At 43.0% G+C, this 144,179-nt stretch overlaps 1 protein-coding gene across 2 annotated transcripts; it reads left to right on the forward strand.

Annotated features, from left to right (window-relative positions):
• Window positions 1-16,708: 16,708 nt before the first annotated feature.
• LOC128701090 (uncharacterized) lies at window positions 16,709-116,545 on the forward strand. 2 transcript variants are annotated; one of them, XM_070100628.1, is made up of 5 exons: window positions 16,709-16,911; window positions 34,220-34,576; window positions 62,969-63,280; window positions 87,106-87,513; window positions 114,461-116,545. In XM_070100628.1, exons 2-5 carry the CDS (start codon window positions 34,220-34,222, stop codon window positions 116,375-116,377), a joined length of 2,994 nt encoding a protein of 997 aa, XP_069956729.1. In that variant the 5' UTR covers window positions 16,709-16,911; the 3' UTR covers window positions 116,378-116,545. The 2 variants fall into 2 exon arrangements, with proteins under 2 accessions (XP_069956729.1, XP_069956731.1); XM_070100630.1 differs by having other exon boundaries at window positions 16,709-16,888.
• The last annotated feature ends 27,634 nt before the right edge of the window (window positions 116,546-144,179 follow it).

The following is a 144,179-nucleotide window of genomic DNA, read 5'->3' on the forward strand; positions in this document are numbered from 1 at the left end:
GTCTTCACTGACTGAGGGAGAGTCTTCACTGACTGAGTGAGAGTCTTCACTGACTGAGGGAGAGTCTTCACTGACTGAGGGAGAGTCTTCACTGACTGAGGGAGTCTTCACTGACTGAGGGAGAGTCTTCACTGACTGAGTCTTCACTGACTGAGGGAGAGTCTTCACTGACTGAGTGAGAGTCTTCACTGACTGAGGGAGAGTCTTCACTGACTGAGGGAGAGTCTTCACTGACTGAGGGAGTCTTCACTGACTGAGGGAGAGTCTTCACTGACTGAGTCTTCACTGACTGAGGGAGAGTCTTCACTGACTGAGTGAGAGTCTTCACTGACTGAGGGAGAGTCTTCACTGACTGAGGGAGAGTCTTCACTGACTGAGGGAGTCTTCACTGACTGAGGGAGAGTCTTCACTGACTGAGGGAGTCTTCACTGACTGAGGGAGTCTTCACTGACTGAGGGAGGGTCTTCACTGACTGAGGGAGTCTTCGCTGACTAAGGGAGAGTCTTCACTGACTGAGGGAAAGTCTTCACTGACTGAGGGAGAGTCTTCACTGACTGAAGGAGAGTCTTCACTGACTGAGGGAGAGTCTTCACTGACTGAGGGAGAGTCTTCACTGACTGAGGGAGAGTCTTCACTGACTGAGGGAGAGTCTTCACTGACTGAGTGAGAGTCTTCACTGACTGAGGGAGAGTCTTCACTGACTGAGGGAGAGTCTTCACTGACTGAGGGAGAGTCTTCACTGACTGAGGGAGAGTCTTCGCTGACTGAGGGAGAGTCTTCACTGACTGAGGGAGAGTCTTCACTGACTGAGGGAGAGTCTTCACTGACTGAGGGAGAGTCTTCACTGACTGAGGGAGAGTCTTCACTGACTGAGGGAGAGTCTTCACTGACTGAGGGGGAGTCTTCACTGACTGAGGGAGAGTCTTCACTGACTGAAGGAGAGTCTTCACTGACTGAGGGAGAGTCTTCACTGACTTAGGGAGAGTCTTCACTGACTGAGGGAGAGTCTTCACTGACTGAGTGAGAGTCTTCACTGAGTGAGGGAGAGTCTTCACTGACTGAGGGAGAGTTTTTACTGACTGAGGGAGAGTCTTCACTGACTGAGGGAGAGTCTTCACTGACTGAGTCTTCACTGACTGAGGGAGAGTCTTCACTGACTGAGGGAGAGTCTTCACTGACTGAGTGAGAGTCTTCACTGACTGAGGGAGAGTCTTCACTGACTGAGGGAGAATCTTCACTGACTGAGGGAGAGTCTTCACTGACTGAGGGAGAGTCTTCGCTGACTGAGGGAGAGTCTTCACTGACTGAGGGAGAGTCTTCACTGACTGAGGGAGAGTCTTCACTGACTGAGGGAGAGTCTTCACTGACTGAGGGAGAGTCTTCACTGACTGAGGGAGAGTCTTCACTGACTGAGGGGGAGTCTTCACTGACTGAGGGAGAGTCTTCACTGACTGAAGGAGAGTCTTCACTGACTGAGGGAGAGTCTTCACTGACTTAGGGAGAGTCTTCACTGACTGAGGGAGAGTCTTCACTGACTGAGTGAGAGTCTTCACTGACTGAGGGAGAGTCTTCACTGACTGAGGGAGAGTTTTTACTGACTGAGGGAGAGTCTTCACTGACTGAGGGAGAGTCTTCACTGACTGAGTCTTCACTGACTGAGGGAGAGTCTTCACTGACTGAGGGAGAGTCTTCACTGACTGAGTGAGAGTCTTCACTGACTGAGGGAGAGTCTTCACTGACTGAGGGAGAGTTTTCACTGACTGAGGGAGAGTCTTCACTGACTGAGGGAGAGTCTTCACTGACTGAGTCTTCACTGACTGAGGGAGAGTCTTCACTGACTGAGGGAGAGTCTTCACTGACTGAGGGAGAGTCTTCACTGACTGAGGGAGAGTCTTCACTGACTGAGGGAGAGTCTTCACTGACTGAGGGAGAGTCTTCACTGACTGAGGGAGAGTCTTCACTGACTGAGTTTTCACTGACTGAGGGAGAGTCTTCACTGACTGAGGGAGAGTCTTCACTGACTGAGTGAGAGTCTTCACTGACTGAGGGAGAGTCTTCACTGACTGAGGGAGAGTCTTCACTGACTGAGTGAGAGTCTTCACTGACTGAGGGAGAGTCTTCACTGACTGAGGGAGAGTCTTCACTGACTGAGGGAGAGTCTTCCCTGACTGAGGGAGAGTCTTCACTGACTGAGTCTTCACTGACTGAGGGAGAGTCTTCGCTGACTGAGGGAGAGTCTTCACTGACTGTGGGAGAGTCTTCACTGACTGAGGGAGAGTCTTCACTGACTGAGGGAGAGTCTTCACTGACTGAGGGAGAGTCTTCACTGACTGAGGGGGAGTCTTCACTGACTGAGGGAGAGTCTTCACTGACTGAAGGAGAGTCTTCACTGACTGAGGGAGAGTCTTCACTGACTTAGGGAGAGTCTTCACTGACTGAGGGAGAGTCTTCACTGACTGAGTGAGAGTCTTCACTGACTGAGGGAGAGTCTTCACTGACTGAGGGAGAGTTTTTACTGACTGAGGGAGAGTCTTCACTGACTGAGGGAGAGTCTTCACTGACTGAGTCTTCACTGACTGAGGGAGAGTCTTCACTGACTGAGGGAGAGTCTTCACTGACTGAGTGAGAGTCTTCACTGACTGAGGGAGAGTCTTCACTGACTGAGGGAGAGTTTTCACTGACTGAGGGAGAGTCTTCACTGACTGAGGGAGAGTCTTCACTGACTGAGTCTTCACTGACTGAGGGAGAGTCTTCACTGACTGAGGGAGAGTCTTCACTGACTGAGGGAGAGTCTTCACTGACTGAGGGAGAGTCTTCACTGACTGAGGGAGAGTCTTCACTGACTGAGTTTTCACTGACTGAGGGAGAGTCTTTACTGACTGAGGGAGAGTCTTCACTGACTGAGGGAGAGTCTTCACTGACTGAGTGAGAGTCTTCACTGACTGAGGGAGAGTCTTCACTGACTGAGGGAGAGTCTTCACTGACTGAGGGAGAGTCTTCCCTGACTGAGGGAGAGTCTTCACTGACTGAGTCTTCATTGACTGAGGGAGAGTCTTCGCTGACTGAGGGAGAGTCTTCACTGACTGTGGGAGAGTCTTCACTGACTGAGGGAGAGTCTTCACTGACTGAGGGAGAGTCTTCACTGACTGAGGGAGAGTCTTCACTGACTGAGGGAGAGTCTTCACTGACTGAGGGAGAGTCTTCACTGACTGAGGGAGAGTCTTCACTGACTGAGGGAGAGTCTTCACTGACTGAGGGAGTCTTCACTGACTGAGGGAGAGTCTTCACTGACTGAGTCTTCACTGACTGAGGGAGAGTCTTCACTGACTGAGTGAGAGTCTTCACTGACTGAGGGAGAGTCTTCACTGACTGAGGGAGAGTCTTCACTGACTGAGGGAGTCTTCACTGACTGAGGGAGAGTCTTCACTGACTCAGTCTTCACTGACTGAGGGAGAGTCTTCACTGACTGAGTGACAGTCTTCACTGACTGAGGGAGAGTCTTCACTGACTGAGGGAGAGTCTTCACTGACTGAGGGAGTCTTCACTGACTGAGGGAGAGTCTTCACTGACTGAGGGAGTCTTCACTGACTGAGGGAGTCTTCACTGACTGAGGGAGGGTCTTCACTGACTGAGGGAGTCTTCGCTGACTAAGGGAGAGTCTTCACTGACTGAGGGAGAGTCTTCACTGACTGAGGGAGAGTCTTCACTGACTGAGGGAGAGTCTTCACTGACTGAGGGAGAGTCTTCACTGACTGAGGGAGAGTCTTCACTGACTGAGGGAGAGTCTTCACTGACTGAGTAAGAGTCTTCACTGACTGAGGGAGAGTCTTCACTGACTGAGGGAGAGTCTTCACTGACTGAGGGAGAGTCTTCACTGACTGAGGGAGAGTCTTCGCTGACTGAGGGAGAGTCTTCACTGACTGAGGGAGAGTCTTCACTGACTGAGGGAGAGTCTTCACTGACTGAGGGAGAGTCTTCACTGACTGAGGGAGAGTCTTCACTGACTGAGGGAGAGTCTTCACTGACTGAGGGGGAGTCTTCACTGACTGAGGGAGAGTCTTCACTGACTGAAGGAGAGTCTTCACTGACTGAGGGAGAGTCTTCACTGACTTAGGGAGAGTCTTCACTGACTGAGGGAGAGTCTTCACTGACTGAGTGAGAGTCTTCACTGACTGAGGGAGAGTCTTCACTGACTGAGGGAGAGTTTTTACTGACTGAGGGAGAGTCTTCACTGACTGAGGGAGAGTCTTCACTGACTGAGTCTTCACTGACTGAGGGAGAGTCTTCACTGACTGAGGGAGAGTCTTCACTGACTGAGGGAGAGTTTTCACTGACTGAGGGAGAGTCTTCACTGACTGAGGGAGAGTCTTCACTGACTGAGTCTTCACTGACTGAGGGAGAGTCTTCACTGACTGAGGGAGAGTCTTCACTGACTGAGGGAGAGTCTTCACTGACTGAGTGAGAGTCTTCACTGACTGAGGGAGAGTCTTCACTGACTGAGGGAGAGTTTTCACTGACTGAGGGAGAGTCTTCACTGACTGAGGGAGAGTCTTCACTGACTGAGTCTTCACTGACTGAGGGAGAGTCTTCACTGACTGAGGGAGAGTCTTCACTGACTGAGGGAGAGTCTTCACTGACTGAGGGAGAGTCTTCACTGACTGAGGGAGAGTCTTCACTGACTGAGGGAGAGTCTTCACTGACTGAGGGAGAGTCTTCACTGACTGAGTTTTCACTGACTGAGGGAGAGTCTTCACTGACTGAGGGAGAGTCTTCACTGACTGAGTGAGAGTCTTCACTGACTGAGGGAGAGTCTTCACTGACTGAGGGAGAGTCTTCACTGACTGAGTGAGAGTCTTCACTGACTGAGGGAGAGTCTTCACTGACTGAGGGAGAGTCTTCACTGACTGAGGGAGAGTCTTCCCTGACTGAGGGAGAGTCTTCACTGACTGAGTCTTCACTGACTGAGGGAGAGTCTTCGCTGACTGAGGGAGAGTCTTCACTGACTGTGGGAGAGTCTTCACTGACTGAGGGAGAGTCTTCACTGACTGAGGGAGAGTCTTCACTGACTGAGGGAGAGTCTTCACTGACTGAGGGAGAGTCTTCACTGACTGAGGGAGAGTCTTCACTGACTGAGGGAGAGTCTTCACTGACTGAGGGAGAGTCTTCACTGACTGAGGGAGTCTTCACTGACTGAGGGAGAGTCTTCACTGACTGAGGGAGTCTTCTCTGACTAAGGGAGAGTCTTCACTGTCTGAGGGAGAGTCTTCACTGACTGAGGGAGAGTCTTCACTGACTGAGGGAGAGTCTTCACTGACTGAGGGAGAGTCTTCACTGACTGAGGGAGAGTCTTCACTGACTGAGGGAGAGTCTTCACTGACTGAGGGAGAGTCTTCACTGACTGAGGGAGAGTCTTCACTGACTGAGTCTTCACTGACTGAGGGAGAGTCTTTGCTGACTGAGGGAGAGTCTTCACTGACTGAGGGAGAGTCTTCACTGACTGAGGGAGAGTCTTCACTGACTGAGGGAGAGTCTTCACTGACTGAGGGAGTCTTCACTGACTGAGGGAGAGTCTTCACTGACTGAGGGAGAGTCTTCACTGACTGAGGGAGAGTCTTCACTGACTGAGGGAGAGTCTTCACTGACTGAGGGAGAGTCTTCACTGACTGAGGGAGTCTTCACTGACTGAGGGAGAGTCTTCACTGACTGAGTCTTCACTGACTGAGGGAGAGTCTTCACTGACTGAGTGAGAGTCTTCACTGACTGAGGGAGAGTCTTCATTGACTGAGGGAGAGTCTTCACTGACTGAGGGAGTCTTCACTGACTGAGGGAGAGTCTTCACTGACTGAAAGAGTCTTCACTGACTGAGGGAGTCTTCACTGACTGAGGGAGGGTCTTCACTGACTGAGGGAGTCTTCGCTGACTAAGGGAGAGTCTTCACTGACTGAGGGAGAGTCTTCACTGACTGAGGGAGAGTCTTCACTGACTGAGGGAGAGTCTTCACTGACTGAGGGAGAGTCTTCACTGACTGAGGGAGAGTCTTCACTGACTGAGGGAGAGTCTTCACTGACTGAGGGAGAGTCTTCACTGACTGAGGGAGAGTCTTCACTGCACCGACTGAGTGAGAGTCTTCACTGACTGAGGGAGAGTCTTCACTGACTGAGGGAGAGTCTTCACTGACTGAGGGAGAGTCTTCACTGACTGAGGGAGAGTCTTCGCTGACTGAGGGAGAGTCTTCACTGACTGAGGGAGAGTCTTCCCTGACTGAGGGAGAGTCTTCACTGACTGAGGGAGAGTCTTCACTGACTGAGGGAGAGTCTTCACTGACTGAGGGAGAGTCTTCACTGACTGAGGGGGAGTCTTCACTGACTGAGGGAGAGTCTTCACTGACTGAAGGAGAGTCTTCACTGACTGAGGGAGAGTCTTCACTGACTTAGGGAGAGTCTTCACTGACTGAGGGAGAGTCTTCACTGACTGAGTGAGAGTCTTCACTGACTGAGGGAGAGTCTTCACTGACTGAGGGAGAGTTTTAACTGACTGAGGGAGAGTCTTCACTGACTGAGGGAGAGTCTTCACTGACTGAGTCTTCACTGACTGAGGGAGAGTCTTCACTGACTGAGGGAGAGTCTTCACTGACTGAGTGAGAGTCTTCACTGACTGAGGGAGAGTCTTCACTGACTGAGGGAGAGTTTTCACTGACTGAGGGAGAGTCTTCACTGACTGAGGGAGAGTCTTCACTGACTGAGTCTTCACTGACTGAGGGAGAGTCTTCACTGACTGAGGGAGAGTCTTCACTGACTGAGGGAGAGTCTTCACTGACTGAGGGAGAGTCTTCACTGACTGAGGGAGAGTCTTCACTGACTGAGGGAGAGTCTTCACTGACTGAGGGGGAGTCTTCACTGACTGAGGGAGAGTCTTCACTGACTGAAGGAGAGTCTTCACTGACTGAGGGAGAGTCTTCACTGACTGAGGGAGAGTCTTCACTGACTGAGGGAGAGTCTTCACTGACTGAGTGAGAGTCTTCACTGACTGAGGGAGAGTCTTCACTGACTGAGGGAGAGTCTTCACTGACTGAGTCTTCACTGACTGAGGGAGAGTCTTCACTGACTGAGGGAGAGTCTTCACTGACTGAGGGAGAGTCTTCACTGACTGAGGGAGAGTCTTCACTGACTGAGGGAGTCTTCACTGACTGAGGGAGAGTCTTCACTGAGAGTCTTCACTGACTGAGGGGGAGTCTTCACTGACTGAGGGAGAGTCTTCACTGACTTAGGGAGAGTCTTCACTGACTGAGGGAGAGTCTGAGTGAGGGGGAGTCTTCACTGACTGAGGGAGAGTCTTCACTGACTGAGGGAGAGTCTTCACTGACTGAGGGAGAGTCTTCACTGACTGAGGGAGAGTCTTCACTGACTGAGGGAGAGTCTTCACTGACTGAGGGAGAGTCTTCACTGACTGAGGGAGAGTCTTCACTGACTGAGGGAGAGTCTTCACTGACTGAGGGAGAGTCTTCACTGACTGAGGGAGAGTCTTCACTGACTGAGGGAGAGTCTTCACTGACTGAGGGAGAGTCTTCACTGACTGAGGGAGAGTCTTCACTGACTGAGGGAGAGTCTTCACTGACTGAGGGAGAGTCTTCACTGACTGAGGGAGAGTCTTCACTGACTGAGGGAGAGTCTTCACTGACTGAGGGAGAGTCTTCACTGACTGAGGGAGAGTCTTCACTGACTGAGGGAGAGTCTTCACTGACTGAGGGAGAGTCTTCACTGACTGAGGGAGAGTCTTCACTGACTGAGGGAGAGTCTTCACTGACTGAGGGAGAGTCTTCACTGACTGAGGGAGAGTCTTCACTGACTGAGGGAGAGTCTTCACTGACTGAGGGAGAGTCTTCACTGACTGAGGGAGAGTCTTCACTGACTGAGGGAGAGTCTTCACTGACTGAGGGAGAGTCTTCACTGACTGAGGGAGAGTCTTCACTGACTGAGGGAGAGTCTTCACTGACTGAGGGAGAGTCTTCACTGACTGAGGGAGAGTCTTCACTGACTGAGGGAGAGTCTTCACTGACTGAGGGAGAGTCTTCACTGACTGAGGGAGAGTCTTCACTGACTGAGGGAGAGTCTTCACTGACTGAGGGAGAGTCTTCACTGACTGAGGGAGAGTCTTCACTGACTGAGGGGGAGTCTTCACTGACTGAGGGAGAGTCTTCACTGACTGAAGGAGAGTCTTCACTGACTGAGGGAGAGTCTTCACTGACTTAGGGAGAGTCTTCACTGACTGAGGGAGAGTCTTCACTGACTGAGGGAGAGTCTTCACTGACTGAGTGAGAGTCTTCACTGACTGAGGGAGAGTCTTCACTGACTTAGGGAGAGTCTTCACTGACTGAAGGAGAGTCTTCACTGACTGAGGGAGAGTCTTCACTGACTGAGGGAGAGTCTTCACTGACTGAGGGGGAGTCTTCACTGAGAGTCTTCACTGACGCCATTTGGCCGCAACCTCACAACTTCATCACAGTCGCGTTTTGTTTAAATCAGAATGAGAAGCACAAAACTTTTGTCTGTCGTTAATTTCCTGGAAAAAATCCTCATTTCCTGCTTGTCTTCTGTTAGGTATCAGCTCAAGAAACAGTTAATATTACATGACCTCCGACCCGCTAGTTTTTCGCGCGACACCAACTGTGTTATATTTAATGGTATTAAACGAGTTATTTTCCTGTTATTGTGAGGAAAAGATAAACATAACCTGCTTTTGGTGTTGGGAGTGTCGAAATGATAAACGAAGGTTGTGTTTTCAGTGTGTTATAAAGTTTCGACATACGTACAGCTGTAGGTGGTGAAGATCGTTATCAACTGTTACTTAAATCCTCATTCCTTGAGATAAGATGATTGATTTAAGGATATCCATTATGTCTGTATTTTAATAGGGGATCACACTCTTGTGTGTAACCCAAAAAAAAAATGGTCAAGTGGCTAACGCGACGGTCTGGAGTTTTGAGACTCTCTGGTCGCGGGTTCTATCCCCACCCCTGGTATGGTTTGTTTGCAATCTTGTCATTACGATTTCGTGAGTCGTGTTAACGACTTTGAGGGGACTTGAGCTAGAGTTCGCCACGGCCACGCTAGCTGGAGATTCGTCTGTAAAAACTTGCATTTGTGGTCACAGTGGTGCCTATGCTAACCTTCCTATGGTGTAGAAATATACCTAGTTGGGCGAATCTTATTGTGGCGGCTAGCTGGTCCAGTGGCTAACGCGACGGTCTGGAGTTTTGAGGCTCTCTGATCGCGGGTTCAAACCCCGCCCGTGATATGGTTTGTTTGCAATCGTGTCATTACGAGTTCGTGAGTCTTGTGTGTAACCCCTTGTGTGTGGCCCACTGCTGTGCCTAGGCTGGTAAGAAACATGGCTTGTAAACATTGCTGCCCAGCTTTTGAGGCATCTGTGAATGAGTGATCTAGAGCGCCACTTGGGAAACCTTGCCAGCCTCCCTGACGTAGTTTTGAATCCAGCTGTAGGTGATCTTTCTTTCTCTCTCTCTCTCTCTCTCTCTCTCTCTCTCTTGCAAGTTTTACCTATTCGGCACGACATATATATATATATATATATATATATATATATATATATATATATATATATATATATATATATTTTTATATATATATATATATATATATAGTATAAACCTTGGTAATAAATACCGACAAGTTGGTTTAGAAAAATACGTAAGCACACATTAGGATATATTTATTAGAAAACGTCCTGGGACCCTGATGACTTCTAACATACACATGTTAAAAGACAGTAAATATAGGCGGAGAGTGAGGTGTGAGTGACGCATGGTTAGACTTGCCGACACTAACAATGCTCTTTTCTGTCACGTCAGAGATCACAACCATCCTGTTGACTGGTCTTCTGCTAAAACTGTCTTCCCTACTTCCAACTTGAACAGTCGCCGTCTAGTTGAATCCTCCCTAATACACAACTTTCCTTGTATGAATTTTAGTCCTGGCTTCGTCTCTGTAGATGCCTTCCTCTGCATTGTAAAATGCTCCAAACTTCACAACACCTGTGACTTAACCTGATTCCTCCTTTTTCGTCTTCTCCCTCTTCCCCTTTCCTCTTTCTTTTTTTCTCTTCTGGGTTGCCTTTCTTCTGTCTTGTGTTTCGGTTCCTTCATTATTTAATTATTTCCCCTCCCCCCCACCTCTGTGTTTTTGCTCTCCCTCAGTGGGCACCTAGCTCCCTTGTGGGCACCTAGCTCCCTTGTGGGCACCTAGCTCCCTTGTGGGCACCTAGCTCCCTTGTGGGCACCTAGCTCCCTTGTGAGCACCTAGCTCCCTTGTGGGCACCCAGCTCCCTTGTGTGCACCTAGCTCCCTTGTGGGCACCTAGCTCCCTTGCAGTACTCCTCTTTCTTAGTATCTGACTGGCCCCTCCTACTCTTACTACCTCCCCACTACTACTTCCTTCCACCTACACTATTACCACTACTACTACTACTACTACTACTACTACTACTACTACCTTCTGCCCATATATACCCATCCTGCTCTCCTCGTTAGTGTGACTTTGTAAATGGTCCAAGTCGGACCGAAACGTCGTCGTAAGCTCCTCTCTTCTATGTGCGGGTTATTTGTGTATCGTTCCAGTCACGGTATTGTGCCTTTTTTTGTTATAACCGGTTTCCCTGAATCCCTTCACTAAATATTACCCTGCTCACATTCCAGCAGCTCGTCAGGCCCCCAAAACCATTCATCTCCATTCACTCCTATCCAACACTCTCACGCACGCTTGCTGGAAGTCCAAGCCCCTCGCCCACAAGGCCTCCTTTACCCCTTCCCTCCAACCTTTCTCTGCATAATATTTACACCACACATTGCCCTTAGACAGGACATCTCCACTGCCTCCAACCGCCTCCTCGCTGCAGCATTTACAACCCATATAAGGGTGTTGGTACCACAATACTTTCGTACATTCCCTTCTTTTCCTCCATGGATATCTCCACATATACCTCAATGCACCACTCATCTTTTTTCCTTCGTCAATTCTATGATTAACCTCATCCTTTATAAATCCATCCACTGACAGGTCAACTCCCAAATATCTGAAAACATTCACTTCTTCCATACTCCTCTCCAATGTGATATCCAAGTTTTCTTTATCTAAATCATTTGATTCCCTCACCACCTTACTCTTATCTATGTTCACTTTCAACTTTCTACCTGTACACACACACACACACACACACACACACACACACTCCATCCACTAAACCAAACTCGTCCACTAACCTTTGCAACGATTCTTTAGAATCTCCCATAAGCACAGTATCATCAGCAAAAAGCAACTGTATGAACTCCCATTTTGTATTTGATTCCCCATAATTTAATCCCACCCCTCTCCCCAACACCCTAGCATTTACTTCTTTTACAACCCCATCTATAAATATATTAAACAACCATGGTGACATTACACATCCCTGTCCAAGACCTACTTTTACCGGGAATTATTCTCACTCCTACACACCCTAATCTGAGCCTAACTATCCTCATAAAAACTCTTTGCATATATATATACATAAATATATATATATATATATATATATATATATATATATATATATATATATATATATATATATATATATATATATATATATATATATATATATATATATATATATATATATATATATATATATATATATATGTGAGCAAAGTAACATTTATGAAGGGATTCAGGGAAACCGGCAGGCCGGACTTGAGTCCTGGAGATGGGAAGTACAGTGCCTGCACTCTGAAGGAGGGGTGTTAATGTTGCAGTTTAAAAACTGTAGTGTAAAGCACCCTTCTGGCAAGACAGTGATGGAGTGAATGATGGTGAAAGTTTTTCTTTTTCGGGCCACCCTGCCTTGGTGGGAATCGGCCAGTGTGATAATAAAAAAAAAATAAAATATATATATATATATATATATATAAATATATATATATATATATATATATATATATATATATATATATATATATATATATATATATATATATATATATATATATATATATATATATATATATATATATATATGCAAATATCGCAAACCAAGCGATACAGGATTTTTGCCGAATAGTCAGAACTCCCCTAAAATTGTACTTCCCCCTCCACCATACCCCCAACACCAAAAAAGATAACGGATTGGAGTATACATTTTTTCAGTGACACTGATGTAAAAAACCTATTTTACACAATTGTATATATATGTTTCTAACGCATATCACTCAATATCTTAAAAATAAAAGCACTCTAGGCAAAAATTCCTTGTCACAAGTTGTGGAAAGTTTTGAGGAGTTTCCTCAGCTGGCGTCAAGAGGAGAGAGCCGCTCCTGCCCTCATCCTATCCTGGTGCAGACAACGTGAAATGTTATTCATTGAAAAGTGTGTTGCGTCCCCCAAGCGGAGAGGAAGAAGAAGAGGAGGAGCCCAGATATTGAAGGTGTGGCCTGGAAGAAAATACTCGCGGTGAGTTTATGGATTCATCACCCGGAGCTTTTATGTTTCATACTCTTTGGGTAACTTCTTTACACACTTCTTGAATAAAATGTTTTAAGAGTAGTTGATGTTTGGTTACTAATCACAATTATGCAAATACATAATAGCTACGAATATTATAACACATAATACAGAAGGTCGGAATATCAACCAGCTCTCAGATTACTAAGTTCAATACAATCATCGTATATATCAACACCTTAATCCTTCATATATACATATCCTTTCTTCTACTTTTTACTCAGAACTGTATTTAGGTTAGATTAGGTTAGGTTAGGTTAGGTTAGGTTAGGTTAGGTTAGATTAGGTTAGGTTAGGTTAGGTTAGGTTAGGTTAGGTTAGGTTAGGTTAGGTTAGATTAGATTAGGTTAAGTTAGGTTAGGTTAGGTTAGATTAGGTTAGATTAGGTTAGGTTAGATTAGGTTAGGTTAGGTTAGGTTAAGTTAGGTTAGGTTAGGTTAGGTTAGGTTAGGTTAGGTTAGATCACTTTAGATTAGGTTAGGTTAGATTAGGTTAGGTTAGGTTAGGTTAAGTTAGGTTAGGTTAGGTTAGGTTAGGTTAGGTTAGATTAGGTTAGGTAAGATTAGGTTAGGTTACGTCAGATTAGGTTAGGTTAGATTAGGTTAGGTTAGATTAGGTTAGGTTAGGTTAGGTTAGATTAGATTAGGTTAGATTAGGTTAGGTTAGGGTAAGTTAGGTTAGGTTAGGTTAGGTTAGGTTAGATCAGGTTAGATTAGGTTAGATTAGGTTAGGTTAGGTTAGGTTAAGTTAGGTTAAGTTAGGTTAGGTTAGGTTAGATTAGGTTAGATTAGGTTAGGTTAGATTAGGTTAGGTTAGGTTAGGTTAAGTTAGGTTAGGTTAGGTTAGGTTAGGTTAGGTTAGATCACTTTAGATTAGGTTAGGTTAGATTAGGTTAGGTTAGGTTAGGTTAAGTTAGGTTAGGTTAGGTTAGGTTAGGTTAGGTTAGATCAGGTTAGATCAGGTTAGATTAGGTTAGGTTAGATTAGGTTAGGTTAGGTTTGATCAGGTTAGATTAGGTTAGGTTAGATTAGGTAAGGTTAGGTTAGGTTAGGTTAGGTTAGGTTAGGTTAAGTTAGGTTAGGTTAGGTTAGGTTAAGTTAGGTTAGGTTAGGTTAGGTTAAGTTAGGTTAAGTTAGATTAGGTTAGGTTAGGTTAGGTTAGGTTAGGTTAGGTTAGGTTAAGTTAGGTTAGGTTAGGTTAGGTTAGGTTAGGTTAGGTTAGGTTAGGTTAGGTTAGGTTAGGTTAAGTTACGTTAGGTTAGGTTAGGTTAAGTTACGTTAGGTTAGGTTAGGTTAAGTTACGTTAGGTTAGGTTAGGTTAAGTTACGTTAGGTTAGGTTAGGTTAAGTTACGTTAGGTTAGATTAGGTTAGGTTAGGTTTGACTGATTCGATTATCGTAAATTCATGATAACCAGTTCGGGTAATAAGACAGACAAATGGAACAGTATGATATATGTTCGTTATATCTGAAAAAAGCATCAAATACCTTATATTTATCTTTTCAGTTCGTAAATGTATGCTGAAAATATACTAATTTGAGAGCATAATAAACAAACTTACTAATCTGAATTACTGAGAATATAATATATTGTAAAGTTGGACATTTTAAGGGAGCTAGTCTCTCGCTGCCCTCTGTTGTCTCCCTTTGTTCGCTGACCACTTCCATTATTTTTATTAGTAACTTTGTGATGAGTAATGTCTTTTTAACATTTACTGTTTTCAACCTTAGTGCTTCAACCTGACTGTTTTCCACACGCACTCTGTCTTTAACATTCAGCATATCCAGTTGTTGTAATTCATCCTGGCAGAAGTGCTCTTTTGGACCAAGTTCCAACATGAATCTCACTATTTAGTTCAGGATGATTTGTAGTCTACCTTTCATTTGTTTTTTAAAGCAGAGAACCGTGAAGAACAAAAATAATCAACATGGCACTGTATATGAGCTAGACATAGTGTCCTAGCTTCCAGCCTATGTAGATAGACACTGTGACTATCTATTAAGGAACTTAAGCCTGGTAAATGCTATATTTACTTCTTTTTACACTCTCAGTTCTCCTAACATACTTTGTCAAAGACAATTCCCAGATATTTCAGTGAAGAAACTGGACTGATGTATTTCCTATTATACTTGACATTTAAGCATTTTTACCTATTTCATTTTCTTTCTCGTGCCGAAGATTATGTAGTGACAGTTTGTCTACTAATCATTTACTGCAGAACTCTAGTTCTAGTGATAGTTTATTACTTATATTTAGTGAATCTTTACCTGAAATTAGCAGAATACGCTGTTTGCAAACAACTGATGGGCATGTCATTCACATAACATAAAAAATAGTAAAGGATTCAGAATACTATCTTGGGGAATCCCATATGCTATTATGGGGAACTTCATATGCTATCGGCAGGGGCTGTGGTTCTGTATTATTGATCTAGGCTGTTTATTTCCGTTTGATCAAGTAGGACATAAACCAGTCTACTTCTCCTATCCCAATAGTCTGTAGCTTCTTACATAATATATTGTGATTAATTGTATCGAATGCCTTGTACCATACCTATGAGATTACCAAACAACATTTGAGTTCTCAGGGAGGCACTGGTACAGTAAGATGTCCTGAAACCTGATTGGTAGCTATGGACAAAATTTTTGTCATTAAGATACCTAACTACTTGACAATACATTTCGTTCTCTATGATTTTGGGCATCACACTAACAGGCCTATAGTTGCTAACGTGAGAACTATTGTTCTCTTGTAAGAGTAAATCTGGCTTTCTTGAACCTCTCTGGCACTGTATTGGTGGTGATGAATAAATTTATTATCTCCGCAATAATAGGCACCAATAGGCACCATCTCTTAGGGATTTTGTTGTAATGTTATTTGGTCCGGTGCTTTTACTAAAGTGCAACTTACTATTTGGAATCTCTTTGGGATGACGCCTTTATTATTGTAGTAAGTTTTAAGCTTAATAGAATCTGTGCTGAAGGCATTTGATGCTACTAGTCGTTTGGTTTAAATTGATATGTAAGCAAACACTAAGACACATTTATTAGTTGTGTAGAATTAAAACAACGTACCACCTTAGCTGTTTCGTGGCATACTTTTTTTATCGATATTTAGCGCTATGTTACATCTACATATTCCTTTATGGCTATACCCCAGCGAATTTTGTTGTAGCCAGAGCTTTCGTGGATTGTTCTTACATTCTTGAGAAATAGTGCCTGAATTTGACATTATCTAACATCTCAGCAGTTATCCAGGGCTCAGTTCTTTGTTAAATCCTAACCTCTATAACTGGTGCAGAATCATCAGTAATGGCAGTAAACACGTTTCACTGCCACCAGGTAATTTACCTCCATGCAACTTGTAACACAGTCCAGTCACAGTTGTTTACCCTATATACAAGTGTTTTTTTTTATTGTAGCTTCTTGTTCATCTCATATTCATTGTCCTATAATTAATTTATTGTAACTTTAGTCCTAGAATCTGCTTATACCTTTTTTTTTTTTTTTTTTTTATTCGCCGGTATTCTCCCGGCCCGGGTCTTTTCCAAGTAGTGGTGACCCGGCCTTGGCTCCCTATCTGGGGAGTATCTAGAGACCTAAGTCTCCCATGGGAGGAGGTACAAGTACCCCCTCATCTTTGGGACCTGCTTATACCTGTTAAATAATAATAATAATAATAAAAATATTATTATTATTATTATTAATCTTAATAATAATTTATATAATAATATAAATACAAGAATAATAATAAAATCTAAATAATTATAGCATAATAAATAAATAATAAAAATAAGATTTGTAATAATAATAATAATAATAATAATAATAATAATAATAATAATAATAATAATAATAATAATAATAACTATGTCAGTCCTCCATAGCAATTCTAGAGCCGGTTCAGTTTGATGGGCGGGTCAGTGATGCACGAGAAATGTTGAAAAATGAAACGAAAAATATTGCATTGCATCAAGAGGGTATCAAGGAATAAATACATTTCTAACAATTTTCTTCAGAAATTTAATATATTCGTTACATTCTGTTATTTTTTCCCTTAGCTTTTCAATATTTTATAAGATCTAAGAACTTCATTTGGCACCAGTATGGGCAGGAAGGGTAGTATGTTACTCTTTCCTCAGTAGAGTGTTGACTGCAGGCGTGAGTGTACGTCGCTCCACTTTCTGATCCAAATTTCAGTTTCTTCTATAACTTGTACCTACATTGTGAACAAGAAAGTGTGATGATAGGAAAGAGAAAGTGTTTTGGATAAATTTCTGAAGAATGGAGAGAAAATAAGGCTGAACGTTCATCCCTTGGCGTCCGTGAGGGAGGAAGTGTACGTAGCCTTGAACGTAGAGGGTAAGAGAGGATGTGATGATAGGTGCTGTAACTCGCTCTACATGCACTGCTACCATGACTGCTCTACCATTACTATTGCTGCTTCTTCCACTACCATGACTGCTTCTACCATTGCCATTACTGCTTCTACCACTACCATGATTGCTTCTACCATTGCCATTGCTGCTTCTACTACTACCATGACTGCTTCTACTATTACCATTGCTGCTACCAAAACTAACATGGCTGCTTCCACCACTACCATGACTGCATCCAACATTACCAATGCTGCTTCTACCACTACCATTGCTGCTTCCACCATTACAATTGCTGCTTCCACCATTACCATTACTGCTTCCAACTCTACCATTGCTGCTTCCACTAACAACATGGTTGCTTCCACTACTACCATTGCTGCTGCCGCTAATACCATGGATGCTTCCACCACCACCACAACCACCATTGCTGCAATGGCTGTGAAGCAGATACCCACACAGCACGAGTATACATCAACAACATGTACGATTAAAATGCCTTGATCAATTGGACTTTGCCAAAGCTTTCAACTTAGTCAGAAGGTATGCTGCTCTCCAAGCAGTTTCTAGAATCTTCCCTCTATCCCTTCATAGAATCGTGTTATAGTGTGACTTCAAAACTATTGTTTGGGGACCATGAAATTGGCTCGTGTGAGGGTGTGCAACAGGGGGACCCTCTCGCCCCCTTTCTATTTTGTTTGGTTATCAAGGAGGTAACAGAAGCACTCTCCAGTGAGCTCAATATCTGGTTCTTGAATGATGGTACCCTGGCTGGCACAACAGAATCTCTCCTAGAGGACATCAGTAAAATTAAAGACATGGGAGAAAGCCTGGGCCTATCTTTAAACCCCACCAAATGTGAAATAGTTTCTACCAATCGACAGATGATCCAAAATATTAGTGCCGTTTTACCAGGAGCACGAGCCATTGATCCAGCCAACAGCACTCTTCTTGGTGCTCCTCTTGAGTCCAATGCCATAGATCTTATCTTAGAAAAAAAAGTCTGTCTTCAGAACGATGGAAGGCAGGATGAAAGACATCGATACACATGATGCCTTCTACCTACTCACCAGGTGCCTGTAAATCCCAAAACTTACCTACTTTCTGAGATGCTCCTCGGGAATATGACTCCTTAAGACCATGCTGTAGTTGGACAGAAGTTCCAAGCCTCACTTCCAGTCAGGCTTAGGGGGTTGGGGGCCGTCTTCTTATCACCAGTGTCGAGGTTGGGAGACTACTCTCTCCCATCTTCGCATTGGCCATACTCGTCTTACTCATGGATATCTCATGGAGAGGCGCCCTGCTCCTCTCAGTGAGAATTGCCAAGCTCCATTATCAGTCAGCCACATTCTGTTGGACTGCCCACTTTATCAACGAGCACGCAGAATTTACCTCCGTCGTCGTCTTCGCTCCGCTGCTCTCTCTTTACCTTCTCTTCTCGCTGATGGACCCACCTTTCATCCGGACTCTCTCAATGACTTTTTGACAACAACTGACTTACTTCACAAATTCTGATACCTTCAGCCCTTTCTACTTCAATCTCTTGCTACCCTCTACTCCTGCACTATCCCCTGCCCCGCTGTTTTCTGTAACCTACTGATCATCCCTCCTCCCTTCTGCCACCCAATACCCTCGCTTCCTTCCCTACCCTGCAGCGCTGTATAGCCCTTGTGGCTTAGCGCTTCTTTTTGATTATAATAATATAATTAGGGGGTTGGGAGTATGCAGATTCTCCCAGTTTGCCCTACCAGCTTTCCTATCCTCTTCCATAGTATCAAACGAGTTAATAAGACAAATTCTTCTGGACAACCTCAGTGACTCAGCAGGAATACAGGATTCTAACTATACCAAAGCCATCACTGAATGGGAGACTCTTGCTGCTCCATCACCAAACTCTAGTGCAGCACTGGGCTACAAACAGTCAAGCTGGGATGGTCCCATCTCTGAAAAGGTGCTTGCCAACATGCTGTAACAACAGACAGGGAGACTGCACGTCTCCAAGTTGTGAGTGTACATCGCTCCGGGGGCTTCCTCCAAACAGTTCCAATTTCGGCAATGGGAACACACCTCGACCCTAAGACCCTTTGTATGGCAGTGGTTCTGTGACTTGCTGTCCCAATTCACACGGAATATGCCAGTATTTGCGGCGTTGCGCAAGCCGACCAATGCGGTCTGGCTTGCAAGAGTCAATGAGGTCAACGACATCATAAAGAGAACCCTTGCTACAGCTGGATGCCCAGCCGAGAGGGAACCCCGATCACTAGTAGCCAACAATACCCACAACCCAGCAAACCGCCCCGACGGGATCACCATCTATCCTTGGAAGAATGGCAAGCTCTTAGCATGGGACTATACCTGTGTGTCCACACTGGCTGACACCTATATCCATCACAATGTGGGGCGACAGGGAGGAGCTGCTGACCACAAGGAGGAGTACAAGATCAGCAAGTACAGGGACATAAGCCAATAGTATCAATTTCTCCAAGTGGGATCAGAGACCTTGGGATCATGGGAAAAAATGCAACACGTTTCCTTAAAGAATTGGGTTCCAGATTCATCGACACCACCAGGGACCCAAGGGCAGCCACTTTCATGTTCCAGTGCCTCAGTGTGGCCATCCTGAGGGGAAATGCTTGTTGCATACTGGGCTCACGTCCAGCCTCGGAGGAACTGGAGGAGATTCATAATCTTTGAAATATTGTACCAATGTATTCATGTTTGCATTTTCTATCAATGTATTCTGTTTATTAATAAAGTTAGCATGTAGCATAAAAATGTAGCGGGTGGTAGGAGAAGAAAATATTCAAACAGCTCCGGGGAGAACCTTGAGTTTTCCCTGAGGTACGTTTATTGTCTTCTCTGAGGATGAGGGTCCCCAGTTCTAGAGGTGGTACCTCCCTATATTTTTGAATGATAATATATATATATATATATATATATATATATATATATATATATATATATATATATATATATATATATATATATATATGTATATATATATATATATATATATATATATATATATATATATATATATATATATATATATATATACATATATATATATATATATATATATATATATATATATATATATATATATATATATATATATATATATATATATATATATATATATATATATATATATATGCAATAAGATCACAGTAAACAGGTGATTTCAGAATATGCAAAACAACCACTCTGAAAGAATAGAGAAATTCCAAGCGCTTTCGTGACTACTCACATTATCAAGGAACTATGAAAGTAAAGCATCCAAGGAAGCTATATAAGGGGTCTGGCCAGCACCTCACTATCAGGTCCCACAACGGTTAAACACCTGACGCGCGCCGACCCAACTTGGATAGGTCCTTTGCACAACTCACCCCACAAACTATTCTACCCAAGAAAATTTAAAAATTATTTGTCCAGTGTATTATTAAATTCTTCCCAAATTCTATTAATTATAAATGGATCTAATTTATATAAACCAAAGGAAATATTCATATTATTGTCAAAACTGCTTTTTATGAAACAAGATTCAATTATATTCCTGTCGACCATGGACTTGCTTGATACTACTTTCTCAACTTTTTGAAAATCAATTGGATGGTTAAAATCTCTTACATGAATAAATAGAGCATTGGAATCTTGTCCAGTTCTAATGCTATATTTATGTTGTTTTAATCTTAGTTCGAGATTTTTACCAGTTTGACCGTAATAAACTTTATCGCAAATTTTACAAGGAATCTTATAGACACATCCATCAGCATTTTGGGGGGAATTCTTTATCAAAAGTTTTTTTACTGTATCAAGATTTTTGAATACAACTTTAATATTAAAAGTCTTAAGAAGAGAAGGCATATCAACCAAATTTTCATGGTAAGGGAGAACCAACATATTTTTAGTTGAATAAGGCTGGTTGTCCCTTTTTGGATTGTAAAAAGTATTTCTAGCAACTTTAAAAGATTTATCAATTACATTTCTTGGGTATTTTAAATCATTACCTATTTCATAAATTTTGGATATTTCCTCATCTATGAACTCAGGACTACAAATTCGTAAAGCTCTCAGAAACATTGATGAGAAAACAGACAGTTTGACTCTATCTTGATGCGAGGAATAATAGTGGACATAGGAACAGTTATTTGTAGGTTTTCTGTAAATTTTAAATTTGAATTCATTATTACCCTTAATAATTAAAACATCTAGAAAAGGCAATGAGTTATTTTCTTCAAACTCAACAGTAAAGTTTATAGAATGGGCTAAGCTATTTAATTTTCCTAGGAAATGGTGTATATCTACATTTTTGGGCATAAGACACAAAATATCATCAACATATCTGAACCATTTAGCTCTATTAGGGAGGATTGTGTTAAGTAACCTTGTTTCAAAAAATTCCATGTATAGGTTACTAAGAACAGGTGAAAGAGGGTTTCCCATTGCCATACCAAACTTCTGAGAGTAAAACTTATCATTAAATACAAATTTTGCATCAACAATGCAAAGTTTAATAAGTTTAATGATAGTAGGAACTGGCAATGGTAAATCATAGTTAACGAGTTCTTCAGATAAGAAACTTAATAAATCATCAACAGGAACTTTCGTAAACAAGGAAGTAACATCAAAACTAACCATGTTAAAATCATTTAAGTCAGTCAAGGAGCTTAATTTATCAACCAAGTCTATGTTGTTTTTAACATTAAAGTTAGAAATTTTGCCAACAATAGGGCTCAAAATATCAACAAGCCATTTGGATAATTTATATGAAACTGACCCTATGGAGCTAATAATTGGTCTGACTGGATTCCCTGGTTTGTGTGTTTTTATTAGTCCATACATGTAAGGCAAAGATGGATTAGTGGAAGTAAATTGTTTTACTAATTCATCTTTGCCTTTCAGTAGAAGTTTTATTGTTTTATTGAAATTGCTGTTAACGGTTTCTAGGGGATTTTTCCTAAGTTTAGAATAGGTTTCAGTATCATCTAAGAGATTATTCATTTTTTCTTGGTAATCATTTTCTTTCATAATTACTATTGCATTTATTTTGTCTGCTTTAGTAAGGCGCAAATTTTTATTGTTATTAAGTGTATCATAAGACTTAAAGAATCTTTGAGGGCAATTGGGAATGTTTGGTTTTAACATAGAGCTATATACCATTCCTTTACTAATATTAATTTCATCAGAGGATAAGTCAGAAATTTTTTCAAAGTTACAAAAGGCTTTTGCAATTTCAACATTATTAAGCTTTTTTGAAGTTGCAAAACTTAGGCCAAAACCTAGAGCAGCAGTTGTATGTTTGTCTAAAATTTCATCTGATAAGTTAATTACAAAATTGTTATTAGCATGCTTTGTCCAATCACTATTTTCAATTAAAATGTCTAATTTTCTTTGTAGTTTGCTCTTGAGTTCATTACAAATTCTTCTGAGTTTATTATAGCAATGATCCAACATACTGTGTTTCCATTCTGATGGAATGGCCTGATTAAAAGAGTATTTTTTGTTTCTCAATATTTTGAATGCTTCCTTCTCCTGTATTTTAGTTATTTCAATATGTTTCTGAAGAATAGTTCCTTGATAATGTGAGTAGTCACGAAAGCGCTTGGAATTTCTCTATTCTTTCAGAGTGGATGTTTTGCATATTCTGAAATCACCTGTTTACTGTGATCTTATTGCATTAATGGATACCACACGACTCTTCAGAATGTTCTCGATAAGCTTTCCTAATCATATATCTTTTGTTTCACAGTTTTCTTCTGCACTGATCAAGTCCCACAAGTTAAAAATTCGACTTAATTTCTTAAAAAATTGTTTAAATGAACAATTTCTGCCCAAGTCTCTTTTACCCAATAGACTCCTTGACATGAGAGATCGTCCTTTTGATGATTTTATGAGAATTATTCTTCAGAAACATATTGAAATAACTAAAATACAGGAGAAGGAAGCATTCAAAATATTGAGAAACAAAAAATACTCTTTTAATCAGGCCATTCCATCAGAATGGAAACACAGTATGTTGGATCATTGCTATAATAAACTCAGAAGAATTTGTAATGAACTCAAGAGCAAACTACAAAGAAAATTAGACATTTTAATTGAAAATAGTGATTGGACAAAGCATGCTAATAACAATTTTGTAATTAACTTATCAGATGAAATTTTAGACAAACATACAACTGCTGCTCTAGGTTTTGGCCTAAGTTTTGCAACTTCAAAAATGCTTAATAATGTTGAAATTGCAAAAGCCTTTTGTAACTTTGAAAAAATTTCTGACTTATCCTCTGATGAAATTAATATTAGTAAAGGAATGGTATATAGCTCTATGTTAAAACCAAACATTCCCAATTGCCCTCAAAGATTCTTTAAGTCTCATGATACACTTAATAACAATAAAAATTTGCGCCTTACTAAAGCAGACAAAATAAATGCAATAGTAATTATGAAAGAAAATGATTACCAAGAAAAAATGAATAATCTCTTAGATGATACTGAAACCTATTCTAAACTTAGGAAAAATCCCCTAGAAACCGTTAACAGCAATTTCAATAAAACAATAAAACTTCTACTGAAAGGCAAAGATGAATTAGTAAAACAATTTACTTCCACTAATCCATCTTTGCCTTACATGTATGGACTAATAAAAACACACAAACCAGGGAATCCAGTCAGACCAATTATTAGCTCCATAGGGTCAGTTTCATATAAATTATCCAAATGGCTTGTTGATATTTTGAGCCCTATTGTTGGCAAAATTTCTAACTTTAATGTTAAAAACAACATAGACTTGGTTGATAAATTAAGCTCCTTGACTGACTTAAATGATTTTAACATGGTTAGTTTTGATGTTACTTCCTTGTTTACGAAAGTTCCTGTTGATGATTTATTAAGTTTCTTATCTGAAGAACTCGTTAACTATGATTTACCATTGCCAGTTCCTACTATCATTAAACTTATTAAACTTTGCATTGTTGATGCAAAATTTGTATTTAATAATAAGTTTTACACTCAGAAGTTTGGTATGGCAATGGGAAATCCTCTTTCACCTGTTCTTAGTAACCTATATATGGAATTTTTTGAAACAAGGTTGCTTAACACAATCCTCCCTAATAGAGCTAAATGGTTCAGATATGTTGATGATATTTTGTGTCTTATGCCCAAAAATGTAGATATACACCATTTCCTAGGAAAATTAAATAGCTTAGCCCATTCTATAAACTTTACTGTTGAGTTTGAAGAAAATAACTCATTGCCTTTTCTAGATGTTTTAATTATTAAGGGTAATAATGAATTCAAATTTAAAATTTACAGAAAACCTACAAATAACTGTTCCTATATCCACTATTATTCCTCGCATCAAGATAGAGTCAAACTGTCTGTTTTCTCATCAATGTTTCTGAGAGCTTTACGAATTTGTAGTCCTGAGTTCATAGATGAGGAAATATCCAAAATTTATGAAATAGGTAATGATTTAAAATACCCAAGAAATGTAATTGATAAATCTTTTAAAGTTGCTAGAAATACTTTTTACAATCCAAAAAGGGACAACCAGCCTTATTCAACTAAAAATATGTTGGTTCTCCCTTACCATGAAAATTTGGTTGATATGCCTTCTCTTCTTAAGACTTTTAATATTAAAGTTGTATTCAAAAATCTTGATACAGTAAAAAAACTTTTGATAAAGAATTCCCCCCAAAATGCTGATGGATGTGTCTATAAGATTCCTTGTAAAATTTGCGATAAAGTTTATTACGGTCAAACTGGTAAAATTCTCGAACTAAGATTAAAACAACATAAATATGGCATTAGAACTGGACAAGATTCTAATGCTCTATTTATTCATGTAAGAGATTTTAATCATCCAATTGATTTTCAAAAAGTTGAGAAAGTAGTATCAAGCAAGTCCATGGTCGACAGGAATATAATTGAATCTTGTTTCATAAAAAGCAGTTTTGAAAATAATATGAATATTTCCTTTGGTTTATATAAATTAGATCCATTTATAATTAATAGAATTTGGGAAGAATTTAATAATACACTGGACAAATAATTTTTAAATTTTCTTGGGTAGAATAGTTTGTGGGGTGAGTTGTGCAAAGGACCTATCCAAGTTGGGTCGGCGCGCGTCAGGTGTTTAACCGTTGTGGGACCTGATAGTGAGGTGCTGGCCAGAACCCTTATATAGCTTCCTTGGATGCTTTACTTTCATAGTTCCTTGATAATGTGAGTACTCACGAAAGCGCTTTGAATTTATATATTCTTTCAGAGTGGTTGTTTTGCATATATATATATATATATATATATATATATATATATATATATATATATATATATATATATATATATATATATATATATAAGACAATAAACGTACCTCAGGGAAAACTCAAGGTTCTCCCCGGAGCTGTTTGAATATTTTCTTCTCCTACCACCCGCTACATTTTTATGCTACATGCTAACTTTATTAATAAACAGAATACATTGATAGAATATATATATATATATATATATATATATATATATATATATATATATATATATATATATATATATATATATATATATATATATATATTTATATATATATATATATATATATATATATATATATATATATATATATATATATATATATATATATATATATTTATATATATGTATATATATATATATATATGCAAGGAATTCGCAAGAGCAGGCGAAATATACACAAACACTGATCTCTGGCTGAAGGAGACTCATACCTACGAACCTTGGAGAAAGGTACGCAGTGCTATACCAAACTCACCACACTGGACCAATACCTTGGAGTCCAGCTTGCGCTAGACTTTCATCCAAGGCAGCCAGCTTTCAGGGAGAAGGCTTACAGCTTTTCATCTCATCCCCTGCATGCATCAGCCTTACTAGAGATTTTAACAATGTAAGGAATTCGCAAGAGCAGTCGAAATATACACAAACACTGAGCTATGTATATATATTTATATATATATATATATATATATATATATATATATATATATATATATATATATATATGTATGTATATATATATATATATATATATATATATATATATATATATATATATATATATATATATATATATATATATATATATATATATATATATATATATATATATATACATATATATATATATATATATATATATATATGTATATATATATATATATATATATATATATATATATATATATATATATATGTATATATATATAATATATATATATAATATATATATATAATATATATATATGGCCAGACAGTGATGGAGTGAATGATGGTGAAAGTTTTTCTTTTTCGGGCCACCCTGCCTTGGTGGGAATCGGCCGGTGTGATAATAAAAATAAAAAATATATATATATATATATATATATATATATATATATATATATATATACATATATATATATATATATATATATATATATATATATATATATATATATATATATATATATATATATATATATATATATATATATATATATATATATATATATAACACTCGCCGATTCCCACCAAGGCAGGGTTTCCCGAAAAAGGAAAACTTTCACCATCATTCACTCCATCACTGTCTTGCCAGAAGGGTGCTTTACACTACAGTTTTTAAACTGCAACATTAACACCCCTCCTTCAGAGTGCAGGCACTGTACTTCCTATCTCCAGGACTCAAGTCCGGCCTGCCGGTTTCCCTGAACCCCTTCATGAAGGTTACTTTGCTCACACTCCAACAGCACGTCAAGTATTAAAAACCATTTGTCTCCATTCACTCCTATCAAACACGCTCACGCATGCCCGCTGGAAGTTCAAGCCCCTCTCACACAAAACCTCCTTTATCCCCTCCCTCCAACCTTTCTAGGCCGACCCCTACCCCACCTTCCTTCCACTACAGACTGATACACTCATGAAGTCATTCTGTTTCGCTCCATTGTCTCTACATGTCCGAACCACCTCAACAACCCTTCCTCAGCCCTCTGGACAATAGTTTTGGTAATCCCGCACCTCCTCCTAACTTCCAAACTACGAATTCTCTGCATTATATTCACACAACACATTGCCCTCTGACTTGACATCTCTACTGCCTCCAGCCTTCTCCTCGCTGCAACATTCATCACCCATGCTTCACACCCATACAGGAACATTGGTAAAACTATACTCTCATACATTCCCCTCTTTGCTTCCAAGAACAAAGTTTTTTGTCTCCACAGACTCCTAAGTGCACCGCTCACCCTTTTCCCCTCATCAATTCTATGATTCACCTCATCTTTCAGAGACCCATCCGCTGACACGTCCACTACCAAATATCTGAATACATTCACCTCCTCCATCCTCTCTCCCTCCAATCTGATATTCAATCTTTCATCACCTAATGTTTTTGTTATCCTCATAACCTTACTCTTTCCCGTATTCACTTTCAATTTTCTTCTTTTACATGCCTTACCAAGTTCATCCACCAACCTGTGCAGCTTCTCTTCAGAATCACCCAAGAGCACAGTGTCATCAGCAAAGAGCAAGTGTGACAACTCCCACTTTATGTGTGATTCTTTATCTTTTAACTCCACGCCTCTTGCCAATACCCTCGCATTTACTTCTCTGACAACCCCATCAATAAATATATTGAACAACCACGGTGACATCACACACCCTTGTCTAAGGCCTACTTTTAATGGGAAATAATCTCCCTCTTTCCTACATACTCTAACTTGAGCCTCACTATCCTCGTAAAAACTCTTCACTGCTTTCAGTAACCTACCTCCTATACCATACATCTGCAACATCTGCCACATTGCCCCCCTATCCACCCTGTCATACGCCTTTTCCAAATCCATAAATGCCACAAAAACCTCTTTAGCCTTATCTAAATACTGTTCACTTATATGTTTCACTGTAAACACCTGGTCCACACACCCCCTGCCTTTCCTAAAGCCTCCTTGTTCATCTGCTATCCTATTCTCCGTCTTACTCTTAATTCTTTCAATAATAACTCTTCTATTCACTTTACCAGGTATACTCAACAGACTTATCCCCCTATAATTTTTGCACTCTCTTTTGTCCCTTTTCCTTTTATACAAAGGAACTATGTATCCTCTCTGCCAATCCCTAGGTACCTTACCCTCTTCCATACATTTATTAAATAATTGCACCAACCACTCCAAAACTATATCCCCACCTGCTTTTAACATTTCTACCTTCATCCCATCAATCCCAGCTGCCTTACCCCCTTTCATTTTACCTATTGTGTCGTGCAGTGCCGTGCCGAATATGTAACACTGGTCAATTAGCAATAACTCATTTAAAATTAAGTCCTTTCTAAAATTTTCTCTTAAACGTTTTAAGATATATTTTTTTCATTAATATTGATGTAAAAATTTATAATTTTGCACCATAAGAAACTTAGAAAATTTACCTAACCTTATTATAACAAACGAAATTTATTTTAGCCTAACTCAACTAAATATATTTTAGATTTGTTTATAATAATTTAATACTAAACAAACACAGTGAAATATGTTTTTTTTCGTTAGGTTCAGAATGATTTTGGCGAAATTATTGCATACACAGATTTTCGCTTGTCCTATATGGCAAGATGAACGTTGCTAAGCCAAGATCGCAAGTTCTGCCTATTCGGCACGACATATATATATATATATATATATATATATATATATATATATATATATATATATATATATATATATATATATATATATATATATATATATATATATATATATAATATGTAAATGTAAATATATGACATAGGGAGGTACCACCTCTGGAACTGTGCTTGGGGCCCTCATCCTAAGAGGAAAGAATAAACTTCAGGAAAAACTCAAGGTTCTCCCCAGAGCTATTTGAATATTGTCTTCTACCACCCCGTATATTTTATTTTCTATGTAGTCTTTATTTAAAGTCAAAATACATTGACAAAAATACAATAGGGAGTAGAACAACATCGATAACATGTCAGAGCTATATCTCGAATGTTTCGTCCAGCTCCCAGGCTGTGGGTCGTGCGCCCAGAATGCTGCAGGAATTTTCTCTCTGGATCGCATCACTGAGTCTCTGAAAGAGGAAGCTGGCCGTGCTCTGTGCTCTAAAATTGCTCTATACTTGGGGTTTCCGTTCAGCTGGGCACAAGCTGTGGTGAGGCTTCTCTTTATGTTGTTGACCTCTTCATGTCTAGGATACTTCCGTTCTGTTGGGTGACACACGAGACCATGAGGTCCGAACTGATCAGCTGTCACCCTGCCACAAATACATTTATATGTTCAGTGAGTATGGGGGCAGCTGGACGAAGAGCAACACCAATCCGAATGCACTGTGGGTCAAGTCGAGTGTGCAGAGAAGAATTGGGAACAGCTGAATGAAAATATCCTGAGTGTGGCGCCTTCACCGCTAGGAGACGAGCTTTGTCCTTTCCTGAAACATTGTTGGTCATTGTGTTGGCAATTTTTTCCATGATCAGTTTGTCCCAGTGGGACTGTTTGCGGTCTTTGGGAGGAGCTGGTCTGCTTAAGGAATCTGCAAGGGTGTCCCACCGCACGGCTGATGTAGGCCCTTGCTGTCACCCTAGCGGTGACACCTACGCTACTCTGAGACCTCTCTCCCTGCTTTGGTTGCTCCCTTGCAACATTGCACAGCTCCTGATGCACTGAGATGTGTGAAAGTACTTGAACTAAGGACTTCCATCCCCCCTCATGGCTTGTCCTGCATATATATAAATAATATATATGTATATATATATATATATATATATATATATATATATATATATATATATATATATATATATATATATATATATATATATATATATATATATATATATATATATATACACTTTACCAGGTATACTCAACAGACTTATTCCCCTATAACTTTTGCACTCTCTTTTGTCCCCTTTGCCTTTATACAAAGGAACTATGCATGCTCTCTGCCAATCCCTAGGTACCTTACCCTCTTCCATACATTTATTATATAATTGCACCAACCACTCCAAAACTATATCCCCACCTGCTTTTAACATTTCTATCTTTATCCCATCAATCCCGGCTGCCTTACCCCATTTCATTTTACCTACTGCCTCAAGAACGTCCCCCACTCTCACAACTGGCTCTTCCTCACTCCTACAAGATGTTATTCCTCCTTGCCCTATACACGAAATCACAGCTTCCCTATCTTCATCAACATTTAACAATTCCTCAAAATATTCCCTCCATCTTCCCAATACCTCTAACTCTACATTTAATAACTCTCCTCTCCTATTTTTAACTGACAAATCCATTTGTTCTCTAGGCTTCCTTAACTTGTTAATCTCACTCCAAAACTTTTTCTTATTTTCAACAAAATTTGTTGATAACATCTCACCCACTCTCTCATTTGCTCTCTTTTTACATTGCTTCACCACTCTCTTAACCTCTCTCTTTTTCTCCATATACTCTTCCCTCCTTTCATCACTTCTACTTTGTAAAAACTTCTCATATGCTAACTTTTTCTCCCTTACTACTCTCTTTACATTATCATTCCACCAATCGCTCCTCTTCCCTCCCGCACCCACTTTCCTGTAACCAAAAACTTCTGCTGAACACTCTAACACTACATTTTTAAACCTACCCCATACCTCTTCGACCCCATTGCCTATGCTCTCATTAGCCCATCTATCCTCCAAAAGCTGTTTATATCTTTCCCTAACTGCCTCCTCTTTTAGTTTATAAACCTTCACCTCTCTCTTCCCTGATGCTTCTATTCTCCTTGTATCCCATCTACCTTTTACTCTCAGTGTAGCTACAACTAGAAAGTGATCTGATATATCTGTGGCCCCTCTATAAACATGTACATCCTGAAGTCTACTCAACAGTCTTTTATCTACCAATACATAATCCAACAAACTACTGTCATTTCGCCCTACATCATATCTTGTATACTTATTTATCCTCTTTTTCTTAAAATATGTATTACCTATAACTAAACCCCTTTCTATACAAAGTTCAATCAAAGGGCTCCCATTATCATTTACACCTGGCACCCCAAACTTACCTACCACACCCTCTCTAAAAGTTTCTCCTACTTTAGCATTTAGGTCCCCTACCACAATTACTCTCTCACTTGGTTCAAAGGCTCCTATACATTCACTTAACATCTCCCAAAATCTCTCTCTCGCCTCTACATTCCTCTCTTCTCCAGGTGCATACACGCTTATTATGACCCACTTCTCGCATCCAACCTTTACTTTAATCCACATAATTCTTGCATTTACACATTCATATTCTCTTTTCTCCTTCCATAACTGATCATTCAACATTACTGCTACCCCTTCCTTTGCTCTATGTATATATATATATATATATATATATATATATATATATATATATATATATATATATATATATATATATATATATAAATACGTGTGTGTGTACTCAGCTTTTTGTACTCACCTATTTGTGGTTGCAGTTGTCGATCCATAGCTCCTGGCCCTGCCTCTTCTTTGTTCGCTACTAGGTTCTCTCTCTCCCTGCTCCATGTGTGTGTGTGTATGTTTAAACAGTAAGATGGATGGAAGGCTTGAATCGTGGTCCCCAAATTAACCGGCCTAAACTACCGGTTTGGCTATGGGGTTTCTAACAGAGAGGAATCTGAAAAAAATATTTTTGTTTATGTTGCCCTCATAGACATCAACTGTAACTCAACTGAATACCTGAGAATATAAGGATCTCCTTCGCTTTATGTGATTGAGGACATTTAGCGCACCAGTGTGCAAGATCAGTGTCAACGTATGAGGCTCAAGCAAAGGCAACATAGAGACAGAAGAAACCTTGTCAATAATGGGCTCAGTAAATACAATAACAGAATAAAACTTGTAGAAAAAATAATCTGAATATTCCATAATTAAAATACGAGACATACACTGCAAAAAAACTTAACTTCATAAATAATATGAATATGAGTAAATTGAAATACAGAAACGAAATTGCAAGAAATACACGGAAAGATTTTTTTACAATCACTCGGTAAATCTCTAACGAAAGTATTTAAATATGGAGCGGAGGGGGGGGGGATAAAAGTCAAATAAAACAAAGTTATAAACCGAACACTCACTGTATTAGGCTGGTAAAACGGAGTGTCAAAACATGAAGGTAGGTAAGACAATGAGTATCACTTCCGGTAAGACTGATGTGGTAAGTGATGGCTCAAGGCAGCTGCAGCTACATCAGTGTTTATGTCTGAAGCTGAAACGAGATATTCACTATTTATTACATGAGAAACAATTAGCTTAAAAGAATGGCAAATTTAATTTTACAAGTTTTTAAAATATTTCAGTAGAATTTCAAATTTTGACGTACTCGCAGTATATTTACTGAGAATGAACCTTCTTACAGCACACATCTTCAATGATATTTTGAAGCAAATCAAAAGAAGCTTTTTAAGGTATTGAATGCAAAAAAATCGTTATTTACTCAATATAATTGGAAAATTAAGCCTTATACCACTCACTGGCAACGTGAGCTTTATGGTACGGATTCCATCGATTCCAATATTATTCTTAAGAAGAGGTAAACTGGAAATTATTTAAAAACATTTATGATCGTTGAACTCTCCTTCGCCTACATTCCACCCTCATTTTATCGAAACTTGATTATGGTGACCAGATCTATTCAGCGGCCTCTCCTGCTACTCTCTCTAGCCTCAACCCCATTCATCACCAAGGATTACATTTATGCCTTGGTGCTTTTCGCTCTTCCCCTGTTGAGAGCCTCTATGCAGAAGCGAATGTTCCATCCTTGTCTGATCGCCGCGATGCCCATTGCCTTCACTACTATGTATGCTCTCATGATCTCCGCAATCCTTCCATTTATAGAATGGTCACTGATATTAGTAGATATTGTTTATTTGTTCGCCGCCCCTGTTTGCTCCGTCCCTTCTCTCTTCGCCTACATTCGCTCTTGTCTTCTCTTCAATTACCACCTTTCTATGTTCATGTAGCATCTTACTTTTCCCTACCCCCCTGGGAAGTTCCAGCTGTTCGAGTCTGTTCTTTCTCTCTCCCTTGCTCGAAAGCCCAACTGTCTACGGTCGCTTCCCGCTCTCTTTTTCTTGACCACTTCCACTCTCATTCTCATGCCATTGCAGTGTACACAGATGGCTCTAAGTCTTCTGACGGCGTTGGATTCGCAGCAGTGTTTCCGTACAGCGTCGTACGAGGGCATTTACTATCTTCAGCCAGTATTTTTACTGCTGAATTGTATGCCATTGTTGCAGCACTTATCCATATTGCATCTATGCCTGTGTCATCATTTGTGGCTGTCTCAGACTCCCTTAGTGCTTTACAGGCTATACAGAAATTTGATACACCTCACCCCTTAGTACTCCGTATCCAACTTTGGCTACGCCGCATCTTTACCAAGCATAAAGATATTGTTTTTGTTGGGTCCCTGGTCATGTTGACGTACAGGGCAATGAATAGGCAGACACTGCTGTGCGGTGAGCAGTACATGACCTACCAGTTTCATGTAGAGATATTCCATTTACGGACTATTTTGCTGCAATAGCTACCCACCTTCACACCCGTTGGCAGCCAACGTTGGTCTACTATGCTCGGTAACAAACTTCAATCTATTAAACCGAGTATAGGTTACTGGCCATCTTCTTGTCACCAGTGTCGAGGTTGGGAGACTACTCTCTCCCGTCTTCGCATTGGCCATACTCGAATTACTCATGGATATCTCATGGAGAGGCGCCCTGCTCCTCTCTGTGAGAATTGTCAGGTTCCATTATCAGTCAGTCACATTCTGTTGGACTGCCCACTTTATCAACGAGCACGCAGAATTTACCTCCGTCGTCGTCATCGCTCCGCTGCTCTCTCTTTACCTTCCCTTCTCGCTGATGGACCCACCTTTCATCCGGACTCTCTCACTGACTTTTTGACAACAACTGACGTACTTCACAAACTCTGATGCCTTCAGCCCTTTCTACCTCAATCTCTTGCTACCCTCTACCCCCGCACTATCCCCTGCCCCGCTGTTTTCTGTAACCTACTGATCATCCTCCCCCCTTCTGCCGCCCAATACCCTCGCTTCCTTCCCTACCCTGCAGCGCTGTATAGCCCTTGTGGCTTAGAGCTTCTTTTTGGTTATAATAATAATAATTAAAAACATTTAGCTCGAGTTAAAATATCACAGTATTGTACACAGAAAATTATCAACCCTGCCCTAAAATATGATCCTTTGCAATATCAGTACGTAATGAAGAAGGTTGTTTCTTGACAGATGGTGAATATCGCAGCCTCGAAGAGTGAGGACTTGGTGGCTACCATGGATTTGGTCGCTACCACCGAGTCCAAGAAAATGGATGTTGTCAGTATTGCTGAATCAAAAAGTAAGGAAGCTGTTACTGCTGGATCAGAGAGTATGGAGGTAGTTACTACTGCTGGATCAGAGAGCGAGAACTTGGATACAATAGACCGATCAGTAAGTGATGAATTATTTACCACTTACGGACAAGTGAGGAAGATGAAAGTAATCAGTGATGAACTACAGGCGGGTCAAATGTTACCGTCACTAAATGAAGTGACATCTAGACAATCCAGCCAGTCAGTGGAGAATAACTCAGCTCTGGAAGAAATGGTGAGTAACGCGTCTGTTAATTGTTCCTGTCAATATTTCATAGAATTCTATTTACTTTTACTCATTAACGTGTTCTTAGGAAGATACAGAGTGGGTTGTGAAGGACAAAGATGTAATCGGCGAGAAGAGAAATAGAACTTCTCTTTTCTTTCACAGTGGTTGTTTTGCATATTCTGAAATCACCTGTTTACTGTGATCTTATTGCACATATATATATATATATATATATATATATATATATATATATATATATATATATATATATATATATATATATATATATATATATGTCGTGCCGAATAGGCAGAACTTGCCATCTTGGCTTAAATAGCAACGCTCATCTTGCCATATAGGACAAGCGAAAATTTGTGTATGCAATAATTTCGACAAAATCATTCTGAACCTAACGAAAAAAATATATTTCACTGTGTTTGTTTAGTATTAAATTATTGTAAACAAATCTAAAATATATTTAATTGGGTTAGGGTAAAATAAATTGCTCTTGTTATAATAAGGTTAGGTAAGTTTTCTAAGATTCTTTTGAAGCAAAATTAAAAATTTTTACATTAAAATTAATAAAAAAAAATATATCTTTAAACGTATAAGAGAAAATTTTAGAAAGGACTTAATTTTAAATGAGTTCTTGCTAATTGACCAGTTTTACATATTCGTCACGACATATACATATATATATATATATATATATATATATATATATATATATATATATATATATATATATATATATATATATATATATATATATATATATATATATATATATATATATATATATATATACATATATATATTTTATTATCACACTGGCCGATTCCCACCAAGGCAGGGTGGCCCGAAAAAGAAAAACTTTCACCATCATTCACTCCATCACTGTCTTGCCAGAAGGGTGCTTTACACTACAGTTTTTAAACTGCAACATTAACACCCCTCCTTCAGAGTGCAGGCACTGTACTTCCCATCTCCAGGACTCAAGTCCGGCCTGCCGGTTTCCCTGAACCCCTTCATAAATGTTACTTTGCTCACACTCCAACAGCACGTCAAGTATTAAAAACCATTTGTCTCCATTCACTCCTATCAAACACGCTCATGCATGCCTGCTGGAAGTCCAAGCCCCTCGCACACAAAACCTCCTTTACCCCCTCCCTCCAACCTTTCCTAGGCCGACCCCTACCCCGCCTTCCTTCCACTACAGACTGATACACTCTTGAAGTCATTCTGTTTCGCTCCATTCTCTCTACATGTCCGAACCACCTCAACAACCCTTCCTCAGCCCTCTGGACAACAGTTTTGGTAATCCCGCACCTCCTCCTAACTTCCAAACTACGAATTCTCTGCATTATATTCACACCACACATTGCCCTCAGACATGACATCTCCACTGCCTCCAGCCTTCTCCTCGCTGCAATATTCATCACCCACGCTTCACACCCATATAAGAGCGTTGGTAAAACTATACTCTCATACATTCCCCTCTTTGCCTCCAAGGACAAAGTTCTTTGTCTCCACAGAATCCTAAGTGCACCACTCACTCTTTTTCCCTCATCAATTCTATGATTCACCTCATCTTTCATAGACCCATCCGCTGACACGTCCACTCCCAAATATCTGAATACGTTCACCTCCTCCATACTCTCTCCCTCCAATCTGATATCCAATCTTTCATCACCTAATCTTTTTGTTATCCTCATAACCTTACTCTTTCCTGTATTCACCTTTAATTTTCTTCTTTTGCACACCCTACCAAATTCATCCACCAATCTCTGCAACTTCTCTTCAGAATCTCCCAAGAGCACAGTGTCATCAGCAAAGAGCAGCTGTGACAACTCCCACTTTGTGTGTGGGAGTTGTATATATATATATATATATATATATATATATATATATATATATATATATATATATATATATATATATATATATATATATATATATATATATATATATATATATATATATACAAATACGTGTGTGTGTACTCAGCTTTTTGTACTCACCTATTTGTGGTTGCAGTTGTCGATCCATAGCTCCTGGCCCCGCCTCTTCCCTGTTCGCTACTAGGTTCTCTCTCTCCCTGCTCCAAGTGTGTGTGCGTATATGTAAACAGTAAGATGGATGGAAGGCTTGAATCGTGGTCCCCAAATTAACCGGCTTAAACTACCGCTTTGGCTATGGGGTTTCTAACAGAGAGGAATCTGAAAAAAATATTTGTTTATGTTGCCCTCATAGACACCATACAATCCTACAAGAATCACGCACTCAGCAGAGCTAGGTGTTGTATCGTGATCTGAGGATATACGATGGTGTGGGTGTCTGAGAGCTAATTTCATCTACTCCCCGTTTGGTGTACTAGCCTCCACAAGCAGTAATTCTGATGCTGTGACTACTCAAGGCACAAATAAGGGCAATTTATTCCTCTTTCTCAAAATAATATACACACAACATACAAGCAGATAATAAACTCTTTGAATAAAACAAAGAAAGAACAGACAAAGAAACACTTCTATAATATAATAAAACACAACTCACATAAGTAACTCACACACTGGTGAAACATAACAAGTTACATGACAGGTGAAGATCTTAAGCATATATTGATCAAAATTATTCAGCAAATGGAAGGTGTAAGTGATAGCTTTGAGTCGCCCCGTGAAACTCGAGAATATTAGCACAAGCAAAAATAAACACCGTCCATTATTACAAGAAACAAACATAATATACACCATTAGCTTAGGTAACCATTTGGAGAATTTACCCACGAAATAAAACGCACACTAGAAAGAGCTAAATGGTTATAAAAACACATAAATAGGTCAAAGAAATTATAAAATAAAACTGCCAGGCACATACTGCCAGGCACATACTGGCAGGTACATACTGCCAGGCACATACTGCCAGGTACATACTGCCAGGCACATACTGCCAGGCACATACTGGCAGGTACATACTGCCAGGTACATACTGCCAGGCACATACTGCCAGGCACATACTGCCAGGCACATACTGCCAGGCACATACTGCCAGGCACATACTGCCAGGCACATACTGCCAGGCACATACTGCCAGGCACATACTGCCAGGCACATACTGCCAGGTACATACTGCCAGGTACATACTGCCAGGCACATACTGCCAGGTACATACTGCCAGGCACATACTGCCAGGCACATACTGGCAGGTACATACTGCCAGGTACATACTGCCAGGCACATACTGCCAGGCACATACTGCCAGGCACATACTGCCAGGCACATACTGCCAGGCACATACTGCCAGGCACATACTGCCAGGCATATACTGCCAGGTACATACTGCCAGGTACATACTACCAGGTACATACTGCCAGGTACATACTGGCAGGCACATACTGGCAGGCACATACTGCCAGGCACATACTGCCAGGTACATACTGCCAGGCACATACTGCCAGGTACATACTGCCAGGTACATACTGCCAGGCACATACTGCCAGGCACATACTGGCAGGTACATACTGCCAGGTACATACTGCCAGGCACATACTGCCAGGCACATACTGCCAGGCACATACTGCCAGGCACATACTGCCAGGCACATACTGCCAGGCACATACTGCCAGGCACATACTGCCAGGTACATACTGCCAGGTACATACTGCCAGGCACATACTGCCAGGCACATACTACCAGGTACATACTGCCAGGCACATACTGCCAGGTACATACTGCCAGGCACATACTGCCAGGCACATACTGCCAGGCACATACTGCCAGGCACATACTGCCAGGCATATACTGCCAGGTACATACTGCCAGGCACATACTGCCAGGCACATACTACCAGGTACATACTGCCAGGCACATACTGCCAGGTACATACTGCCAGGCACATACTGCCAGGCACATACTGCCAGGCACATACTGCCAGGTACATACTGCCAGGCACATACTGCCAGGTACATACTGCCAGGTACATACTGCCAGGCACATACTGCCAGGCACATACTGCCAGGCACATACTGCCAGGCACATACTGCCAGGCACATACTGCCAGGCACATACTGCCAGGCACATACTGCCAGGCACATACTGCCAGGTACATACTGCCAGGTACATACTGCCAGGCACATACTGCCAGGCACATACTGCCAGGCACATACTGCCAGGCACATACTGCCAGGCACATACTGCCAGGTACATACTGCCAGGCACATACTGCCAGGTACATACTGCCAGGTACATACTGCCAGGCACATACTGCCAGGCACATACTGCCAGGCACATACTGCCAGGCACATACTGCCAGGCACATACTGCCAGGCACATACTGCCAGGCACATACTGCCAGGCACATACTGCCAGGCACATACTGCCAGGCACATACTGCCAGGCACATACTGCCAGGCACATACTGCCAGGCACATACTGCCAGGTACATACTGCCAGGTACATACTGCCAGGCACATACTGCCAGGCACATACTGCCAGGCACATACTGCCAGGCACATACTGCCAGGCACATACTGCCAGGCACATACTGCCAGGCACATACTGCCAGGCATATACTGCCAGGTACATACTGCCAGGCACATACTGCCAGGCACATACTGCCAGGCACATACTGCCAGGTACATACTGCCAGGTACATACTGCCAGGTACATACTGCCAGGTATATACTGCCAGGCACATACTGCCAGGCACATACTGCCAGGTACATACTGCCAGGTACATACTGCCAGGTACATACTGCCAGGTACATCATCTAGAGGGAACAAGACGACACAGACCAGCCAGACTATGGGAAACAAAAGAGGGGAGCCATAACCTCTGAAGGGACAGAGGTTTCAATTTTTGCGAGTTGTTCCTTGAACTGTTGGGAAGTTGCATCTGGAGGCTTATGTACAAGTACAATGACTAAGTTTTGATTCTCGATTTTTATTGTCAGAATTTCAACTACATCATTTGTGGTGTTCAGTATCTCTGTGCAAAGGAGCAACTCTCTGACATACAGGCCAACCCCCTCCTCCTTGTTGTCTCTTCTGTCGCATCTGAAAACGTTGTATCCAGGTACCCATATTTCACTGTTAAAGTAATCTTTTGCGTGGGTTCTTGTGAAGGCTGCAAACATAGCATTTGACTCCTCTAAGAAGGTATTTTGTTGTTGGTGGATGGCACTGTATATTAGCCAATATACATGAGGTTGTGTTGCATGTTTGTTGAGGGGATTGCGTTGTTGGCATCAGTAGTTGTGAGTCAGGAGGGGCCACTGGCTCTGCCTCCAGTCCAACAAGGTTCCGAGGTGGTGGACTCTATTGGTTATCTCTTTCCATTTTCTTTTTTGATTTCCTACCACTAAAATATCACTTGGAGTGGCGTTATCGTAACTAACATAAGTACTATGTTTTATTTGACGAGGTGTGTGCCTCCTGGTCCCTTTTAGGTGGTATGCGGGGTAGTTGGTACTGTAACACTTTTTTCGAGGAATGAAGAATGACATATCTCAGGCTGGAAGAATTTACAAGAGGTAGAACGACACACCCCTTTAGACAGGAGGTCGCGGCATTTTCTGGAATGCTCAAAGTTGCATGTCCTATTTGTTTTCCCTGATATTCCATGCTTACAGATGCCCCAAACATAGAATTTGCACAATTTTGCTTTTGGTTGGATACAATTCATATCGGATGTATTCCTAATCTGTGCAGATCCTAGAACCACACTACAGTCCTCCATAGCCAAGCCAGAAACATCACCATCCGTTGTCATGACGCCAACATTTTCCCTGGAAGAGGACTCCTCTACTACATCTGTACTAGAGGCTATGGCTGTGATGGCTGTAGAGGAGTCTACCCCGTAAGAGGACTCCTCAACTACATCTGTGGTGGCTGCAGAAGAGTCTTTAACCGAATCCGGATTTTCACTTATGGCTGGGGGCCGGGTCTGGGTCAGCCCCAGGGCTGGGGGCTGGGTCTGGTCAACCCCAGGGCTGGGGCTGGGTCTGGTCAACCCCAGGGCAGGGGGCTGGGTCTGGTCAACCCCAGGGCTGAGGACTGGGTCTGGTCAACCCCAGGGCTGGAGGCTGGGTCAGGTCAGCCCTAGGGCTGGGGACTGGGTCTGGTCAACCCCAGGGCTGGGGCTGGGTCTGGTCAACCCCAGGGCAGGGGGCTGGGTCTGGTCAACCCCAGGGCTGAGGACTGGGTCTGGTCAACCCCAGGGCTGGAGGCTGGGTCTGGTCACCCCTAGGGCTGGAGACTGGGTCTGGTCAACCCCAGGGCTGGGGACTGGGTCTGGTCAACCCCAGGGCTGGGGGCTGGGTCTGGTCAACCCCAGGGCTGGGGGCTGGGTCTGGTCAACCCCAGGGCTGGGGGCTGGGTCTGGTCAACCCCAGGGCTGGGGGCTGGGTCTGGTCAACCCCAGGGCTGGGGGCTGGGTCTGAGTCAGCCCCAGGGCTGGGGGCTGGGTCTGGTCAACAACAGGGCCGAGGACTGGGTCTGGCCAACCCCAGGGCTGGGGGCTGGGTCTGGTCAACCCCAGGGCTGGGGGCTGGGTCTGGTCAACCCCAGGGCTGGGGGCTGGGTCTGGTCAACCCCAGGGCTGGGGGCTGGGTCTGGTCAACCCCAGGGCTGGGGGCTGAGTCTGAGTCAGCCCCAGGGCTGGGGGCTGGGTCTGGTCAACAACAGGGCCGAGGACTGGGTCTGGTCAATTCCAGGGATGGAGGCTGGGTCTGGTCAGCCCTAGGGCTGGGGACTGGGTCTGGTCAACCCCAGGGCTGGGGGCTGGGTCTGGTCAACCCCAGGGCTAGGGGCTGGGTCTGGTCAACCCCAGGGCTGGGGGCTGGGTCTGGTCAACCCCAGGGCTGGGTGCTGGGTCTGGTCAACCCCAGGGCTGGGGGCTGGGTCTGGTCAACCCCAGGGCTGGGGACTGGGTCTGAGTCAGCCCCAGGGCTTGGGGCTGGGTCTGGTCAACCCCAGGGCCGGGGGCTGGGTCTGGTCAACCCCAGGGCTGGGGGCTAGGTCGGGTCAGCCCCAGGGCTGGGGACTGGGTCTGGTCAGCCCCAGGGCTGGGGACTGGGTCTGGTCAGCTCCAGGGCTGGGGGCCGGGTCTGGTCAACCCCAGGGCTGGGGGATGGGTCTGGTCAACCCCAGGGCTGGGGGCTGGGTCTGGGTCAACCCCAGGGCTGGGAGCTGGGTCTGGTCAGCCCCAGGGCTGGGGGCTCGGTCTGAGTCAGCCCCAGGGCTGGGGGCTGGGTCTGGTCAACAACAGGGCCGAGGACTGGGTCTGGTCAACTCCAGGGATGGAGGCTGGGTCTGGTCAGCCCTAGGTCTGGGGACTGAGTCTGGTCAAAACCAGGACTGGGGGCTGGGTCTGGTCAACCCCAGGGCTGGGGGCTGGGTCTGGTCAACCCCAGGGCTGGGGGCTGGGTCTGGTAAACCCCAGGGCTGGGTGCTGGGTCTGGTCAACCCCAGGGCTGGGGGCTGGGTATGGTCAACCCCAGGGCTGGGGGCTGGGTCTGAGTCAGCCCCAGGGCTGGGGGCTGGGTCTGGTCAACCCCAGGGCCGGGGGCTGGGTCTGGTCAACCCCAGGGCTGGGGGCTGGGTCTGGTAAACCCCAGGGCTGGGGACTGGGTCTGCTCAGCCCCAGGGCTGGGGACTGGGTCTGGTCAGCTCCAGGGCTGGGGGCCGGGTCTGGTCAACCCCAGGGCTGGGGGATAAGTCTGGTCAACCCCAGGGCTGGGGGCTGGGTCTGGGTCAACCCCAGGGCTGGGAGCTGGGTCTGGTCAGCCCCAGGGCTGGGGGCTCGGTCTGAGTCAGCCCCAGGGCTGGGGGCTGGGTCTGGTCAACAACAGGGCCGAGGACTGGGTCTGGTCAACTCCAGGGATGGAGGCTGGGTCTGGTCAGCCCTAGGGCTGGGGACTGAGTCTGGTCAACCCCAGGACTGGGGGCTGGGTCTGGTCAACCCCAGGGCTGGGGGCTGGGTCTGGTCAACCCCAGGGCTGGGGGCTGGGTCTGGTAAACCCCAGGGCTGGGTGCTGGGTCTGGTCAACCCCAGGGCTGGGGGCTGGGTCTGGTCAACCCCAGGGCTGGGGGCTCGGTCTGAGTCAGCCCCAGGGCTGGGGGCTGGGTCTGGTCAACAACAGGGCTGAGGACTGGGTCTGGTCAACTCCAGGGATGGAGGCTGGGTCTGGTCAGCCCTGGGGCTGGGGACTGAGTCTGGTCAACCCCAGGACTGGGGGCTGGGTCTGGTCAACCCCAGGGCCGGGGGCTGGGTCTGGTCAACCCCAGGGCTGGGGGCTAGGTCGGGTCAGCCCCAGGGCTGGGGACTGGGTATGGTCAGCTCCAGGGCTGGGTGCCGGGTCTGGTCAACCCCAGGGCTGGGGGCTGGGTCTGGTCAACCCCAGGGCTGGGGGCTGGGTCTGGGACAACCCCAGGGCTGGGAGCTGGGTCTGGTCAGCCCCAGGGCTGGGAGCCGGGTCTGGGTCAGCCCCAGGGCTGGGGACTGGGTCAGGGACAGCCCCAGGGCTGGGGACTGGGTCTGGTCAACCTCAGGGCTGGGGGCTGGGTCTGGATCAACTCCAGGGCTGGGGACTGTGTCTGGTCAACCCTAGTGCTGAGGGCTGGGTCTGGGTCAGCCCCATTGCTGGGGACTGGGTATGGGTCAGTCCCAGGGATGGGAGCTGGGTCTGGCTCAACCCCAGAGCTGGGGACTGGGTCTGGTCAACCCCAGGGCAGGGGGGCTGGGTCTGGGTCAGCCCCAATCCTGGGGACTGTATCTGGATGAGCCCCAGGGCTGGGGACTGGGTCTAGGTCAGCCCCAGGGCTGGGGGAGGGGTCTGGGTCAACCTCAGGGCTGGGAGCTGGGTCTGGTTAGCGCCAGGGCTGGGTGCGGGGTCTGGGTCAGCCCCAGGGCTGGGGACTGGGTCAGCAACAGCCCCAGCGCTGGGGACTGGGTCTGGTGAACACCAGGGCTGGGGCCTGGGTCTGGTTCAGCCCAAGGGCTGGGGAGTGGGTCTGAGTCAATCCGAGGGCTGGGGGCTGGGTCTGGTCAGCCCCAGAGCTGGGTACTGGGTGTTGGTCTGCCCCAGGGCAGGAGACTTGGTCTGGGTCAGCCCCAGAGCTCGGGGCTGGGTCTGGGTCAGCCCTAGGGCTGGGGACTGGGTGTGGGTCAACCACAGGGCTGGGGCTGGGTCTGGGTCAACTCCAGGGCCGGGAGCTAGGTCTGGTCAACCCCAGAGCTGGGGACTGGATCTGGTCAACCCCAGGGCTGGGGGCTGGGTCTGCGTCAGCCGCACGGCAAGGGACTGGGTCTGGGTCAGCCCCAGGGCTTGGGACAGGGTCTGGGTCAGTCCCAGGGCTGGGGGCTGGATATGGGTCCGCCCCGGGGCTTGGGACTGGGTCTGGTCAACCCCAGGGCTGGGGGCTGGGTCTGGTCAGCCCCACAGCTGGGGACTGGGTCTGGGTCAGCCCCAGGGCTGGAGACTGGGTCTGGGTCAACCCCAGGGCTGGAGGCTGGTTCTGGGTCAACCCCAGGGCTGGGGATTGGGTCTAGTCAACCCCAGGGCCGGGGGCTGAGTCAGGGTCAACCCCAGGGCTGGGGGCAGGGTCTGGGTCAGCCCTAGGGCTTGGGACTGGGTCTGGGTCAGCCCCATGGCTTGGGGCTGGGTATGGGTCAGCCCCAGGGCTTGGGACTGGGTCTGGTCAACCCCTATGCTGGGGGCTGGGTCTGGTCAGCCCCACAGCTGGGGACTGGGTCTGGGTCAGCCCCAGGGCTGGGGACTGGGTCTGGGTCAACCCCAGGGATGGAGGCTGGTTCTGGGTCAACCCCAGGGCTGGGGGCCGGGTCTGGGTCAGCCCTAGGGCTGAAGGCTGGGTCTGGTCAACCCCAGGGCTGGGGACTGGGTCGGGTCAGCCCCAGGGCTGGGAACTGTGTCTGGGTCAGCCCAAGGGCTGGGGACTGGGTCTTGTTAACCCCAAAGCTGGGGGCTGGGTCTGGGTCAGCCCTAGGGCTGGGCGCTGGGTCTGGTCAACCCCAGGGCTGGGGGCTGGATCTGGGTCAGTCCTAGGGCTGGGAGCTGGGTCTGGTCAGCCCAAGGGCTTGGGGCAGGGTCTGGGTCAGCCCTAGGGCTGGGCGCTGGGTCTGGTCAACCCCAGGGCTGGGGGCTGGATCTGGGTCAGTCCTAGGGCTGGGAGCTGGGTCTGGTCAACCCCAGGGCTGGGGGTTGGGACTGGGTCAGCCCTAGGGCTGGGGACTGGGTCTGGTCAACCCTAGGGCTGGGGGCTGGGTCTGGGTCAGCCCTAGGGCTGGGGGCTGGGTCTGACCAACCCCAGGGCTGGGGACTGCGTCTGGGTCAGCTCTAGAGCTGGGTCTGGTCAACTCCAGGGCTGGGAGCTGGGTCTGGTCAACCTCAGGGTTGGGGGCTGGGTCTGGTCAACCCCAGGGCTGGAGGCTGGGTCTGGTCAACCAAAGGGCTGGGGGCTGGGTCTGGTCAACCCTAGGGCTGGGGGCTTGGTCTGGTCAACCCTAGGCCTGGGGGCTGTGTTTGGTCAACCCCTGGACTGGAGGTTGGGTCTGGTCAACCCCAAGGCTCTGGGCTGGGTCTGGTCAACCCCAGGGCTGGGGGCTGGGTATGGTCAACCCCAGGGCTGGGGGCTGGGTCTGAGTCAGCCCCAGGGCTGGGGGCTGGGTCTGGTCAACCCCAGGGCCGGGGGCTGGGTCTGGTCAACCCCAGGGCTGGGGGCTAGGTCGGGTCAGCCCCAGGGCTGGGGACTGGGTCTGCTCAGCCCCAGGGCTGGGGACTGGGTCTGGTCAGCTCCAGGGCTGGGGGCCGGGTCTGGTCAACCCCAGGGCTGGGGGATAAGTCTGGTCAACCCCAGGGCTGGGGGCTGGGTCTGGGTCAACCCCAGGGCTGGGAGCTGGGTCTGGTCAGCCCCAGGGCTGGGGGCTCGGTCTGAGTCAGCCCCAGGGCTGGGGGCTGGGTCTGGTCAACAACAGGGCCGAGGACTGGGTCTGGTCAACTCCAGGGATGGAGGCTGGGTCTGGTCAGCCCTAGGGCTGGGGACTGAGTCTGGTCAACCCCAGGACTGGGGGCTGGGTCTGGTCAACCCCAGGGCTGGGGGCTGGGTCTGGTCAACCCCAGGGCTGGGGGCTGGGTCTGGTAAACCCCAGGGCTGGGTGCTGGGTCTGGTCAACCCCAGGGCTGGGGGCTGGGTCTGGTCAACCCCAGGGCTGGGGGCTCGGTCTGAGTCAGCCCCAGGGCTGGGGGCTGGGTCTGGTCAACAACAGGGCTGAGGACTGGGTCTGGTCAACTCCAGGGATGGAGGCTGGGTCTGGTCAGCCCTAGGGCTGGGGACTGAGTCTGGTCAACCCCAGGACTGGGGGCTGGGTCTGGTCAACCCCAGGGCCGGGGGCTGGGTCTGGTCAACCCCAGGGCTGGGGGCTAGGTCGGGTCAGCCCCAGGGCTGGGGACTGGGTATGGTCAGCTCCAGGGCTGGGTGCCGGGTCTGGTCAACCCCAGGGCTGGGGGCTGGGTCTGGTCAACCCCAGGGCTGGGGGCTGGGTCTGGGACAACCCCAGGGCTGGGAGCTGGGTCTGGTCAGCCCCAGGGCTGGGAGCCGGGTCTGGGTCAGCCCCAGGGCTGGGGACTGGGTCAGGGACAGCCCCAGGGCTGGGGACTGGGTCTGGTCAACCTCAGGGCTGGGGGCTGGGTCTGGATCAACTCCAGGGCTGGGGACTGTGTCTGGTCAACCCTAGTGCTGAGGGCTGGGTCTGGGTCAGCCCCATTGCTGGGGACTGGGTATGGGTCAGTCCCAGGGATGGGAGCTGGGTCTGGCTCAACCCCAGAGCTGGGGACTGGGTCTGGTCAACCCCAGGGCAGGGGGGCTGGGTCTGGGTCAGCCCCAATCCTGGGGACTGTATCTGGATGAGCCCCAGGGCTGGGGACTGGGTCTAGGTCAGCCCCAGGGCTGGGGGAGGGGTCTGGGTCAACCTCAGGGCTGGGAGCTGGGTCTGGTTAGCGCCAGGGCTGGGTGCGGGGTCTGGGTCAGCCCCAGGGCTGGGGACTGGGTCAGCAACAGCCCCAGCGCTGGGGACTGGGTCTGGTGAACACCAGGGCTGGGGCCTGGGTCTGGTTCAGCCCAAGGGCTGGGGAGTGGGTCTGAGTCAATCCGAGGGCTGGGGGCTGGGTCTGGTCAGCCCCAGAGCTGGGTACTGGGTGTTGGTCTGCCCCAGGGCAGGAGACTTGGTCTGGGTCAGCCCCAGAGCTCGGGGCTGGGTCTGGGTCAGCCCTAGGGCTGGGGACTGGGTGTGGGTCAACCACAGGGCTGGGGCTGGGTCTGGGTCAACTCCAGGGCCGGGAGCTAGGTCTGGTCAACCCCAGAGCTGGGGACTGGATCTGGTCAACCCCAGGGCTGGGGGCTGGGTCTGCGTCAGCCGCACGGCAAGGGACTGGGTCTGGGTCAGCCCCAGGGCTTGGGACAGGGTCTGGGTCAGTCCCAGGGCTGGGGGCTGGATATGGGTCCGCCCCGGGGCTTGGGACTGGGTCTGGTCAACCCCAGGGCTGGGGGCTGGGTCTGGTCAGCCCCACAGCTGGGGACTGGGTCTGGGTCAGCCCCAGGGCTGGAGACTGGGTCTGGGTCAACCCCAGGGCTGGAGGCTGGTTCTGGGTCAACCCCAGGGCTGGGGATTGGGTCTAGTCAACCCCAGGGCCGGGGGCTGAGTCAGGGTCAACCCCAGGGCTGGGGGCAGGGTCTGGGTCAGCCCTAGGGCTTGGGACTGGGTCTGGGTCAGCCCCATGGCTTGGGGCTGGGTATGGGTCAGCCCCAGGGCTTGGGACTGGGTCTGGTCAACCCCTATGCTGGGGGCTGGGTCTGGTCAGCCCCACAGCTGGGGACTGGGTCTGGGTCAGCCCCAGGGCTGGGGACTGGGTCTGGGTCAACCCCAGGGATGGAGGCTGGTTCTGGGTCAACCCCAGGGCTGGGGGCCGGGTCTGGGTCAGCCCTAGGGCTGAAGGCTGGGTCTGGTCAACCCCAGGGCTGGGGACTGGGTCGGGTCAGCCCCAGGGCTGGGAACTGTGTCTGGGTCAGCCCAAGGGCTGGGGACTGGGTCTTGTTAACCCCAAAGCTGGGGGCTGGGTCTGGGTCAGCCCTAGGGCTGGGCGCTGGGTCTGGTCAACCCCAGGGCTGGGGGCTGGATCTGGGTCAGTCCTAGGGCTGGGAGCTGGGTCTGGTCAGCCCAAGGGCTTGGGGCAGGGTCTGGGTCAGCCCTAGGGCTGGGCGCTGGGTCTGGTCAACCCCAGGGCTGGGGGCTGGATCTGGGTCAGTCCTAGGGCTGGGAGCTGGGTCTGGTCAACCCCAGGGCTGGGGGTTGGGACTGGGTCAGCCCTAGGGCTGGGGACTGGGTCTGGTCAACCCTAGGGCTGGGGGCTGGGTCTGGGTCAGCCCTAGGGCTGGGGGCTGGGTCTGACCAACCCCAGGGCTGGGGACTGCGTCTGGGTCAGCTCTAGAGCTGGGTCTGGTCAACTCCAGGGCTGGGAGCTGGGTCTGGTCAACCTCAGGGTTGGGGGCTGGGTCTGGTCAACCCCAGGGCTGGAGGCTGGGTCTGGTCAACCAAAGGGCTGGGGGCTGGGTCTGGTCAACCCTAGGGCTGGGGGCTTGGTCTGGTCAACCCTAGGCCTGGGGGCTGTGTTTGGTCAACCCCTGGACTGGAGGTTGGGTCTGGTCAACCCCAAGGCTCTGGGCTGGGTCTGGTCAACCCCAGGGCTGGGGGCTGGGTATGGTCAACCCCAGGGCTGGGGGCTGGGTCTGAGTCAGCCCCAGGGCTGGGGGCTGGGTCTGGTCAACCCCAGGGCCGGGGGCTGGGTCTGGTCAACCCCAGGGCTGGGGGCTAGGTCGGGTCAGCCCCAGGGCTGGGGACTGGGTCTGCTCAGCCCCAGGGCTGGGGACTGGGTCTGGTCAGCTCCAGGGCTGGGGGCCGGGTCTGGTCAACCCCAGGGCTGGGGGATAAGTCTGGTCAACCCCAGGGCTGGGGGCTGGGTCTGGGTCAACCCCAGGGCTGGGAGCTGGGTCTGGTCAGCCCCAGGGCTGGGGGCTCGGTCTGAGTCAGCCCCAGGGCTGGGGGCTGGGTCTGGTCAACAACAGGGCCGAGGACTGGGTCTGGTCAACTCCAGGGATGGAGGCTGGGTCTGGTCAGCCCTAGGGCTGGGGACTGAGTCTGGTCAACCCCAGGACTGGGGGCTGGGTCTGGTCAACCCCAGGGCTGGGGGCTGGGTCTGGTCAACCCCAGGGCTGGGGGCTGGGTCTGGTAAACCCCAGGGCTGGGTGCTGGGTCTGGTCAACCCCAGGGCTGGGGGCTGGGTCTGGTCAACCCCAGGGCTGGGGGCTCGGTCTGAGTCAGCCCCAGGGCTGGGGGCTGGGTCTGGTCAACAACAGGGCTGAGGACTGGGTCTGGTCAACTCCAGGGATGGAGGCTGGGTCTGGTCAGCCCTAGGGCTGGGGACTGAGTCTGGTCAACCCCAGGACTGGGGGCTGGGTCTGGTCAACCCCAGGGCCGGGGGCTGGGTCTGGTCAACCCCAGGGCTGGGGGCTAGGTCGGGTCAGCCCCAGGGCTGGGGACTGGGTATGGTCAGCTCCAGGGCTGGGTGCCGGGTCTGGTCAACCCCAGGGCTGGGGGCTGGGTCTGGTCAACCCCAGGGCTGGGGGCTGGGTCTGGGACAACCCCAGGGCTGGGAGCTGGGTCTGGTCAGCCCCAGGGCTGGGAGCCGGGTCTGGGTCAGCCCCAGGGCTGGGGACTGGGTCAGGGACAGCCCCAGGGCTGGGGACTGGGTCTGGTCAACCTCAGGGCTGGGGGCTGGGTCTGGATCAACTCCAGGGCTGGGGACTGTGTCTGGTCAACCCTAGTGCTGAGGGCTGGGTCTGGGTCAGCCCCATTGCTGGGGACTGGGTATGGGTCAGTCCCAGGGATGGGAGCTGGGTCTGGCTCAACCCCAGAGCTGGGGACTGGGTCTGGTCAACCCCAGGGCAGGGGGGCTGGGTCTGGGTCAGCCCCAATCCTGGGGACTGTATCTGGATGAGCCCCAGGGCTGGGGACTGGGTCTAGGTCAGCCCCAGGGCTGGGGGAGGGGTCTGGGTCAACCTCAGGGCTGGGAGCTGGGTCTGGTTAGCGCCAGGGCTGGGTGCGGGGTCTGGGTCAGCCCCAGGGCTGGGGACTGGGTCAGCAACAGCCCCAGCGCTGGGGACTGGGTCTGGTGAACACCAGGGCTGGGGCCTGGGTCTGGTTCAGCCCAAGGGCTGGGGAGTGGGTCTGAGTCAATCCGAGGGCTGGGGGCTGGGTCTGGTCAGCCCCAGAGCTGGGTACTGGGTGTTGGTCTGCCCCAGGGCAGGAGACTTGGTCTGGGTCAGCCCCAGAGCTCGGGGCTGGGTCTGGGTCAGCCCTAGGGCTGGGGACTGGGTGTGGGTCAACCACAGGGCTGGGGCTGGGTCTGGGTCAACTCCAGGGCCGGGAGCTAGGTCTGGTCAACCCCAGAGCTGGGGACTGGATCTGGTCAACCCCAGGGCTGGGGGCTGGGTCTGCGTCAGCCGCACGGCAAGGGACTGGGTCTGGGTCAGCCCCAGGGCTTGGGACAGGGTCTGGGTCAGTCCCAGGGCTGGGGGCTGGATATGGGTCCGCCCCGGGGCTTGGGACTGGGTCTGGTCAACCCCAGGGCTGGGGGCTGGGTCTGGTCAGCCCCACAGCTGGGGACTGGGTCTGGGTCAGCCCCAGGGCTGGAGACTGGGTCTGGGTCAACCCCAGGGCTGGAGGCTGGTTCTGGGTCAACCCCAGGGCTGGGGATTGGGTCTAGTCAACCCCAGGGCCGGGGGCTGAGTCAGGGTCAACCCCAGGGCTGGGGGCAGGGTCTGGGTCAGCCCTAGGGCTTGGGACTGGGTCTGGGTCAGCCCCATGGCTTGGGGCTGGGTATGGGTCAGCCCCAGGGCTTGGGACTGGGTCTGGTCAACCCCTATGCTGGGGGCTGGGTCTGGTCAGCCCCACAGCTGGGGACTGGGTCTGGGTCAGCCCCAGGGCTGGGGACTGGGTCTGGGTCAACCCCAGGGATGGAGGCTGGTTCTGGGTCAACCCCAGGGCTGGGGGCCGGGTCTGGGTCAGCCCTAGGGCTGAAGGCTGGGTCTGGTCAACCCCAGGGCTGGGGACTGGGTCGGGTCAGCCCCAGGGCTGGGAACTGTGTCTGGGTCAGCCCAAGGGCTGGGGACTGGGTCTTGTTAACCCCAAAGCTGGGGGCTGGGTCTGGGTCAGCCCTAGGGCTGGGCGCTGGGTCTGGTCAACCCCAGGGCTGGGGGCTGGATCTGGGTCAGTCCTAGGGCTGGGAGCTGGGTCTGGTCAGCCCAAGGGCTTGGGGCAGGGTCTGGGTCAGCCCTAGGGCTGGGCGCTGGGTCGGGTCAGCCCCAGGGCTGGGCACTGGTTCTGGGTCAGCCCTAGGGCTGGGTCCTGGGTCTGGTCAACCCCAGGGCTGGGGGCTGGGTCTGGGTCAGCCCTAGGGCTGGGGACTGGGTCTGGTCAACCCTAGGGCTGGGGGCTGGGTCTGGGTCAGCCCTAGGGCTGGGGGCTGGGTCTGACCAACCCCAGGGCTGGGGACTGCGTCTGGGTCAGCTCTAGAGCTGGGTCTGGTCAACTCCAGGGCTGGGAGCTGGGTCTGGTCAACCTCAGGGTTGGGGGCTGGGTCTGGTCAACCCCAGGGCTGGAGGCTGGGTCTGGTCAACCAAAGGGCTGGGGGCTGGGTCTGGTCAACCCTAGGGCTGGGGGCTTGGTCTGGTCAACCCTAGGCCTGGGGGCTGTGTTTGGTCAACCCCTGGACTGGAGGTTGGGTCTGGTCAACCCCAGGGCTCTGGGCTGGGTCTGGTCAACCCGAGGGCTGGGGGCTGGGTCTGGTCAATCTCAGGGCTGGGGGCTGGGTCTGGTCAATCCCATGGCTGGGGGCTGGGTCTGGTCAACCCCAGGGCTGGGGGCTGGGTCTGGTCAACCCCAGGGATGGGGCTGGGTGTGGTCAACCCCAGAGCTGGGGCTGGGTCTGGTCAACCCCAGGGCTGGGGGCTGGGTCTGGTCAACCCCAGGGCTGGGGGCTGGGTCTGGTCAACCCCAGGGCTGGAGGCTGGGTCTGGTCAACCAAAGGGCTGGGGGCTGGGTCTGGTCAACCCTAGGGCTGGGGGCTGGGTCTGGTCAACCCTAGGCCTGGGGGCTGTGTTTGGTCAACCCCTGGACTGGAGGTTGGGTCTGGTCAACCCCAGGGCTGTGGGCTGGGTCTGGTCAACCCGAGGGCTGGGGGCTGGGTCTGGTCAACCCCAGGGCTGGGGGCTGGGTCTGGTCAACCCCAGGGCTGGAGGCTGGGTCTGGTCAACCAAAGGGCTGGGGGCTGGGTCTGGTCAACCCTAGGGCTGGGGGCTGGGTCTGGTCAACCCCAGGGCTGGGGGCTGGGTCTGGGTCAGCCTCAGGGCTGGGGACTGGGTCTGGTTAACCCCAGGGCTGGGGACTGGGTCTGGGTCAGCCCTAGGGCTGGGGACTGGGTCTGGTCAACCCCAGGGCTTGGGGCTGGATCTGGGTCAGCCTCAGGGCTGGGGACTGGGTCTGGTCAACCCCAGGGCTGGGGGTTGGGTCTGGGTTAGCCCTTGGGCTGGGGACTGGGTGTGGTCAACCCTAGGGCTGGGGGCTGGGTCTGGGTCAGCCCTAGGGCTGGGGGCTGGGTCTGGTCAACCCCAGGGCTGGGGGCTGGGTCTGGGTCAGCCCTAGGGCTGGGTCTGGTCAACTCCAGGGCTAGAGGCTGGGTCTGGTCAACCTCAGGGTTGGGGGCTGGGACTGGTCAACCCCAGGGCTGGAGGCTGGGTCTGGTCAACCTAAGGGCTGGGGGCTGGGTCTGGTCAACCCTAGGGCTGGGGGCTGGGTCTGGTCAACCCCAGGCCTCGGGGCTGGGTTTGGTCAACCCCTGGACTGGAGGCTGGGTCTGGTCAAACCCAGGGCTGGGGGCTGGGTCTGGTCAACCCCAGGGCTGGGGGCTGGGTTTGGTCAACCTCAGGGCTGGGGGCTGGGTCTGGTCAATCCCATGGCTGGGGGCTGGGTCTGGTCAACCCCAAGACTGGGGGCTGGGTCTGGTCAACCCCAGGGCTGGGGGCTGGGTCTGGTCAACCCCAGGGATGGGGCTGGGTTTGGTCAACCCCAGGGCTGGGGGCTGGGTCTGGTCAACCCCAGGACTTGTTGCTGGGTCTGGTCAACCCCTGGGCTGGGGGCTGGGTCTGGTCAACCCCAGGGCTGGGGGCTGGGTCTGGTCAACCCCAGGGCTGGGGACTGGGTCTGGTCAACCCCAGGGCAGGGGACTGGGTCTGGTCAACCTCAGGGCTTGGAGCTGGGTCTGGGTCAGCCCCAGGGCTGGGGACTGGGTCTGGTCAACCCCAGGGCTGGGGGCTGGGTCTGGTCAACCCCAGGGCTGGGGGCTGGGTCTGGTCAACTCCAGGGCTGGGGGCTGGGTCTGGTCAACCCCTGGGCTAGGTGTGGGTTCCAATCTGGTGCCGCATACTCCAAAATGGGCCTAACGTACACGGTGTACAGGGTCCTGAACGATTCCTTATTAAGATGTCGGAATGCTGTTCTGAGATTTGCCAGACGCCCATTTGCTGCAGCAGTTATTTGGTTGATGTTCGCTTCAGGAGATGTGCCCGGTGTTATACTCACCCCAAGATCTTTTTCCTTGAGCGAGGTTTGTAGTCTCTGGCCCCCGTCTGCAGTCTTCTTTGCTCTTCCCCAATCTTCATGACTTTGCACTTGGTGGGGTTGAACTCCAGGAGCCAATTGCTGGGCCAGGTCTGCAGCCTGTCCAGATCCCTGGACTTTGATCGAATGAATTCTTCTCATCAACTTCACGTCATCTGCAAAGAGGGACACTTTGGAGTCTATTCCTTCTGCAATGTCGTTCACAAATACCAGAAATAGCACTGGTCCTAGGACTGACCCCTGTGGGACCTCGCTTGTCACAGGTGCCCACTCTGACACCTCGCCACGTACTATGACTCGCTGCTGTCTTCCTGACAAGTATTCCCTGATCCATTGTAGTGCCTTCCCTGTTATCCCTGCTTGGTCCTCCAGTTTTTGCACTAATCTCTTTTGTGGAACTGTGTCAAAGGCCTTCTTGCGGTCCAAGAAAATGCATTCCACCCATTCCTCTCTCTCTCTTGTCTTACTGCTGTCACCTTATCATAGAACTCCAGTAGGTATGTGACACAAGATTTCCCGTCCCTGAAACCATGTTGGCTGCTGTAGATGAGATCATTCCTTTCTAGGTGTTCCACCACTCTTCGCTTGATAATCTTCTCCATGACTTTGCATACTATACATGTCAGTGACACTGGTCTGTAGTGTAGTGCTTCATGTCTGTCTCCTTTTTTAAAGACTGGGACTACATTTGCGGTCTTCCATGCTTCAGGCAATCTCCCTGTTTCGATAGATGTATAGAATATTGTTGTTAGGGGTACACAGAGCGCCTCTGCTCCCTCTCTCAGGACCCATGGAGAGATGTTATCTGGCCCCATTGCCTTTGAGATGTCTAACTCACTAAGAAGCCTTTTCACTTCTTCCTCGGTTGTGTACTATGTCCAGCACTTGGTGGTGTGCCCCACCTCTCCGTCTTTCTGGAGCCCCTTCTGTCTCCTCTGTGAACACTTCTTTGAATCTCTTGCTGAGTTCCTCACATACTTCATGGTCATTTCTTGTTGTCTCTCCTCTTTCCTTCCTTATCCTGATTACCTGGTCCTTGACTGTTGTTTTCCTCCTGATGTGGCTGTATAACAGCTTCGGGTCAGATTTGGCTTTCTCTGCTATGTCGTTTTCATATTGTCGTTGGGCCTCCCTTCTTATTTGTGCATATTCATTTCTGGCTCTACGACTGCTCTCCTTATTCTCCTGGGTCCTTTGCCTTCTATATTTCTTCCATTCCCTAGCACACTTGGTTTTTGCCTCCCTGCACCTTTGGGTGAATTATGGGCTTATCCTGGCTTTTTCATTATTCCTGTTACCCTTGGGTACAAACCTCTCCTCAGCCTCCTTGCACATTGTTGCTACATATTCCATCATCTCATTAACTGGCTTCCCTGCCAGTTCTCTGTCCCATTGAACCCCGTTCAGGAAGTTCCTCATTTCCGTCTAGTCCTCTTTCTTGTAGTTTGGCTTCATTCGTCCTGGCCTTCCTGCTTCCCCCTCCACATGATCACTGGCCCCAAGGGGTCTTTCATATGTGATGTCCTCAATATCTGCGCTACTCAAGGTGAATAGTAAGTCCAGTATTGCTGGTTCATCCTCTCCTCTCTCTCTTGTAGTATCCCTTACGTGTTGGTTCATGAAGTTTTTCAGTACTACCTCCATCATCTTAGCCCTCCATGTATCTTGGCTCCCATGTGGCTCCAAGTTCTCCCAATCGATCTCCTTGTGGTTAAAGTCACCTATGATCAGGAGCTTTGCCCTGCATGCATGAGCTCTTCTAGCCACTGCAGCCAGTGTGTCATCCATCGCTCTATTGCTCTCGTCATACTCTTGCCTTGGCCTCCTGCTGTTCTGTGGTGGGTTATACATCACTGCTATTACCACCTTGAGGCTTTCAGAGTGAAGCGTTCCCGCTATGTAATCGCTTGTTTCTCCGCTGTCTCCTCTCTCTGGCTCATCAAAATTCCATCAGTTTTTGATCAGTAGTGTCACTCCTCCACCCCTCCTGCTCCCTCTGTCTTTCCTCAGGATCTGTTATCCCGTTGGAAAGATGGCATCTGTTATCATACATGTGAGCTTGGTTTCTGTGAGAGCTATGATGTCCGGTGATGCTTCTTTGACTGTTTCGTGCCACTCCTTCCACTTATTTGTTATTCCATCAGCGTTTCTGTACCATACCTTCAGTTTCCTTTCCAACACTGTGGTTTGGGGGGCCTGTGAGGGTGGGAGACCTGGTAGCATACTGTGGGATTCTATAGCTGGGTGTTGGCTGGAAGCTGTGAGTATGAATTGTAGTTTGTGTTGGGATAGTGTGTTAGGTTGTAAGGTTCTGAGGATAGTTCTGTGTGTGCTTGCCCTTGCTGCTCTATCCTGCTCTGATTGACCTCTGCTGGTTCCATCCTTGCCTCCTTTTCTAGCTCCTTTCGCTTTTTTGTCCTCTCCCTCAGTTTCTGTCGTTCTGTTTGTGTTCTGTCTCTGTTTAGGAACACCCTCCTGTACTCTTCCGAGTATTTCAACTGTGATTTCTCTTGGAGGATCCTGTTCCACACTGTTTCTGTCCTGAGAATCAGAATGATCGGTCATTTTCTCCCCTTCAAGAACCCCCCCTTTTCTCTGAAAATCTACAATCTCGTCCATGTCTTCTTCACCTATTTCCATGATGATGTTCACAATCTCCTTTCTTTCTGCCTGTCGTCTTTCAGTGTGTGTCCTTTCCTCTCTCTCCTGAAACCCATGGATAAACACTGATTTTGTCCTTTCCTCCTCCCATTGCCTCTCCCTCTGTAACTCTGGTTCCTGTCTGTACGTGGTCATTTTCTCCCTTGTTTTTTCCATTGGCTCTTGGTAGCATGGTTGTGCCTCTGCATTTCACCTATCACCCTCTCCATCTGCACCCAGCTGCTCTCCCCTTTCACTCCTTGGCCCTTCTTGGCAGGTTGATATGACCTTAGCATAATTCATATCTCCTTCCTTCCTGTTCGGCCTCTCAGCTTCTTATGCTGTGTCTTCTCTGGTCAATGCCCCTGTAACTTGCTTCAACCTGTTTACCTCATCTTCTAGGACCCTTATCCTGGCTACTGCAGTTTCAACTTGTGCCTCCCAATTCTTATTCTCCTTCTCCAACCTCTTTTCTAATTTCACAGAAAGCTCTGTCTCCATTTCTTCAGAAAGCTCTCCTAATTTTCTCTCCCACTCTTGTTCCATCCTTTTCCACTGCTCCTCCATCCACTCCTCCCTACCAGAGCCATTCTCATCTGATCCCTGGTTCCTTTCACTACCCAACATTTTTTCCTTTTTTTTTCTTTTCACTTTTCTTCCCTTTCTTTTTTCTTTTTTTCTTTTTTTTTGAAAAAGAAAAGTAAGACAGAAAGAGAGAGAGAGAGAGAAAGAGAGAGAAGTGAAAGGTAGAAGGAAAGAGAGAGGGGGAAAGTGAGAAGGGAAAAGGGGAGAGAGAGAGAGCAAGAGAGAGGGAAAGAGAAGGGAAAGGTAGGAGAGAGGGGGAGAGTGAGAAGGGAAAAGGGGAGAGAGAGAGGAGAGAGGGGAGAGAGAAAGGGGAGGGATAGGGGAGAGACAGGGGAGAAGGGGAGAGAGGGGGGAGATGGAAGAGAGAGACCGGAGAGAGAGGGGAGGAGAGGGCGGGGGATTATATTATCATATGTAATTACCTCATAAGTTCCTTTGTCTTAGCAATTTGGGGAAATACTGAATTTTAAATCATATATTATGTTTCTAGAGATATTTAGAGGAGCTGCTGTGATGAGACACAGGTGTTGAGACACAGGTGTTGAGACGCAGGTGTTGAGGCGCAGGTGTTATCACAAATGATGGGAAATTATTTCCAATATTTGCTGAAATTCAGTAAGATATATAACATAACTGGTAATTGTATTACTATTGATATCAAGAAATCAAAGAGACACTGATGTTACACTACAACATTTTATGTATTGGAACTTTCAGAATGAATATAAATGCTCTGGAAAACGTACAGAGGAGGAAGACAAAGATGATCCCATGTATCAGAAATCTTCCCTATGAGGATAGACTGAGGGCCCTGAATCTGCATTCTCTCGAAAGGCGTAGAATTAGGGGGTATATGATCGAGGTGTATAAATGGAAAACAGGAATAAATAAAGGGGATGTAAATAGCGTGCTGAAAATTTCCAGCCAAGACAGGACTTGCAGCAATGGTTTCAAGTTGGAAAAATTCAGATTCAGGAAGGATATAGGAAAACACTGGTTTGATAATAGAGTTGTGGATGAGTGGAACAAACTCCCGAGTACAGTTATTCAGGCTAAAACGTTGTGTAATTTTAAAAATAGGTTAGATAAATACATGAGTGGGTGTGGGTGGGTGTGAGTTGGACCTGACTAGCATGTGCTGCTGGGTCTGGTGCAGTGCTCCATCCTTGAGTGGAGGTAACCAGACTGGGTGGGTCATTGGGCTAATCCGAGGGGAGGGGGGACATGGACCTGCTCCCCATGGGTCAGTAGTCCTGCTGCAGTGTTCATTCTTTCTTATGTTCTTATGTTCTTATTTAATCTCTTTATTAATGAATTTTTTTTTCAAAAAATTTCTAAAAAAAATCCAAAAAAATGAGAAGTGAAACGCCCACCTAATGGAAGACATTTAAACAATTTCCGAAATACAATATCTCAAAATTTTAAATATAATTCATATATATATATATATATTTAAAATTTCTTATTCAGTATGAAATTATACAAAAAGGAAATATTAAGAATTTGGTGTCAGTTTGACAGAAGAAATTTATCGGTAATTCCTCAAGTTCTTCAAGATTATATTTATCTTCACTTTCTGACTCTCTGGAGAATCTATGTCACTTTCAGAATTATGTTCAGCATCAGTGACATCATAGTTGTGCAAGAAAGGTATAAAATACCGACAATATGAAAGTTAAGACACATGTGCAACATCTGGATATCTTTATTGTAGTAGACGTTTCGCCATCCAGTGGCTTTATCAATACAGATTCTAGGACATAAAAGGAAGACAGTAGAACTATATACAAAAGATGAGGTAATCAGTCCCTCGGCCTTGGAGTTAGTGTTCACAGCTTCATGGTGGAGGAGAATCTGGAGCAAAGACAAGAAGACTGGCGGTTTATATAGGCGTCAGTGGATAGGGACGGGCAGCAGACGAGGGCAAAGTCACTGGTAGGCTGGATTCCCCAGTGGAAGTAGGTCCTTCCCAAAGAGATGGGTTAGTTGCAGCAGCCGTGAAGAAGGTCTTGTAGATGTCCTCTGAACCAAGATTCCATGATGTTGCAGTGTCTGACAAGTTGTGCAAGAAAGGTATAAAATACCGACAATATGAAAGTTAAGACACATGTGCAACATCTGGATATCTTTATTGTAGTAGACGTTTCGCCATCCAGTGGCTTTATCAATACAGATTCTAGGACATAACCCATCTCCTTGGGAAGGACCTACTTCCACTGGGGAATCCCGCCGACCAGTGACTTTGCCCTCGTCTGCTGCCCGTCCCTATCCACTGACGCCTATATAAACCGCCAGTCTTCTTGTCTTTGCTCCAGATTCTCCTCCACCATGAAGCTGTGAACACTAACTCCAAGGCCGAGGGACTGATTACCTCATCTTTTGTATATAGTTCTACTGTCTTCCTTTTATGTCCTAGAATCTGTATTGATAAAGCCACTGGATGGCGAAACGTCTACTACAATAAAGATATCCAGATGTTGCACATGTGTCTTAACTTTCGACATCATAGTTACAGCATCAGTGACATCATAGTTATAGCAGCAGTGACATCATAGTTATAGCATCAGTGACATCATAATTATAGCATCAGTGACATCATAGTTACAGCATCAGTGACAGCATAGTTATAGCAGCAGTGACAGCATAGTTATAGCAGCAGTGACAGCATAGTTATATCAGCAGTGACAGCATAGTTATAGCAGCAGTGACAGCATAGTTATAGCAGCAGTGACAGCATAGTTATAGCAGCAGTGACATCATAGTTATAGCATCAGTGACATCATAGTTACAGCATCAGTGACAGCATAGTTATAGCAGCAGTGACAGCATAGTTATAGCAGCAGTGACAGCATAGTTATAGCAGCAGTGACAGCATAGTTATAGCAGCAGTGACAGCATAGTTATAGCAGCAGTGGCAGCATAGTTATAGCAGCAGTGACAGCATAGTTATAGCAGCAGTGACATCATAGTTATAGCAGCAGTGACAGCATAGTTATAGCAGCAGTGACAGCATAGTTATAGCAGCAGTGACAGCATAGTTATAGCAGCAGTGACAGCATAGTTATAGCAGCAGTGACAGCATAGTTATAGCAGCAGTGACAGCATAGTTACAGCATCAGTGACAGCATAGTTATAGCAGCAGTGACAGCATAGTTATAGCAGCAGTGACAGCATAGTTACAGCATCAGTGACATCATAATTACAGCATCAGTGACATCATAATTACAGCATCAGTGACATCATAATTACAGCATCAGTGACATCATAGTTACAGCATCAGTGACATCATAATTACAGCATCAGTGACATCATAGTTACAGCATCAGTGACATCATAATTACAGCATCAGTGACATCATAGTTACAGCATCAGTGACATCATAGTTACAGCATTAGTCTTGCTGTGGCTCTTGATCCATAAAATAGACTCAATGACATCAGAAAAGACAATAGAACACAATATTACCATTACAAAATAAAAATTGTGTTGCTTAGTTTAAGTTTGTTTATTATCAACATAAAATAAGATTTTCCTCGGATTTTTAACCTCGGAGGGTTAGCCACCCAGGGTAACCCAAGGAAGTCAGCGCGTCATCGAAGGCTGTCTTATTTCCATTGTGGTCCTCAATCTTGTCCCCCAGGATGCGACCCACACCAGTCGACTAACACCCAGGTACCTACTTGCTGCTAGGTGAACAGGACAATAGGTGTAAGGAAATGCGTTGAAATGTTTCCACCCGCCGGGAATCGAACCCGGGCCCTCCGCGTGTGAAGCCAGAGCTTTAGCCACCAGGCCACCGGTCCTGTTGAGAAATCAAGTCGATTAAATTTGTTTCAAAATGAATGGAAAGGAGACTTAGTCAGATGAATTAATATATTCATATTAAACAAGGGATAAGAAAGGCTAAACAAGACTAAGAAACTAAGTTGATAAGAGAATAAAAATTATACCGAAAAGAACCCAAATCATACCACGGGTGGAGTTAGAACCCGCGATCAGAGAGTCACAAAACTCCAGACCGCGGGTTCTAGCCCCACCTGTGGTATGGTTTGTTAAAACTTATGTCCACTTAGAATTATCTCTGGACACCTTACTGACAACGTGACTCTGGACACCTTACTGACAACGTAATTCTGGACACCTTGCTGACAACGTAATTCTGGACACCTTACTGACAACGTAACTCTGGACACCTTACTGACAACATAACTCTGGACACCTTACTGACAACGTAACTCTGAACACCTTACTGACAACGTGAATCTGGACACCTTACTGACAACGTAACTCTGGACACCTTGCTGACAACGTAATTCTGGACACCTTACTGACAACGTGAATCTGGACACCTTACTGACAACGTAACTCTGAACACCTTACTGACAACGTGAATCTGGACACCTTACTGACAACGTAACTCTGGACACCTTACTGACAACGTAACTCTGGACACCTTAATGATAACGTAACTCTGGACACCTTACTGACAACGTAACTCTGAACACCTTACTGACAACGTGAATCTGGACACCTTACTGACAACGTAACTCTGAACACCTTACTGACAACGTGAATCTGGACACCTTACTGACAACGTAACTCTCGATACCTTATTGACAACGTAACTCTGAACACCTTACTGACAATTTAACTCTGGACACCTTACCGACAACGCAACTCTGGACACCTTTCTGACATCGTAACTCTGGACACCTTGTGATGAATGGTTTGAAAAACCGACAAGTTGAAGATTGAGACACTTATGCAGCATATGGGAATCTTTATTCAGGAAACGTTTCGCCACACAGTGGCTTCATCAGTCCAATACAAAGAGGAAGGCGTAAGGAGAGGAGGAGTATGAGGTAATCAGTCCCTCAGCCTGGAGTCGATGTGTTCAGTCCATCAATCTTGTAGAATGTACAGCATAGGGCCGTAGACGTGGCTTATATACTGTAGTGAGGTGACGTGAAGCAGACGGAGGCAGGGTCATAGTGGTACCATCCACTAGTCGAAGTTGATGGACTGAACACATCGACTCCAGGCTGAGGGACTGATTACCTCATACTCCTCCTCTCCTTACGCCTTCCTCTTTGTATTGGACTGATGAAGCCACTGTGTGGCGAAACGTTTCCTGAATAAAGATTCCCATATGCTGCATAAGTGTCTCAATCTTCATCTGGACACCTTACTGACAGCGTAACTCTCGACACCTTACTGACAACGAGAAAGAAATGTGCCTCGTTTCTGACAGTTATTCCTTATCAGTTTTCACCCAAGAAGACAAATGATATCCCAGTAATTAAGTATTCTAATGGGACTGAATAATTAAATAATATATTATAACGATCACCAGGGATATGATAATTGAATACAATGATCGATTGTAACAAAATAATTCTCCAGAACCCGATGATCTTTTTTTCTGGGGTTTTAAAAAGTGCAAAACGGAACTATGTGTGACATTAACTATTTTTAATAAATATCCCCAAACATGTATTGTGTCTGAGATGTGGAACTTGGCTATTGTAATTCCTATTTTTGAAGTAGGGTATAGGTCGTTCCCATCAAATTACTCCTGTAACTGACTTTGTAAAAAGCCGCCTTGATGAGCATAATTTAATTTATCATTTTCAACATGGATTCACGGGTAGCCTTTATTACCTTATAAATTTAATTAAAATAAATGAGTCAGGTGATGATGATAAAGATTACGATATTGCTTGACAGAATACCAAGCAAAAGGCTTAAAGAAAGTGGCAGCTCAGGGTATTGGCGGAAAAGTTCTGAATAGGAAACAGTCTGCATAAATTGAGTGGAATCTGAGTATGTATCAGCCGTAAGTGGTGTTCCACGAAGATCAGTTTTAGGTCCATTGTTGTTCGTAAGTCACATTTATGACCTTGACGAAAGAATAACAAATGATTGAACAAATTTGCCCATGAGACTGAAATAGGCAGAATAATAGGAATATGCCATTGTACTTCAGGTGGACTTACTCAAGCTCATGTCATGGTCAGAAAAGTGGCGGACGTAGTTAAGTGTAGATAAATGCAAAATCCTAAAACAAATAACTAGAAGAATGAATTTAAATAGAACCTCACTTGGATTATGGAGCTCAGTTTTGGTCTTTATACTACAGAATGAATATAAATTCATTAGAGAATATACAGAAAAGAATGATAAAATTACTACACTGCATAAGGGCCAATGGCTATTAGGGGTACGACCCAAAAATGTTAGTAACTGCTGTTCTTCCCAGTAATTTAATTTGGACCATGTGTCCCTTACTTTTATTTGTTATAAAGACACCGCATTTTTATCTACCAATAAACTGCTGATATTTATTTACAGTAACTTACGGGGTTCTATAGATATTTTGTGATTTAATAAACTTAAAACTGGACTCTTTTATACACTGACATCTTTCAGAGTTGGATGGAGCAGGGTCGTCTGTATCATCACTTAATAGAAGCAATATATTCAGCATCGAAAGCAAAGAATAAAAGAATTTACGAAGAGAATGTGGCACAGTTGCTATCCTCAAAGGCACCCTTAGTGTCTCCTGGGTCGACCTATTGCAGTCCACTTCACTTGGCCATCACCTACAACTTACTGAACATCTTGAGGCGCCTTCTGGATAATGGCGCTTCCCTGACAGCCAAGCACTTCGGCCTGGTTCCCTTCCAGGTAGCCTGGCGAGCCACAGGGGTCACTAGTGAAGTGAGCAATTACCTCACCAGGGTATGTTTGACGATTTTGTGTTGTATATTAGCAGTCTGTGTTAAGTGCAAATGATATAACAATGTTTTTACTATATGACAGTCATGGATGGCACTCAAGGGCGTTATGCTGACAATAATTAAGAAGAGGTTTGCAGGAAAAGCTTTTATTTGCACAATTTTTCAGTCCATACCTATGCCACAGATCCGTAAAGATTGAACTTGAAAGCAGACAGTAATGAATTCCATGTTATTTCCCTTTTACTTTTATATATGTTGAGACAATTTTCCCTTTTAATCTTCTCTCCTGCGTATTATTCCATGAATAATGGTGTTTTTGTAGCCAAAATATATTTGTGTTCTGTACGGAAATGTTTTAATACCTAAATGTTTCACTTGACTGAAACACTTGACACTACTGAGGCCTGGTCACAGACAGGGCCGCGGGGGCGTTGACTCCCGGAACTCTCTCCTGGTATACTACACCTACCTCAGAGATGCTCTCAATGCCTGGTATAAAAGTCTTTGCTAACATAATGTGTTTTCTGTTCATTTACAGTACTTTTGTAATGTGTGTTAAAAACTTATTAAGATATTCATTCACTGCTAACTCATGACAAAATGGTATATATGACGAATATCAAGAACAAAAGCTCTTTCAACGCTCTACAGTGCCTGGCTATACTATATATTAACGTATAACACAATCTAAGGCCGATCTAAGATAATAAATAAAGAATACACAAGTAGATTGTGTGTAACATAGAAAGTACATGTTATTTTATACACTATGTACAATATTCAAGAATCAGTTAAACTGGGTAATGAATAAAATTGCAGAGAGTAAGAGAACAATCTGACTCATACATCCTATAAGAAAAACCAGACCGTCACCTGCCTGAGGCAGGTGACGGTCTGATGGTCTGGTTTCCTAGGTATGAGGTAATCTCACCCAGGCCATCAACCAGTGCTCTGATATGTGATACAGATCCAGTACCTAGTTAGCCACCCCAGCACCACAATGGTGGACATATCCTGGTCATCAATGATCAATCATGCCTAAGGCAGTCTATGATGATCTACTGTAAAGTTTATTGCATGAGGTTTAATTTTTTTTTTCAACAAGTCGGCCGTCTCCCACCGAGGCAGGGTGACCCAAAAAAAGAAAGAAAATCCCCAAAAAGAAAATACTTTCATCATCATTCAACACTTTCACCACACTCACACATTATCACTGTTTTTGCAGAGGTGCTCAGAATACAACAGTTTAGAAGCATATACATATAAAGATACACAACATATCCCTCCAAACTGCCAATATCCAAAACCTCTCCTTTAAAGTGCAGGCATTGTACTTCCCATTTCCAGGACTCAAGTCCGACTATATGAAAATAACCGGTTTCCCTGAATCCCTTCACTAAATATTACCCTGCTCACACTCCAACAGATCGTCAGGTCCCAAGTACCATTCGTCTCCATTCACTCCTATCTAACACACTCACGCACGCTTGCTGGAAGTCCAAGCCCCTCGCCCACAAAACCTCCTTTACCCCCTCTCTCCAACCCTTTCGAGGACGACCCCTACCCCGCCTTTCTTCCCCTATAGATTTATATGCTTTCCATGTCATTCTACTTTGATCCATTCTCTCTAAATGACCAAACCACCTCAACAACCCCTCTTCTGCCCTCTGACTAATACTTTTATTACCTCCACATCTTCTCCTAATTTCCACACTCCAAATTTTCTGCATAATATTTACACCACACATTGCCCTTAGACAGGACATCTCCACTGCCTCCAACCGTCTCCTCGCTGCTGCATTTACCACCCAAGCTTCACACCCATATAAGAGTGTTGGTACCACTATACTTTCATACATTCCCTTCTTTGCCTCCATAGATAACGTTTTTTGACTCCACATATACCTCAACGCACCACTCACCTTTTTTCACTCATCAATTCTATGATTAACCTCATCCTTCATAAATCCATCTGCCGACACGTCAACTCCCAAGTATCTGAAAACATTCACTTCCATACTCCTCCTCCCCAATTTGATATCCAATTTTTCTTTATCTAAATCATTTGATACCCTCATCACCTTACTCTTTTCTATGTTCACTTTCAACTTTCTACCTTTACACACATTCCCAAACTCATCCACTAACCTTTGCAATTTTTCTTTAGAATCTCCCATAAGTACAGTATCATCAGCAAAAAGTAACTGTGTCAATTCCCATTTCGAATTTGATTCCCCATAATTTAATTCCACCCCTCTCCCGAACACCCTAGCATTTACTTCTTTTACAACCCTATCTATAAATATATTAAACAACCATGATGACATTACACATCCCTGTCTAAGACCTACTTTTACCGGGAAGTAGTCTCCCTCTCTTCTACACACCCTAACCTGAGCCTCACTATCCTCATAAAAACTCTTTACAGCATTTAATAACGTATCACCTATTCCATATACTTGTAACATCTGCATCATTGCTCCTCTATCCACTCTATCATATGCCTTTTCTAAATCCATAAATGCAATAAAAACTTCCCTACCTTTATCTAAATACTGTTCACATATATGCTTCAACGTAAACACTTGATCTACACATCCCCTACCCACTCTGAAACCTCCTTGCTCATCCGCAATCCTACATTCTGTCTTACCCCTAATTCTTTCAATTATAACCCTACCGTAAACTTTTCCTGGTATACTCAGTAAACTTATTCCTCTATAATTTTTAAAATCTCTTTTGTCCCCTTTCCCTTTATATAAAGGGACTATACATGCAACCACCCAGGGAAGTACTAACGTCCTGCCAGATGACTGTGAAAAAGAAACCTGTAACTGTTTTACATGATGGTAGGATTGCTGGAGTCTTTTTCTGTCTCATAAACACGCTAGATAACAGGGATATCTTGCTACTCCTACTTACACTTTGGTCACACTTCACAGACACGCACATGCATATATATATACATACTTCTAGGTTTTTCTCCTTTTTCTAAATAGCTCTTGTTCTTCTTTATTTCTTCTATTGTCCATGGGAAGTGGAAAATAATCTTTCCTCCGTAAGCCATGCGTGTCGTTTGAGGCGACTAAAATGCCGGGAGCAATGGGCTAGTAACCCCTTCTCCTGTAGACATTTACTAAAAAAGAGAAGAAGAAAAACTTTATAAAACTGGGATGCTTAAATGTGCGTGGATGTAGTGCGGATGACAAGAAACAGATGATTGCTGATGTTATGAATGAAAAGAAGTTTGATGTCCTGGTCCTAAGCGAAACAAAGCTGAAGGGGGTAGGGGAGTTTCGGTGGGAGGAAATAAATGGGATTAAATCTGGAGTATCTGAGAGAGAGCTAAGGAAGGGGTAGCAGTAATGATGAAGGATCAGTTATGGAAGGAGAAAAGAGAATATGAATGTGTAAATGCAAGAATTATGTGGATTAAAGTAAAGGTTGGATGCGAGAAGTGGGTCATAATAAGCGTGTATGCACCTGGAGAAAAGAGGAATGTAGAGGAGAGAGAGAGATTTTGGGAGATGTTAAGTGAATGTATAGGAGCCTTTGAACCAAGTGAGAGAGTAATTGTGGTAGGGGACCTGAATGCTAAAGTAGGAGAAACTTTTAGAGAGGGTGTGGTAGGTAAGTTTGGGGTGCCAGGTGTAAATGATAATGGGAGCCCTTTGATTGAACTTTGTATAGAAAGGGGTTTAGTTTTAAGGTGTGGTAGGTAAGTTTGGGGTGCCAGGTGTAAATGATAATGGGAGCCCTTTGATTGAACTTTGTATAGAAAGGGGTTTAGTTATAGGTAATACATATTTTAAGTAAAAGAGGATAAATAAGTATACAAGATATGATGTAGGCCAAATGACAGTAGTTTGTTGGATTATGTATTGGTAGATAAAAGACTGTTGAGTAGACTTCAGGATGTACATGTTTATAGAGGGGCAACAGATATATCAGATCACTTTCTAGTTGTAGCTACACTGAGAGTAAAAGGTAGATGGGATACAAGGAGAATAGAAGCATCAGGGAAGAGAGAGGTGAAGGTATATAAACTAAAAGAGGAGGCAGTTAGGGAAAGATATAAACAGCTATTGGAGGATAGATGGGCTAATGAGAGCATAGGCAATGGAGTCGAAAGGTGTGGCATGCAAAGAGTACGTAACCTTCATTCGGCGCATGTACACACCCTCATTTACAGGCTATCTCCCCCAACCAGCGAACCAGGTTGCTAAGAGTTGATGATGGGGCCCCGTCGTTCAACTAGTGACCAGGTTCTAGCCAATAAGAAGATGGTTTTGGCAATCGCAGAGGTTATGTGGGTACCGCTCTCCTGTCTGCCCTTGTCATTCCCATTCTAGAGCTGGTTGAACCACGGTCTGCTATCTTGTGGCTTCTATTTCTGCCTTGCTTACCGTGGAGTGCACTATACTTATCACTGTACATAGTGTACATATTGCTGTTCTAAATTGGTGAAGGATAATATAAGTCTAAACTTTTTCTGCTGTGTTTATTTTGCTCCCATTACACCCGGGATAACAGGCCATTTGGATTCCTGGGTTGTAATAGAGGGGTATGGGGTAGGTTTAAAAATGTAGTGTTAGTGTTCAGCAGAAGTTTGTGGTTGCAGGAAAGTGGGTTCGGGAGGGAAGAGGAGCGATTGGTGGAATGATGATGTAAAGAGAGTAGTAAGGGAGAAAAAGTTAGCATATGAGAAGTTTTTACAAAGTAGAAGTGATGCAAGGAGGGAAGAGTATATGGAGAAAAAAAGAGAGGTTAAGAGAGTGGTGAAACAATATAAAAAGAGAGCAAATGAGAGAGTGGGTGAGATGTTATCAACAAATTTTGTTGAAAATAAGAAAAAGTTTTGGAGTGAGATTAACAAGTTAAGGAAGCCTAGAGAACAAATGGATTTGTCAGTTAAAAATAGGAGAGGAGAGTTATTAAATGGAGAGTTACAGGTATTGGGAAGATGGAGGGAATATTTTGAGGAATTGTTAAATGTTGTTGAAGATAGGGAAGCTGCGATTTCGTGTATAGGGCAAAAAGGAATAACATCTTGTAGGAGTGAGGAAGAGCCAGTTGTGAGTGTGGGGGAAGTTCGTGAGGCAGTAGGTAAAATGAAAGGGGGTAAGGCAGCCGGGATTGATGGGATAAAGATAGAAATGTTAAAAGCAGGTGGGGATATAGTTTTGGAGTGGTTGGTACAATTATTTAATAAATGTATGGAAGAGGGTAAGGTACCTAGGGATTGGCAGAGAGCATGCATTGTTCCTTTGTATAAAGGCAAAGGGGACAAAAGAGTGCAAAAATTATAGGGGGATAAGTCTGTTGAGTATACCTGGTAAAGTGTGGTTGAGGGCAATGTGTGGTGTGAATATAATGCAGAGAATTCGTAGTTTGGAAGTTAGGAGGAGGTACGGGATTACCAAAACTGTTGTCCAGAGGGCTGAGGAAGGGTTGTTGAGGTGGTTCGGACATGTAGAGAGAATGGAGCGAAACAGAATGACTTCAAGAGTGTATCAGTCTGTAGTGGAAGGAAGGCGGGGTAGGGGTCGGCCTAGGAAAGGTTGGAGGGATGGGGTAAAGGAGGTTTTGCGTGCGAGGGGCTTGGACTTCCAGCAAGCGTATGTGAGCGTGTTTGATAGGAGTGAATGGAGACGAATGGTTTTTAATACTTGACGTGCTGTTGGAGTGTGAGCAAAGTAGCATTTATGAAGGGGTTCAGGGAAACCGGCAGGCCGGACTTGAGTCCTGGAGATGGGAAGTACAGTGCCTACACTCTGAAGGAGGGGTGTTAATGTTGCAGTTTAAAAACTGTAGTGTAAAGCACCCTTCTGGCAAGACAGTGATGGAGTGAATGATGGTGAAAGTTTTTCTTGTTCGGGCCACCCTACCTTTGTGGGAATCGGCCAGTGGTATCATAAAAAATAATATATATATATATATATATATATATATATATATATATATATATATATATATATATATATATATATATATATATATATATATATATAAATATATATATATATATATATATATATATATATATATATATATATATATATATATATATATATATATATTTATATATATATAATATATAGTAGTAGGTTGGTAGACAGCAACCACCCAGGGAAGTACTACCGTCCTGCCAGATGACTGTGAAACAAAAACCTGTAACTGTTTTGCATGATGGTAGGATTGCTGGTTTTCTTTTTCTGTCTCATAAACACGCTAGATAACAGGGATATCTTGCTACTCCTACTTACACTTTGGTCACACTTCACAGACACGCACATGCATATATATATATACATACATCTAGGTTTTTCTCCTTATTCTAAATAGCTCTTGTTCTTTTTTATTTCTTCTATTGTCCATGGGGAAGTGGAAAAGAATCTTTCCTCCGTAAGCCATGCGTGTCGTATGAGGCGACTAAAATGCCGGGAGCAATGGGCTAGTAACCCCTTCTCCTGTATACATTTACTAAAAAAGAGAAGAAGAAAAACTTTATAAAACTGGGTTGTTTAAATGTGCGTGGATGTAGTGCGGATGACAAGAAACAGATGATTGCTGATGTTATGAATGAAAAGAAGTTGGATGTCCTGGCTCTAAGCGAAACAAAGCTGAAGGGGGTAGGAGAGTTTCAGTGGGGGGAAATAAATGGGATTAAATCTGGAGTATCTGAGAGAGTTAGAGCAAAGGAAGGGGTAGCAGTAATGTTAAATGATCAGTTATGGAAGGAGAAAAGAGAATATGAATGTGTAAATTCGAGAATTATGTGGATTAAAGTAAAGGTTGGATGCGAGAAGTGGGTCATAATAAGCGTGTATGCACCTGGAGAAGAGAGGAATGCAGAGGAGAGAGAGAGATTTTGGGAGATGTTAAGTGAATGTATAGGAGCCTTTGAACCAAGTGAGAGAGTAATTGTGGTAGGGGACCTGAATGCTAAAGTAGGAGAAACTTTTAGAGAGGGTGTGGTAGGTAAGTTTGGGGTGCCAGGTGTAAATGATAATGGGAGCCCTTTGATTGAACTTTGTATAGAAAGGGGTTTAGTTATAGGTAATACATATTTTAAGAAAAAGAGGATAAATAAGTATACACGATATGATGTAGGGCGAAATGACAGTAGTTTGTTGGATTATGTATTAGTAGATAAAAGACTGTTGAGTAGACTTCAGGATGTACATGTTTATCGAGGGGCCACAGATATATCAGATCACTTTCTAGTTGTAGCTACACTGAGAGTAAAAGGTAGATGGGATACAAGGAGAATAGAAGCATCAGGGAAGAGAGAGGTGAAGGTTTATAAACTAAAAGAGGAGGCAGTTAGGGTAAGATATAAACAGCTATTGGAGGATAGATGGGCTAATGAGAGCATAGGCAATGGGGTCGAAGAGGAATGGGGTAGGTTTAAAAATGTAGTGTTAGAGTGTTCAGCAGAAGTTTGTGGTTACAGGAAAGTGGGTGCAGGAGGGAAGAGGAGCGATTGGTGGAATGATGATGTAAAGAGAGTAGTAAGGGAGAAAAAGTTAGCATATGAGAAGTTTTTACAAAGTAGAAGTGATGCAAGGAGGGAAGAGTATATGGAGAAAAAGAGAGAGGTTAAGAGAGTGGTGAAGCAATGTAAAAAGAGAGCAAATGAGAGAGTGGGTGAGCTGTTATCAACAAATTTTGTTGAAAATAAGAAAAAGTTTTGGAGTGAGATTAACAAGTTAAGGAAGCCTAGAGAACAAATGGATTTGTCAGTTAAAAATAGGAGAGGAGAGTTATTAAATGGAGAGTTAGAGGTATTGGGAAGATGGAGGGAATATTTTGAGGAATTGTTAAATGTTGATGAAGATAGGGAAGCTGTGATTTCGTGTATAGGGCAAGGAGGAATAACATCTTGTAGGAGTGAGGAAGAGCCAGTTGTGAGTGTGGGGAAGTTCGTGAGGCAGTAGGTAAAATGAAAGGGGGTAAGGCAGCCGGGATTGATGGGATAAAGATAGAAATGTTAAAAGCAGGTGGGGATATAGTTTTGGAGTGGTTGGTGCAATTATTTAATAAATGTATGGAAGAGGGTAAGGTACCTAGGGATTGGCAGAGAGCATGCATAGTTCCTTTGTATAAAGGCAAAGGGGATAAAAGAGAGTGCAAAAATTATAGGGGGATAAGTCTGTTGAGTGTACCTGGTAAAGTGTATGGTAGAGTTATAATTGAAAGAATTAAGAGTAAGACGGAGAATAGGATAGCAGATGAACAAGGAGGCTTTAGGAAAGGTAGGGGGTGTGTGGACCAGGTGTTTACAGTGAAACATATAAGTGAACAGTATTTAGATAAGGCTAAAGAGGTCTTTGTGGCATTTATGGATTTGGAAAAGGCGTATGACAGGGTGGATAGGGGGGCAATGTGGCAGATGTTGCAAGTGTATGGTGTAGGAGGTAGGTTACTGAAAGCAGTGAAGAGTTTTTACGAGGATAGTGAGGCTCAAGTTAGAGTATGTAGAAAAGAGGGAAATTTTTTTTTCCCAGTAAAAGTAGGCCTTAGACAAGGATGTGTGATGTCACCGTGGTTGTTTAATATATTTATAGATGGGGTTGTAAGAGAAGTAAATGCGAGGGTCTTGGCAAGAGGCGTGGAGTTAAAAGATAAAGAATCACACACAGGGTGGGAGTTGTCACAGCTGCTCTTTGCTGATGACACTGTGCTCTTGGGAGATTCTGAAGAGAAGCTGCAGAGATTGGTGGATGAATTTGGTAGGGTGTGCAAAAGAAGAAAATTAAAGGTGAATACAGGAAAGAGTAAGGTTATGAGGATAACAAAAAGATTAGGTGATGAAAGATTGAATATCAGATTGGAGGGAGAGAGTATGGAGGAGGTGAACGTATTCAGATATTTGGGAGTGGACGTGTCAGCGGATGGGTCTATGAAAGATGAGGTGAATCATAGAATTGATGAGGGAAAAAGAGTGAGTGGTGCACTTAGGAGTCTGTGGAGACAGAGAACTTTGTCCTTGGAGGCAAAGAGGGGAATGTATGAGAGTATAGTTTTACCAACGCTCTTATATGGGTGTGAAGCATGGGTGATGAATGTTGCAGCGAGGAGAAGGCTGGAGGCAGTGGAGATGTCATGTCTGAGGGCAATGTGTGGTGTGAATATAATGCAGAGAATTCGTAGTTTGGAAGTTAGGAGGAGGTGCGGGATTACCAAAACTGTTGTCCAGAGGGCTGAGGAAGGGTTGTTGAGGTGGTTCGGACATGTAGAGAGAATGGAGCGAAACAGAATAACTTCAAGAGTGTATCAGTCTGTAGTGGAAGGAAGGCGGGGTAGGGGTCGGCCTAGGAAGGGTTGGAGGGAGGGGGTAAAGGAGGTTTTGTGTGCGAGGGGCTTGGACTTCCAGCAGGCATGCGTGAGCGTGTTTGATAGGAGTGAATGGAGACAGATGGTTTTTAATACTTGACGTGCTGTTGGAGTGTGAGCAAAGTAACATTTATGAAGGGATTCAGGGAAACCGGCAGGCCGGACTTGAGTCCTGGAGATGGGAAGTACAGTGCCTGCACTCTGAAGGAGGGGTGTTAATGTTGCAGTTTAAAAACTGTAGTGTAAAGCACCCTTCTGGCAAGACAGTGATGGAGTGAATGATGGTGAAAGTTTTTCTTTTTCGGGCCACCCTGCCTTGGTGGGAATCGGCCAGTGTGATAATAAAAAAAATAAAAAAAAATAATATATATAATATATATATATAATATATATTATATATATATATATATATATATATATATATATATATATATATATATATATATATATATATATATATATATATATATATATATATATATATATATATATATATATATATATATATATATATATATATATATATATATATATATATATATATGTATATATATATATATATATATATATATATATATATATATATATATATATATATATATATATATATATATAATATATATATATATATATATATATATATATATATATATATATATATATATATGTATATATATATATATATATATATATATATATATATATATATATATATATATATATATATATATATATATATATATATATATATATATATATATATATATATATATATATATATATATATATATATATATATATATATATATATATATATATATATATGTATATATATATATATATATATATATATATATATATATATATATATATATATATATATATATATATAATTATATATATATATAAATATATATATATATATATATATGGTTATATGTATATATATATATATATATATATATATATATATATATATGGTTTTATGTATATATATATATATATATATATATTTATATCTATATATATATATATATATATATATATATATATATATATATATATATATATATATATATATATATATATAATATATGTATATGTATATATATATATATATATATATATATATATATATATATATATATATATATATATATATATATATATATATATATATATATATATATATATATATATATATATATATATATATATATATATATATATATATATATATATATATATATATATATATATATATATATATATATATATATATACATATATATATATATATATATATATATATATACATATATATATATATATATATATATATATATATATATATATATATATATATATATATATATATATATATATATATATATATATCTATATATATAGACATATATTATATATATATAGATATATATATATATATATATATATATATATATATATATATATATACATATATATATATATATATATATATATATATATATATATATATATATATATATATATATATATATATATACATATATATATATACATATATGTATATATATACATATATATATATGTATATATATATACACATTTCATATATATATATACATATATATCTATATACATATATATATATATACATATATGTATATATATATATATGTATATATATATATATATATATATATATATATATACAAATGTATATATATATATATATATATACATACATATATATATATATATATATATATATATATATATATATATATATATATATATATATATATATATATATATATATATATATATATATATATATATATATATATATATGCAATAAGATCACAGTAAACAGGTGATTTCAAAATATGCAAAACAACCACTCTGAAAGAATAGAGAAATTCCAAGCGCTTTCGTGACTACTCACATTATCAAGGAACTATGAAAGTGAAGCATCCAAGTAAGCTATATAAGGGGTCCGGCCAGCACCTCACTATCAGATCCCACAACGGTTAAACACGTGACGCGCGGCGAGCCAACTTGGATAGGTCCTTTGCACAACTCACCCCCAAGCTATTCTACCCAAGAAAATTTAAAAATTATTTGTCCAGTGTATTATTAAATTCTTCCCAAATTCTATTAATTATAAATGGATCTAATTTATATAAACCAAAGGAAATATTCATGTTATTTTCAAAACTGTTTTTTATGAAACAAGATTCAATTATATTCCTGTCGACCATGGACTTGCTTGATACTACTTTCTCAACTTTTTGAAAATCAATTGGATGGTTAAAATCTCTTACATGAATAAATAGAGCATTGGAATCTTGTCCAGTTCTAATGCTATATTTATGTTGTTTTAATCTTAGTTCGAGATTTTTACCAGTTTGACCGTAATAAACTTTATCGCATATTTTACAAGGAATCTTATAGACACATCCATCAGCATTTTGGGGGGAATTCTTTATCAAAAGTTTTTTTACTGTATCAAGATTTTTGAATACAACTTTAATATTAAAAGTCTTAAGAAGAGAAGGCATATCAACCAAGTTTTCATGGTAAGGGAGAACCAACATATTTTTAGTTGAATAAGGCTGGTTACCCCTTTTTGGATTATAAAAAGTGTTTCTAGCAACTTTAAAAGATTTATCAATTACATTTCTTGGGTATTTTAAATCATTACCTATTTCATAAATTTTGGATATTTCCTCATCTATGAACTCAGGACTACAAATTCGTAAAGCTCTCAAAAACATTGATGAGAAAACAGACAGTTTGACTCTATCTTGATGCGAGGAATAATAGTGGACATAGGAACAGTTATTTGTAGGTTTTCTGTAAATTTTAAATTTGAATTCATTATTACCCTTAATAATTAAAACATCTAGAAAAGGCAATGAGTTATTTTCTTCAAACTCAACAGTAAAGTTTATAGAATGGGCTAAGCTATTTAATTTTCCAAGAAAATGGTGTATATCTATAAAAACACACAAACCAGGGAATCCAGTCAGACCAATTATTAGCTCCATAGGGTCAGTTTCATATAAATTATCCAAATGGCTTGTTGATATTTTGAGCCCTATTGTTGGCAAAATTTCTAACTTTAATGTTAAAAACAACATAGACTTGGTTGATAAATTAAGCTCCTTGACTGACTTAAATGATTTTAACATGGTTAGTTTTCATGTTACTTCATTGTTTACGAAAGTTCCTGTTGATGATTTATTAAGTTTCTTATCTGAAGAACTAGTTAACTATGATTTACCATTGCCAGTTCCTACTATCATTAAACTTATTAAACTTTGCATTGTTGATGCAAAATTTGTATTTAATGATAAGTTTTACACTCAGAAGTTTGGTATGGCAATGGGAAATCCTCTTTGACCTGTTCTTAGTAACCTATACATGGAATTTTTTGAAACAAGGTTGCTTAACACAATCCTCCCTAATAGAGCTAAATGGTTCAGATATGTTGATGATATTTTGTGTCTTATGCCCAAAAATGTAGATATACACCATTTTCTTGGAAAATTAAATAGCTTAAGAGATAAGAGCCCATTCTATAAACTTTACTGTTGAGTTTGAAGAAAATAACTCATTGTCTTTTCTAGATGTTTTAATTACTAAGGGTAATAATGAATTCAAATTTAAAATTTACAGAAAACCTACAAATAACTGTTCCTATGTCCACTATTATTCCTCGCATCAAGATAGAGTCAAATTGTCTGTTTTCTCATCAATGTTTTTGAGAGCTTTACGAATTTGTAGTCCTGAGTTCATAGATGAGGAAATATCCAAAATTTATGAAATAGGTAATGATTTAAAATACCCAAGAAATGTAATTGATAAATCTTTTAAAGTTGCTAGAAATACTTTTTACAATCCAAAAAGGGACAACCAGCCTTATTCAACTAAAAATATGTTGGTTCTCCCTTACCATGAAAACTTGGTTGATATGCCTTCTCTTCTTAAGACTTTTAATATTAAAGTTGTATTCAAAAATCTTGATACAGTAAAAAAAACTTTTGATAAAGAATTCCCCCCAAAATGCTGACGGATGTGTCTATAAGATTCCTTGTAAAATTTGCGATAAAGTTTATTACGGTCAAACTGGTAAAAATCTCGAACTAAGATTAAAACAACATAAATATAGCATTAGAACTGGACAAGATTCCAATGCTCTATTTATTCATGTAAGAGATTTTAACCATCCAATTGATTTTCAAAAAGTTGAGAAAGTAGTATCAAGCAAGTCCATGGTCGACAGGAATATAATTGAATCTTGTTTCATAAAAAGCAGTTTTGACAATAATATGAATATTTCCTTTGGTTTATATAAATTAGATCCATTTATAATTAATAGAATTTGGGAAGAATTTAATAATACACTGGACAAATAATTTTTAAATTTTCTTGGGTAGAATAGTTTGGGGGTGAGTTTTGCAAAGGACCTATCCAAGTAGGCTCGGCGCGTCACGTGTTTAACCGTTGTGGGATCTGATAGTGAGGTGCTGGCCGAACCCCTTATATAGCTTCCTTGGATGCTTCACTTTCATAGTTCCTTGATAATGTGAGTAGTCACGAAAGCGCTTGGAATTTCTCTATTCTTTCAGAGTGGTTGTTTTGCATATTTTGAAATCACCTGTTTACTGTGAACTTATTGCATATATATATATATATATATATATATATATATATATATATATATATATATATATATATATATATATATATATATATATATATATATATATATATATATATATATATATATATATATATATATATATATATATATATATATATATATATATATATATATATATATATATATATATATATATATATATATATATATATATATATATATATATATATATATATATATATATATATATATATATATATATATTTAACAATATAGGGAAGTACCACCTCTATAGCTGGACTGGGGACCCTCATCCTCAGAGAAGACAATAAACGTACCTCAGGGAAAACTCAAGGTTCTCCCCGGAGCTGTTTGAATATTTTCTTCTCCTACCACCCCCTATATATTTTTTATTCTATGTGAACATTTATTAATAAACAAAATACATTTACAGAAAAAAACATAAACATGAATACAATGGCACAATGTATCAAAGATCATGAATTTCCTCCAGCTCCTCCGAGGCTGGACGTGAGCCAAGTATGCAGCAAGCATTTCCCCTCTGGATGGCGACGCTGAGGCGCTGGAACATGAAAGTGGCTGCCCTTGGGTCCCTGGTGGTGTCGATGAGTCTGGAACCCAATTCTTTAAGGAAACGTGTGGCATTTTTTCCCCATGATCCCAAGGTCTCTGATCCCACTGGGACAAATTGATACTGTTGGCTAATGTCCCTGTACTTGCTGATCTTGTACTCCTCCCTGTGGTCAGCAGCTCCTCCCTGTCGCCCCACACTGTGATGGATATAGGTGTCAGCCAGTGTGGACACACAGGTATAGTCCCATGCTAAGAGCTTGCCATTCTTCCAAGGATAGATGGTGATCCCGTCGGGGCGGTTTGCTGGGTTGTGGGTATTGTTTGCTGCAAGGGATCGTGGCTCCCTCTCGGCAGGGCATCCAGCTGTAGCAAGGGTTCTCTTAATGATGTCGTTGACCTCATTGTGTCTTGCATGCCAGCCCTTGGTTTTGGAACAGTTAAGACCATGTAGACCGTATTGGTCTGCTTGCACTTCGCCGCAAATACACATATATTCTGTGTGAATTGGGGCAGCAAGGCGCAGAGCCACTGCAATACGGAGGGTCTTAGGGTCGAGTCGCGTTCCCATTGCCGATATGGGAACTGTTTGGAGGAAGTCCCCGGAGTGAGGTGCACTCACAGCCTGGAGACGGGCAATCTCCCTATCTGATGTTGCAGCCCTGAGAATGTTGGCAAGCACCTTTTCAGCAATTGGGCCATCCCAGCTTGACTGTTTGTGAGCCAGTGCTGCACTAGGGTTTGGTGCTGGAGCAGCAAGAGTCTCCCATTCGGTGATGGCACTGGCATAGCTAGGGTCTTCTATTCCTGCTGAGTCACTGAGGGTGTCAGGAAGAATTTGTCTTATCAACTCGTTTGATGCAATGGAAGAGGACAGGAAAGCTGGTAGAGCAATCTGGGAGGATCTGCGTACTCCTAGCCCTCCAAGCCTGACCGGAAGTGAGGCTTGCAACCACTGTCCATCATCAAGGGAAAGATTCAATACACTCTCTAGCATGGCCTTCAGGAGAGAGTCATATTCCTTGAGTTTTGGACTGCTGAAGGCTGGGGAGCATCTCAGAAAATAGGTAAGTTTTGGGATTGACAGGCACCTGGTGAGTAGGTAGAAGGCATCGTGTGTGTCAATGTCTTTCATCCTGCTTTCCATCGTCCGGAGGTCTGAGACTTTTTTTCCTAGGATCAGATCGATGGCATTGGACCCAAGAGGAGCACCGAGGAGAGTGCTATTGGCTGGATCAATGGCTCGTGCTCCTGGTAAAACGGCACTAATATTCTGGATCATCTGTTGATTGGTAGAAACTATTTCACATTTGGTGGGGTTTAAAGAAAGGCCCAGGCTTTCTCCCATGTCTTTAATTTTACTGATGTCCTCTAGGAGAGATTCTGTTGTGCCAGCCAGGGTACCGTCGTCCAGGAACCAGATATTGAGCTCGCTGGAGAGTGCCTCCGTGACTTCCTTGATGACCAAACAAAATAGAAAGGGGGCGAGAGGGTCCCCCTGTTGCACGCCCTCACACGAGTCAATTTCATGGTCCCCAAACAATAGTTTGGAAGTCACACTGTAACACGATTCTATGAAGGGATAAAGGGAAGGGAAGTTTCTATAAACTGCTTGGAGAGCAGCATCCCTTCTGACTGAGTTGAAAGCATTGGAAAAGTCCAATTTGACCAAGGCTTTTTCATAGGACATGTTTTTGATATATACTCGTGCTGCATGGGCAGCTGCTTCACAGCCCTGTTGAACGCCGAAACCGAGCTGAGTTGGTTTCAGCATTGCAGCAGCCTCTTGACTCACCCTTCTTACTGCAGCCTTGGCGACTAGGCGCCGAAGGGTGTTACCCACTGCAATGGGCCTGATTCCGCCATCCTTTTTCCGGAGGGCACACAATGAGGCACCAAAGAAAAAGGGTCTGATGGCCTCTGGGACACCGCCAGCCAGGCACAGGTTGGAAAATTTGGTGAGTTCAGACAGCAGCCTCTCTGAAACCTCACCAAGTGCTGGATTGAGTATTTGTTTTAAGTGTTGAGGCCTTAAACCGGTGAAACCTCCTGCTGAACCCTGTGGAAATGACATAGCAGCTTTATACACATCAGCATCCTGTAAGGTTAGATGTTCTACGCCTGCTGCAATGTCAGGGAGGTCAATGTTGGTACTGGGAGCCCTGGGTGGATGTTTGTCCTTCAGAGCTTGCGCCGTGCTGACGTCCTTGGGAGCGATGGTATCCTCACTGGTTATAAGTCTCAGAGCTCCAATAGTATTACCCTCTTCTATTTTTTTGCTAATTTGGGCTCTGATTTTTGAGGTGTCGGGTGTCCTGTTGTTGGCATTTGCCCGGCGGGTGTTTGTCGCCCTAGGGGGGAGACGGACGAGGTTGTCATCCCTTGGGAATGCATTTATTGCCCTAATAACATGTGTTGCTAGTGACTTGTCCCTCCTTGGTGGGACAGCCAAACAGGCATTGCCAAAAAGCAGCAAGTTGTGCCAGGATCTGTTGTTTGAAGGAGCATCGTTGACTTTCTTCAGAAGGTCAGTGAATTTGCTAGCAGCTTGAGGGCGAGCTGCTTTGGGGATGTGTGTCAGAGTCCTGGTGGATGTTAATTTGATTGCAGATTTGAGGTCCTCTGTAGAGGTGAAGTCACGGTAGCTGTCAGCCCTGTCTGCTGGGGGAGGCTGTTGGTTGTTCTCATTTGGAGCTCTCCTGGAGCCTAGACATCCATTGTGTGCACGGATGTTGCCAGATGTGGGATTGAGTGCAGGATTCCCTGTGGCACACCCGGCAGATGCCTCGTGAACGACAGCTTTGGCTCTGTCGTGAAGATTCCTGGGAACCCGCGACTACTTGTGACATTGCTGATATCGTGGGGGTGGGAGGGCGCCAGCTGTGGGGTGATGGGTGAAGGGCAGCATGGATGCATGGGGGATGAGGGTGGGGGAGTAGCGAGCGGCGGAACTTGTAATTGGTGGGGCACTAAACGGCAACACCCTTGGTCAGGAAGTCAGTTGGCCTAGGCTGGGATGAGGGGAGGGGATCTGGGATGGGGGAGGGGGGAGGGAGTGGCCCTGTGTGTTCGCTCAAGACGCACATCACTGACTAACTTTTGCTAATTGTTATACACTTATTGTTCCATTTAGAAAAAACCCTCGCCATTTGGCACACTAATCACCATGCTCACACTATTAACAGAGGTGTTCTTCTGTTCATCATCCAATGACTGTGTCGTGGGCGGCCACTTCCCTCCCCAACCCGCGACCCCGGCCGATCACAGATGTAAACAAAACCTCCTCCACACCTCCACTGCCAGGATCCCCTCACCACCGCTACTTCCCAAATCCCAACATGCACACTGCACTTTCACTGATACAGAAGCAATGGTCCGATGCAGAGGTTTGTCACAACTCTGTGATCTCCGGTGGATACTCACGATGATGTCTGCCGAAACTGGCCCGCATAAACCATGTTGGTTCCTGGTTTACACACAGAATGTATGGAGCACCACACACTGGCTCCCTCCCTCCACGCCGGCAAGCACGTATTATATATATTTATTTATTTATTTATATATATATATATATATATATATATATATATATATATATATATATATATATATATATATATATATATATATATATACATATATATATATATACATATATATATATATATATATATATATATATATATATATATATATATATATATATATATATATATATATATATATATATATATATATATATATATATATATATATATATATATATATATATATATATATATATATATATATATATATATATATATATATATATATATATATATATATATATATATATATATATAGATACATATATATATATATATATATATACATTTAAATATATATATATATATATATATATATATATATATATATATATATATATATATATATATATATATATATATATATATATATACATACACACACATATATACATATATATATATATATATATATATATATATATATATATATATATATATATATATATATATATATATATATATATATATATATATATATATATATATATATATATATATATGTCGTGCCGAATATGTAAAACTGGTCACTTAGCAAGAACTTATTTAAAATTAAGTCCTTTCTAAAATTTTCTCTTATACGTTTAAAGATATATTTTTTTCATTAACGTTAATGTAAACATTTTTAATTTTGCTACAAAAGAATCTTAGAAAACTTACCTAACTTTATTATAACAAGAACAATTTATTTTAGCCTAACCCAACTAAATATATTTTAGATTTCTTTACAATAATTTAATACTAAACAAAAACAGTGAAATATATTTTTTTCGTTAGGTTAAGAATGATTTTGGCGAAATTATTGCCAAAACAACATAAATATAGCATTAGAACTGGACAGGATTGCAATGCTCTATTTATTTATGTGAGAGATTTTAACCATCCAATTGATTTTCAAAAAGTTGAGAAAGTTGTATCAAGCAAGTCCATGGTTGACAGGAATATAATTGAATCTTGCTTCATAAAAACAGTTTTGAAAATAATATGAATAGTTCTTTTGGTTTATATAAAGTGGATTCATTTATAATTAATAAAATATGGGAAGAATTTAATAATACATTAGACAAGTAAAATATCTTAATGCTTGGGAAGAGCATCATGTGTGTTTCACAGAGTCGGGTGTTGTCACGCGACTGTAAGTTGTAGTCTTGTGGTATTGACGCCTTCCTGATGTTTTATCTTTTATATTTCATCTTTTTTTATTAACACATCAGCCGATTCCCACCAAGGCAGGGTGCCCCGAAAAAGAAAACCTTTGATCATTCACTCCATCACTGTCTTGCCAGAAGGGTACTTTACACTACAGTTTTTAAACTGCAACATAAACACCCCTCCTTCAGAGTGCAGGCACTGTACTTCCCATCTCCAGGACTCAAGTCCGGCCTGCCGGTTTCCCTGAACCCCTTCATAAATGTTACTTTGCTCACACTCCAACGGCACATCAAGTATTAAAAACCATTTGACTCCATTCACTTCTATCAAATACGCTCATGCACGCTTGCTGGAAGTCCAAGCCCATCGCACACAAAAACCTCCTTTACCCTCCCCCCCTCCAACCCTTCCTAGGCCGACCCGTACCCCGTCTTCCCTCCGCTACAGATTTATACACTCTTGAAGTCATTCTGTTTTCTTCCATTCTCTCTACATGTCCGAACCACCTCAACAACCTCTCCTCAGCCCTCTGGATAATAGTTTTGGTAATCCCACACTTTCTCCTAATTTCCAAACCACGAATACTCTGTATTATATTCACACCACACATTGCCCTCAGACATGACATCTCCACTGCCTCCAGCCTTCTCATCATTGCAACATTCATCACCCATGCTTCACGCCCATACAACAGTGTTGATACAACTACACTCTCATACATTCCCCTTTTTTTGCTTCCACTGACAAAGTTCTTTGTCTCCACAGACTCCTAAGTGCACCACTCACCCTTTTCCCCTCATCAATTCTGTGATTCACTTCATTCTTCATAGACCCATCTGCTGACACTTCCACTCCTAAATATCTGAATACATTCACCTCCTCCATACTCTCTCCCTCCAATCTGATATCCAGTCATTCGTCACGTAATCTTTTTGTTATCCTCATAACCTTACTCTTTCCTGTATTCACTTTTAATTTTCTTCTTTTACATACCCTACTAAATTCATCCACCAACCTCTGCAATTTCTCTTCAGAATCTCCCAAAAGTACCGTGCCATCAGCAAAGAACAACTGTGACAACTCGCACTTTGTGTTTGATTCTTTATCTTTTAACTCCACACATCTTGCCTAGACCCTAGCATTCACTTCTCTTACAACCCCATCTATAAATATTTTGAACAACCACGGTGACATCACACATCCTTGTCTAAGGCCTACTTTTAATGGGAAATAACCTCCCTCTATCCTACATTCTCTAACCTGAGCCTCACTATCCTCGTAAAAACTCTTCACTGCTTTCAGTAACCTACCTCCAATACCATACACCTGCAACATTTGCCACATTGCACCCCTATCCATCCTGTCATTTTCCTTTTCTAAATCCATAAATGCCACGAAAACCTCTTTACCCTTATGTAAATACTGTTCACTTATATGTTTCACTGTAAACACCTGGTCCACACACCCCCTACCTTTCCTAAAACATCCTTGTTCATCTGCTATCCTACTCTCTGTCTTACTCTTAATTCTTTCAATAATTACTTTACCATACACTTTACCAGGTATACTTAACAAACTTATTCCTCTATAATTTTTGCATTCTCTTTTATCCCCTTTACCTTTATACTAAGGAACTATGCACGATCTCTGCCATTCCCCAGGTATCTTACCCTCTTCCATAAATTTATTTAATAATAGCACCAACCACTCCAAAACTATATCCCCACCTGCTTTTAACATTTCGATCTTTATCCCATCAATCTCTACCCACTGCCTCACGAACTTTCCCCACACTCACAATTGGCTCTTCCTCACTCCTACAAGATGTTATTCCTCCTTGCCCTATACACGAAGTCACTGCTTCCCTATCTTCATCAACATTTAACAATTCCTCAAAATATTCCCTCCATCTTCCCGATATCTCTAACTCTTCATTTAATAACTCTCCTCTCCTATTTTTAACTGTCAAATCCATTTGTTACTTAGGCTTCCTCAACCTGTTAATCTCATTCCAAAACTTTTTCTTATTTTCAAAAAAAATTGTTGATAACATCTCACCCACTCTCTCATTTGCTCTCTTTTTACATTGCTTCACCACTCTCTTAACCTCTCTTTATCTCTCCATATACTCATGTCTCCTTTCATCTCTTCTACTTTGTAAAAGCCTCTTATATGCTAACTTTTGTATATATATATATATATATATATATATATATATATATATATATATATATATATATATATATATATATATATATATATATATATATATATATATATATATATATATATATATATATATATATATATATATATATATATATATATATATATATATATATATATATAATATATATATATATATATATATATATATATATATATATATATATATATATTAATGTTGCAGTTTAAAAACTGTAGTGTAAAGCACCCTTCTGGCAAGACAGTGATGGAGTGAATGATGGTGAAAGTTTTTCTTTTTCGGGCCACCCTGCCTTGGTGGGAATCGGCCAGTGTGATAATAAAAATAAAAAAAAATATATATGCTTAATAATTCGCAAACAGGCGAAATTATTTACAAACATTGTCTCTACGTCCACATCTATCTAGCCCTAGATAAGTATGGGCGCCTTTCTGGAGTTATACTACGTTTCCCAATACCCAGGGACACCAGGCTTGTTTTCAAAGTTATTTCATCAAACCCTGCCACATGCAGTGGATGTAGAGATAATGTTTGTATGTAATTGCGCCTGTTTGCGAATTATTAAGCATTTCAAATATCTTTCGTTGTCCACTGAGTTTCACAGGACTTAAGTCCGGCCTGCCGGTTTCCCCGAATTCCTTCATAAATGTTACCTTTGCTCACACTCCAACAGCACATCAAGTCCTAAAAGCCATATGTCTCCATACGCCCCTATCTAAGATGCTCATGCATGCTTGCTGGAAGTCCAAGCCCCTCGCCCATAAAACCTCCTTTACCCCCTCCCTCCAACCTTTCCTAGGCCGACTCTTACCCTGCCTTCCCTGCAATACAGATTTATACTCTCGAAGTCATTGTATTTTGTTCGATTCTCTCTACATGTTCAAACCACCTTAACAATCCCTCCTCAGCCCTCTAGACAATAGTTTTGGCAATCCCACACCTCCTCCTAATTTCTAAACTATGAATTCTGTGCATTATATTCACACCACACATTGCTCTCAAACATGACATCTCCACTGCCTCCAGCCTTGTTGTAACATTCACAACCCATGCTTCACACCCATACAAGAGCGTTGGTATAACTATACTCTCATACATTCCCCTCTTTGCTTCAATGGACAAAGTTCTTTGTCTCCACAGACTTCGAAGTGCACCACTCACCTTTTTTCTTCATTAATTGCATGATTCACTTCATCTTTCATAGACCCATCTGCTGACACATCCACTCCTAAATATCTAAATACATTCACCTCCTCCATACTCTCTCCCTCCAATCTGATATCCAATCTTTTGCCACCTATTTCCTTTTGTTATCCTCATACCTTACTTCTTATATTTACTTTGAATTTTTTTCTTCTACATACCCTACCAAACTCATCTACCAACTTCTGCAACTTCTCTTCAGAATCTCCCAAAAGCACAGTGTCATCAGCAAAGAGCAAATGTGACAACTCCCACTTTATGTGTGATTCTTTATCTTTTAACTCCACATCTCTTGCCAAGACCCTCGCATTTACTTCACTTACAACCCCATCTATAAATATACTGAACAACCAATGTGACATCACACATCCTTGTCTAAGGCCTACTTTTACTGGGAAATAATCTCCCTCTCCCTTACATACTCTAACCTGAGCCTCACTATCCTCGTAAAAACTCTTCACTGCTTTCAGTAACCTACCTCGTATTCAATATATTTGCAACATCTGTCGCATTTCCCCCCTATCCACCCTGTCATACGCCTTTTCAAAATCCATAAATGCCACAACAACCTCTTTACCCTTATCTAAATACTGTTCACCTATATGTTTCATTGTAAATGCTTGGTCTTCACACCCCCTACCGTACCTAAAGCTTCCTTGTTCATCTGATATATATATATATATATATATATATATATATATATATATATATATATATATATATATATATATATATATATATATAGAGAGAGAGAGAGAGAGAGAGAGAGAGAGAGCAGGATGGGAAGAGAAAAAAGAGATGTCATATGTATTTAAATCACGACACTACATTTGTAAGTTCAGGGTGCACTGATAAATGCTTTCAGATTTGTAATGATTATTATACTCTAATAAGCTGTGCGTGTGCATTGTCACATGGATGTAATGAAATATGTAAAACGTGTCATTCATCGTGAAATATATACACACAAATATGACTGTGACTCTTGACATATAGAGGAAAGACATTAAGAGTCACTATCAACAATTTATAAAAACCTCTTATATGTAGCACTAATTACAGTGATTTTCCAACAGGTGGTAGAGGATAAACTCATTAATGAGAAAAGTCTATTTACAACTGACCCAGTGGATTCTTGTCTGAAGAAAGGTATTCCCCACATATTAAAAAAGATTCAAGGAAAAACACCGTGGCGAGCCAAGTTTTATTATACAGAAGAGAACTTCACTCTGCAGCAGCTACTTGTGAGAGCGTGTGCAGTAGGTGCCACCATGACTGCATGGTTTGTGTTGCAGGCAGGCGGCAGCACCAACACTAAGGACAGTAGCGGCACCACAGCCCTTCATGCCGCCGTGCAAGCAGGAAAATTCGACACTGCACGTGCGCTTGTCAACGACATGAAAGCAAACCTTTTTCTGGCTGATGATGCAGGTCGACGGCCCATCGACATCCTCCCACCGCTGGAAAGACAACTTCTAATGCAGGTAAGCCGGCCCACAGGTAAGCCGGCCCACAGGTAAGCCGGCCCACTTCTCACCTAGACTTACTTTTACCTGATCTTATTATTTACTTACTTTTTATTATATCACTATTATGCTGTCATCTATAAATTAGTATTACTTAAAATAACGTGGATATGTAGACTTGCAACAGGTTTTGTAATACGCATTAAAGAAAGAAAAATGGCAAGAAGGAGAGGTTAAAATAGAAGAGGAACTAGATTCGTGCCTGTTGCTGCTTTATCCGAGAACGGTATCCCCGAATTCTATAACCCAGTTCCTCTGCCTGACTGCACGGAATGATGAGAATAGTGCAGAATGTGGCATGAGTTGATATTGAATTTAAATATTGGCGTTGAAGATTTCAGTGGAATCAGATGAGACATTTACGAGTCAAGTGGAAACTAATATACAATTTCTTCGATTAATATAATAAATTAGAACATACGCAGTCCAAATCTAATTCAAATCTTTCAGAGAAAAGAGTCCAATATCCTAAAATTCACAAGTATATTTAGCTTGAAGCCGCTCAGAAACTGCATTATCAAGTTATCAACGCAGATGAGTGGAAACTAATCAGACGCAACACTCAGAAATTATCTCAAGAAAGCAGTATGTAATTTTTTTCTAGTTTAAAACAAGAAAGCAAATTGGGACCTATATAGGCCAAGCTTAATCCAAGCTTTCTTCTCCGTAAGTAAATAAGTTTTAAGTAAGCTTTGTGTACATAATATACAAACTTTCTAGTTTAAAGCTGTAACAACTCCTGCCACTGCGCTGGCCAATACCTCACACTAACCCTAGATAAGTGAATCCCATCCCTGGCATACATTTCATTTCTGCCATAGAAGAGGTCCTATTGTTATGCAATGTCCTTACAGTGTTCAGTCAGCAACTATTCATTTCCAACTCCTATTCTCATCAAAATGCCACATATTACAGAGCTCCCTCCCTTCTTCCTAAATATGTCTAGAACTGTCCTATTTCTGCTAATCACGTCCTCACTATTACGTCTGCTAACACTGTTGCCTCCAGAAATGGAACAGTTAATAGGATTGCTCCAATGGCATTTTATGATGTTGTCTAGACGGCATCAAAACCCCAAGAAAGCAGACCCTTTGCCTCCTCTTTCTACCTCTCTGACAAAACGCCCTATCCATAAACTCTGCCTGTCTCCAACTAAAATGTTCTTACTTTTGGTATAACAGAGACCTAGTTCAACCTGAAAGATAGAGAAGTGCCTTCTAAATGCAACATACACACTGATAGGGCCAACAGGAAGGGTGGTAGGGTGGCGATGTATGTCAGAGAAAATTTAAATTGTTGTCTTAGACATGATATAAGATTAGAAACATCGAACACAGAATCTGTTTGGCTACAGTTTCTCGAGGGACGTGACAAATTAATTTTGATAGGGAGTGCAGTAAGCTGTTATGGGACGAAATTCGTAAGGCATCTAGATATGAAAATGTTGTGATAATGGGAGATTTTAACTTTAGACAAATTGACTGGAACAATATGACAGGAAATCTTGAGTCTAGTGACTTTCTTGATGCGGTTCAGGATTGCTTTTTAGAACAGGTTGTGACAGAACCAACTAGAGGAAACAATCTGCTTGACTTGGTTCTTGCCAACAAAGATTCACTAATTAATAATCTTGAGGTTAATGATAAGCTTGGGGAAAGTGATCACAAATCACTTAGTTTCAATATATCATGGAATTACCCAGATAACTGCAATCAAATCTCTGTCCCAGATTTTCGCTTGGCCGACTTCATGGGACTGAAAAATTACCTGGGTGGGCTAAATTGGGATGTCCTGACTATGGGTCAGGTAGGTGATCTTGGTTGGTAATATGACGTTTTTCAGAGCATAGTTCTAGCTGCCCAGACAACTTTTGTTCCGAGTAGAGAAATTAGATCTAACAAAAATGATCCCAAATGGATGAACAATAGATTAAAACATCTCACTGGTCAAACGAGAGGCATATATAGGCTTATCAAAAGAGGGGATGGGCAGTTAAGAAATCAATATATTCAATTAAAGAGATAAATAAAGAAAGGAATAAGAAAAGCAAAAAGGGATTATGAGGCTAAGGTCGCAAGGGATTCAAAGACTAACCCAAAAAGGGTTCTTTCAGGTATACAGAAGTAAGATTAGGGACAAGATTGGCCACTTAAGAGTAACTCTGGTCAGATCACTGACAGTGATAAGGATATGTGTGAAATTCTCAATACCTACTTCCTCTCAGTTTTTACCCAGGAAAATACTAGCGATATTCCTGAAATAATAATTATGTAGAACAGGATGATAATAAACTATGCACGATTGCGGTAACTTGTGACATGGTCCTCAGACAAATAGAGGAACTAAAACCTAACAAATCCCCAGGTCCTGATAAACTGTTTACAAGGGTGTTAAAGGAATGTAAAGAGGAACTTAGTATACCATTGGCTAATCTTTTTAACATATCACTACAAACTGGCATAGTGCCTGATAAGTGGAAAATGGCAAATGTAATACCTATTTACAAGGCAGGTGACAGGTCCTTGCCTTCGAACTATAGACCAATAAGCCTTACCTCCATAGTGGGAAAATTTATGGAATCAATAATTGCCGAAGCAATTCGTAGCCATCTTGATAGGCACAGATTGATTAATGAACCTCAACACGGCTTTACAAAGTGGACATCGAAATGGTATAAAATACCGACAAGTTGTTAGGTAAGACACATATGCAACAGTTAAGTATCTTTATTTCGAAACGTTTCGCCTACACAGTAGGCTTCTTCAGTCGAGTACAGAAAAGCTGATAGAAGCAAAAGACGTGAAGACGATGTAATCAAGGGTGATGGACTGATTACATCGTCTTCACGTCTTCTGCTTCTATCAACTTTTCTGTACTCGACTGAAGAAGCCTACTGTGTAGGCGAAACGTGTCGAAATAAAGATACTTAATTGTTGCATATGTGTCTTACCTAACACGGTTTTACAAAGGGGCGTTCCTGTCTTACGAATTTACTAACTTTTTTCACTAGGGTGTTTGAGGAGGTAGATCATGGTAATGAATATGATATTGTGTATATGGACTTCAGTAAGGCTTTTGATAAAGTTCCACACCAGAGGCTATTGAGGAAACTTAAGGCACACGGAATAGGAGGAGAAATTTTTTCCTGGGTAGAGGCATGGCTGACAAATAGGCAGCAGAGAGTTTGCATAAATGGGGAGAAATCAGAATGGGGGCACGTCACAAGCGGTGTTCCTCAGGGGTCAGTGCTGGGCCCGTTGTTGCTTACAATTTACATAAACGACATAGATGAGGGAATAAATAGCGACATAAGCTAATTTGCTGATTACACCAAAATAGGCAGTCCAATTCATTCTAATGAGAACACTAGAGCACTCCAGGATGATTTGAATAGACTGATGCAATGGTCGGAGAAGTGGCAGATGCAGTTTAATATTGACAAATGCAAAGTTCTAAATGTTGGACAGGTAAATAACCATGCCACATATAAACTAAATAATGTAGATCTTAGTACTACTGATTACGAAAAGGATTTAGGAGTTCTGGTTAGCAGTAATCTAAAACCAAGACAACAGTGCATTAGTGTTCGCAATAATGCTAACAGAATTCTTGGCTTCATATCTAGAAGTATAAATAATAGAAGTCCTCAGGTTGTTCTTCAACTCTATATATCCTTGGTTAGGACTCATTTAGACTATGCTGCTCATTTCTGGTCACCGTATTACAGAATGGATATAAATGCTCTGGAAAACGTACAGAGGAGGATGACAAAGATGATCCCATGTATCAGAAATCTTCCCTATCAGGATAGACTGAGGGCCCTGAATCTGCACTCTCTCGAAAGGCGTAGAATTAGGGGGGATATGATCGAGGTGTATAAATGGAAAACAGGAGTAAATAAAGAGGATGTAAATAGCGTGCTGAAAATTTCCAGCCAAGACAGGACTCGCAGCAATGGTTTCAAGTTGGAAAAATTCAGATTCAGGAAGGATATAGGAAAGCACAGGTTTGGTAACAGAGTTGTGGCTGAGTGGAACAAACTCCCGAGTACAGTTATTCAGGCTAAAACGTTGTGTAGTTTTAAAAATAGGTTAGATAAATACATGAGTGGGTGGGTGTGAGTTGGACCCCACTAGCTTGTGCTGCTGAGTCTGGTGCCGTGCTCCTTCCTTGAGTGAAGGTGACCAGACTTGGTGGGTCATTGGGCCAATCCGGGGGGTTCTTTGGGCTAATCCGGGAGGGGGGGGGGAATGGATCTGCTCCGCATGGGTCAGTAGGCCTGTTGCAGTGTTCCTTCTTTCTTATGTTCTTATGTTACCTTCTAGATGGTCTTCATTGGGATGTCCTAGATTGTAGATTCATACTCGTCTGTTAACACGGAGAATAAATTGTCAGTTTCCACAGCAGACCTTCCTCATCTTCAGCTTTGCTCCATTCCGTTCAGTCACGTTTTCACATGATACAGATCACCTCACCACTTTCTCCAATTTCTGGATGTGCTCGACCAGGTGTGTGTTTCATACTGGTGCTGCATACTACAATATGGGCTTGACGTCAATGGTGTCGTGAATGACTCCTTGCTTATATGCCAAAAATGCTATTCTAAGATTTGCCAACTAGACATGGTTCATCAGTTATCTGATTGATGTGTGCCTGAAAGGATGGGCTCGGTATCATAGTAAATATTATCTGGTCCGTCGAGGTGTCTAACTCACATAGTAGTTTCTTCACCTCCTCACCAGTTGTGTGTATTGTGTCCAACACTTATTGGTGTAGATATATTTAGTATGATAAGGTAAGATTTTCTTCGAATTTTTAACCCCGGAGGGTTAGCCACCCAGGGTAACCCAAGACAGCCAGTGCGTCATCGAAGACTGTCTAACTTATTTCCATTGTAGTCCTCAGTCTTGTCCCCCAGGATGCTACCCACACCAGTCGACTAACACCCAGGTGACTACTTGCTGCTAGGTGAACAGGACAACAGGTGTAAGGAAACGCGTCGAAATGTTTTCACCCGCCGGGAATCGAACCCGGGCCCTCCGTGTGTGAAGCGAGAGCTTATTTCCATTTACATCCCCTGTATTTATTACTGTTTTCCATTTATACACCTCAGTAATATCCTCCTTAATTCTACGCCTCTCTAGACAGTGTAGATTCACGGCCTTTTGTCTTTGTCATCCATTGTACGTTTTCAAGAGCATTTATATCCATTTTGTAATAAGGTGAAAAGAACTCTGCAGCATAATCTGAGTGAAGCCTAACCAACACTACTCCTTTCCTTTCAGGGAGGCAACAGTGTTCAGATTGAAATTGTTTAATAATAGACCAATAAGCCTTACCTCCATAATGGGAATCAGTAATTGCCGAAGCAATTCGTAGCCATCTTGATAGGCATAAATTGATTAATGAATCTCAACACGGTTTTACAAAGGGACGTTCCTGTCTTACGAATTTACTAACTTTCTTCACTAAGGTGTTTGAGGAGGTAGATCATGGTACTGAATATGATATTGTGTACATAGACTTCAGTAAGGCTTTCGATAGAGTTCCACATCAGAGACTATTGAGGAAACTTAAGGCACATGGAATAGGAGGAAATTTTTTTTCCTGAGTTGAGGCATGGTTGACAAATAGGCAGTAGAAAGTTTACATAAATGGGGAAAAATCAGAATGGGGGTATGTCCCAAGCGGTGTTCCACAGGGGTCAGTGTTATGCCCCCTTGTTGTTCACAATTTACATTAACGACATAGATGAGGCAATAAATAGCGATATAAGCAAATTTGACGATGACACAAAAATAGGCCGTCCAATTCATTCTAATGTGGACATTAGAGCACTCCAGGATGATTTGAATAGACTGATGCAGTGGTCGGAGAAATGGCACATGCAGTATAATATAGACAAATGCAAAGCTCTAAGTGTTGGAAAGGATAATAACCATGCCACATATAAACTAAATAATGTAGATCTTAATATTACTGATTGTGAAAAGGATTTCGGAGTTCTGGTTAGCAGAAATCTGAAAACAAGACAACAGTGCATAAGTTTTCGTAATAAAGCTAACAGAATCCTTGACTTCATATCAAGAAGTATAAATAATAGAAGTCTCCAGGTTGTTCTTCATCTCTGTGTATCTTTGGTTAGGCCTCATTTAGACTGTGCTGCTCAGTTCTGGTCACCGTATTACAGAATGGATATAAATGCTCTGGAAAACGTACAAAGGAGGATGTTAAAGTTTATCCCACGTATCAGAAATCTTCCCTATGAGGATAGACTGAGGGCCCAGAATCTGCACTGTCTAGAAAGGCATAGAATTAGGGGGGATATGATTGAGGTATATAAATGGAAACAGAAATTAATCAAGGGAATGTAAATATTTTTATTATTATCACACTGGCCTATTTCCTCCAAGGCAGGGTGGCCCGAAAAAGAAAAACTTTCACCATCATTCACTGGAGTTTACCTGGAGAGAGTTCCGGGGGTCAACGCCCCCGCGGCCCGATCTGTGACCAGGCCTCCTGGTGGATCAGAGCCTGATCAACCAGGCTGTTACTGCTGGCTGCACGCAAACCAACGTACGAGCCACAGCCCGGCTGATCAGGAACCGACTTTAGGTGCTTGTCCAGTGCCAGCTTGAAGACTGCCAGAGGTCTGTTGGTAATCCCCCTTATGTATGCTGGGAGGCAGTTGAACAGTCTCGGGCCCCTGACACTTATTGTATGGTCTCTTAACGTGCTAGTGACACCCCTGCTTTTCATTGGGGGGATGTTGCATCGTCTGCCAAGTCTTTTGCTTTCGTAGTGAGTGATTTTCGTGTGCAAGTTCGGAACTACTCCCTCTAGGGTTTTCCAGGTGTATATAATCATGTATCTCTCCCGCCTGCGTTCCAGGGAATACAGGTTCAGGAACCTCAAGCGCTCCCAGTAATTGAGGTGTTTTATCTCCGTTATGCGCGCCGTGAAGGTTCTCTGTACATTTTCTAGGTCAGCAATTTCACCTGCCTTGAAAGGTGCTGTTAGTGTGCAGCAATATTCCAGCCTAGATAGAACAAGTGACCTGAAGAGTGTCATCATGGGCTTGGCATCCCTCGTTTTGAAGGTTCTCATTATCCATCCTGTCATTTTTCTAGCAGATGCGATCGATACAATGTTATGGTCCTTGAAGGTGAGATCCTCCGACATGATCACTCCCAGGTCTTTGACGTTGGTGTTTCGCTCTATTTTGTGGCCAGAATTTGTTTTGTACTCTGATGAAGATTTAATTTCCTCGTGTTTACCATATCTGAGTAATTGAAATTTCTCATCGTTGAACTTCATATTGTTTTCTGCAGCCCACTGAAAGATTTGGTTGATGTCCGCCTGGAGCCTTGCAGTGTCTGCAATGGAAGACACTGTCATGCAGATTCGGGTGTCATCTGCAAAGGAAGACACGGTGCTGTGGCTGACATCCTTGTCTATGTCAGATATGAGGATGAGGAACAAGATGGGAGCGAGTACTGTGCCTTGTGGAACAGAGCTTTTCACCGTGCCTGCCTCGGACTTTACTCTGTTGACTACTACTCTCTGTGTTCTGTTAGTGAGGAAATTATAGATCCATCGACCGACTTTTCCTGTTATTCCTTTAGCACACATTTTGTGCGCTATTACGCCATGGTCACACTTGTCGAAGGCTTTTGCAAAGTCTGTATATATTACATCTGCATTCTTTTTGTCTTCTAGTGCATCTAGGACCTTGTCGTAGTGATCCAATAGTTGAGACAGACAGGAGAGACCTGTTCTAAACCCATGTTGCCCTGGGTTGTGTAACTGATGGGTTTCTAGATGGGTGGTGATCTTGCTTCTTAGGACTCTTTCAAAGATTTTTATGATATGGGATGTTAGTGCTATCGGTATGTAGTTCTTTGCTGTTGCTTTACTGCCCCCTTTGTGGAGTGGGGCTATGTCTGTTGTTTATAGTAACTGTGGGACGACCCCCGTGTCCATGCTCCCTCTCCATAGGATGGTAAAGGCTCGTGATAGGGGCTTCTTGCAGTTCTTGATGAACACGGAGTTCCATGAGTCTGGCCCTGGGGCAGAGTGCATGGGCATGTCATTTATTGCCTGTTCGAAGTCATTTGGCGTCAGGATAACATCAGATAGGCTTGTGTTAACCAAATTCTGTGGCTCTCTCATAAAAAATTCATTTTGATCTTCGACTCTCAGTCTGGTTAGTGGCTTGCTAAAAACTGAGTCATATTGGGACTTGAGTAGCTCACCCATTTCCTTGCTGTCATCTGTGTAGGACCCATCTTGTTTAAGTAAGGGCCCAATACTGGACGTTGTTCTCGACTTTGATTTGGCATAGGAGAAGAAATACTTTGGGTTTCTTTCGATTTCATTTATGGCTTTTAGTTCTTCCCGCGATTCCTGACTCCTATAAGATTCCTTTAGCTTAAGTTCGATGTTTGCTATTTCTCTGACCAGTGTCTCCCTACGCATTTCAGATAGATTGACCTCTTTTAGCCGCTCTGTTATTCTTTTCCGTCGCCTGTAAAGAGAGCGCCTGTCTCTTTCTATTTTACATCTACTCCTCCTTTTTCTTACAGGAATAAGTCTTGTGCATACATCGAGTGCCACCAAGTTAATCTGTTCTAGGCATAAGTTGGGGTCTGTGTTGCTTAGTATATCTTCCCAGCTTATATCGGTTAGGACTTGGTTTACTTGGTCCCACTTTATGTTTTTGTTATTGAAGTTGAATTTGGTGAATGCTCCCTCGTGACTAATATCATTTTGTCGGTCTAGGGCTCTGCGCATACATGTCTGAACCTCAATTATGTTGTGATCTGAGTATATTGTTTTTGATATGGTGACATTTCTTATCAGATCATCATTGTTAGTGAAGATGAGGTCTAGTGTATTCTCCATTCTAGTAGGCTCTATTATTTACTGGTTTAAATTGAATTTTGTGCAGAGATTTAAAAGCTCGTGTGAGTGTGAGTTTTCATCAGAGCTGCCTCCTGGTGTTATTACTGCAACAATATTATTTGCTATATTCCTCCATTTTAGGTGCCTTAAGTTGAAATCCCCCAGGAGCAAGATGTTGGGTGCAGGAGCTGGAAGATTTTCCAGACAGTGGTCAATTTTTAACAGCTGTTCCTGGAATTGCTGGGATGTTGCATCCGGAGGCTTGTAGACTACCACAATGACTAGGTTTTGGTTCTCGACCTTTACTGCTAAAACTTCCACTACATCATCTGAGGCATTAAGCAGTTCTGTGCAAACAAGTGACTCTGCAATGTACAGGCCATCCCCCTCCTTTTGCCTGTTCACTCTGTCACATCTGTATAGGTTGTAACCTGGGATCCATATTTCGTTGTCTAAGTGATCCTTTATGTGGGTCTCAGTGAAAGCCGCGAACATTGCCTTTGCCTCTGCAAGCAGTCCACGGATGAAAGGTATTTTGTTGTTTGTTGCTGGCTTTAGACCCTGTATATTTGCAAAGAAGAATGTCATCGGACTGGTGGTATTGTTGGTACTGGGGGGGGGGATTTTTTTCCGGCATTAGTATTTGTATCTGTTGGTTTGGAGTGGAGGCCATCGACTGTGGTTCCACTCCAGGAATGACTGGATTTGGTGTACAATTTCTGCCATTTCCTGCCAGTTTTTTTTCCTTCCTGGCACTAAAAAACCTCTCCGTCTTGAGTGGCTGTGGCTACCCAGGTTTTCCCATGGCCTATATGTTTTGTATCTTTTTGTCCCCTTTTGATGGTGTGCCTGGCAATTTAAGTTATAGCACAGTCTTTCCTGTACTGAAGAGGTACACATTTCAGGGTGAAAAAGCTTACAGGAAGGGAGTTTGCATTTTCCTGTTGTCATATGGGCACGGCATTTTCTAGGGTGGTCATAGTTGCACGTCCCATCTGTTTTTCCAGATTTCCCATGTCTGCAGATACCAAGTGCATAGTATGTGCACAGGCTTGGTTTCCGTTTGCCTTGGGTTTCTGTGACTGTATTCCCTGTTGGTGCATGTTTACCTGTCTTATTCCTATCTTCCCTAGCACCAACAATGGAGCTCCCACCAGTTGTTTTTGGTAATATATCCTCACTATTGCTAGTGGAGTCCTCTTGTTTGCTATTTCCTGTTGTATTTCTTGTTTGCAATATTGGTTTTATCTTATCTTTGACTACACTTGTTTCCCCACTACGGCTCCTGTCCCCTATGAGGTCATTTATATGCATTCCTTCCTGCGTATAATTCCCGACTACCTGGACAAAATCTCCAGCTTCACCATTACTGTCTCCCAGGACAGCATCTCCAACTTCACCATTACTGTCTCCCAGGACAGCATCTCCAGCTTCACCATTTCTGTCTCCGAGGACAGCACCTCCAGCTTCACCATTGCTGTCTCCCAGGACAGCACCTCCAGCTTCACCATTACTGTCTCCCAGGACAGCAACTCCAGCTTCACCATTACTGTCTCCTAGGACAGCACTATCATCCCCACATTTACTGACTACCAGGACATCACCTCCAGCCTTCAGTTTCTGACTACATGGCCAGTATCAAGGGCAGTACCATTCAGCCCAGACTTTTTATGTTCCCATCTGTTGTAGAAAGTTTCCAGGTTGTCTATGAAAGCAGCTTTGATGTTATCCTCTTTTAATACCCTTGTGATTTTAGTCCACAGATTTATCTCCTTTGGGCATACCCAAAAACACTTCCCTGTTTTAATACTGCTTGTAGCTAGTTCTTGGATATCTGCACAAGGGGCGTGACACCAATTTCCACAAAAATGACAATTTATCCATGTGGAAGCCCGTTTGTTTGATTTATTGCAGACTACACACAGCTTCAGAAGGGTGATTTACACTACAGTTTTTAAACTGCAACATTAACACCCCTCCTTCAGAGTGCAGGCACTGTATTTCCCATCTCCAGGACTCAAGTCCGGCCTGCCGGTTTCCCTGAATCTCCCTTCATAAATGTTACTTTGCTCACACTCCAACAGGAATCTAAATAGCGTGCTAAAAATATCTAGCCTAGACAGGACACGCAGCAATGATTTTAAGCTGGAAAAAAAATTCAGATTCGGGAAGGATATACGAAAGCACTGGTTTGGTAATAGAGTTGTGGATGAGTGGAACAAACTTCCGAGTACCGTCATAGAAGCTAAGACGTTTTGTAGTTTTAAAAAATGGTTTAGAAAGACGCATAAATGTTTCGGTCCTGGGACCTTGATCAATTCTAACATACAGAAGTAGAAAGCCGTTATATATAAGAGGAGAGTAAGGTGTAAGCGACACATGGTGACCTGAGGAATGCCATGTTGAGATGAGGACGGATAAACGATGAGATTATGTGACTCCTGTGTTGTTGGGTTGGTGGTGCTTAGCCTGCTTTATTATCATGTATGCTAATATCTCAGAAATTTTGTGGTTTCCAGTGTTACGTTCTATTATGTCGGTGACGGTGTGAGTTGGACCTGACTAGCTGTGCTACTAGTTCAGTTGCAGTGCTCCTTCCTTAGTGAATGTGACTTGACCTGACTACCTTAATGCATTGGCTTAAGCCAGTGGGTGACTTGGACCTGCGTCGCATGGGCCAGTAGGTCGGTTGCAGTGTTCCTTCTTTCTTATGTTCTTATGCTCTTAATGATATGTTGAAAAGACTAGCCAAAGGTTTGTTTAGTTTCTCCTTATGTACCTTTATATCCCTTAAGAACAGTTCAACAGGGCCTGGGGATTCATTAGGTTAAAATGAATTTGTCTGGTAACCTTGTCACAAAACTTTATTATCGTTCTGATCTACATAAATGATTAATTTTGGATTTTCGTTAGTATCTTCTTGCATAAAAACTGAGAGGAAATAAGTGTTAAAGCTTTTGAGTGGACCTATCTTAGAGTCCATAATCTTAATTCTGTATACCTGAAAGAAGCCTTTTGGGCTAAACCTTGAACCCCTTGCGACTTTAACCTCATAATCTCCTTTCGCTTTTCTTACTCCTTTTTTTTTTATTTCTCTTTCTAATTGAATATACTGTTTTCTTAACTGCCCATGTTTTGCTTTGATTAGCTGCAAATGCCTTTCTTTTGACCTGTGAGATTCTTTAATCTATTGTTTATTCACTTACGGTCAGTTTTGTTGCATCTAATTTCTATATTTGGAACGTAAGTAATCCGGACTGCTAGAACTATGCTTTAAAAAATATCATATCGGCAATCCTCACCACCTACCTGACCCATAGTCAGGTCACACCAGTTCAACCCACCCAGGTAGTTTCTCGGTCCTGTGAAATCGGTCAGGCAGAAATCAGGGACATTGACTTGATTGTAGTTATTAAGGTAATTGGATGATATATTAAAAAGAATAATTTGTGATCGTTTTCCCCAAGTCCATCATTAACCTCAACTATTATTAATTAGTGATTCCTTGTTGGTAAGAACCAAGTCAAGCAGGTCATTTCCCCTAATTTTTTAACACGTACTCTAAGCTATTTTTACATTACTCAATTAACTGATCTTTCTCATTTCCTCACATTTCCGGGTTAACCAAAAGTATAATATTAACATAAATATATAATTTTATTTCTACGATTCTCACTTTGAGTAACATTGGTACTTTTCAAACATCCTTCCAGACATGTCTGAAATTATCGATGTTCATTGATTATCATAAATAAATAATTTAAAAAAAAATTGACCCTCCTTATATCTAACATTTTATCATGTTCAGTCTAGTTTAATATCTTACCTCCTCTAACCCATTAAAGATTATTTTCTCTAGATATTCTCTCAAGATCTGACACATCCATGTTATGTGAACTTGTACTGTTAATAATGCTGCTAGTGTTACTACTGCTGCTAGTGTTACTACTGCTGCTAGTGTTACTACTGCTGCTAGTGTTACTACTGCTGCTAGTGTTACTACTGCTGCTAGTGTTACTACTGCTGCTAGTGTTACTACTTCTGCTAGTGTTACTACTGCTGCTAGTGTTACTAATGCTGCTAGTGTTACTACTGCTGCTAGTGTTACTACTGCTGCTAGTGTTACTACTGCTGCTAGTGTTACTACTACTGCTAGTGTTACTACTGCTGCTAGTGTTACTACTGCTGCTAGTGTTACTACTTCTGCTAGTGTTACTACTGCTGCTAGTGTTACTACTACTGCTAGTGTTACTACTTCTACTAGTGTTACTACTGCTGCTAGTGTTACTACTCCTGCTAGTGTTACTACTGCTGCTAGTGTTACTACTGCTGCTAGTGTTACTACTGCTGCTAGTGTTACTACTGCTGCTAGTGTTACTTCTGCTGCTAGTTACTTCTGCTAGTGTTACTTCTACTGCTACTTCTGCTAGTGTTACTTCTGCTGCTAGTGTTACTACTGCTGCTAGTGTTACTACTGCTGCTAGTGTTACTACTGCTGCTAGTGTTACTACTGCTGCTAGTGTTACTACTGCTGCTAGTGTTACTACTACTCCTAGTGTTACTACTGCTGCTAGTGTTACTACTGCTGCTAGTGTTACTGCTGCTGCTAGTGTTACTACTGCTGCTAGTGTTACTGCTGCTGCTAGTGTTACTACTGCTGCTAGTATTACTACTGCTGCTAGTGTTACTACTGCTGCTAGTGTTACTACTGCTGCTAGTGTTACTACTGCTGCTAGTGTTACTACTACTCCAAGTGTTACTACTGCTGCTAGTGTTACTACTGCTGCTAGTGTTACTGCTGCTGCTAGTGTTACTACTGCTGCTAGTGTTACTACTGCTGCTAGTGTTACTGCTGCTGCTAGTGTTACTGCTGCTGCTAGTGTTACTACTGCTGCTAGTGTTATTACTGCTGCTAGTGTTACTGCTGCTGCTAGTGTTATTACTGCTGCTAGTGTTACTACTGCTGCTAGTGTTATTACTGCTGCTAGTGTCACTACTGCTGCTAGTGTTACTACTGCTGCTAGTGTTACTGCTGCTGCTAGTGTTACTACTGTTGCTAGTGTTACTACTGCTGCTAGTGTTACTATTGTTGCTAGTGTTACTACTGTTGCTAGTGTTACTGCTGCTGCTAGTGTTATTACTGCTGCTTGTTACCAAAAAACGCGATTCTAAAAGCTTAGAGATCTCCAGTGAATACTAGAAAGGACTGCCCTTCTAGCATCCAGCCTGTTACTGGGTTTTCGTAACAAGTAGTCAGTATCCTTGTCCAATTATCCATTAAAATTCAGTATGGTTCAATAGTGCTTTAGGATTACAACTGGTAGGCTACTAACTAGAGAAATTAAAATTTAATAAATTTATTAAGTATATAAGTTGTCTAGAGGTATATTATCAAAGTAAATTAAATTACAGCAATCAAAATAAAATCAATCTCTCGAGTTCAATATTATTGTGCTGAAAGCACATATCACATTTATAATTCTTAAGTACCGTCAGGTACATTAACATTTAATAAGATATTACAAATATGTACAAGTGTGTGTATGCGTGTAAGTGCTCTTAAGTAGTTAGCTATGTCTCAAGACTCGAATAAGACTTAAACAAGTGACTGACAAAGTCCTCAAATAAACTAACTTCTTGACCGACTGGCTACCCGAACAGTCTGCTTGAACAACAAAGAATGCTAAGCCCAATAGCAATGCAATATCAAGCGACTGCGACACAGAATCAGGAACTGGGAAATAATATAACGACACTAAGTAGGGACCATCAGCAGATCCTCCACTAAAGTTACAACCCTCCCATAATACTGAATCTATGTTCAGCATAGGTTAACTGTGACTGTGACAATACACAGGAACCAGTACAAAATTAGGTCAGAAGCTATAGCTAAGGACCTGAGATGTTCAGAGTGTCAATGTGACACACAACCTCAGTACAACGTCGAAAATCACAAAGTCTATACAATGTTCTGAGAACAAAGTTCTACAGAACTAACAAGAATAATGAGACAGACAATCTGTCCAACCAGCAAGCGAGTCTCCAGCAGACTGAAAACTTCACGAGAGGTGAGGACACCCCCCCCTCGATCACGTGATAGCTACGTGGACAACTGCAGCTCAGAAGCCGGCAGTATAACGAGCGACAAGCGATAATTACAGTAGTTTGACAATCAAGACTAACTGAGCACATTTTATATACATCCTAACAACAGAAGCTAAATAACAATATAAAAGTCAAATAATAATATAAAGTCATACATTTACGATTTAGCTATTATCGTAAATATAAGCAATATAAAATTATATGAAAAGATAATATACATTATATATATACATAATAATCATTGTAACCCATTCAGGGGTTGCAACACCCCCCCCAACACGACAGAGGGTCGCACTAGGAGTTGCATGAATGTCTTTTACATTATTTCTGGTTACTCATATCAATATTATTATCAAAATAAATATTAGTCTCTCTTGTGCCAAGCACCTCTACAATTTCACAGCGTCCGTCACTAGGATATGTCCCTAACTAGGGCAGTACACAGTATCGTATTTCTGTATACTCGTGGTTATGTACATCAGTGTAGAGACAGGATAGCGCTGAAAAGGAGGGCACGTTGAGGCTCGATCATAGTAGAGGAGACTGCATTCCACTCTTAAGTAGTGGTTGTGGAATGCGAGGCAGTATGAACATCTGAGTATGAAACAGCTTAAGGTGTGTAGTGAGGGGGGGGGGGTCTGCGACAGGACAGTGTTGCGTCACGCAGTACCATCTCCCGCACCACACTACTCACTCAACACTCAGCTTGTCTCCTCCTCACACAACATTACTGTGAATATATAAATATAATAATTAGACATGACATGAGTATATATAGTTAATATGGGCTGGAGGGATTAAGTTACTTTACTGAATTTGACATAGCAAGTAACAAAAGGTATTTGGGCATAAAATTACGTTAATTTAATGTAACTGATAATTATTAAGGACGAGACAGAGCGTCAGCAATTACATTACAATGACCACTTATGTGTTTTATACTAATAGAATAAGGTTGGATTCTGAGGGCCCACCTCATGATCCTAGCATTCTTACTCTTCATGGTGTTTATATAGGTGAGTGGATTGTGGTCTGAAAAAACGTTAATTTTAAATGGGGAAGTGCCCAAATACACGTCAAAATGTTCTAAAGACACCACAAGAGCTAGAGCCTCTTTCTCAATAGTGGCATAATTTTTCTGGTGTCGTTTAAGCTTAGATGAATAGTAACATATAGGATGGAGAATATCAGTGGATGTTGACTGTTGGAGCAGCACAGCACCCACTGCATAGCCACTCGCATCTATATGTAAAAAGAAGGGAAGATTGACATTAGGACTCTTCAACACAGGAGCAGAGGATAGCAAGCGCTTCAACCTTTTGAACGAGTCTGAACAATCTCTAGTCCAGGTGAACTGAACTTTGCTACTAGTAAGCTCAGTGAGAGGAGCTGCAATCTGAGAAAAGTTTGGACAGAACCTGCGATAATATCCTGCCATACCCAGGAATCTCTGTACTCCTTTCCTATCCTGTGGCACTGGAAATTCAGAAATTGCACGAACCTTAGCCTCAATAGGAGCAACCTCACCTTGGCCGATACAAAAGCCTAGATTGGTAATCTTGGCTTGACCAAAACTACATTTGGCTAAGTTAACAGTGAAGTTGTAGTGCGCCAGTCTCTCAAACAATGCCCTGAGACGCGTCAAGTGCTGTTCCCACTCGTCACTGTACACCACTAAGTCGTCAAGGTAGGCTTCTACTCCTTCTAAGTTGTGGGTCAACTCGTTCATTATACGCTGGAATGAAGAAGCCGCGTTACATAGGCCGAAGGGGGTGACGAGGTAGTTAAACAATCCATCTTGAACAGTAAAAGCAGATATTTCTTGAGCACGTTCAGTAAGCGGGACTTGATAATAGCCTCGTAAGAGATCTAAACGGCTGACAAACTGGGCTCCTGACACACGATCAATAAGGTCGTCAATGCGAGGTAGAGGATAACCATCAGGCAAGGTGACAGAGTTCACTTTCCTGTAATCAGTGCACATCCTGAAACTACCGTCAGGTTTAGGCACTAAAATACAGGGAGATGCCCATGGACTTTTACTGCGCTCAATAAGTCCGTGAGATAACAGAAAATCAACCTCTTCTCTCAATGCTTTATGCTTTGTTGGACTCATCCTATATGGTGATTGCTTAATGGGTGATGCTCCCTGTACATCAACGTCATGTACACCCAGAGTACAACGTTTAGGAACATCACCGAACAATTCAGGGAAATGCAAAATCATGTTTTTAATATTACCAGCTTTAACAATCCCAAGGTTACTAAGAAACTCGTCTAGTGACTGTAGAGTCACAGAATTTTCTAAACGCACCTCTATACCTCTAGAGATGTCAGGTAGACTGACGTTTTCTTCCTCTGTCCTAGGAAGAATAGAAGTAGTAGGTAGAGGACTAGCGTAGTATGCCTTAAGCTGGTTAACATGGTACACATGATTAGATTTCTTTTTCCCAGGCGTACGTACCAAATAATTTACGTCGCTAAGCTTTTTCACTACTTCCAGGGGACCATCATACCTGGCTTGTAGAGCATGACCTGGTACTAATTTCCGAGCCATCACCTTATCTCCTGCTTTAAAAGAACGAGAGACAGCACGCTTGTCATAATGTTGCTTCATTCTAGCTTGGGCTGAAACTAGGTTTTTCGAAGCTAGCTCTCTAGCGGCTGTCAAATGTTGCTGCATTAATGAAGGTGAAGTACTCAATGATGGATTTGATTTTCCTGTCCACACGTCTTTCAACACTGCAAGAGGACCACGCACTTGGTGTCCGAATATTAGTTCAAACGGACTAAATCCGAGACTTTCTTGCTCACTTTCTCTCATAGCGAACAGAAGAAAAGGTATACCTTCATCCCAGTCTCTAGAAAAATGCTCACAATAAGCTCTCATCATGGACTTCAGTGTCTGATGAAATCTCTCTAGAGCACCTTGTGATTGTGGATGATAACTGGTTGAAAGTACAGACTTTATTCCTAGGTGGGATAAGGCTTCTCGAAAGATCTTAGAAGTGAAATTAGATCCTTGATCTGATTGTATCTCTCGTGGCAATCCAACCTGGGAGAAAAATTTCATCAGCGCTCTGACAATAGCACGAGCATTAATTTTTCTCATAGGAATAGCTTCGGGATAGCGTGTTGCAGCGTCCATAATAGTAAATAAGTATTGGTTTCCTAGTTTGGTTCTAGGCAAAGGACCAACACAATCAATAATAAGACGTGAGAATGGTTCACCATGCACGGTGATAGGAATGAGAGGCGCAGGTGGAGGTGTGTGCGCTGGCTTGCCTGTCACTTGACACATGTGGCAACGTCGCACATGATCAGCTACTGTTTCCTTCATCTTTGGCCAAGTAAAATGTTTTGCCAGTTTACCGAGTGTCTTCTTGACACCCAAATGTCCTCCTATGGGACTATTGTGAGCAAAATCAATGGCTTGTTCACGAAATGTAACTGGTAACACAATGAGATGCTTGACTGTGTTGGAAACACTATCAGCGGACAACTTACATGTACTTTTCTCCATCAGTACACCGTTACTATAATAGTAACAATTATCGAGATCCTTTGCTTCACTCTCAGTAACTGCTATATCTCTCAGTCTTTCCAGTGACTGATCAACAAACTGATCCTTGATTAAATCATCATGAGTAAGAAATTTAACGTCAGTTGTGTCCTGACTAGGTTGATGACCAGGGGGAGTCAGTGTTAATGACCCTGGACGCAGAGCGTCACTAAACAACATATTCAACCCCAAATCATTGTCATCCACTAACTCAACAGGAGACAAGGATGGTTGTTGAATCTTTGACATAGCTCTAGTAATTGCGCTGAGAGGAAATAAAATAGGTTTTTCTCTACAAGCTTCAATGGCATAATTATCATCAGTGTTATTATCAATCACAAGTGGTTCTTTACATATACCAGCATGAAGGATATCGTTCCCTATCAACAAGTCCACTGACCTGATGGGAAATACACCACTGGATATACCCACTGAAACATAACCAGTATAATAGCTTGTTTCAATATAAACTTTGTGCAGAGGCACTTTTATAACAGCCCCTCCATAGGCTTCTAACAATACATCTATCTTGCAATAGGTATCGTCAGTTATGGGCAGTACATCTTCTCTTAATAACGTGAGATAACTGCCAGTGTCTCTGAAAGAAATTATCTCAGTTAGATGTGATTCGTCAAATCCTACTTTATCTCTCGAAAAGTAAGGACTCATCGCTGAACGAATCTTTTCGTCAGATACACTTTCTGACGCTAGTCATCTATCCTGAGTAACATTATCTTAAACAGTAGGATAAGAGGAATTGCTAGGATTTTGGTGCCTTTGTTGAACGGAAGAGGATACGACTTGAGTGGGGGCGCCAGCCGCACGACTGTTTCTCGTATCTCTTTCTAACTTATAGCAATACTCTCTAGTATGTCCTTTTCTGTTACAATAGGTACATTTAACTTTCTTCTTCTCGATACCAGATTTCTGTCTAGCCACAGAGACAGATTCAGGATTGTGAGTTTTCCTGGTAAAGGTACGAGAAGTTACAGTAGCAGGTACATCAGGCCGGCAATGAGCAGCTGATTTAGGTTGCCAACTTCTAGGACAATTTTTAGTAACCTTGTTTCTCTGTGTTTTAGTACGTACAAGTTTGTGAGAAATTTCATAATTGTCTGCTAAGGCTGCAGTTTCCAGAATATCCGAGGTAGTATGATCGATCAGATATTCTTGTATGTCAGCAGGCATACAGTTGTTAAACTCTTCGTGTAGTAACAACTGAACAAGGCTGTCGTAGTTGGTACACTTGGCAGCTCTAGACCATCTCTCAAATGCAACTTTTTTCTCACGAACAAACTCTACACAAGTTTGATCTTGTCTTCGTTGTAACGTACGAAATGCTCTTTGATAACTTACAGGTAACAAATTATACGTCTCTAGAATAGTTTGTTTGACAGCGTCATAACTAATGTACTTGGCAAATGGTAAGGCTGCAGAACACGTTTGAGCTCTTCCCGTCAACGCTGTATGCAGCAATGTTGCCCAGTGCTTACGTGGCCAGTTCATAGCACGTGCCTGGTTCTCAAACACATCAAAATATGTGTCTAAGTCACTTTCAAAAAACTTAGGAACCATGGATGCAGCTTTCTGCACATTAAATGTGTCCTGTGATCTATCAGTCTGTTGTCTTAACAGACGAACATTTTCTCTTTGGAAATCTTCTTCGTTCAATCTCCTCTGTGCCTCAATTTGTGCAGTCTGCAACATAATGAGGCGTTCCAACCTCTCAAACTGTTCCTGAGAGATAGGACCAGTGGGTAATGGAGGAGTAGGGAAATTAACATGGTCTGGACGGTCCTTAGGTCGGACACTTCGTCCAGCCGTCTCTAGAGAGTCTAGATCTGGTCTAGGATAAGTAGATACAGGTGTAGCATACACTGTACTAGTATTAGGCTGTGTCATACCAGCTATACTCTGTACTATAGTGTCAGTGAAGGAAGGAGCGAGCGAGAACTGAGCTACACTAGGCTCGGACACTAGGCTCACTTCTGCTCTAGTTGCTCTTTCTTCATCAAATAGAGTCATACTTCCTAATTGTGACACTAGGCTTTCTGAATCTGAATCATAATCAGACATCTTTGTATGAGCAGGAAACAATATATCTTTAATTAATGCTCTGACAGTTTCAGCGGTGTAATTCCTGTTATACGTCACACCGAGATACTTGGCTACTCGCCAACACGTCTGAAGTTTTAATGTACTTAACTCAAAGTCAGAGTATCAATTAACTGTTTCACTTCGGCATACATCACGAAAATAATTGTACTACGAGAGAGTGATTATGGGAAACTATAATCCTAATAGGAATTTTAGTGTTGGTTGTCTTAGAGCTAGAACTCATAAACAGTATTTCCATCTCCTTGGATCAAGAGACTCAGTCAGGTACATACATCCACCTGGTATGTTGTACAAGACTAAACTCAAAGTCTTCAGATTAGGAAAGTACTCAAAGTGTTTGATCATAGAAGTACTAGTATGTCAAACTGGACAATTTCTCCAACACCTTGGATCAAGAGCCTCCCGGACAGGCCCCCATTTGTTACCAAAAAACGCGATTCTAAAAGCTTAGAGATCTCCAGTGAATACTAGAAAGGACTGCCCTTCTAGCATCCAGCCTGTTACTGGGTTTTCGTAACAAGTAGTCAGTATCCTTGTCCAATTATCCATTAAAATTCAGTATGGTTCAATAGTGCTTTAGGATTACAACTGGTAGGCTACTAACTAGAGAAATTAAAATTTAATAAATTTATTAAGTATATAAGTTGTCTAGAGGTATATTATCAAAGTAAATTAAATTACAGCAATCAAAATAAAATCAATCTCTCGAGTTCAATATTATTGTGCTGAAAGCACATATCACATTTATAATTCTTAAGTACCGTCAGGTACATTAACATTTAATAAGATATTACAAATATGTACAAGTGTGTGTATGCGTGTAAGTGCTCTTAAGTAGTTAGCTATGTCTCAAGACTCGAATAAGACTTAAACAAGTGACTGACAAAGTCCTCAAATAAACTAACTTCTTGACCGACTGGCTACCCGAACAGTCTGCTTGAACAACAAAGAATGCTAAGCCCAATAGCAATGCAATATCAAGCGACTGCGACACAGAATCAGGAACTGGGAAATAATATAACGACACTAAGTAGGGACCATCAGCAGATCCTCCACTAAAGTTACAACCCTCCCATAATACTGAATCTATGTTCAGCATAGGTTAACTGTGACTGTGACAATACACAGGAACCAGTACAAAATTAGGTCAGAAGCTATAGCTAAGGACCTGAGATGTTCAGAGTGTCAATGTGACACACAACCTCAGTACAACGTCGAAAATCACAAAGTCTATACAATGTTCTGAGAACAAAGTTCTACAGAACTAACAAGAATAATGAGACAGACAATCTGTCCAACCAGCAAGCGAGTCTCCAGCAGACTGAAAACTTCACGAGAGGTGAGGACACCCCCCCCTCGATCACGTGATAGCTACGTGGACAACTGCAGCTCAGAAGCCAGCAGTATAACGAGCGACAAGCGATAATTACAGTAGTTTGACAATCAAGACTAACTGAGCACATTTTATATACATCCTAACAACAGAAGCTAAATAACAATATAAAAGTCAAATAATAATATAAAGTCATACATTTACGATTTAGCTATTATCGTAAATATAAGCAATATAAAATTATATGAAAAGATAATATACATTATATATATACATAATAATCATTGTAACCCATTCAGGGGTTGCAACACTGCTAGTGTTACTACTGCTGCTAGTGTTACTACTGCTGCTAGTGTTACTACTGCTGCTAGTGTTACTACTGCTGCTAGTGTTACTACTGCTGCTAGTGTTACTACTGCTGCTAGTGTTATTACTGCTGCTAGTGTTACTACTGATGCTAGTGTTACTACTGCTGCTAGTGTTACTACTGCTGCTAGTGTTACTACTGCTGCTAGTGTTACTACTGCTGCTAGTATTACTGCTGCTGCTAGTGTTACTACTGCTGCTAGTGTTATTACTGCTGCTAGTGTCACTACTGCTGCTAGTGTTACTACTGCTGCTAGTGTTACTGCTGCTGCTAGTGTTACTGCTGCTGCTAGTGTTACTACTGTTGCTAGAGTTACTACTGCTGCTAGTGTTACTACTGTTGCTAGTGTTACTACTGTAGCTAGTGTTACTGCTGCTGCTAGTGTTACTACTGCTGCTAGTGTTATTACTGCTGCTAGTGTTACTACTGCTGCTAGTGTTACTACTGCTGCTAGTGTTACTACTGCTGCTAGTGTTACTACTGCTGCTAGTGTTACTACTGCTGCTAGTGTTACTAATGCTGCTAGTGTTACTACTGCTGCTAGTGTTACTACTACTCCTAGGGTTACTACTGCTGCTAGTGTTACTACTGCTGCTAGTGTTACTGCTGCTGCTAGTGTTACTACTGCTGCTAGTGTTACTGCTGCTGCTAGTGTTACTACTGCTGCTAGTATTACTACTGCTGCTAGTGTTACTACTGCTGCTAGTGTTACTACTGCTGCTAGTGTTACTAATGCTGCTAGTGTTACTACTGCTGCTAGTGTTACTACTGCTGCTAGTGTTACTACTACTCCAAGTGTTACTACTGCTGCTAGTGTTACTACTGCTGCTAGTGTTACTGCTGCTGCTAGTGTTACTACTGCTGCTAGTGTTACTACTGCTGCTAGTGTTACTGCTGCTGCTAGTGTTACTGCTGCTGCTAGTGTTACTACTGCTGCTAGTGTTATTACTGCTGCTAGTGTTACTACTGCTGCTAGTGTTACTGCTGCTGCTAGTGTTACTACTGCTGCTAGTGTTATTACTGCTGCTAGTGTCACTACTGCTGCTAGTGTTACTACTGCTGCTAGTGTTACTGCTGTTGCTAGTGTTACTGCTGCTGCTAGTGTTACTACTGTTGCTAGTGTTACTACTGCTGCTAGTGTTACTGCTACTGCTAGTGTTACTACTGTTGCTAGTGTTACTGCTGCTGCTAGTGTTACTACTGCTGCTAGTGTTATTACTGCTGCTAGTGTTACTACTGCTGCTAGTGTTACTACTGCTGCTAGTGTTACTACTGCTGCTAGTGTTACTACTGCTGCTAGTGTTACTACTGCTGCTAGTGTTAATACTGCTGCTAGTGTTACTACTTCTGCTAGTGTTATTACTGCTGCCAGTGTTACTACTGCTGCTAGTGTTACTACTGCTGCTAGTGTTACTACTGCTGCTAGTGTTACTACTGCTGCTAGTGTTACTACTGCTGCTAGTGTTACTGCTGCTGCTAGTGTTACTACTGCTGCTAGTGTTATTACTGCTGCTAGTGTCACTACTGCTGCTAGTGTTACTACTGCTGCTAGTGTTACTGCTGCTCCTAGTGTTACTGCTACTGCTAGTGTTACTACTGTTGCTAGTGTTACTACTGCTGCTAGTGTTACTACTGTTGCTAGTGTTACTACTGTTGCTAGTGTTACTGCTGCTGCTAGTGTTACTACTGCTGCTAGTGTTATTACTGCTGCTAGTGTTACTACTGCTGCTAGTGTTACTACTGCTGCTAGTGTTACTACTGCTGCTAGTGTTACTACTGCTGCTAGTGTTACTACTGCTGCTAGTGTTACTACTGCTGCTAGTGTTATTACTGCTGCTAGTGTTACTACTGCTGCTAGTGTTACTACTGCTGCTAGTGTTGCTACTGCTGCTAGTGTTACTACTGCTGCTAGTGTTACTACTGCTGCTAGTGTTACTACTGTGCTATTGTTGCTACTGCTGCTAGTGTTACTACTGCTGCTAGTGTTGCTACTGCTGCTAGTGTTATTACTGCTGCTAGTGTTACTACTGCTGCTAGTGTTACTACTGCTGCTAGTGTTATTACTGCTGCTAGTGTTACTACTGCTGCTAGTGTTACTACTGCTACTAGTGATACTACTGCTGCTAGTGTTACTACTGCTGCTAGTGTTACTACTGGTGCTAGTGTTACTACTGCTGCTAGTGTTACTAATGCTGCTAGTGTTACTACTGCTGCTAGTGTTACTACTGCTGCTAGTGTTACTACTGCTGCTAGTGTTACTGCTGCTGCTAGTGTTACTACTGCTGCTAGTGTTACTACTGCTGCTATTGTTACTACTGCTGCTAGTGTTACTACTGCTGTTAGTGTTACTTCTGCTGCTAGTGTTACTACTGCTGCTAGTGTTACTACTGCTGCTAGTGTTACTACTGCTGCTAGTGTTACTACTGATGCTAGTGTTACTACTGCTGCTAGTGTTACTACTGCTGCAAGTGTTACTACTGCTGCTAGTGTTACTGCTGCTGCTAGTGTTACTACTGCTGCTAGTGTTACTACTACTGCTGCTAGTGTTATTAATGCTGCTAGTGTTACTTCTGCTGCTAGTGTTACTACTGCTGCTAGTGTTACTACTGCTGCTAGCGTTATTACTGCTGCTAGTGTTACTACTGCTGCTAGTGTTACTACTGCTGCTAGTGTTACTACTGCTGCTAGTGTTATTACTACTGCTAGTGTTACTACTGCTGCTAGTGTCACTACTGCTGCTAGTGTTACTACTGCTGCTAGTGTTACTACTACTGTTGCTAGTGTTACTACTGCTGCTGGTGTTACTACTGCTGCTAGTGTTACTACTGCTGCTAGTGTTACTACTACTGCTGCTAGTGTTACTACTGCTGCTAGTGTTACTACTGCTGCTAGTGTTACTACTGCTGCTAGTGTTACTACTACTGCTGCTAGTGTTACTACTACTGCTAGTGTTACTACTGCTGCTAGTGTTACTACTACTGCTGCTAGTGTTACTACTGCTGCTAGTGTTACTACTACTGCTGCTAGTGTTACTACTACTGCTGGTGTTACTACTGCTGCTAGTGTTACTACTACTGCTGCTAGTGTTACTACTGCTGCTAGTGTTACTACTGCTGCTAGTGTTACTACTACTGCTGCTAGTGTTACTACTGCTGCTGGTGTTATTACTGCTGCTAGTGTTACTACTGCTGCTGGTGTTACTACTGCTGCTAGTGTTACTACTGCTGCTAGTGTTATTACTGCTGCTAGTGTTACTACTGCTGCTAGTGTTACTGCTGCTGCTAGTGTTACTACTGCTGCTAGTGTTACTACTGCTGCTAGTGTTACTACTGTTGCTAGTGTTACTACTGCTGCTGGTGTTACTACTGCTGCTGGTGTTACTACTGCTGCTAGTGTTACTACTGCTGCTAGTGTTACTACTGCTGCTAGTGTTACTACTGCTGCTGGTGTTACTACTGCTGCTAGTGTTACTACTGCTGCTAGTGTTACTACTGCTGCTAGTGTTACTACTGCTGCTAGTGTTACTACTGCTGCTGGTGTTACTACTGCTGCTAGTGTTACTACTGCTGCTAGTGTTATTACTGCTGCTAGTGTTACTACTGCTGCTAGTGTTATTACTGCTGCTAGTGTTACTACTGCTGCTAGTGTTATTACTGCTGCTAGTGTTACTTCTGTTGCTAGTGTTACTACTGCTGCTAGTGTTATTACTGCTGCTAGTGTTACTACTGCTGCTAGTGTTATTACTGCTGCTAGTGTTACTACTGCTGCTAGTGTTACTACTGCTGCTGGTGTTACTACTGCTGCTAGTGTTACTACTGCTGCTAGTGTTATTACTGCTGCTAGTGTTACTACTGCTGCTAGTGTTATTACTGCTGCTAGTGTTACTACTGCTGCTAGTGTTACTACTGCTGCTAGTGTTACTACTGCTGCTAGTGTTATTACTGCTGCTAGTGTTACTACTGCTGCTAGTGTTACTACTGCTGCTGGTGTTACTACTGCTGCTAGTGTTACTACTGCTGCTAGTGTTATTACTGCTGCTAGTGTTACTACTGCTGCTAGTGTTACTACTGCTGCTAGTGTTACTGCTGCTAGTGTTACTGCTGCTGCTAGTGTTACTGCTAGTATTAGAAGTAGTAATGTAAGAAGTACATAATAAATAAAATGAACCACTCTGTATGTGTGACGCTTTATGGTCGAGTCAATAAACTCCCGTACTGATGTTAGTATATGCACCCACCTGTTGTAACACAAATTGAAGGAGTAGTAGTAGTAGTAGTAGTAGTAGTAGTAGTAGTAGTAGTAGTAGTAGTAGTAGTAGTAGTAGCAGTAGTAGTAGTAGTAGTAGTAGTTGTTGTTGTACTAGTAGTAACTTTAGTAATAGTAATTGTTGTAGTAGTAATGGTGATAGCAGAATTAACAGAAGTATTGGAAGTAATTGTTATATTATTGTGTTGTAGTAGTGTTTTTATTGGTTTTCAATATTTGGCATTAACAGTGTTTTCTTTTATCAACACAGAACTGTGTAGCGAGAGAATATCGTTGTTTGGACAACCTGCAGATGAAGATGAAAAATAAATCTCAGCAAGAAGACTTAAGGAACTTAATTTTACTGTTTATTGTTCTCTTCCTTATACATGAAGCAAAGGACCCAAAGTTACTCTGGAAACCCATATTCAGTTGTCTGGTAAATGATTCAAGACCTTATGTTTCTTCATCAAATCATCATGACTGGCTTGACAATGTGGCCCGTAAATTAGATACTTCATATAGGCGATCCTATTATGAAGACATATTCGTAGGATTTGTTGATGTTTTGAAGAAATTCTTTCAGTCTACAAAGATCGAAAGGTTCAGTGATCAATCTTTTGATCACATTGACAGTTTAACTAGAAAAGCTCTTATCTTGTGCAGTGAAGAAAACTTTCCTGTTTTCATGCATCTCATAGTGAGTGTCGCATATGTGGACGGCAACAGTGAAGTTAATTGTGTGTGTCAGACGAAGCCGCTGCATCACGCTGCAGCAAGGAACAACATGTCTGCCGTAACCTACCTTCTCAGCTTGGGAGCATCTTGCACTGTCAAGGACAAGTGTGGCAATACTCCAGCACACTATGCCTACATGATGGGCCACCGAACAATGGGGGAATTCCTAAACGTACAAGAGGTTCAGAAGGAAAAGAATATCATGGGTCGCTCTCCTGAATCTGTTTGGGAAGATTTCAAAACCTACATGAGCCAGTATAAGTTAAATATTGAGAAATGTCATACAAACAAGTTACAAGAGCAAAACACGGAGGAAATGTTAATAAAACTTCACCTTGAACACCTCAAAGAAATATGGCAAAGCAAAGGAATACGTGAAACAGTGAAAGAAGCTCACGTAAACTTTACAGAGGGAGAAACTAGGGAGGTTAAACAAGCCGTTCAGCAGCTGTTGACGGAGATCCACAATGAAGTAGTTAAGAGAAATACGTTGTTCGAAGGTGAACTACAATTACTCGGCAGCTCCTCAGACAATGTTCGTCTTTACTGTCCAGACGAATATGATGTAAACATTACACTGAAGAGAATAAGTTGTCTTTCTGATGGAGATTTTTCTTTAAAACTAGAAGACTCAAATGAGAAATATTCTTTAAGAAATATCATTGTATCTGCCAATAACGAGGGTAAGAAATACCTGATTCACAGATCATATATACAAGACACATTTTATGATGAGGTAAAACAATGTCTCATTAATATGAATTTTGAGAATAAACAACTTGCCCCCGTTTTACCGGGTTTGAAGAAAACACAGGTAGGCGTTGGTTTAAGTTTAACGTGGTCAGGCAGGCAATACCCACTTTTGTTGGTGGATATCGACATTGTTCTCACTATACGAGCAAAGTGGCCAGATAATCTCTCAAAACCAAAGCTCTTAAGCCCAAATATCAACAATGTGTTTCTCAACTCAATTGGAGAGAATGAATGGAGATTTTCTTTCGCTATTGCTGAGAATCATATCATGAAAACGCTGCCAGAGGACCATCGCCTGGTATTTCTGGCCTGCAAAATGGTGTTGGCTTCCCTCAAGGTGGAAGGCTGGGTACCAAGACAGATAAAAAAACAGTTTACTTACTGGGATGCTAGACAATTCCGTATTAAGCCTCCTGGGGGATTTTCACTCAAAAATGCATTTTTCCTGGAACTGGAAGAAACAAAAAAGAACCTTAGTTGGAGAAAAAAAACTCTGCTGGAAAAGATCCAGTCCGTGTTCCAGCGGATGTGTATACAAGATAACAATACGGTTCGTGATGGTTGTATAGCAGCATATTTTGGAGGTGATACAGAGAAGTCTCCACTTTGTTCTGGAGCTGCTGTGATATATTCTTTCCTCGAAACCTTCAAAGAAATTTCTAAAAACAATAAAGAATCGATAAAATATGAAATTTAAGGCGAAGAAATGTGCTTCTCTTCACTACCATTCTATAGTTCGTAGAATTAAAGTTTTGACATTTTGTAAGAGAGAATATGATGATTTATTACAGAAATTTATTTCAGCTTATTTGTATCTATTAAGTTCTTCTAAAAATTTTTAATATTAATAAACATTTTATCAAAATATCTTTGTATGTATTAAATTTTCTTGTAATGAAGTTTGAATATACAGAAGGGCCCCACTTATACAGCAGGTTATGTTGCAGTCTACCGCCGTAAAGTGAAACGCCTTTTTAACTTTTTTTCCTCACTTTCACATGCTCATAAACGCCTGATAACATGTTTGTGCTATCGTATATTATATGAGTAATAGAGCTGGGCCCTAAAAATATATATACAGTACACATATTAAATATAATATTTTTGCCCTTTGCTTACAGTGAGTGATGAATACATTTATTGTAGGAAGTCTAAATCAATGAAGAATGGGTATAAGTGAAAACCACTTCATCAGCGAAACGCCGTAAAACGAAGCGCTGTAAAGCGAGGCCAGACTGTACAACAATAAGCACCCACTGTGTCTTAACACTTATCAATATTTTACATCGAGTCACAATCTCTTGAAGTCTTCGCGAGAATAACAAGACAGTGACTTATGCAGTGTTTTTTATATTTTTCTGATGAATATGGTCAGAGATGACAGCTAATATCGGCAAGTACTGGTGTGTAATTAACGCTGTTAGCAGAGTTAACATGACATATATTTAACCTGTTAACATATTCTAAAACCATAAATTAATTTCCCTACCGTTGATATAATAAGTGCAGATATTACCTGTGTTTGCAAATAACTGCTGAGAGAATACATTAATAAGGGAAAACATTGTGCTCCAATATAATGTTTAACAATAATTACAGTTCATTAACACTAATTAATCATGTCTTAATAAGTAACTCATTATCTGTGGAACCAAAACAGTTATTTTAATACAAATTCTAAATAAATTTGGTTTTTGCTCATACCAAACTGATGTTTTAATTATAATTTTTCTACAAGTAAATAATAGATTAATCTAGGAAACATTGATGAATAAATGTAATTCTTAAGAGAAATTGTAAATCCTAGTGAGTAATGTTACTTATAAAGTTGTTTAACAGGACTTGTAGTGTTGTATGGCAGGACTTGTAGAGTTGTATGACTGGACTTGTTGTGTTGTATGACTGGACTTGTAGTGTTGTATGACTGGACTAGTAGTGTTGTATGGCAGAACTTGTAGTGTTGAATGACTGAACTTGTAGCCTTGAATAACTGGACTTGTAGTGTTGTATGGCAGGACTTGTAGTGTTGCATGGCAGGACTTGTAGTGTTGCATGGCAGGACTTGTAGTGTTGCATGGCAGGACTTGTAGTGTTACATGGCAGGACTTGCAGTGTTGTATGACTTGACTTGTAGTGTTGTACGACTGGACTTGTAGAGTTGTATGACTGGACTTGTAGTGTTGTATGGCAGAACTTGTAGTGTTGAATGACTGAACTTGTAGCCTTGTATAACTGGACATGTAGTGTTGTATGGCAGGACTTGTAGTGTTGCATGACAGGACTTGTAGTGTTGCATGGCAGGACTTGCAGTGTTGTGTACGAATGGTATACAATACCGACAAGATGAGATTAAGACACATGTGCAACATCTGGGTATCTTTATTGTAGACGTTTCGCCATCCAGTGGCTTTATCAATACAAATTCTAGGAAATAACTTGAAGACAGTAGAACTATGTACAGAAGATGAGGTAATCAGTCCCTCAACCTAGGAGTAGGTGCGAAGAGCACCATAGTCGTGGAGATTCTGAAGCAGAAGAAAGGATCCTGGCGCTTATATAGTAACGTCAGGTGTAGCAGACGAGGGCATATTCACTGGTAGGCGGGATTCCCCAGTGGAAGTAGGTCCTTCCCAAAGAGATGGGTTAGTTGTAGTAGTAGTTGTCGTAGTCGTGAAGGTTATGTACATGTCCTCAGAATTAAGATTCCATGATGTTGCGGTGTCTGACAAGTTGTGTACGAATGGTATACAATACCGACAAGATGAGATTAAGACACATGTGCAACATCTGGGTATCTTTATTGTAGACGTTTCGCCATCCAGTGGCTTTATCAATACAAATTCTAGGACATAACTTGAAGATAGTAGAACTATGTACAGAAGATGAGGTAATCAGTCCCTCAACCTAGGACCTACTTCCACTGGGGAATCCCGCCTACCAGTGAATATGCCCTCGTCTGCTACACCTGACGTTACTATATAAGCGCCAGGATCCTTTCTTCTGCTTCAGAATCTCCACGACTATGGTGCTCTTCGCACCTACTCCTAGGTTGAGGGACTGATTACCTCATCTTCTGTACATAGTTCTACTGTCTTCAAGTTATGTCCTAGAATTTGTATTGATAAAGCCACTGGATGGCGAAACGTCTACAATAAAGATACCCAGATGTTGCACATGTGTCTTAATCTCATGATTGGACTTGTAATATTGCTTGGCAGGACTTGTAGCGATGTATGACAGGATTTGTAGTGTTGTATGACTGAACTTGTAGTGTTGTATAACTGGACTTGTAATGTTGTATAACTGGACTTGTAGTATTGTATGACTGGACTTGTAGTATTGCATGGCAGGACTTGTAGTATTGCATGGCAGGACTTGTAGTATTGCATGGCAGGACTTGTAGTATTGCATGGCAGGACTTGTAGTATTGCATGGCAGGACTTGTAGTGTTGCATGACAGGACTTGTAGTATTGCATGACAGGACTTGTAGCGATGTATGGCAGGACTTGTAGTGTTGCATGACAGCAATATTAGAGGGAAGATAATAATATACAATATCAACAAGCTGATAAGTAAAGCACATGTGCAGCACACAGGAATCTTTATTCCGAGATGTTTTACCTACACAGTATTGTTCTTCAGTCGAATATGGAGGAAGCAGAAGAATCAACAGAGATATCAAGACGATGTAATCAGTCCATCTCCCTCAAAGAGAGTTTTATGGTGGTCAGTCCCTCATCCTGGAGAAGAATTCTGTTCCATATTGCTCCATACTCCATGCACTGCCTCTCCATGATTACATTCTTTCTTCTACTAGAGGACCCAGCCTGTCCTGTCGTCAAGATTATGTAAGTCTCACCTCGCAGTAAGTCTCCATTCTGTTACTTCACCTTCACTTGGCTTCAAACGGTGCCCCGTGGGCTGTTGGCATTGGCTCTCGCTTCACACGGTGAGGGTCCGGGTTCGATTCCCGGTGAAGGGGTGGAAACATTGGACGTGTTTCTTTACACCCACCGGTTGTCTATGTTCACTCATCAGTAAAGTGGGTACCTGGGTGTTAATTGACTGGTGTGGGTCGCATCCTGGGACAAAACTGACCTAATTTTCGGGAAATGTTCAGCATAACAAGCGGCTTTCTATATAGTAGTATGTCACTGATGTCAGCTATGGTCTGTATACCTTGTACATGTACTTGTAGTAAATAAAGACGTCTTCTTCTTCTTCTTCTTCTTCTTCTTCTTCTTCTTCTTTTTATTATTATTATTATTATTATTATTATTATTATTATTATTATTATTATTATTATTATGACATTGAACTCTTCTTCTGAATGTAAAATCTGAAGGGTGTAATAATGTTTTTATAATGTAATATAAATATGAAGTGTTGATATGACTTGTCAAGTCAAAAAACTATCAACATGCCTGTGAGGAAGCCAGTAGGTGCTTCCAAATGATGGGGGGAGGGAAAGGGGGGAGGGTTTACATTACGAGGCAGTGTTGCCCGGGCGGCCGTCCTGAGAGGTGAAGTGTTAGCTCTTTCATTGAAATGGAAATTATTGACCGAAACTTCTAATGAAATGAGCTAAGGTGTAATAGACGCAGTGTTGTCAGAAGTTGAGGAAGTTCACATCACATGTAATGTCCGCCTTCAAATATATTAATATACATACAGGTATGTTAACTATTATTGGTCAGTATTAATTGATAACCGATACGGAGGCGTTAAGGTTCGAGGTTCTGACCAGAGCTTTGGTAAGATGGGAGGAAGAAGGATGGGTAAGGATGGAATGTAGGAATGGTTGGGGAGGGAGGAGGGGTAGGTGGGGTTATAAAAGGGTAATGGCCTATCCACTGGTGTATTTTGAATACGCGTGTGTGCATATTGAGTAATATATAGAGAGGTTGGTTTAATAGGTGGGGTATGCCTCCTGCCCATCAATTGCACACTGCTATATTGTTGTTATACCAGTGCGTCATTGAATTGGAAGGATGCATACTGCGTGTATTTGCATTTTTTTTCGCAAGAGGTTGATCAGAAGGCCGCAGCTGCAGGCGGAAGTTGCAGGTCATTTGATGGAGGTTGGTTGCTCACCTGGGGTTGGCTGGCTAAGCAGTGGCTGAGGTGGTGTCCTGCTGGAGGGTAGTTGTAGGTACAAGGTTAGTTGTGAGGTGTTAGTTGATAGAAGTGGGTCACCCGGAGATGGGGAGAGTTAGTCCGTGTTACTGGAAGTAGAATGGTTCCGGTGGTATCCATTCTTCTTCTGCGGGGAGGTCGCTTAAGATTTTCGGTCGAGGGAAGTTCTCCTTGTGGATGAAGCGTCGAACTCTTTGTTGGAGGGTCCTTCTTTGGGCTCCGTGGGGAGGGGTGGTAATGGTATAGTCGGTCGTGTTCACTGATTGGGGGGGGTTCTCTCTGTCAGGCATAGAGTTCCTGCATGTCTTACAGTTGTCTCTTCGTGAGTTTGTCTCACCGGATATTGATTGCAGGGATTCTCTGTTGTATGTGTTGGTCCTCGGTCCTGATTCTGTCTCTGAGTCTGGTGTCAGTGATGAAGCGGAGGGCTTTGTTTTGGACTCTTTGGAGTTTTAGCATGTTGGGTTTGGTTGTGAGCGCATGGGTACACAGGGGTACTCCAGCAGAGGTCTGATCATCATCTTGTACAGGTGTCGTTTGATGTGGGGAGGAGCTGCTTTGAATCATAAGAACATAAGAACATAAGAACGAAGGAACACTGCAGAAGGCCTACTGGCCCATGCGAGGCAGGTCCAAGTCTCCTACCGGCTTAAGCCAATGCACCCAACCTAGTCAGGTCAGGTCACATTGACTTAAGGGAGGAACACGGCAACCGACCTGGTAGCACAAGCTATCAGGTCTAACTCACACCCACCCACATCCACTCATGTATTTATCCAACCTATTTTTAAAGCTACACAACGTTCTGGCCTCTATAACGGTACTTGGGAGTTTGTTCCACTCATCCACAACTCTATTACCAAACCAGTACTTTCCTATATCCTTCCTGAATCTGAATTTTTCCAACTTAAAACCATTGCTGCGAGTCCTGTCTAGGCTAGATATTTTCAGCACACTATTTACATCCCCTTTATTTATTCCTGTCTTCCATTTATACACCTCAATCATATCCCCCCTAATTCTACGTCTTTCTAGAGAGTGCAGATTCAGGGCCCTTAGTCTATCCTCATAGGGAAGGTTTCTGATACATGGGATCAACTTTGTCATCCTCCTTTGTACATTTTCCAGAGAATTTATATCCATTCTGTAATAAGGTGACCAAAACTGTGCAGCATAATCTAAATGAGGCCTAACCAAGGATGTATAGAGTTGAAGAACAACCTGAGGACTCCTATTATTTATGCTTCTTGATATGAAGCCAAGGATTCTATTAGCTTTATTGCGAACACTTATGCACTGTTGTCTTGGTTTCAGATTACTGCTAACCAGAACTCCTAAATCTTTTTCGCAATCCGTAATATTAAGATCTACATTATTTAGTTTATATGTGGCATGGTTATTGTCCTGTCCAACATTTAGAACTTTGCATTTGTCTATATTAAACTGCATCTGCCACTTCTCCGACCACTGCATCAGTCTATTCAATTCTTCCTGGAGTGCTCGAATGTCCTCGTCAGAATGAATTCGACGGCCTATTTTGGTGTCATCGGCAAACTTGCCGATGTCGCTCTTTATGCCCTCATCTATGTCGTTTATGTAGATTGTGAACAGCAGGGGGCCCAACACTGACCCCTGTGGAACACCGCTCGTGACACTTCCCCACTCTGATTTCTCCCCATTTATGCAAACTCTCTGCTGCCTATTTGTCAACCATGCCTCTATCCAGGAAAAAATTTCTCCTCCTATTCCATGTGCTTTAATTTTCCTCAATAGTCTCTGATGTGGGACCCTGTCAAAAGCCTTACTGAAGTCCATATACACAATATCATATTCATTACCATGATCTACCTCCTCAAATACCTTAGTGAAAAAAGTTAATAAATTCGTAAGGCAGGAACGCCCCTTTGTAAAACCATGCTGAGATTCGTTGATTAATTTATGCTTTTCAAGGTGGCTACGAACTGCCTCGGCAATTATTGATTCCATAAATTTTCCCACTATGGAGGTTAGGCTTATTGGTCTATAGTTCGAAGCTAAGGACCTGTCACCTGTTTTGAAAATAGGTATCACATTTGCCATTTTCCACTTATCTGGCACCATGCCAGTTTGTAGTGATATGTTGAAAAGATTAGCCAAAGGTGTGCTAAGCTCCTCTTTACATTCCTTTAGAACCCTTGCATACAGTTCATCAGGGCCTGGGGATTTGTTAGGTTTTAATTTATCTATTTGCCTAAGGACCATGTCACTTGTGACCCTAATAGTACACAGTTTATTATCGTCCTGTTCTACATAATTTATCATTACTGGAATATCGCTGGTATCCTCCTGTGTAAAAACTGAGAGGAAGTATGTGTTAAAAATTCTACACATTTCCTTATCACTGTCAGTGAGCTGACCCGAGGAACTTTTGAGTGGGCCTATCTTGTCCCTGATCATACTTCTGTATACCTGAAAGAATCCTTTTGGGTTAGTCTTCGATTCTCTTGCAACTTTAACCTCATAATCTCTTTTTGCTTTTCTAATTCCCTTTTTTATTTCTCTCTTTAACTGAATATATCGATTTCTCAATTGCCCCTCTCCTCTTTTGATTTGCCTATATATGCCTCTCTTTTGACCAATCAGATATTTTAATCTATTGTTCATCCATTTAGGATCATTTTTGTTTGATCTGATTTCCTTATTTGGAACATAATTTGACTGAGCAGCTAGAACTATGCCCTGGAAAGCATCATATCGGCAACCATCACCACCTACCTGACCCTTAGTCAGGTCATTCCAGTTCAGCCCACCTAAGTAATTTTTCAGTCCTATGAAATCGATAAAGTTGGCCAAGGTGGGCTTTAGCTAGGTTTACTTTTTTGGTTATGTGGGATGTAGAGTTAAGTAATCTGTCTATCTCGTATCCTAGGATCTTGTTTGGATTCCTAATAGCAATTCTGGTGCCTCTGATGGAAATTCCCCCTTTGTCTTCTATGGTTGATGGTAAGCATCCGATGGTGCTGATGAGGACTTTGTCTGGGTTGGTTGTGATTCTCCATTTCTTTTCCCACCTGGCTGTTCTATTTAGTTCTTCATTCTTCAGATTTTCACCAGTGACATCTTGCAGTTACGGGGAAGGTACTGAAGTTGTTTAGCTCTTATGCCTGATGGGCCAGGAGCTGTTTCTCGGTCGCCCTATAACTTGGGACACTTCTTTGAGCGTGATTGGTCAGGTAAGGGGGTGTTCGTCTTCGAGGGAGGATGTCAATTGATGGTATGGGATGAAAGTCTTCTAGGTTCTCGTCATGCCATTGGTTGACCATCTGGTAGTGGATATTGTTAAATCTTCTGTCATTGTGTGAGAGAATGTTCTCCCATACTTCGCCCATCAGTTTGGCTTGGTCCAGTGGGTCAAGTAGGGTAGTCACTACCTCGCCGTCTTCGTCGGTGAAGGAGTGAGTGAGGTGTTGAGTGGGAGTGTGTTTGGCCCCTAGGAGTCTGCGGATCTTGTTCCAGAATTGGTCTGGGTGGCGTTTATACTGGTTTGCTTGGCGCACCAGATAATCCCAAAGATCTCTTTTATGTTGGGTTATTAGGGCGATTAGCTCTCTTCTCAATCTTTGTAGGACTTCCCGAGAGGGTGCCCTGTTAGGAAGTGTCTGCTGCACTCTGATTGGTATATGTTCATTCTGTCCTTGATTTCCCTGGTTGGTTTGTATTGTTGGTAGATCTTGGACGATGTTAGTGTGCAGCAAGCTTGTGTGGCCTCATTGATTCTGGCATGGAGGGAGTTAATTGCCCTGTCTATTGCATTGGAGGGGTGGTCTTCGAGAGAAATTGTTTGGTCATTTCCTAAGAAGGCTTTAAGGGGTCAAAACCTAGCGTCTTCAGGTTGGGTTTGGGGAGGGTGGGTGTTCGGAACGGAGTGGACTGTAGCTTGATTACCACTGGGATGTGGTCTGACCCGACGCTGCCGCCTGGGGGGAGACTGCAGTGGAACAGGTAGCAGTCTCTGTTGGTGAGGACTACGTCTGGGGTGCCTGGGTGGTGGCCCACGAACGACTTGAAGAATGGGCCTTGGAATGTAAGGTCTTTCGCGGCCATTATGTGGTATAGTTGTTTCCCCTTGTGGTCACCTTGGGGCTGGGCGGCTCCGCAACTGAAGAGAGCAGGGTGGTGGGCATTGAAGTCCCCTGCTAGGACAGTAGGGATATTTTTATTGAGAAGTCGGTGTAATGGAATGGATTCGATATACTTTTGTCTGGGTATAATGCCAAAATCATAATTGAGGAGTAATATTGAAATATCCTTTTTAATTTGTTTCTAGTGATGTAATAAATATATATATATATATATATATATATATATATATATATATATATATATATATATATATATATATATATATATATATATATATATATATATATATATATACTTAAGCAAATTACTCAGGTCAGGTAATTTATATAACAAAATATATGCAGTCCATACATAATTTGTCAGTGTTACTGGGATAATTTTTCCAAATAATTTTAGGAACTATATGATCAAATAATTTATGGCCCAGACGTGTGAAGTTCAGTGAACTAAGGTGGGCACGAAGGTGGGCACGAAGGAGGGACATTACTGTGACCTGGTGTTTTTAAAGTCCCACTTGACCCTGAGGAACATCAACATCAGTTTGATGTACCAAACTTTCTGCCCAGTTATGGCGTGACATGTTAATGCAGGACACTACCTACAAAATTTACGCAGATAATAGCTCACAGGACAGACCTGTAAACTACGTCTTTTGGGTGATGGATTGATTACATCGCAACTACATCTGTACTGCTTCTGTATTCGAATGAGAAAGTCTAATGTACAGGAGATACGTATCAGTTAAGTGCACCATTATCACCTGCTCGTAGTCAGAAAGACCTAAATTGTCTTAAATAATACAAACATTTGAATACTTACTGTGTACTACAACTCGACTATAATATATGAGACAGACATTGAAGGATTACCAATGTATCACGACTACTCTGTTACATATATAATTAACATTAAAAATGTCATCTGTGTTTCATTGTTATTATTATATACACATGTTAGGTGGAGGTGAGGGAAATATGATAAAATATATCAAACTTAACTAGTATACTTCAGTAGCAACCAAGACATGATAAAAAAATATTGGGAGGAAGAAAGATGGAGGAGAGATACAGGGAATGATAATGATTAATTAGACATTATGGATAAGTAAGAAGGCAAAGGAAAAGAAGTCAGGAAAAGAGAGAAAGTAAGAAAGCGGATCACGTGCCATTACCATTACGCTGCCATGATCCCTAAAGTTGGATCATATACCTGATAAAAAGTTTTATTGTACAAGTAAGTTTAAGTGTGAGACGAAATCAAGATAAAGAGTAGAGGAGAAGAAAGGTGAAGAGAGGAAAGCGAAGAGTTGAGAAAACTTAAGAGACAATAGGAAGGGAACAGGAAGAGAATAAGGAACAGAAAACTTGAGAAAATACGTAAACTGAAGAAGAGACAATGAAAACCCGAGAATAACAAAAGCGAGTAGAAGAGGAGTGTTGGTGAGAGTAGAAGAGAAGTGTTGGTGAGAGTAGAAGAGAAGTGTTGGTGAGAGTAGAAGAGAAGTGTTGGTGAAAGTAGAAGAGAAGTGTAAGTGGGAGTAGAAGTGTAAGTGGGAGTAGAAGTGTAAGTGGGAGTAGAAGAGAAGTGGGAGTAGAAGAGAAGTGGGAGTAGAAGAGAAGTGGGAGTAGAAGAGAAGTGGGAGTAGAAGAGAAGTGGGAGTAGAAGAGAAGTGGGAGTAGAAGAGAAGTGGGAGTAGAAGAGAAGTGTAGGCGAGAGTAAAAGAGAAGTGTAGCAGCTGCTACAACTAACCCATCCCTTTGGGAAGGACCTACTTCCACTGGGGAATCCCACCTACCAGTGACTATGCCCCCGTCTGCTACACGTCCCTATCGACTAACGCCTATACAACCGCCAGTCTCCTTGCCTTTGCTCCAGATTCACCTCCACCAGTGTTGGCGAGAGTAGGAGAGGGGTGTTGGCGAGAGTAGGAGAGGGGTGTTGGCGAGAGTAGGAGAGGGGTGTTGGTGAGAGTAGGAGAGGGGTGTTGGCGAGAGTAGGAGAGGGGTGTTGGCGAGAGTAGGAGAGGGGTGTTGGCGAGAGTAGGAGAGGGGTGTTGGCGAGAGTAGGAGAGGGGTGTTGGCGAGAGTAGGAGAGGGGTGTTGGTGAGAGTAGGAGTGGGGTGTTGGTGAGAGCAGGAGAGAAGTGTTGGTGAGAGTAGAAAAGTGTTGGTGAGAATGGAAGAGAAGTGTTGGTGAGAATAGAAGTATTGGTGAGAGTAGGAGAGGGGTGTTGGCGAGAGTAGGAGAGGGGTGTTGGCGAGAGTAGGAGAGGGGTGTTGGCGAGAGTAGGAGAGGGGTGTTGGCGAGAGTAGGAGAGGGGTGTTGGCGAGAGTAGGAGAGGGGTGTTGGCGAGAGTAGGAGAGGGGTGTTGGCGAGAGTAGGAGAGGGGTGTTGGCGAGAGTAGGAGAGGGGTGTTGGCGAGAGTAGGAGAGGGGTGTTGGCGAGAGTAGGAGAGGGGTGTTGGCGAGAGTAGGAGAGGGGTGTTGGCGAGAGTAGGAGAGGGGTGTTGGCGAGAGTAGGAGAGGGGTGTTGGCGAGAGTAGGAGAGGGGTGTTGGCGAGAGTAGGAGAGGGGTGTTGGCGAGAGTAGGAGAGGGGTGTTGGCGAGAGTAGGAGAGGGGTGTTGGCGAGAGTAGGAGAGGGGTGTTGGCGAGAGTAGGAGAGGGGTGTTGGCGAGAGTAGGAGAGGGGTGTTGGCGAGAGTAGGAGAGGGGTGTTGGCGAGAGTAGGAGAGAAGTGTAAGAGTAGAAAAGTGTTGGTGAGAGTAGGAAACGAGTGTTGTCCCGCAGTTCGATCACTAGCTCACTTAGCTTACACACTGAGGTGAGGGAGTAGATCCCTTGTGCTGGTGGAAGCATTTTTACGTGTTATCATAAGACACCTGCTGTCTATGTTCACCTATCACTAAAATAGGTACCTGGGTGTTAGTGGACTGGTGTGGGTCGCATCCTGAAACAAAAGTGACCAAATTTAATCGAATGCTCTGCATAACAAGGGACTTTCTATATATTATATGTCAGTGATGTCAGATAGGTCTTGAGAAATAAATTATTATTATTATCATTATTGTGGATAAGGGTTGGTGAGACAGAGACGTGTTAGTGAGAGTGAGTTAAGGTGCAGGGAATGTTAGGAAAGTGTTTGAGAAACTTGGGAGTGTTAGTGAGTAATGGTCCATCGATGTTAAAGTGAAGGAAGAGTGTCAGATAAGTGTTATCTGGAATAAAGCTGGAGTGTTGGTGAGAGCTGAGGAAGAATGTTGAAAGAATGTTGGTGGAAAAGTTCTCTTTTGTACTGTTAAGGATAATGACTAAAATACTGATAGAGAAGTACTTCCTTTTACATCCTTAATTGTGCACAAGTGTTCTTTTCCAGTGTTTTTGTGAGATGGGGGGGGGGGACGTGGAGTCAGGGAGGAGCGTTAAAACAAGTTGGGGAGGAGTTATGTGGAGAACTGGGGAGGAGTGTTGGTGACAGTACTGCAGGTGTGGTGGTCTGAGTTTGGGATGACTCTTGGTGAAAGTTGGGAAGGAGTGTTGGTGAGAGTTGGAAAGGAGATTTGTTGAGGGTTAGTGAGGAATGTTGACCAGTGATGGAGGGATGCAAATATACATGAAGCGTTGACATATTAACCGTAGAGGATGTGTGCTATTGTTGTTATCGTTCTGGCTCAGGGTATATAGAAATGTACCTAATTAAGTGTCTGAGAGAGATTAGAATGTTTATATGGTTGACTGGAGTTAGGTTACTCTGGGTTTAGGAATCTTATCTCTTGATACCACCTCTGATCTTGCTGTTTTACGGATTCACTTCCTTATAACCTCATGAGCTCTGTCGTACCTGTTCTTAAACTATGAATGGAGCCTTCCTTTAGATCATTTTAACGAGGTCATTACAAATTTCTGACTAGGCCGGAGGCTGACGAATTTTTTTTATATCCTTGTTACTAATCAGTATATTTAGCCAACAACTATGTTTCCCACACTGAATACCTGTTGTCTGCCTGTAAACCAGTCTTTCTTTATCTTCCCTATGACTGTGTTAGCATTTTATATATTATACTGTCTTCCCTGATTTTTCTGCCCTCTAGTATTGTGAGGTTCGGTTTCGTTAGCTTCTTCCAGCGTCTCATGTCCTTCATCTCTCGATGCTTACCGGTATCTTAACAAGCCTTATCAGGTGTGAATTCCATGTTGTGTTACTACAAGATGGGCTTGACATATATTGCATAAAGTTAGCTGATTGAGTCTTTACTGAGACTCCTACAGGATTGAGTGTGCAGTTTGTCTTGAAATATTCCTCCAGCGTTATGCCTGGTACTAACCTCTTTCTTGGGTATTTCCCCCTTAAATGAAGCTTACAGTTTCTGTAAGCATCTTTCCAAATCTCCTTATCCTTGCAATTATTGAGGTTAAATTCAAGTAACCAATTATCTGACCAATCTTCCCATTTGCGTAGCCATGTGAAACCTTCGCTTCGCTTCTTATAACCAGAGTCTTTGGTAAGGTGAGTAAGGAAGAAGGATGGGTAAGGATGGAAGTATTGGAAAACGGTGGGTGGGGGGAGGTAGTATATAAAAGGGTGGGAGGGGGGAGCACAACCACTTTGGTGTAATTTAAAAAGTGTATGTGTAATAATATATTCTTGAAGGGGTATAATACTAACCCATCAGTCACATAGATATAACAGATATATAAGTACATGACTCTGAATTGGTAGTATATATACAAGTTGCAATGCACTTTTTTTTTTTTTTGCGATTGCATAACGAATATTTAAACAAGACAAAGCGGTAATCTGGACAGTTCGTAAAGAATTACTTGACACGTTAGCTTCTTTCAAGATGGTGTCCCGCCATAGTAAATGTAGCATATTTATAACAGTAGAAATGTTATACAAGATATCTCCCTAATTAGGGGCGATAATTTTCTTAGTAGACATAGAAGGGTTCTGGTGTTACCCAATCATCTTCATCTGCAGGGAGGTTGCTCAAGAACATTGGTCGATGGTAGTCGTCTTTATGGATGAAGCGAAGCAGCCTCTGTGGGAGAGTCATTCTTTGGGTCCTGTGAGGAGGAGTATTAATGATAGTCAGTGGTATTTTCAACTTGGAGAAGATGTTCTCTATCTGGTATGTAGAGTTCTTGAATTGCATAGAGTTGTTTCTTCTTTAGCGTATCAAGGCGTACATTTAAGGCAGTAATATCCTGGTGTACGTGTAAATCTGCCATTTTGACCCTGTCTCTCCTCCTGGTGCCCGTAATGAAGTGGAGAGCTCTATTCTGGACCCGTTGCAACTGTGGCATGTTGGTCTTTGTTGTTAATGACATTGGGACACAAGGATATTCGAGTATAGGTCTTATCATTATTTTATACAGATGTTTTTTGACATGTGAAGGGGCTTGATTAAATCTAAAGAGACTGTTAAGACCGGCTTTGGCTATGTTGATCTTTTTATTTAGTTGAGATGTTTCATATCCCAAGATCTTGTTAGGGTTTCTAATGGCTACAGGTGTACCTCTGATGGAGATACCCCCTTTATCTTCGATGGTTGATGCAAAACATCCTATCGTGCTAACAAAGACTTTGTCAGGGTTAGTCGTAATTCTCCATTTCTTTTCCCAATTGGATGTTCGACGAAGTTCAATATTCATTTTTTCTATGACTCTTTCATACTTGTATTTTCCTGTTACCGGAGTTGACGAGACGACATGGATAACATCATCTGCAAACTGTGTTATAATTGTATCATTAAACTCTGGTTGAGGAAGATCAGTCACATAAATATTGAATAGAACTGGACAAAGACAAGAACCTTGTGGGACACCAGCTGTCGGCATAAAAGTCTGTTGACCTGCCATGAAAGGTAGGAATGATTTTTCTTTGAGTTAGGAAGTTGTATAGAATTTTGAGAAATGTCCAGTTATGGTCTGGTAGGTCAATAAGTTTGTATATAAGGCCATCATGCCATAAGCTATCAAAAGCTTTATGAACATCTCTGGTGGCAATTAGAGCAAGATTGTCCGGATGTTTCAGACTTGCTACAGTATCAAAAATAATATTTATTGCATGATGGGTACCTCTGTGTCCTAAAGCCAAACTGTTTTTCAGTAAAAAGGTAATTAAACTCCATATAGTAGTTCAGTCTGTTGGAAATGATCTTCTGAAGAACTTTCCCAGTGACTTCAAGTAAGGATATAGGTCTATAGTTCCCTGGTTGATGGATGTTTTTATTGGGTTTAACCAGAAAGATCATCATAGCAGTCTTAAAAACCACTGGAAAATGTCCGGAGGCCAAGATGGCATTAAAGATATTAACCAAAGACTGTTTACAATTTATGAGTAGGAACTTTATTTGTTTAATTGTTATTCCAGAGAGACCAGGGGCTCTATTTCACATTCTTCCAATAACTTGACTCCTCTCAAGTAGTGTGATAGGCCTAGTAAGAGGGTGGGCGTCTTCAAGAGTTGATGTATCGATGGAAGGTAGTGGTTGTAGATCAGCTAAGTTCTCATCTCTCCATTCATTGACCAACTGATAGTGATTATTATTAAATCGACGAATGTTATTGTGGGAGAGAATTTTCTCCCATATATCACCCATCAAATTAGCTTGGTCTTGTGGATCATCAAGTTTAATCTCAACCTCTTCATCATCATCATCATCAGTGAAGGTATGAATTAGGTAGGTAGAAGCCTTGTGTTTTGCACCTAAAATTTGCCGAATCTTACTCCAAAAATTTGCAGGCTCTCGTTTGTACTGATTAGCTTTTAGAACTAGCGATTTACATAAGTCACGTTTGTGATGACTAATCATGTTAATTAATTCTTGCCTCAATCTATAAAATGTAGCTACTGGTGGTTGTCGCGTGTGAAGATGCCTTCGATATTCTGTTTGATAATTTCTCATACAGTCTCTAATTTCCCTCGTAAGTTTATATTGTTGGTAGACCTTTTGGAAGTTAATTGGCAAGTTGCATTAGTAGCATCAATTATTCGATTGTGAAGGGACCTGATCGCGTCGTCAATTGCAGTGGAAGGTAGATTTTCCCATGACACAATTTCATCTTCACCCAGAAATGCCCTGAAGGGGTCAAATCCTAGGGTGTTGAGGTTGGGTATAGGAGGTACAGGTATTCTAAATGGAGAAGTTTGTAGTTGTATTATAACAGGGATATGGTCAGATCCTACGTTTCCACCAGGAGAGATACGACAGTGAAAGAGGTCACAGTCTCTGTTTGTCAGGACTATATCTGGTGTCCCTGGATGAGGACCAATATACGATTTAAAGAATGGGCCTTGAAATGACAAGTTTCTGGCTGTCATGATATTAAATAGTTGTTTTCCTTTCAAGTCGCCCAGTGGATTACCAGCTCCACAGTTAAAGAGGGCAGGGTGATGAGCATTAAAATCTCCCGCTACAATTGTTGGAATATTTCTGCTTAATATCCTATGTAGAGGAATTGACTGTATATATGGTTGTCTCTGGGGGAAATATCCAGTTCCTATCAATAGTTGACCATGAGACGTCGTCAGTTCTATTGCAAGAATGTTATCTTCATCAACATGAATATTTCTAAATGCATAGCCTAATTTCACTAAGATAGCTAAGCCACTATAAGGTCCTCTCGATTTCTCCACAGTAGAGTAACCACGTAATTTAATATGTTGATCAACTCTTGCAGCTGTCTCATTCAAGAGTATAACATCGGGATTGTAATTATGTAGTTCAACTTCTAGAAGGTAACGGTTATTAATGAAATGTTGAACATTAAGTTGTAAAATTGTAATCCCCATTATTTCTTGCACTTCGCGCGTGTACTGCGGTCTGAACGTCTGCAAGTAAATTCATGTTTGGTATGCACACTATCCCTGCTGGACTCGTCAAGGGGAGGAGGGAAATTCTGAGTAGTTGCTTGTGTACTAAAAGTGTCACCATCCTCACTAGAGTTCGTAATATAAACAGAATTATTAGAGTCATTAGTCATCATCAGAAAACTGAGGTGTAATATTCCCAGTTACAGGAAGCAGAGGCTCATGAGAGTTAATGGGAGACTGTGGAGGCTCCAAGGGAAAATTTGGTAGGCCAGGTGAATTACCCTGGGAAAGTTCCTGTTCTGCAACAGGATCAGCTGCAATAGCGGAAGAGTACACACCAATCTCTGGGGCATGGTTAGGGTCAGGTATTGACTCTTCGGGTTGAGGAGAGTTGACAACCTGGGTATGCGAGCCGGGTGATCCCTGAACAAGGGATGAATTAGGCTTATTTGTAGAAGTAGAGCAGGGCATATACTTCTTGTTTAGAGAGGGCTGGGCCATAATAACCTTAATATTATCTGGGATAGTAATGGGAGTGATCCCATTAGCCATTAACAAATCACTGAAAATATTAGAGCAGAGTTGAATGTCACCACCTGCTATGTCCTTGGCCATCATATACATTAGTTGAGCTCTCGTCATATCCCCGGCTGAGGATACCTGAGATATGGGACGTGAGGTTGAACCTTGTTGCGTTTGTGTATGTTGTAGGTGAGGGTTAGATTGGGGCACCCCAAGAGGGGCAGAATTCCAAACATTGGAACCAGTGGAAAAGACCTGAGGATTCCCAGTAGATCCAGGCAAAGCTGGGAAGGAAGTCTGAGACATTGTTGGAGGTGCCTGGGCAGTGGTCTTCGAAGAATTGGGTAGTTTCTTGGTTTCTAGAATTTTCTGTATTGCCCTTTTTTCTCTCAGGACAGATAGAAACAGCATGGTGTTTTCCATTGCAGAGAACACACTCGGGCTTAGTTTTATTATGACAATCTTTAAAAGAATGTTGGCCAGAGCATATGCTGCAAATCAGTGCTTGGGTACTGCATTTGTTAGTGGTATGACGAAATGTGTAGCATTTAAAACATTGTGTAACACTGGCAAACCGTTCAAGAGAGATTTGGTCAGGTGTACATCTGGTTCCAAAACATTTGAAACCATTTTGGCATATTAGTTTGGTAGCTTCTGGTGTCTCTAGTATTAACTTTAATGTTACCTGGTTGTTGCCAGGTTTGGCGAATTTATATGCTTGGACAACATTAAATTCAGAATTCACATTATTAAATTCTGCAAAAAATTCCTCCACTGAGCTCTCTCTCATGAAGCTGTTAATTCTGGCCACAAACACAGTTCGTTGTGCTTGATAGCTTTCACGTGCAACTGGGGTAATACCAAAAGTCTTCAATTTTTCCAGAATATCTTGCTTGACCAGTTGAAGTAACTCTTCTTCAGAAGAGAGGAGAAGTACTGCCCCCGAGTGGGTTTGAAAAACATCCACCGGGGCAACAGTTGAATTCGAACAAATACATTCTAGAAACATACACAAATAACCCGCACATAAGAGAGAGAAGCTTACGACGACGTTTCGGTCCGACTTGGACCATTTACAAAGTCACACTAACCAGAAGTGGAGCAGGACGGCTGTATATATATTCGACTTTTGATTGTCATCAACACATAATCTTACTCTTATTCGCGCCATGATGTCCAGGAAGGTACATCTGGCACATAAGTTGCTTTAACAAAAAGGATCTTTCCTTAGTGTTAGTCCTGACATCCTATTTCAGCTGACTTATGAAGGTCAGCCCCTAAGATAGCCTACCATCGAGTGGTGAGGGGGACAGGGCCCCTAAGATAGCCTACCCTCGAGGAGTGAGGGGGACAGGGCCCCTAAGATAGCCTACCCTCGAGTGGTGAGGGGGACAGGGCCCAAGGCAAAGATCGGCCGGATTTTAAAAAACCACACGGGCTACCGGATAGTCAAAATGCCTTGTGTTAACTCGCCAAAGCGAAGTTGCCGAAAAAGAAGACAGGAAAGTCAGAAGGATAGCAATGTATGTAGTGTGTTAGTGTGTGGGCCAGTGTAGATGTTTGTGTGAGGGAAGGATGGGGGAATGGGGAAGAGAGGGGTGAACAAGCAAGTCACCGCCTTACCCTCTTGATGGGATAGGGCTCGAAGTGACTGCAAGCAAGTTTCCTCTCAGCTCTGGTCGAGAACAACTCAGGATAACCCAAGAAAAATCTCGAGTAACAGTGTTCAGAGTTGCTCAGATCGAGAATTACTCAGGATAACCGAAGAGCAGGAACGACGACGTCTTCTATCCACGGCGGCTGGACGGCGACTCTGTCTTCAATTCTAATATTGTGTGTATCTGTGAAACCTTTACTTCTCATTATCTTTTATTATAATTCTCATTCTTTTTACTTCATTAGCAAATTGTGAATCACCTGAGTCACTCGCACTGAGTCACATATTCCAGAAAAATATTGATCCTCATGCCAATCCACACAGAATCCCGTCTGCTACTCCTTCCTATTCTGACATTTCATTTGCGCACACCCCTGTTAGTCCTACCTGCACCTGCGCCGGCTTCTTGTGAACTAGTCTCGAATGCATTCTTGCAGTCGAAGAGAATGATACGATCCATCCCTCTCTTTCTCTCCTTCTCTCTTCTGTCTCACTTCTGTTACTTCGTCACAGAAATCCAAAAGGTTTGTATGATAAAATTTACATTATCTTAAACCGTACTGAATATTATTTATAAAATCACTTGTCTACGAGTGCACTACTTCTCTCCTTGTAATTATCTTTTTCATTTCCTTGCAAGTTTGCTCATAAATGTTACTGGTCAGTATTTCAACGCTTTCTGTCTCCTTTCCTCAACATGGAGATAACATTCACTGTCTTTCGGATCTCTGGTAATTGTCCTGTAACTACAGACTTGTAAATCTTAGCATGCTGTTTGCGTGCTAAGATTTACAAAGAAGGAAGAGTATTGTGTCCAATGCTCTTCCATCTTTGATCACTATTATAGTGTCCAATACTCTTCCCTCTTTGATCACTATTATAGTGTCCAATACTCTACTGTCTTTGTTCTCTAGTGTTGCTCGTATTTCACTAGAGAAAATTTCCTTAAATCCGTAATTCAACACACTGGATGCTTCCTGGTAGCTTTTCTTGAACATTTCTCTTTATAGTTCCTTCCCTAATCAGGTTACCTGGCTTTTCTTCCCCGTATATATATATTTTCTGATGTGGCTGCTCAGCAGTTTTTGTTCAGAATAGTCCTTTGTTGCTCACTCTCTCAAATTATCGCTTAACCTTTCTCCCCAATCTCACATATTCTTCTCTGGCTTCTCTGCTTCTATATTCTCACCTGATCTACAATTTGAAGAGTTTGTCCTTGTCCACGTTGCTTTGTCCTCTCCCTTGGTTCACCAAAAGTTCTTTTCGTCTTTGACAGTTTCCTCTTTTTCTGGGTATAAATTTCTCTGTCTTGACAATTTCCAGCTAGGTACTCCATTATTTCATTCTTTAACTTTCCCTCCAGTTCCGTTTCCTGTTACATGATTTTCAGCAATTCTTTCATTCATTTAAAGTTCCATCTCTTAAAGTCGGATTTTGCTGCACAAGCTATACGAAATTCAATATTATATGATCTCTAGCACCATGAAGGATGTCACATTCTAATTTACCTTTGTCAGATGTACTTGCCGTACAGGAAATGCTAGATCAAGTTTTGATCGTCATCTCTTTCACTCTCTACAGTCGTGTCTTTAGCATACTGAAATGTAAAGTATTTCCTAACCACTTCCATCATACATGTTATTATGAACACAAGTAAGAATGGCCTGTGAGACCTGGTTGTAATGGGAATATGGAACAAACAAAACTCGCAGTAAACTGAAACGTATAATTGCCTTCACCAAACATCTACAGGTATGTACAATATGTACAGATAGAAATGGTAAGTGTACACTAGGGTGACAGATGGCAAAGCAGAAGCCAGAGAGTGTGCACTGAGCTCAACCAGCAGCTAGGCAAGTCTGTCAATTCGCTTGGCACAAGTGAACCACATTGTTTCAGTTTTGGCTGGCTTGCCTGTGATTGGTCAATGAACCAAAGTACTGATTTAATGACTGGTACCCTAAATTGTTAAACCCTAAGCACCCAGTTTGCTGGTTGGGAGGCAGCCTATATGGGAGTGTGACATACGCCAAATAAATTGACATACTCTTTGCATGCCACACATATATTAATCGACCTTTAACGTTTCCAGTTCTTGATGGTCCCAGTTCACGAAATCTGTTTCTTTATGATAAGGTTTTGATAAGCCAAGCCTTATAGGAGTCCTTCTTCAAGCTACCATTGTTGTGGTAACATGTTGGACGCATCCAAACAAGATTGAAAAGACGCGAAAAGGACTGCATGAGCTGTAGAATGCAGATGATGTAGCATACAGATATGAATAACATCAGGCCCAGCTGCCGTTGACCGGCAAGCAGAAAGTGTGAACTCCAGCTCTAAGAGAGTAAAAGGTACATTATACAGCTCCATCCCAATAAATGAGAAATCGAAGGGCAATTGCTCCCTGGCAGACTTAGAAGCGAGAAATGAGGAACAGAGGTGAAGCCCATGGGAGACACGGACAAAATAACTCCCCATTTCCATGGCAATTTCAAGAGGTTCCGCAAAACTAACACCAGAAACCTGCACAATGGGAGCTGGGTCCAGAGTGTACCTGCACACACATAGGGAAAGTCGAAGTAATAGTAGAAGTAATAATAGTCTTGCCAACAGGTGCGTTGAGTGTTGCATATGATGCAGAAAGCAACTGCCCTTGCTCGCTTAAAATTCAAAAGATGATCTGCAGTCCAATTATACATATTGATAATGGCCCCACGCAGCATGTTTCAAATGCACTGCACGGGCACACACTAGAGACCACCAAGGCACGCATGTCTGAGAATGCTTGCCTGAGGTTTGAGGAACAGAAAGTGATGCAGTCAAAACTAAGGTAGAAAACTGGTGTACCAGCTCATCAATAGAGGACGAAGAAGGGTCCCCACAAAAAGCGGAAAGAAGAGAGTATAAGTCACAATTTGTTCGTCCAGATTGCCAACAGGGACTACGAGGTGACCGGGGAATATGTTGTAGAAGTAAGGATAATAGGAAAGTGATCACTGTTAAATCCACGAGAACAGATCAAGTGTAATCATGTGCAATTGACGAGGATCAATAGAAAGATCAATGCAAAAGAGGGAGACTAAGTGCAAGAGTCAAAATGGGTGGGAGCACCCGTATTTAAAACGTGAAGACGATGAGAAATGAGAAGTCTCCAACTGATCATGAAAATCACAGCGGGACCCTCCCCAAAAATGATGAACCTTAAAATCACCTAACAAGATGGGCGGCAGTAGAGAAAACATCAAGAACGTAACGTCCGAGATACAGAATGCTCGGGAAGGGGACAGATATAGAGAGCAAACTGTATATCACCTGTGCAGATAAATGAGAACAGCAGTAAAATGCAGCAAAGAATGAACAAAGACCTGTTGAAACGGTATATCACCACATACAAGAACACTCTCATTAAAGTAAAAGGACACAAGTGCAACTAATGTGACATTTATTGTGGCAACGTTTCGCTCTCCAGGAGCTTTATCAAGCCATTAGTTGCACTTGTGTCCTTTTACTTTACATATTGTCGGTAATTCTACCAACTTTATTACAACACTCTCATTATAAGTTTCATCAGGAAATGGATCATAAGAATGTACAGCCTGAAATGGGATGCATAACAGCTGAACAAACTTTAGGTTCTTGTAACCCAACATATACTGGGGATAACTGGGAAAGCAACACCTGGAGCTATCCCAGATTATCCCTGAGACCATGAATATTCCATTGTAAATAAGTCATTATTCACAAAGATAGGTATGCTAACAATGAGAAGTAATAAAATCTACTGGATAGTAGGGTCAGTGAAGTCAAAGTGTGGAGGCAACGGAAAGCGTGTTAGCAAGGAGGAATTGGATTGCAGTGAAGGAAACGATTGCTGTGAGAGTTGTGAAAAATAAGAAGGGCATATGGAGGCACACCCGTGTCCATCAAGGTTTCGTCTTCATAATATTGTCAGAGATAGCATCGACTGTTTCAGTAAACAAGGAAGATGCCAATACCATGATTTCAGAGACAGGTGAGGTAGAGCAAGTAGAGATTGGGGAGACTATGGAAGGAACCAAAGAAATCTGAGAGGAGAGGGGAGTAAGAGCCTAAAGAGATTCATTGGCAGGGACAGAAGACTCCTGCAATAGAACAGGAGAAGGAGAATAGAAGAGGACTGGGGAAGAAGTCTGGGAAAACAGGAGAAGAGACCACACAAGAGGGGGTGAACCTCCACCTTCGTGTAAGAGTTAAAAAGGGGGTGAGAACTAGACACCGAGGCCGAAAAGGAGAAATGTTTGGGGAAATGTTGGAGGAATGTGAAGAGATTTGGGCTTAGGAGACAGGAGGTTCAACTTCACAGGTGGTAGGCATGAAGGTGCAGGCGTGCAAGGCCTCGTAGACTGAGAAACTACCAGGCGAGATGAAGTAGAAATAGGAAGAGGTATGGAGGTGGGGGTTTTAGAGGGTAAAACCGCAAAAGAATTAGAGATGGGGGTAACTCCAGAAGACACTGTACCAGAGGAGCTGGTAGGCAGGGGAACCGCCATAGTTGGTATCATAGCTACTCGAGCAAAGACAGAGCACTCCTCCACAGACCTGCAGTATTTAGGTGGATGTCCGAAGCACCAACAATTTCGACACTGTTTAGGTGTAGGGACCACTTTAGGGACCTCTAAGCGATGATCCGAAATATAAACAGGGGACGGAAGTTCACGACAGTCAAAGATTAAGCGGGCAGTATTACTGGAAAAGCTTTTGAACCCGCTCAAAAGGTCCTGAAAGGCTAATTGCTCTAAAATATTGTCACTGCAAGACAAAATCACACTGTACAATAGTACGTGGTAAGACCATAGTACCACTGCAAGAATTGAGAGTAGTGTGCTTGTGAACTGTGATAGGAACATTATCTTGAGAAGTAAGATGGAAAGGATCATGAGCTTGGCCTGCGTTCTGAACTGTAACGATGCACACACCACTCTGAAGAGAGTGAAAGGATATGTTTTGGCTAACGTGTCGTAACAGAGCTTTACCGATACTGTAGTCTGAAAGATAATCAACTGGAGACGTCGGTTGCAAGGAAAAGAATTCATTCCACTGTAAACATGGTGCGTAAAGAAGTGGGTGTCATGTAAGTCGTTTCTGGATGGAATAAGCAGGAATCGATGGACCGTCATGAGAAAATAATCTGGAAAGTTTTGGAATTGGACTGTGGGTGGCCCGACCTGAGGCAGGTGGGCGATTCAAAAACCGTCGCACTATATTTGGTTAAGCCGGACACATAGTTAAAGATGTGCAAGGGGCAGAGGCCCTAGAAGAAACGGGTGGAGCCTTGGCACCTGGAGCAGGTAGGAGGTGCAGGAGAATGGGAAAAGTCTGGAGAGTGGTCCAATAACAAAGCCGGGTCAAAACAGGATGTGGTAACAAAAAGGGGCTTGGGAGGAGGAGAGGGGTCATAGAATGAAGACTTCATGATGGTGGTACTTATTATTTTAAGAAGAAAAAAAGAAATATGATAAGAAAAAATGGAAGAGGAACAGCGGAGGGACAGTTACTAAAAGGCATGAAAGGGCTGTAGCTTCCCCTTCTCATCCAAGAAGACCTCGACAGCCCCAGTGCAGATGCAGCATGGAACCGTGCCATACCCTACCCTTCACGCCAGTAAACCAGCACTCTGGGATAGCAACCTCACCTCCACCAAGCTACCTCGGCAGACAGAAGAGAGGGAGGTCAGATACCCACTTCAAAGCCACCTCCAAGAACTGACAGGCAGCATCTGGAGATACGCTCATCCCCTACAGAACGCCCCACCCCACCTCCTGGAAATCCTGGAAGGAGCAGTGCCCCTCCAGATGATCCAGATTCAATAGCAAACTACACCACTCCCGAGGAACCCCACGGAGAGGGATTAACCCTGACACACGTCTCCCTACCTAGAAACCATAATGCCAGAGGGGAGGACCCGAGAGGCTACAAACGAGATGGGGAAAAGGAAGGGATGGGAGGGGGAGGAAGGGTAAAAGAAGGGAGGGATGGGGAGGATGGGATAGGGAAGGGGAGATTGGGGGGTAATTAGGTTTGGTCTGAGGAAGACGACCAAAAGGTCCAATTCCTAAGACCAAGCGCCTCTTTACGACGACGAGGAGCCCTCCTTAAAGAAGCTTATTACTTGATATCCTTCTAGGAATGAGTCATCTGTTATCATTTCAGTTAACTTTGTCTTTCTGATAGCTATGATGTCTAACAATACCTCTGATATTCATTCTTTCTATTTATCTTTTTGTTTGATAAGCCACACACATTTGTAAACCAAACTAGGCTTTCTTTCGTTTATTAATCTGATGTGTTAGTTATCCCTGATCAGAAACATTCTAGTGGTTGCCAGACTTTTCTACTCGAACTCATTTTTATTTAGATCATAACATGACATAAAAAGGGAGGAAAATTTAATAATGTTTTGTGTAGTTGTAGTCCGATTGTTCGGGTCTTTAGTTTTCTCTCTAGAGTGGCCGTATGTGATGTCATCCATTAAGGATATTCTCTTGAGTTTTGTGTTTCGTCATCTGGCATTTTTATTCTTGTTTCCTTTCTATTGTCATTTTTTCTTTCCTCATCTGAGGCGAGTTTCGTCTCCTCACTTCACCTACTCCAGCTCTGCAGCCCACGTAAGCATTAGTGTTCTTTTGGTTATAATTTTGTAATTTGAAAGCTTCAGGTAGACTTCCTTAGTATGTTAATACCTGGAGTATACCTGGAGAGGATTCTGGGGGTTAACGCCGGCTTAACCTGTTGTCTAGGGGTAATATTATTTAACACTGAGAAAAAGAGCCACTCAAGGGCCAGCTTGTACCAACATATTAAATATGGAATATTAATTTTTATTGTAAGGAAGGACACAAAAACCATCATACAAAAATAATATTATTAGTAACATATATACAACGTATAATCTACTCCACTACATCACCTTTACTCCAGTTCACATTTAGCTTACTAGCACTCTCCTACTAGTGATACAAAATAGACATATTTATAAACGGAGACTCCATGACACCCCCCAACCCCTTCTGCCTGTATCTACCAGCAGACAAAAACACCATACAGTACTCTCCCAAAACCTAAACAGGCCTATGCATACTAAACACTAACAAAATTACCTATAGTATACACTAAAAAAACTCGCCAGACCACCTACTCACACTAACGCCAGCCCATCACTTCACCCAGCCGCAGTCCTTCACGTACTGCTCCTGTCTCCTGGCCGCTGCCTGACCAGGAATAAAACGCGTCCGATTTAAGTACATTATACAATATTTTTACTGTTCCATACTGCTTAATAATGCCCCCGCGGCCCGGTCTGAGACCAGGACTTGATTTGATAGGCCTGATTTATATATTCAGTCCTGCCGAGCGCTTCCACTGTTTAATCATGTCACTGCCCTTCTCAGCAATCATAATAAATAATAATAGGAGCATTTGTATTAGCATTGATAATAAATGACATAATGGAGGCATCCACTACTCCGTCCTCCCATTCCACGAACCCTCAGTGTGTGATCCACTACATTATAAGGATCTGAAGCTGGTGCCTACAGCCCCCAGTAAGATGGTAGAAAGTTGTAGACATGTGACGGACATAGCAAACCCAGTAGGAAATGGAACCGTATATTTCACCATTGCACCCAGGGAGACGCTTATCATAAAACTTTGCTCCAAAGTTGTGATGGAGGCTGTGGTGTTGCCCATCATCAAGGCGGCCTTTATCCCTTTAACAAGGGTCTTGACATCATCTGGATCAATATTTGTATCAATATTTGGATCATTGTGATGGTTCCTCTACTCTTGGATAGACCAAGGATGGGTCTGACACAGAATCTTTCTCTTTCCAATAATTCACCCATGTACTCTTTAAATTTCTTTTTATCAAATCCCACAAAGCCAGAATTTATAGTGCCCTTGTCAAATGCTGTAGTTGCACCATTGAAAAATAGATGCATGTCTGGCCATAACGGATTGCCTTCTTCTGACACTTTTACCCAAGCATTTAGGAAATTCAGTGGTGCTGCACCCATAGGTCCTTGTCTGGTGGCTCTGTGTTGCTTGACAGCAATGGGGTTGAATATTTCCAGTAAGCGGAGACGTCGTCTGAACGACCTTGCTGCTTCCACTAATTAATTGGGCTGTATGCGCCATCGGGTCACTCTTGACTCTCCAGGCACATTTACAGCAGTTACATCATCTTATGTAAGCCATCGACAATTATCCCAGACACAGAGAAACCCAACAGCTCTTTCTCCTGACAGACTCATCTGATCAGCTTCACTAACGATGTGGTAGGGAGAGTAACATTCTTGGAACAACTGGCATGTGCAGATTCTCTGAGCGAAGATGTATAACCCATTTCCAGTGTCCTGGAAAGGGTTCAGTAACTTCCAGATTCCTCAATGGTACAGTTCCAAATATATATTCGGAAGGTGCCTCCGAGTTCCAAAATGTTCAAGAAGGTACTTCCAATCTCTACAGTGTTCAAGAAGGTACCTCCGAGCTCTACAATGTTCAAGAAGGTACCTCCGAGCTCTACAATGTTCAAGAAGGTACCTCCGAGCTCTACAATGTTCAAGAAGGTACCTCCGAGCTCTACAATGTTCAAGAAGGTACCTCCGAGCTCTACAATGTTCAAGAAGGTACCTCCGAGCTCTACAGTGTTCAAGGTGCCTAGGAGCTCTACAGTGTTCAAGAAGGTGCCTAGGAGCTCTACAGTGTTCAAGAAGGTGCCTAGGGGCTCTACAATGTTCAAGAAGGTACCTCCGAGCTCTACAATGTTCAAGAAGGTACCTCCGAGCTCTACAGTGTTCAAGAAGGTACTTCAGAGCTCTAAAATGTTCAAAAAGGTATCTCCGAGCTCTAAAATGTTCAAGAAGGTATCTCCGAGCTCTAAAATGTTCAAGAAGGTATCTCCGAGCTCTAAAATGTTCAAGAAGGTATCTCCGAGCTCTAAAATGTTCAAGAAGGTACCTCCGAGCTCTACAATGTTCAAGAAGGTACCTCCGAGCTCTACAATGTTCAAGAAGGTACCTCCGAGCTCTACAATGTTCAAGAAGGTACCTCCGAGCTCTACAATGTTCAAGAAGGTACCTCCGAGCTCTACAATGTTCAAGAAGGTACCTCCGAGCTCTACAATGTTCAAGAAGGTACCTCCGAGCTCTACAGTGTTCAAGAAGGTGCCTAGGAGCTCTACAGTATTCAAGAAGGTACCTCCGAGCTCTAC

The sequence above is a fragment of the Cherax quadricarinatus genome, chromosome 73 (genome assembly GCF_038502225.1).
Source record: "Cherax quadricarinatus isolate ZL_2023a chromosome 73, ASM3850222v1, whole genome shotgun sequence".
Classification (NCBI taxonomy): Eukaryota; Metazoa; Arthropoda; class Malacostraca; order Decapoda; family Parastacidae; genus Cherax; species Cherax quadricarinatus.

Coding starts and splice junctions, on each gene's coding strand:
- LOC128701090 (XM_070100628.1), top strand. CDS start 34,220: ATGGTGAATATCGCAGCCTCGAAGAGTGAGGACTTGGTGGCTACCATG. Junction 63,281..87,105: donor TGAGCAATTACCTCACCAGG/GTATGTTTGACG, acceptor ATTTTCCAACAG/GTGGTAGAGGATAAACTCAT. Junction 87,514..114,460: donor AAAGACAACTTCTAATGCAG/GTAAGCCGGCCC, acceptor TTATCAACACAG/AACTGTGTAGCGAGAGAATA.